The 144,179-nt window shown below is 43.2% G+C and overlaps 4 long non-coding RNA genes and 1 pseudogene across 4 annotated transcripts; all 5 read left to right on the forward strand.

Moving 5' to 3' along the window:
* The first annotated feature begins 14,025 nt into the window (after positions 1-14,025).
* LOC115187419 (uncharacterized) lies at positions 14,026-14,377 on the forward strand. Its single transcript, XR_003876059.1, has 2 exons — positions 14,026-14,189; positions 14,293-14,377. It is a non-coding gene; the product is annotated as an uncharacterized LOC115187419 (long non-coding RNA).
* Positions 14,378-15,144: 767 nt separating this feature from the next.
* Positions 15,145-86,803, forward strand: LOC115187370 (scavenger receptor cysteine-rich type 1 protein M130-like; annotated as a pseudogene).
* Positions 29,833-30,135, forward strand: LOC115187421 (uncharacterized). The gene is made up of 2 exons (XR_003876061.1): positions 29,833-29,942; positions 30,071-30,135. It is a non-coding gene; the product is annotated as an uncharacterized LOC115187421 (long non-coding RNA).
* Positions 86,804-91,320: 4,517 nt separating the features above from the next.
* LOC115187425 (uncharacterized) lies at positions 91,321-93,153 on the forward strand. Its single transcript, XR_003876067.1, has 2 exons — positions 91,321-91,385; positions 92,675-93,153. It is a non-coding gene; the product is annotated as an uncharacterized LOC115187425 (long non-coding RNA).
* A 27,335-nt stretch (positions 93,154-120,488) lies between these two features.
* On the forward strand, positions 120,489-137,297 carry LOC115187426 (uncharacterized). The gene is made up of 3 exons (XR_003876068.1): positions 120,489-121,189; positions 121,398-121,450; positions 137,242-137,297. It is a non-coding gene; the product is annotated as an uncharacterized LOC115187426 (long non-coding RNA).
* The last annotated feature ends 6,882 nt before the right edge of the window (positions 137,298-144,179 follow it).

Raw genomic sequence — 144,179 nt, forward strand, 5'->3', positions numbered from 1 at the left:
AGAATGTAGCTGTTTATCTGTATTATTGACCCCTATGGAGAATGTAGCTGTTTATCTGTATTATTGAACCCTATGGAGTATGTAGCTGTTTATCTGTATTATTGACCCCTATGGAGACTGTAGCTGTTTATCTGTATTATTGACCCCTATGGAGAATGTAGCTGTTTATCTGTATTCTTGACCCTATGGAGAATGTAGCTGTTTATCTGTATTATTGACCCTATGGAGAATGTAGCTGTTTATCTGTATTATTGACCCCTATGGAGAATGTAGCTGTTTATCTGTATTATTGACCCTATGGGGAATATAGCTGTTTATCTGTAATATTGACCCTATGGAGAAGGTAGCTGTTTATCTGTATTATTGACCCCTATGGAGAATGTAGCTGTTTATCTGTATTATTGACCCCTATGGAGAATGGGGGAAAAGGAGCAGAGTTTATCTGTATTATTGGTGTTTGATGAGTATTTACCAGCCTATGTAAAGTTGGGATATATAAGATACGCTATAAGAACGTTCGTGTAAAAAGTGAAAGAAGTTTGTCTGTGTCAAATGTTTTCAGACTGAAGGAATATGTTCTAGAAGAGTCTGTGAATGTAAAATGTTATAACTGTGGTAGGGATCATATTTCTGAATTCCCAGAATGCCCTGTTAGGGTGAAAGAGGTTGAGGAGTCAAGGATCAGGGCTGTACAGCAAGTCTCCTATGTGGAGGTGGTGAAGAGAGTTGAAGGGAAAAGAGGCCACAGTTCTGAAGAAGATATGGAGGTGGATGTACCACAACCAGTTGTAAATGTTATACGTCAATCAAGTGATCTGGATACACTTATTGTGGAGAAGGTGGATTTTGTAGCATTTACAGCCACAGTTATTCATTGTACTGCACATTATTATAACTGCAGCCGAGACATTTTTGGGCCTCCAAGACTTATGTCAGAAGCACTTCAAGGACTACTGTCACCAGGAAATGTCCCTCCATCACAGGATCCCTCTGAGCCTGTGTAGGGACCTGATTAAAATAGAAAAGCAGGCTGATTTACTTTAATTAACATGATAGTTTGTATGGAATTTGTTATTTTATTTATATGATTAAATGTTTATCCTTTTTGCAGACGTATTATCCACCTGAACAGTAGGTGGCGGAATGCACATATAATTGTTGAGAACGTAATTATACCATAGAAGAAGAAGCTCGCAAACCCGGAAGTTACAGAGACGGAGAGGAACAGAAACAATCAAACAGCGCTACTCCAAAACATTGATCAGTACAATAAACATCACATGAATCAAACATGAACGCTTGTCTGCCTGTTCCTTATACCATATTGTTACTGAAGGAAGGTAATAATAATGTGTGTATTGTATGAACTGAGCTGCTAAATGAACTGTGTCGACACATTGCTAACGGAGCTGAAAACGGAGCAGGGAGGAGGTGTGTTAGTTTACCAAATGCTGTCCGCGGCCAGTGACTGACTTCTCCGTCAGACGGTGATAATGTATTGGGCCTGTAGCTTACTGCACAAAACTCACTGCTACAGTACTGTTTTTAATTGGTTAATGTTACGTTTTTCAAGTCATGTTAAAAAGAAAAGCTGATTGGTAAATCTCGGCTTGCATTTTGACTCAAAGGTTGGTGACCACTGTTCTAGAGTTTCCCCTGTTAACACCATCAACGTGTCCCTTTACTGTGGTAAATGTGATCAATGGAATATTATCCACTTTCACTGCAACATACAGAAACTAAAGCAACTATGTAAGAGATGTTGTAGACAGAACACATCAGAGTAGGATTCTATTACATCAACACGACTCATCCCGACTCTACACAGACCGGTGCTGCAGAACCAATCAGAGCTGCAGTAGACCTACATGCAGTAGAACATTGTCTTAAAGGGACAGTGTTGTATTTTGGGACACTTGCGTAAGCTTGCATCAAACACAACAGCATTTTCAGTCACCTACTTGCCTGAAGGAGAAGTGGATAAACAAGTTAATGTCAAGCCCTGCATGTTTCTTTCAGAAGTCTCATGGATTGTAGGCCTATATTAAACACCACACATTAGCTGCTACTGTAGGCTGAATGATAGAACAACTGTTTCCATGTTAAAATGTTATGGGAAGCATTTTCTCCATTGTTTTTGATGGTAGGTCACTCTGGTAGATCTACATTATGATCAAATAGCCACAGTAGCCTACTTGTCCACTGTTAACTGTACCTTAAAGGGGGTACAGCCTCAGTGTTCACAGTAAACGCACACTGGAAGTTGCACAGAATTTTCACAATGTTCAAGTTTGCGCTCAGCACACCTGAAATCTGCTCAGTCCAGTAAAAAGTTAGAGGGACATTGGTGATGGTGTCATGCATCTGACGGTTGTATATTCAGTGTGCCAATGATTGATTGTATCTGTCTCTATGTAAATGAATGAGAGTATATATTATGTATTATATTGGTGTTATGTTAGAGTAGGAGAAGGGAGGGGTGTAGAAGCTAGAGGTCTGTGATCTGAGTCAAGATCAACAGGTCCAACACTATATGTCAGGAAGAGAGAGAGAGAGAATGAGAGAGAGATGGAAGAGAGAATGAGAGAGAGGGAGATGGAAGAGAGAGAGATGAGCAGAGGGACAGGGAGGAGAGGAGGGGTGGGGAGAGAGAGAGGAGGGGGTGGGGAGGGTGAGAGATAAAGGGAGGGAGGTGTCAACAGAGATAGGGCTGACATAGTAACATACAGTCAACTGAATATAGTCAACCAGTAACGTCTTCCACTATTGGCCCAGCTCAGCTTGACCCTGACCTATGGAACTGAATGATTGAGAAAACAAAAATAGATGAAAGCAAATATATTAAATTATACACTGCTCAAAAAAATAAAGGGAACACTTAAACAACACATCCTAGATCTAAATGAAAGAAATAATCTTATTAAATACTTTTTTCTTTACATAGTTGAATGTGCTGACAACAAAATCACACAAAAATAATCAATGGAAATCCAATTTTTCAACCCATGGAGGTCTGGATTTGGAGTCACACTCAAAATTAAAGTGGAAAACCACACTACAGGCTGATCCAACTTTGATGTAATGTCCTTAAAACAAGTCAAAATGAGGCTCAGTAGTGTGTGTGGCCTCCACGTGCCTGTATGACCTCCCTACAACGCCTGGGCATGCTCCTGATGAGGTGGCGGATGGTCTCCTGAGGGATCTCCTGCCAGACCTGGACTAAAGCATCCGCCAACTCCTGGACAGTCTGTGGTGCAACGTGGCGTTGGTGGATGGAGCGAGACATGATGTCCCAGATGTGCTCAATTGCATTCAGGTCTGGGGAACGGGCGGGCCAGTCCATAGCATCAATGCCTTCCTCTTGCAGGAACTGCTGACACACTCCAGCCACATGAGGTCTAGCATTGTCTTGCATTAGGAGGAACCCAGGGCCAACCGCACCAGCATATGGTCTCACAAGGGGTCTGAGGATCTCATCTCGGTACCTAATGGCAGTCAGGCTACCTCTGGCGAGCACATGGAGGGCTGTGCGGCCCCCCAAAGAAATGCCACCCCACACCATGACTGACCCACCGCCAAACCGGTCATGCTGGAGGATGTTGCAGGCAGCAGAATGTTCTCCACGGCGTCTCCAGACTCTGTCACGCCTGTCACATGTGCTCAGTGTGAACCTGCTTTCATCTGTGAAGAGCACAGGGCGCCAGTGGCGAATTTGCCAATCTTGGTGTTCTCTGGCAAATGACAAACGTCCTGCACGGTGTTGGGCTGTAAGCACAACCCCCACCTGTGGACGTCGGGCCCTCATACCACCCTCATGGAGTCTGTTTCTGACCGTTTGAGCAGACACATGCACATTTGTGGCCTGCTGGAGGTTATTTTGCAGGGCTCTGGCAGTGCTTCTCCTGCTCCTCCTTGCACAAAGGTGGAGGTAGCGGTCCTGCTGCTGGGTTGTTGCCCTCCTACGGCTTCCTCCACGTCTCCTGATGTACTGGCCTGTCTCCTGGTAGCGCCTCCATGCTCTGGACACTACGCTGACAGACACAGCAAACCTTCTTGCCACAGCTCGCATTGATGTGACATCCTGGATGAGCTGCACTACCTGAGCCACTTGTGTGGGTTGTAGACTCCGTCTCATGCTACCACTAGAGTGAAAGCACTGCCAGCATTCAAAAGTGACCAAAACATCAGCCAGGAAGCATAGGAACTGAGAAGTGGTCTTTGGTCCCCACCTGCAGAACCACTCCTTTATTGGGGGTGTCTTGCTAATTGTCTATAATTTCCACCTGTTGTCTATTCCATTTGCACAACAGCATGTGAAATTTATTGTCAATCAGTGTTGCTTCCTAAGTGGACTGTTTGATTTCACAGAAGTGTGATTGACTTGGAGTTACATTGTGTTGTTTAAGTGTTCCCTTTATTTTTTTGAGCAGTATATATAAACTCATCTGTAAAGAGATGTTCATCTTTCCACATTGTGACTTTGTGGTGAGGTCTTGTTGAGAAATGTCACGCCATTTCTCAGTGCTCATTGTCACAACACAGTTTCTCAAAAGAACCACAACCATTTGTCCTGTTCATCTCTCACAGTTTAGTTCAGTCTGCTGCTAAATAACAGGATATGGAGAAACAGCATTTGGCTGTGAGTCCAGAACCATGAGTCAGTCATGTAGACAAAGGGGAAGTGTTCTAGCAGAGGGAGCAGGTCTCATCAGTACATCATGTGACTTTAGTTAAATACATAGATACACTGGATAAACATTATTACAGACTAATTAAATACATAGATACACTGGATAAACATTATAACAGACTAATTAAATACATAGATACACTGGATAAACATTATTACAGTCTTTAATTAAATGTATAGATACATTATTACAAATTTAGTTAAATACATAGATACACTGGATAAATATTATAACAGCAATATTGCGACCATACACCCTCTCAGCCAGCCAGCTCCACTAGGGCCCTCTCAGCCAGCCGGCTCCACTAGGGCCCTCTCAGCCAGCCATCTCCTCTAGGGCCCTCTCAGCCTGCCAGCTCCACTAGGGCCCTCTTAGCCAGCCAGCTCCACTAGGGCCCTCTCAGCCAGCTGACTCCACTAGGGACCTCTCAGCCAGCAGGCTCCAATAGGGCCCTCTCAGCCAGCCAGCTCCACTAGGGACCTCTCAGCCAGCCAGCTCCACTAGGGACTTCTCAGCCAGCCAGCTCCACTAGGGCCCTCTCAGCCAGCCAGCTCCACAAGGGCCCTCTCAGCCAGCTGACTCCACTAGGGACCTCTCAGCCAGCAGGCTCCACTAGGGACCTCTCAGCCAGCCAGCTCCACTAGGGACCTCTCAGCCAGCAGGCTCCACTAGGGCCCTCTCAGCCAGCCGGCTCAACTAGGGCCCTCTCAGCCAGCCGGCTCCACTACATTTACATTTACGTCATTTAGCAGACGCTCTTATCCAGAGCGACTTACAGTAGTGAATGCATACATTTCATACATTTTTTCATACATTTCTTTTTTTTTTTTTTTTTTTTTCTGTGCTGGCCCCCCGTGGGAATCGAACCCACAACCCTGGTGTTGCAAACACCATGCTCTACCAACTGAGCTACAGGGAAGGCTCCACTAGGGCTCTCTCAGCCAGCCATCTCCTCTAGGGCCCTCTCAGCCAGCCAGCTCCACTAGGGCCCTCTCAGCCAGCCAGCTCCACTAGGGCCCTCTCAGCCAGCTGACTCCACTAGGGACCTCTCAGCCAGCAGGCTCCACTAGGGACCTCTCAGCCAGCCAGCTCCACTAGGGACCTCTCAGCCAGCCGGCTCCACTAGGGCCCTCTCAGCCAGCCGGCTCCACTAGGGCTCTCTTAGCCAGCCGGCTGAGAGGGCCCATAGCAGAGCAGAGGGCCCATAGCAGAGCAGAGGGCCCATAGCGGAGCAAAGGGCCCATAGCGGAGCAGAGGGGCCGTAGCGGAGCAGAGGGGCCGTAGCGGAGCGGTTAATAACAATCACTCAAAAGGTGCAGAGTTAAGAGCCCAACGAAATAGAGTTTGGTTTCAGCCAAAGGACTATGGAACTGAGAGGCTGCTGTTGGTTTGTGGTAAGGTCTTGTTGAGAAATGTCACGCCATTTCTCAGTGCTCATTGTCACAACACTGTTTTTCAAATGAATGTTGAGGGTGGTGCAGTTGCCGTACCACGCAGTGATACAGCCCGACAGGATGCTCTCGATTGTGCGTTTGTGAGGGTTTTAGGTGACAAGCCACATTTCTTCAGTCTCCTGAGGTTGAAGAGGCGCTGTTGCGCCTTTGTCACCACGCTGTCTGTGTGGGTGGATCTTTCAGTTTATCCGTGATGTGTACGCTGAGGAACTTTCTCCGCTACTGTCCCGTCGATGTGGATAGTGGGGTGCTCTCTGCTGTTTCTCGAAGTCCACGATCATCTCCTTTGTTTTGTTGACCTTGAGTTAGAGGTTGTTTTCCTGACACACACTCCGAGCGCTCTCACCTCCTCCCTGTAGGCTGTCTCGTCGTTCTTTGTAATCAAGCCCACTACTTTTGTATCGTCTGCAAACTTGATGATCGAGTTGGAGGCGTGCATGGCCACGCAGTCATGGGTGAACAGGGAGTACAGGAGGGGGATGAGCACGCACCCTTGTAGGGCCACAGTGTTGAGGATCAGCGAAGTGGAGATGTTGTTTCCTACCTTCACCACCTGGGGGCGGCCCGTCAGAAAGTCCAGGACCCAATTGCACAAGGCGGGGTTGAGACCCAGGGCCTTAAGCTTAATGATGAGCTTGGAGGGTACTATAGTGTTGAATGCTGAGCTGTAGTCAATGAACAGGTATTCCTCTTGTCCAGATGGGATAGGGCAGTGTGCAGTGTGATGGCGATTGCATCGTCTGTGGACCTGTTGGGGCGATATGCAAACTGAAGTGGGTCAAGGGTGGCAGGTAAGGTGGAGGTGATATGATCCTTGACTAGTCACTAAAAGCACTTCATGATGACAGAAGTGAGTGCTACGGTGTGATAGTCATTTAGTTCAGTTATCTTAGCTTTCTTGGGAACAGGAACAATGGTGGCTATCTTGAAGCATGTGGGGACAGCATACTGGGATAGGGATTGATTGAATATGTCCGTAAATACCCCAGCCAGCTGGTCTGTGCATGCTCTGAGGACGCGGCTAAGGATGCCATCTGGGCCAGCAGCCTTGTGAGGGTTAACACGTTTAAATGTCTTACTCACGTCGGCCATGGAGAAGGAGAGGGGGGGCTATGATATGGGGTGCAGTAGGTTACAGTACAACATTACTAAATGATAACAACGTAGCCTTGTGACCAGATAGTAGTTGGTTGATACGGTGCAGTAGACTACAGTACAACATTACTAAATGATAACAACTTAGCCTTGTGACCAGATAGTAGTTGGTTGATATGGTGCAGTAGACTACAGTACAACATTACTAAATGATAACAACGTAGCCTTGTGACCAGATAGTAGTTGGTTGATATGGTGCAGTAGACTACAGTACAACATTACTAAATGATAACAACGTAGCCTTGTGACCAGATAGTAGTTGGTTGATATGGTGCAGTAGGTTACAGTACAACATTACTAAATGATAACAACGTAGCCTTGTGACCAGCTAGTAGTTGGTTGATATGGTGCAGTAGACTACAGTACAACATTACTAAATGATAACAACGTAGCCTTGTGACCAGATAGTAGTTGGTTGATATGGTGCAGTAGGTTACAGTACAACATTACTAAATGTTAACAACGTAGCCTTGTGACCAGATAGTAGTTGGTTGATATGGTGCAGTAGGTTACAGTACAACATTACTAAATGATAACAACGTAGCCTTGTGACCAGATAGTAGTTGGTTGATATGGTGCAGTAGGTTACAGTACAACATTACTAAATTATAACAACGTAGCCTTGTGACCAGCTAGTAGTTGGTTGATATGGTGCAGTAGACTACAGTACAACATTACTAAATTATAACAACGTAGCCTTGTGACCAGCTAGTAGTTGGTTGATATGGTGCAGTAGACTACAGTACAACATTACTAAATGATAACAACGTAGCCTTGTGACCAGATAGTAGTTGGTTGATATGGTGCAGTAGACTACAGTACAACATTACTAAATGATAACAATGTAGCCTTGTGACCAGATAGTAGTTGGTTGATATGGTGCAGTAGACTACAGTACAACATTACTAAATGATAACAACGTAGCCTTGTGACCAGCTAGTAGTTGGTTGATATGGTGCAGTAGACTACAGTACAACATTACTAAATGATAACAATGTAGCCTTGTGACCAGATAGTAGTTGGTTGATATGGTGCAGTAGACTACAGTACAACATTACTAAATGATAACAACGTAGCCTTGTGACCAGATAGTAGTTGGTTGATATGGTGCAGTAGGTTACAGTACAACATTACTAAATGATAACAATGTAGCCTTGTGACCAGATAGTAGTTGGTTGATATGGTGCAGTAGACTACAGTACAACATTACTAAATGATAACAACGTAGCCTTGTGACCAGATAGTAGTTGGTTCATATGGTGCAGTAGGTTACAGTACAACATTACTAAATGATAACAACGTAGCCTTGTGACCAGATAGTAGTTGGTTGATATGGTGCAGTAGGTTACAGTACAACATTACTAAATGATAACAACGTAGCCTTGTGACCAGATAGTAGTTGGTTGATATGGTGCAGTAGGTTACAGTACAACATTACTAAATGATAACAACGTAGCCTTGTGACCAGATAGTAGTTGGTTGATATGGTGCAGTAGACTACAGTACAACATTACTAAATGATAACAACGTAGCCTTGTGACCAGATAGTAGTTGGTTGATATGGTGCAGTAGGTTACAGTACAACATTACTAAATGATAACAATGTAGCCTTGTGACCAGATAGTAGTTGGTTGATATGGTGCAGTAGACTACAGTACAACATTACTAAATGATAACAACGTAGCCTTGTGACCAGATAGTAGTTGGTTGATATGGTGCAGTAGACTACAGTACAACATTACTAAATGATAACAACGTAGCCTTGTGACCAGATAGTAGTTGGTTCATATGGTGCAGTAGGTTACAGTACAACATTACTAAATGATAACAACGTAGCATTGTGACCAGCTAGTAGTTGGTTGATATGGTGCAGTAGACTACAGTACAACATTACTAAATGATAACAACGTAGCCTTGTGACCAGATAGTAGTTGGTTGATATGGTGCAGTAGACTACAGTACAACATTACTAAATGATAACAACGTAGCCTTGTGACCAGATAGTAGTTGGTTGATATGGTGCAGTAGACTACAGTACAACATTACTAAATGATAACAACGTAGCCTTGTGACCAGATAGTAGTTGGTTGATATGGTGCAGTAGGTTACAGTACAACATTACTAAATGATAACAACGTAGCCTTGTGACCAGATAGTAGTTGGTTGATATGGTGCAGTAGGTTACAGTTCAACATTACTAAATGATAACAACGTAGCCTTGTGACCAGATAGTAGTTGGTTGATATGGTGCAGTAGACTACAGTACAACATTACTAAATGATAACAACGTAGCCTTGTGACCAGATAGTAGTTGGTTGATATGGTGCAGTAGGTTACAGTACAACATTACTAAATGATAACAACGTAGCCTTGTGACCAGATAGTAGTTGGTTGATATGGTGCAGTAGGTTACAGTACAACATTACTAAATGATAACAACGTAGCCTTGTGACCAGATAGTAGTTGGTTGATATGGTGCAGTAGACTACAGTACAACATTACTAAATGATAACAACGTAGCCTTGTGACCAGATAGTAGTTGGTTGATATGGTGCAGTAGACTACAGTACAACATTACTAAATGATAACAACGTAGCCTTGGGACCAGCTAGTAGTTGGTTGATATGGTGAAGTAGACTACAGTACAACATTACTAAATGATAACAATGTAGCCTTGTGACCAGATAGTAGTTGGTTGATATGGTGCAGTAGACTACAGTACAACATTACTAAATGATAACAACGTAGCCTTGTGACCAGATAGTAGTTGGTTGATATGGTGCAGTAGGTTACAGTACAACATTACTAAATGATAACAACGTAGCCTTGTGACCAGATAGTAGTTGGTTGATATGGTGCAGTAGGTTACAGTACAACATTACTAAATGATAACAACGTAGCCTTGTGACCAGATAGTAGTTGGTTGATATGGTGCAGTAGACTACAGTACAACATTACTAAATGATAACAACGTAGCCTTGTGACCAGATAGTAGTTGGTTGATATGGTGCAGTAGACTACAGTACAACATTACTAAATGATAACAACGTAGCCTTGTGACCAGATAGTAGTTGGTTGATATGGTGCAGTAGACTACAGTACAACATTACTAAATGATAACAACGTAGCCTTGTGACCAGATAGTAGTTGGTTGATATGGGGTGCAGTAGACTAGCATCGTTGTTATTCGTTGGGTCCCTTGACAAAATTATGTTATTTTTGAATTGGTAAAATAAGCTAATGGTTGTCTACACTCTCACTAGATAGAATTATGTGGTGAGGTCTTGTTGAGAAATGTTACACCATTTCTCAGTGCTCAATGTCTCAACACTGTTTCTCAAAGGAACAACAACCATTTGTCCTGTTCATCTCTCACAGCTTAGTTCAGTCTACTGATAATTAACAGGATATGGAGAAACAGCATTTGGCTGTGAGTCCAGAACCATGAGTCAGTCATGTAGACAAAGGGGAAGTGTTCTAGCAGAGGGAGCAGGTCTCATCAGTACATCATGTGACTTTAGTTAAATACATAGATACACTGGATAAACATTATAACAGACTTTAATTAAATACATAGATACACTGGATAAACATTATAACAGACTAATTAAATACATAGATACACTGGATAAACATTATAACAGACTTTAGTTAAATACATAGATACACTGGATAAACATTATAACAGACTAATTGCAGTAGGTTACAGTACAACATTACTAAATGATAACAACGTAGCCTTGTGACCAGATAGTAGTTGGTTGATATGGTGCAGTAGACTACAGTACAACATTACTAAATGATAACAACGTAGCCTTGTGACCAGATAGTAGTTGGTTGATATGGTGCAGTAGACTACAGTACAACATTACTAAATGATAACAACGTAGCCTTGTGACCAGATAGTAGTTGGTTGATATGGTGCAGTAGGTTACAGTACAACATTACTAAATGATAACAACGTAGCCTTGTGACCAGATAGTAGTTGGTTGATATGGTGCAGTAGCATACAGTACAACATTACTAAATGATAACAACGTAGCCTTGTGACCAGATAGTAGTTGGTTGATATGGTGCAGTAGGTTACAGTACAACATTACTAAATGATAACAACGTAGCCTTGTGACCAGATAGTAGTTGGTTGATATGGTGCAGTAGGTTACAGTACAACATTACTAAATGATAACAACGTAGCCTTGTGACCAGATAGTAGTTGGTTGATATGGTGCAGTAGACTACAGTACAACATTACTAAATGATAACAATGTAGCCTTGTGACCAGATAGTAGTTGGTTGATATGGTGCAGTAGGTTACAGTACAACATTACTAAATGATAACAACGTAGCCTTGTGACCAGATAGTAGTTGGTTGATATGGTGCAGTAGGTTACAGTACAACATTACTAAATGATAACACAATAGCCTTGTGACCAGCTAGTAGTTGGTTGATATGGTGCAGTATGTTACAGTACAACATTACTAAATGATAACAACGTAGCCTTGTGACCAGCTAGTAGTTGGTTGATATGGTGCAGTAGGTTACAGTACAACATTACTAAATGATAACAACGTAGCCTTGTGACCAGCTAGTAGTTGGTTGATATGGTGCAGTAGACTACAGTACAACATTACTAAATGATAACATCGTAGCCTTGTGACCAGATAGTAGTTGGTTGATATGGTGCAGTAGGTTACAGTACAACATTACTAAATGATAACAACGTAGCCTTGGGACCAGCTACTAGTTGGTTGATATGGTGCAGTAGGTTACAGTACAACATTACTAAATTATAACAACGTAGCCTTGTGACCAGATAGTAGTTGGTTGATATGGTGCAGTAGACTACAGTACAACATTACTAAATGATAACAACGTAGCCTTGTGACCAGCTAGTAGTTGGTTGATATGGTGCAGTAGGTTACAGTACAACATTACTAAATGATAACAACGTAGCCTTGTGACCAGATAGTAGTTGGTTGATATGGTGCAGTAGGTTACAGTACAACATTACTAAATGATAACAACGTAGCCTTGTGACCAGATAGTAGTTGGTTGATATGGTGCAGTAGACTACAGTACAACATTACTAAATGATAACAACGTAGCCTTGTGACCAGCTAGTAGTTGGTTGATTTGGTGCAGTAGGTTACAGTACAACATTACTAAATGATAACAACGTAGCCTTGTGACCAGATAGTAGTTGGTTTATATGGTGCAGTAGGTTACAGTACAACATTACTAAATGATAACAACGTAGCCTTGTGACCAGCTAGTAGTTGGTTGATATGGTGCAGTAGACTACAGTACAACATTACTAAATGATAACAACGTAGCCTTGTGACCAGCTAGTAGTTGGTTGATATGGTGCAGTAGGTTACAGTACAACATTACTAAATGATAACAACGTAGCCTTGTGACCAGATAGTAGTTGGTTGATATGGTGCAGTAGACTACAGTACAACATTACTAAATGATAACAACGTAGCCTTGTGACCAGATAGTAGTTGGTTGATATGGTGCAGTAGGTTACAGTACAACATTACTAAATGATAACAACGTAGCCTTGTGACCAGCTAGTAGTTGGTTGATATGGTGCAGTAGGTTACAGTACAACATTACTAAATTATAACAACGTAGCCTTGTGACCAGATAGTAGTTGGTTGATATGGTGCAGTAGACTACAGTACAACATTACTAAATGATAACAACGTAGCCTTGTGACCAGATAGTAGTTGGTTGATATGGTGCAGTAGACTACAGTACAACATTACTAAATGATAACAACGTAGCCTTGTGACCAGATAGTAGTTGGTTGATATGGTGCAGTAGGTTACAGTACAACATTACTAAATGATAACAACGTAGCCTTGTGACCAGATAGTAGTTGGTTGATATGGTGCAGTAGACTACAGTACAACATTACTAAATGATAACAACGTAGCCTTGTGACCAGATAGTAGTTGGTTGATATGGTGCAGTAGGTTACAGTACAACATTACTAAATGATAACAACGTAGCCTTGTGACCAGCTAGTAGTTGGTTGATATGGTGCAGTAGGTTACAGTACAACATTACTAAATGATAACAACGTAGCCTTGTGACCAGCTAGTAGTTGGTTGATATGGTGCAGTAGGTTACAGTACAACATTACTAAATGATAACAACGTAGCCTTGTGACCAGATAGTAGTTGGTTGATATGGTGCAGTAGGTTACAGTACAACATTACTAAATGATAACAACGTAGCCTTGTGACCAGATAGTAGTTGGTTGATATGGTGCAGTAGACTACAGTACAACATTACTAAATGTTAACAACGTAGCCTTGTGACCAGATAGTAGTTGGTTGATATGGTGCAGTAGTTTACAGTACAACATTACTAAATGATAACAACGTAGCCTTGTGACCAGATAGTAGTTGGTTGATATGGTGCAGTAGACTACAGTACAACATTACTAAATGATAACAACGTAGCCTTGTGACCAGATAGTAGTTGGTTGATATGGTGCAGTAGGTTACAGTACAACATTACTAAATGATAACAACGTAGCCTTGTGACCAGATAGTAGTTGGTTGATATGGGGTGCAGTTAACTAGCGTCGTTGTTATTCACCTCTGACATGGCCAAAACATCAACTATGTGGTGTCAGATATCACCGGTTAACACTTGATCTGATTGGATCTAGGCCTTACACTCATTCAGTCTGTTTAGTTTATGATTATTGTAAGTTCAGAAAATTGTGCCTCTCTCTTTTAGATCTGCCAGCCCCAGCAGTTCAGCTGCAGTCTCAGCAGTCCTCTGCTGTGGTCTTTCATTTACCGGCTGCACCAGTTCCTACTACACTGGCCGTGAAGGGAGAAACTGTTGAGGAGACCCAGATGGATACAGGTCATTCAGAATTCTATTGCATATGCTCAGTCACACCAACAGATGTACACACACATGTTGTTGACCTGTATACTTACTGTCACTTTGTGTGTCTCTCTTTCAGATCTGCCTGACAGCCTCACCCAGAAGACACTGGGCCTATCAAGACTGACAAAGCAGAGATGGGTGGCTGACAAGGAAAAATAAAACACAACACACATTATCCACAATGTAAATACATTGTAATTACTTGTTTATTTAATGTTTGCTGCATTTTATTTGAGGATTGGAGAGATCTACTCCTTCATATCCATTCTCAATATCTACATAATTACTCTCCATATCTATCAAATCAAAGGGTGATTGATAATATTGTAAAAGACTATGGCTTAATGTTTACAGTCTGATGAAATTCTGTGCTTTTTTCTGAGTTGAAAACATGTTGGTTCCACTTTTCTGGGCTCCGTTATTTACAAATAAGGAAAACTTCAAAATGTGAATATATAAAATGAAGATATTCTAATTAGAATACAGCTGTAGACAGAAGTCAAAGATCAACATACAACTGATGTCTCTCCTGAGTTCTGCCCCGAACAAAAGAAAGACAGGATCTTATATAGATCACACCTTATGGTGTCAAACCCTGTATGTGCAGCTAAAAGAACAAGTTATTCTTAACACAAGGTTTCTGAGAACTGGTCTCAGCAGTATGTAAATCTGCCCTTGTTTCAGAGAAAAACAGAAGCTGTCTCTGTGTCTCTCTGTGTCTCTCTGTGTCTCTCTGTGTCTCTCTGTGTCTCTGTGTCTCTCTGTGTCTCTCTGTGTCTCTCTGTGTCTCTCTGTGTCTCTGTGTCTCTCTGTGTCTCTCTGTGTCTCTCTGTGTCTCTCTGTGTCTCTCTGTGTCTCTCTGTGTCTCTGTGTCTCTGTGTCTCTCTGTGTCTCTCTGTGTCTCTCTGTGTCTCTCTGTGTGTCTCTGTCATCCACAGTCCCTTTTCTCACCTCTTCTCACAGACGCAGGGCTGCGGGTTTTGGCAGAGAGCTACACACAGAGAGGCCTCAATATTCAGCTATACAGTGAGTATAAGTACAATGGCACGTCAGCAAATTAATAACAACATAATCAATGTTGGGGGTCTTTAGAAGAGTGATGGTTTAGTTGCTGTATTGTGGTTGTTTAGTCGTAATTACTGTATTGTGATTGTTTAGTAATAGTTACTGTATTGTGATGGTTTAGTAATAGTTACTGTATTGTGATTGTTTAGTCGTAGTCACTGTATTGTGATTGTTTAGTCATAGTTACTGTATTGTGATGGTTTAGTAATAGTTACTGTATTGTGATTGTTTAGTCGTAGTCACTGTATTGTGATTGTTTAGTCGTAGTCACTGTATTGTGATGGTTTAGTTGTAGTTACTGTATTGTGATGGTTTAGTAATAGTTACTGTATTGTGATTGTTTAGTCGTAGTTACTGTATTGTGATTGTTTAGTTACTGTATTGTGATTGTTTAATGTTTTATTTACTCAATCAAGTAGTGCCCCAAGGAGGGATCGAACTGTGTCTCAAAAGCAGCAGAAAAGGTCAAATTAGGTCACCAAAATGTCCGTTACGGCTATACACGACTGGCCCCCGTATAAAAATCTGTAGTTCTGCCCCTGAACAAGGTAGGCCGTCATTGTAAATAACAATTTGTTCTTGACTGACTTGCCTAGTTAAATATAATAAAAATGTTTTTTAAATACACCGCCGCAGACCGATGCTGGTACTTAAACCACACTCAATGAGCTGTTTACCGCCATAATCAAACAGGAAGACGTTCATCCAGAGGAGGTGTTCCTAATGGCCGGGATGCAGGGAAACTCAAATCACTTTTACCTCATTTCTACCAGCATGTTAAATGTGCAACCAGAGGGGAAAAAATTAGACCACCTTTACTGCACACACAGAGACGCATAAAAAGCTCTCCCTCGCCCTCCATTTGGCAAATCTGACCATAATTCTATCCTCCTGATTGCTGCTTACAAGCAAAAAGTAAAGCAGGAAGCGCAAGTGACTGGGTCAGTACAGTACATCACTGGGGCCAAGCTTCCTGCCATCCAGGACCTCTATATCCGGCGGTGTCAGCGGAAGGTCCTAAATATTGTCTGACTACAGCCACCCTAGTCATAGACTGTTCTCTCTGCTACCGCATGGCAAGCGGTACCGGAGCACCAAGTCTAGGTCCAAAAGGCTTCTTAACAGCTTCTACCGCCAAGTTACAAGACTCCTGAACAGCTAATCAAAGGGCTACCCAGACCCCTCTTTTACGCTGCTGCTACTCTCTGTTTATTATCTATCCATAGTCACTTTAACTCTCCCTACATGTACATATTACCTCAACTAACCAGTGCCCCCGCACATTGACTCTGTACCGGTACCCCTGTATATAGCCTCCACATTGACTCTGTACCGGTACCCCTGTATATAGCCTCCACATTGACTCTGTACCAGTACCCCTGTATATAGCCTCCACATTGACTATGTACTGGTACCCCTGTATATAGCTTCCACATTGACTCTGTACTGGTACCCCTGTATATAGCCTCCACATTGACTCTGTACTGGACCTCCTGTATATAGCCTCCACATTGACTCTGTACCATTACCCATGTATATAGCCTCCACATTGACTCTGTACTGGTACCTCCTGTATATAGCCTCCACATTGACTCTGTACTGGTACCTCTTGTATAAAGCCTCCACATTGACTCTGTACTGGTACCTCCTGTATATAGCCTCCACATTGACTCTGTACCAGTACCCCTGTATATAGCCTCCACATTGACTATGTACTGGTACCCCTGTATATAGCTTCCACATTGACTCTGTACTGGTACCCCTGTATATAGCCTCCACATTGACTCTGTACTGGACCTCCTGTATATAGCCTCCACATTGACTCTGTACCATTACCCATGTATATAGCCTCCACATTGACTCTGTACTGGTACCTCCTGTATATAGCCTCCACATTGACTCTGTACTGGTACCTCTTGTATAAAGCCTCCACATTGACTCTGTACTGGTACCTCCTGTATATAGCCTCCACATTGACTCTGTACCAGTACCCCTGTATATAGCCTCCACATTGACTCTGTACTGGTACCCCTGTATATAGCCTCCACATTGACTCTGTACCAGTACCCCTGTACATAGCCTCCACATTGACTCTGTACCGGTACCCCTGTATATAGCCTCCACATTGACTCTGTACCAGTAACCCTGTATATAGCCTCCACATTGACTCTGTACTGGACCTCCTGTATATAGCCTCCACATTGACTCTGTACCATTACCCATGTATATAGCCTCCACATTGACTCTGTACCAGTACCTCCTGTATATAGCCTCCACATTGACTCTGTACTGGTACCTCCTGTATATAGTCTCCACATTGACTCTGTACTGGTACCTCCTGTATATAGCCTCCACATTGACTCTGTACCGGTACCCCTGTATATAGCCTCCACATTGACTCTGTACCAGTACCTCCTGTATATAGCCTCCACATTGACTCTGTACTGGTACCTCCTGTATATAGTCTCCACATTGACTCTGTAGTGGTACCTCCTGTATATAGCCTCCACATTGACTCTGTACTGGTACCTCCTGTATAAAGCCTCCACATTGACTCTGTACTGGTACCTCCTGTATAAAGCCTCCACATTGACTCTGTACTGGTACCTCCTGTATAAAACCTCACTATTGTTATTTTCCTGCTGCTCTTTAATTAGTTGTTACTTTTATTTTCAATTTTTTACTTAACACTTTCTTTTCTTCTTAAAACATTGTTGGTTAAGGGCTTGTAAGTAAGCATTCACTGTAAGGTACACGGTTTGTATTCGGGGCATGTGACTAATATAATTTGATTTTATTTGATGTGGGTATTGGAAATGGATGGTCTTTCTGTGGCCTCAGCCCCAAGGTGAAGATTCCTCTAGGTACAGATCAGGATCTGCTTCTCCTCCCCCAATCCTAACATTAACCATTAGTGGGGAAAATCCCAAACTGACCCCAGATCAGTGTCTAGGTGTAACTTCCCCCTACTCCTTTACTGTCACGTCCTGACCAGTAAAGGGCTTATTTGTTATTGTAGTTTGGTCAGGACGTGGCAGAGGGTATTTGTTTAGAGTGTTTAGGGGTTTGTTATATTTTGTGTTTATGTAGAAGGGGTATTTGTTTAGAGTGTTTCGGGGTTTATTGGGCTATGTGTTATGTAGAGGGGTGTTGGTTTAAAGTGTACCGGGGTTTTAGGTTTAGGTTCTAGGTTAGGTTATTCTATGTTAGTTCTAGGTTGTTTACGTCTATGTTCAGTTTATTGATTGGACCTTCAATTGGAGGCAGCTGTTCCTCATTGCCTCTGATTGAAGGTCCTATGTATAGGGGTTGTTTTGTATGGGGTATTGTGGGTAGTTGAGATTGCATAGCTTTGTGTTTAGCCTGTAATCCTGTTCCACCGTACGTTTTCTTGTTTCGTTTCGTGTAGGGTTCGTCCTTATATTTAAATAAAATCATTATGATTTACTCAACTCAAATTTACATTACTCAACCCGCTGCGATTTGGTCCACTTCCTACGACACCCGTGACACTTACACCCCTCTTGTTGGTGGAGAGAACAGTGTGCAGTTTTAAAGGTAATTTTCTTCCAATTCTGTACATTTTGCCTTGTCTGATATATCCATGTATAATGTGTATTCATGACCCCCCCACCCCCCATGTCTAATGTGTATTTATGACAGACGAAAGGAAAAAAACAGATGAAAGCAAATGTATTAAATGTCTCTCTCTTCCTCTGTCTCTTTCTCTCTCTTTCTCCTCAGATCTCCAGGCTCAAAGCGTCAGTCCACCAGGTAGGTAGATTATAAATCTACAGTGATTATAGCAGTTCAATATTAGTCAACTTTATTATCCCACATGGAGAAATTCATGTGTCCATACAAACCATTCTAAACCCCAATAACAAGTAGTGTTTTATGGAACTACTAATACTTGTCAACCACAAAGCACTACTGCTGTTAGAATAACAGAATCACTGTCATCTGTCCTCACCACTGTGTTTTCATTTCTGCTGTTTACAGCTGAAGACTCAGTCAGACTGGTGAATGGGACCACTTCCTGTTCTGGGACAGTGGAAGTCTTCTCCAGAGGAGAGTGGTTGGGTCTATGTTCTGGGTGGTGGAGCATGATGAGAGAGGTTAAGATTGTGTGTAGAGAGATGGACTGTGGGAATCCTGTAGCTGTATCTGAAGGACCTCTGGTTGAAGATGGAAGACGAGGAGTCGCCATAAAGAGTTTCAGGGGACATGAGTCTACTGTTACAGAGTGTGAATTCAGAGAAGGAGGACCTGGTTACTGTGATGGTAGAACTGGTCATTATGTGATCTGTTCAGGGAAGAGACTGGTCATTATGTGATCTGTTCAGGGAAGAGACTGGTCATTATGTGATCTGTTCAGGGAAGAGACTGGCCATTATGTGATCTGTTCAGGGAAGAGACTGGCCATTATGTGATCTGTTCAGGGAAGAGACTGGTCATTATGTGATCTGTTCAGGGAAGAGACTGGTCATTATGTGATCTGTTCAGGGAAGAGACTGGTCATTATGTGATCTGTTCAGGTAAGAGACTGGTCATTATCATTTTGCAAGATTAATTTGTAGTTATTTTGCATGTATAATGTTTTTTTTTAAAGAGATGGGGCTGACAGACTAACATGCAGTCAACTGAATATCTTTTCATTACTGACTTCTCACCAGTGATGTCATCATAACCAGTAACCTTTTCCTCTCTTGGCCCAGCCCAGCCTGACCCTGACATAAAGCATCAGACCTGTTGAGTTGACTTGGGTAACAGACCTCTAGCTTCTACACCACATCCCCCCTTCTCCTGCTCTAACATGAGACCTCATCAGTACTCATTTTGGGTGCTGGTACTGTTTATACACTGCTCAAAAAAATAAAGGGAACACTAAAATAACACATCCTAGATCTGAATGAATGAAATAATCTTATTAAATACTTTTTTCTTTACATAGTTGAATGTGCTGACAACAAAATCACACAAAAATAATCAATGTAAATCCAATTTATCAACCCATGGAGGTCTGGATATGGAGTTGGACTCAAAATTAAAGTGGAAAACCACACTACAGGCTGATCCAACTTTGATGTAATGTCCTTAAAACAAGTCAAAATGAGGCTCAGTAGTGTGTGTGGCCTCCACGTGCCTGTATGACCTCCCTACAACGCCTGGGCATGCTCCTGATGAGGTGGCGGATGGTCTCCAGAGGGATCTCCTCCCAGACCTGGACTAAAGCATCCGCCAACTCCTGGACAGTCTGTGGTGCAACGTGGCGTTGGTGGATGGAGCGAGACATGATGTCCCAGATGTGCTCAATTGGATTCAGGTCTGGGGAACGGGCGGGCCAGTCCATAGCATCAATGCCTTCCTCTTGCAGGAACTGCTGACACACTCCAGCCACATGAGGTCTAGCATTGTCTTGCATTAGGAGGAACCCAGGGCCAACCACACCAGCATATGGTCTCACAAGGGGTCTGAGGATCTCATCTCGGTACCTAATGGCAGTCAGGCTACCTCTGGCGAGCACATGGAGGGCTGTGCGGCCCCCCAAAGTAATGCCACCCCACACCATGACTGACCCACCGCCAAACCGGTCATGCTGGAGGATGTTGCAGGCAGCAGAACGTTCTCCACGGCGTCTCCAGACTCTGTCACGTCTGTCACGTGCTCAGTGTGAACCTGCTTTCATCTGTGAAGAGCACAGTGGCGAATTTGCCAATCTTGGTGTTCTCTGGCAAATGCCAAACGTCCTGCACGGTGTTGGGCTGTAAGCACAACCCCCACCTGTGGACATCGGGCCCTCATACCACCCTCATGGAGTCTGTTTCTGACCGTTTGAGCAGACACATGCACATTTGTGGCCTGCTGGAGGTCATTTTGCAGGGCTCTGGCAGTGCTCCTCCTGCTCCTCCTTGCACAAAGGCGGAGGTAGCGGTCCTGCTGCTGGGTTGTTGCCCTCCTACGGCCTCCTCCACATCTCCTGATGTACTGGCCTGTCTCCTGGTAGCGCCTCCATGCTCTGGACACTACGCTGACAGACACAGCAAACCTTCTTGCCACAGCTCGCATTGATGTGCCATCCTGGATGAGCTGCACTACCTGAGCCACTTGTGTGGGTTGTAGACTCCGTCTCATGCTACCACTAGAGTGAAAGCACCGCCAGCATTCAAAAGTGACCAAAACATCAGCCAGGAAGCATAGGAACTGAGAAGTGGTCTGTGGTCCCCACCTGCAGAACCACTCCTTTATTGGGGGTGTCTTGCTAATTGCCTATAATTTCCACCTGTTGTCTATTCCATTTGCACAACAGCATGTGAAATGTATTGTCAATCAGTGTTGCTTCCTAAGTGGACAGTTTGTTCCAGCACCTAAATACACTGCTCAAAAAATAAAGGGAACACTTAAACAACACAATGTAACTCCAAGTCAATCACACTTCTGTGAAAACAAACTGCCTGCTGGAGGTCATTTTGCTCTGGCAGTGCTCCTCCTGCTCCTCACTATGGTATCTATAAAACAATGACACTAAATAGTACAGTCACAAAATTCACATTTTTTTAAATCTATTTTTCACAGGTTTTTGCCTGCAATATGAGTTTTGTTATACTTACAGACACCATTCAAACAGTTTTAGAAAATTCAGAGTGTTTTCTATCCAAATCTGGTAATAATATGCATATCCTAGCTTCTGAGTTGGTGTAGGTGGCAGTTAAAAATGTGCACATATTTTTTTCAAAATTCTCAATACTGCCCCCTAGCCCCAACAGGTTAAGCCAATATTCTATAAGAGGTGAACTCAACAGTAGAAAGTTCGAGGTGAAATAATAGAACACACTAAAGTTGAAGTCGGAAGTTTACATAGACCTTATCCAAATACATTTAAGCTCAGTTCTTCACAATTCCTGACATTTAATCCTAGTAAAAAAATCCCTGTCTTAGGTCAGTTAGGATCACCACTTTATTTTAAGAATGTGAAATGTCAGAATAATAGTAGAGATAATTATTTATTTCAGCTTTTATTTATTTCATCACATTCCCAGTGGGTCAGAAGTTTACATACACTCAATTAGTATTTGGTAGCATTGCCTTTAAATTGTTTAACTTGGGTCAAATGTTTCAGGTAGCTTTCCACAAGCTTCCTTCAATAAGTTGGGTGAATTTTAGCCCATTCCTCCTGACAGAGCTGGTGTAACTGAGTCAGGTTTGTAGTACTCCTTGCTCACACATGCTTTTTCAGTTCTGCCCACACATTTTCTATAGGGTTGAGGTCAGGGCTTTGTAATGGCCACTCCAATACCTTTACTTTGTTGTCCTTAAGCCATTTTGCCACAACTTTGGAAGTATGCTTGGGGTCATTGTCCATTTGGAAGACCCATTTGCGACCAAGCTTTAACTTCCTGACTGATGTCTTGAGATGTTGCTTCAATTTATCCACATAATTTTCCGTCCTCATGATGCCATCTATTTTGTGAAGGGCACCAGTCCCTCCTGCAGCAAAGCCCCCCAACAACATGATGCTGCAACCCCCATGCTTCACGGTTGGGATGATGTTCTTCGGCTTGCAAGCCTCCCCCTTTTTCCTCCAAACATAACAATGGTCATTATGGCCAAACAGTTCTATTTTTGTTTCATCAGACCAGAGGACATTTCTCCAAAAAGTCCGATCTTTGTCCCCATGTGCAGTTGCAAACCATAGTCTGGCTTTTTTATGGCTGTTTTGGAGCAGTGGCTTCTTCCTTGCTGAGCGGCCTTTCAGGTTATGTCGATATAGGACTCGTTTTACTGTGAATATAGATATTTTTGTACCTGTTTCCTCCAGCATCTTCACAAGGTCATTTCCTGTTCTGGGTTTGATTTGCACTTTTTGCACCAAAGTACGTTCATCTCTAGGAGACAGAACACGTCTCCTTCCTCAGCTGTATGGCGGCCGCGTGGTCCCATGGTGTTTATACTTGTGTACTATTGTTTGTACAGATGAACGTAGTACCTTCAGGTGATTGGAAATTGTTTCCAAGGATGAACCATACTTGTGGAGGTCTACAATTTTTTTTCAAGTTTCTTTTGATTTTCCCATGTCAAGCAAAGAGGTACTGAGTTTGAAGGTAGGCCTTGAAATACATCCACAGGTACACCTCCAATTGACTCAAATGATGTCAATTAGCCTATCAGAAGCTTCTAAAGCCATGACATCATTTTCTGGAATTTATCAAGCTGTTTAAAGGTGCAGTCAACTTAGTATATGTAAACTTCTGACCACCTGGAATTGTGATAAAATTGTTGGAAAAATTACCTGTGTCATACACAAAGTAGATGTCCTTACCGACTGAGCTCAACCACTGATCTAAAAAAAAGTTTCTCACACCATTGAAATAAGGAAGTAATGAGAGAGAAGTCATTTTGCCTAGCAGTATTTTCCATTCTTCAGTCCTCTCTACGACAGTAGACTGTATAGCTCAGTGGAGCTCCAGTTAGAGACAGATATGATACCTGCAATGATACTGATGATCCTCTTCTGGAGCACAGGTAGAAAGCTGTTATACTCATATACACTTGTGACAGTTACTGAGATATATTTTGATATTGTAAGATATTATACATTTCAGGGCTAGTAAAATAACATGCAACTGGAAGCAGACAGTAAAAATGTGTCTCAAAGCAGGACAATGATGTGATCACCTGTAAATGTACTTTACTGTAGCCTAACTGTCCATCTGGGGACAGGCACTAATGTCAGTTAAGTTGTGATGGTGTCATGCATCTGACTGTTGTATATTCAGTGTGTCAATGATTGATTGTATCTGTCTCTATGTAAATGAATGAGAGTATATTTTATGTATCTATTTAATATTGGTCTGATGTTAGAGCAGGAGAAGGGGGGAGTGTCGATGCCAGAGGTCTGCGACCTGAGTCAAGATCAACAGGCCTGATGCTACATGTCAGGAAGAGAGAGAGAACGAGAAAGAGGAAGGAGGGGGTGGGGAGGGCAGAGGAGAGAGAGTAGGGGAGGGGACAGTATAGCTGAGGGAAGTAAGCATGATGAGGGTGCTGCAGCGACCCCAGAAAAATACAAAAATGTAATTATAATTTTTGTTGTAAACTTTTGGGAAAAACATTTTTTCACCCTAGTAGTGCAGTACTGTATCAGCGGTCTGATATAGCCTTCTGTAGTCAGCCAAAAATAACCCTCTTGCTTATAGGGGCGGCAGGTAGCCTAGTGGTTAGAGCGTTGGGCCTGTACCTGAAAGGTTTCTAGATTGAATCCCCGGGCTGACAAGGACAAGGTAAAAATCTGTTCTGCCCCTGAACCAGGCCGTCATTGGAAATAAGAATTTGTTCTTAACGGACTTGCCTAGTTAAATAAAAAATAGGCCAACATCATCATCCTCTGTCGGCATCCTAATCCCTACCTGTAGTCTACCTACCTCTGGTATAATGCATTTCCACCTCACACTCCATCAGTGTTGCTCTGTCTGCATCCTAATCCCTACCTGTAGTCTACCTACCTCTGGTATAATGCATTTCCACCTCACACTCCATCAGTGTTGCTCTGTCTGCATCCTAATCCCTACCTGTAGCCTACCTACCTCTGGTATAATGCATTTCCACCTCTCACTCCATCAGTGTTGCTTGTCCATCTTCCTGAATTAAAAGATGAACAGATCAATATTGCTGGCATAACATCATTAAATATTGCTAAGTTATTTAGCTGTAGTGTGGATGTAGGGCTGGTTTTAGTATATAATGAGCACCCAGATGCTGCGAAGGCAACACAATAATATCAGACAGACAAGCTGGCCCTGCTGCCTCCGCGTTGGCTACTATGTTGCAATATGAATATTCTCAGAGTTGTCTTGTTGATACTAAATGTTTCAGTTTCTCCAAGCCGCCTTGTTCATTTATACAATGTTTCAATATTATCAGAGCCACCTTGTTGATGCAATGCTTCAGTATTCACAGAATGTTTCCTTTCCCTGGTGAATAATGCAGACAGGCAGATACATAATGAGCTGGGTGCAGACATCATAAGGAACATCTCTGGATGCAAAGCAACAATTTTGGTGGGAAGCACATGAGACAATGACACTGTCATAGTACACTATATGAACCGCTCCACAAGGGTGACTTCATATACATTATAGCAGGGGGTCAACAACGCTTTTCACGAGATCCAATTTACAATTGATCCTACAATTTCTAAAGATCTGCGTGACTGTAATTATTTCCATATCAGCATTTTATGCTACTCAACTGTGCCCAAAAAATGTTTAAATGCCCACAAACTGAATATTTCTAGCTGGCTACTAGACAGAAACGTTGTCCATTCAACCACAGGCCGCAGAGCCCCACTATGCATTGTCTTCCTGTATGGAGGCGCTGTCCAATCAGCAGTGCAGCCTTAAGGTAAAGTTAATATTGTATTGTTTTTGTTCATTTCTGAGTGATGTTCTATCGATTCCCTGCGTCATGTCATGTTTTCATGTGTATCTGAGTTATTTGCCTTCAAGCAGGCAGAAATATGTCCTGTATGACGTAGCATCATGATAAAGTCTCACTACACTGGAAGTTAATAGGAATATGACTTTTAGATCGCCAAAACGTTATTCATACAGATTTCAATACTGGACGATGTAACTCGGGAGGTCTTCTTTCTAATGAGAAGTTTATCATATTTTTGTGATATTCCTGCCTTGGGAAATTGGTAATTTAACGGAGGGTCTAACACGTTTCTCCTATTTGTCTGTCTCTATAGTCCAGGGTGCATTGCGTGGTGCCTTTGCCAGAGATATTATAGAAAGGAGATAGGAATCCATTAATGAACAATGTATAGCGCCCTTCCCAGCAGACTGTCGACCAATCACGTTCAGGTTGTCATGGTACGTCACGTAGTTGCTAAGCTAATCGTCACGCAATCCCTTCTCATAGTCAGTATACTGTATGTCGAGAAATGTGGCTATTTTCTTCGAAAGTACATAATGCCACGATTCCAAAGCTGTATGATACTATAGCAAGCTAATTTACCTCACATCTCGGAAAAGATTAGTAATGTTGTACTTCTTGTTGACTAAATTCGTGTTAACGTTGGGTTTTTGAGCTAGCGCCCAGTAGACTCCCATTCACTCCGTGAAGGAGAGCGCCTCCTGTCCCAGAATCGCCCAGAATGCACCGCGTGGGCCAATAACGAGGGATGATGTAGCACGGGCAACGTTTCCCATCTCCTCAGAAGTATCTCTGCCGTTGTGATTTAAACTCCACTCTGTGAGACACATCGATCTGCAGGTTGAACATGGTGAGATTGTTGACGCATATATTGATAGTGCAGTGTGTTTAGGCGAGAGGATTGCATTGTGGATTGTGTACTCAATTTGAGCTGCAACAGATTTCCTTAACGATTTTCCATATTTCTACCAACCTTATTATAATGCCAAAATGAAAATCTGTTAACAAAAATGATTGTTCTCACATATTAGAGTAATTTAACACAGTAAATAAAGAATGACTGGTTTTGGGTGGATTTTTCCTTTAATGTGTAGATTTTCCTTTTGTATTTCATGATTTTCTTCATTCTTTGGTTGAGTCTGTTTGTCGTTACTCGTCCTTGTCGATTGAAGGCCTAAATAATTCCTTTGATGTCTGCCTTTTATTTCAATACATGTGTAGGATTTATCTGGCACAGTTTACATTCACAGACAGCTGTTTTATGCTCCGGTTAGTATCACATTGATATTTGTATTTGAAGTCAGCCTTTGACACTTGTAAACTCAATTTTAAAAAAGTCCCTTTTTCAGGACCCTGTCTTTCAAAGATAATTCGTAAAAATCTAAATAACTTCACAGATCTTCATTGTAAAGGGTGTAAACACTGTTTCCCATGCTTGTTCAATGAACCATAAACAATTAATGAACATGCACCTGTGGAACGGTCATTAAGACACGAACAGCTTACAGACGGTAGGCAATTAAGGTCACAATTATGAAAACGTAGGACACTAAAGAGTCCTTTCTACTGACTCTGAAAAACACCAAAAGAAAGATGCCCAGGGTCCCTGCTCATCTATGTGAACGTGCCTTAGGCATGCTGCAAGGAGGCATGAGGACTGCAGATGTGGCCAGGGCAATAAATTGCAATGTCCGTACTGTGAGACGCCTAAGACAGAGCTACAGGGAGACAGGACAGACAGCTGATCGTCCTTGCAGTGGCAGACCACGTGTAACAACACCTGCACAGGATCGGTACATCCGAACATCACACCTGCGGGACAGGTATAGGATGGCAACAACAACTGCCTGAGTTACACCAGGAACGCACAATCCCTCCATCAGTGCTCAGACTGCCCACAATAGGCTGAGAGAGGCTGGTCTGAGGGCTTGTAGGCCTGTTGTAAGGAAGGTCCTCACCAGACATCACCGGCAACAACGTCGCCTATGGGCACAAACCCACCGTTGCTTGACCAGACAGGACTGGCAAAAGTGCTCTTCACTGACGAGTCGCGGTTTTGTCTCACCAGGGGTGATGGTCGGATTCACGTTTATAGTCAAAGGAATGAGCGTTACACCGAGGCCTGTACTCTGGAGCGGGATCGATTTGGAGGTGGAGGGTCCGTCATGGTCTGGGGCGGTGTGTCACAGCATCATCGGACTGAGCTTGTTGTCATTTCAGGCAATCTCAACGCTGTGCGTTACAGGGAAGACATCCTCCTTCCTCATGTGGTACCCTTCCTGCAGGCTCATCCTGACATTACCCTCCTGCATGACAATGCCACCAGCCATACTGCTCGTTCTGTGCGTGATATCCTGCAAGATAGTAACATCAGTGTTCTGCCATGGCCAGCGAAGAGCCCGGATCTCAATCCCATTGAGCACGTCTGGGGCCTGTTGGATCGGAGGGTGAGGGCTAGGGCCATTCCCCCCAGAAATGTCTGGGAACTTGCAGGTGCCTTGGTGGAAGAGTGGGGTAACATCTCACAGCAAGAACTGGCAAATATGGTGCAGTCCATGAGGAGGAGATGCAGTACTGCAGTACTTAACCTGTTGGGGCTAGGGGGCAGTATTTGCACGGCCGGAAAAAAAACGTACCCGATTTAATCTGGTTACTACTCCTGCCCAGTAACTAGAATATGCATATAATTATTGGCTTTGGATAGAAAACACCCTAAAGTTTCTAAAACTGTTTGAATGGTGTCTGTGAGTATAACAGAACTCATTTGGCAGGCCAAAACCTGAGAAGATTCCTTACAGGAAGTGGCCAGTCTGACCATTTCTTGCCCTCCTTGATCATCTCTAACAAATACAGGGGATCTCTGGCATGACGTGACACTTCCTACGGCTCCCATGGGCTCTCAGAAGGCGGGAAAAAGCTGAACGATGTAATTCCATCCCCAGGCTGAAACACACTAGCGCGTTTGGCAAGTGCTCTATCAGAGGGCCATTAGACTGAGGCTCGTGCATGAGGGGATAGCATGCTTTTACTTTCACTCTCTTTGTAATAAAAAACGATTTCCCGGTCGGAATATTATCGCTTTTTTACGAGAAAAATGGCATACAAATTGATTTTAAACAGCGGTTGACATGCTTCGAAGTACGGTAATGGAATATTTAGATTTTTTTTGTCACGAAATGCGCCGTGCTCGTAACCCTTATTTACCCTTTCGGATAGTGTCTTGAACGCACGAACAAAACGCCGCTATTTGGATATAACAATGGATTATTTGGGACCAAACCAACATTTGTTATTGAAGTAGAAGTCCTGGTAGTGCATTCTGACGAAGACAGCAAAGGTAATAACATTTTTCTTATAGTAAATCTGACTTTGGTGAATGCTAAACTTGCTGGGTGTCTAAATAGCTAGCCCTATGATGCCGGGCTATCTACTTAGAATATTGCAAAATGTGCTTTCACCGAAAAGCTATTTGGGGATGAGGTAGGTAGATTGGATGGGCTGTTTACAGATGGACTATGTACAGCTGCAGCGATCGGTTAGCTCGGGGGTCGGCAACCCGCGGCTCTTTAGCGCCTCCCTAGTGGCTCCCTGGAGCTTTTTCAAAAATATGAAAATGGAAAAAGATGGTGTGAATATATTTTTTGTTTTAATATAATTTATTATCCAATGCTGTAAAAATGTGTATAATAAATATTTAATTTCCACATTTCTGTCAACGAAGATTTACGTCATAGCCTGCGACATGCGTTTCTTTCAGCTCGGCGTAGTGCCAGACAGGTGGCTGTTGCAAACAAACCGGTGGGTGTGTCATGGGCCATGGATCCCAAAGGGAAAAAGAGGAAGTTAGCTGAGGAGAACAGAGGATTCCACAGTTCTTGGACCGAATCATTTGCTTTCGTTGCCAATGCGGAAGGATTGCCTGCATGTTTGCTTTGTAATGAGAAGTTGTCAAATAACAAAAAGAGTAACGTGGAAAGACATTTCCATTCTTCCTGACAGTTATAGGAACATGAAGAAATATGCATTTGGAGTATTATCCATCTTTGGATCAACATACCTGTGCGAGCAGATATTCTCAAACATGAACTACATAAAATCCAAATACCGCACCCGCCTCACAGATGAGAGCTTGCAGTCCTGCGTGAAGATTAAAGTTACATCTTACATGCCCCGATGTTGAGAAGCTGTCCAGTGATGTCCGAAAACAGAAGTCACATTAAACGGGTAAGAACACAATCCTGTCATAGGCACATTTAGTAACAAAGTGGCTGTTTTTTATAAAGTGATTTCTGATTTTTGTCAGTATATATTTGGAATGACACATAGGGATATTATTGTGTTTTGTTGCTCAGGTCCGAGGATGGCTGCATTGTATTGTGCGTGTCAAAAGAGAAGAGGGAGCTGCTGCACATTTGCAGAAAACTAAAGAGAAGAGGATAATGCACAGAAATCGAACTTAAACTGTATTATTTTAATTTTTATATACTTTACCTTTTCAAAAGGCTGCTGTTTTATTGCACTCTGTCTGTTGCCCAGATAAGGGGGAAAAGAGAAGAGGATTGTATCGTATTATTGAGGATTGAAAAGGGCTGCATTTTATTTCCATGGGGAGGTCTGAAATTACAGGAGGCCTATTATGCACGTTGCACATTTTGTTGTTGTTTTTTCGAATCCTAAAATAAAAATGACATCAAAAATCTGATTTCTGTATTGTATTTCTATAATTTCATCAATGCAACGAAACATAATACATTAATATTATAATGGAAGTTAAACTTAAAGCACCATCGTACAGCAGAGTAGTCACGTGGTGCGTCATTCTCTCCAGGATGCGCTGCAGGTAAAATAAACGTTTAATCATGAATGCTCATTATGTATTTGTAGCCTACTTATCATTTTGATACTAGGCTACTATAGCAAATATAGACACTTACAGCATGTGTTGCCTTCATTATAAGGCTATTCATTTTTTTGCGGCTCCAGACAGATTAGTTTTTTTGGTCCAATATGGCTCTTTCAACATTTTGGGTTGCCGACCTTTTAGCTGCTCAGATAGTTGATGTTTAAAGTTAGTGAGGGAAGTAAAAGTCTCCAACTTCAGCGATTTTTGCAATTCGTTCCAGTCACTGGCAGCAGAGAACTGGAAGGAAAGGCGGCCAAAGCAGGTGTTGGCTTTGGGGATGACCAGTGAGATATACCTGCTGGAGCGCATGCTATGGGTGAGTGTTGCTATGGTGACCAGTGAGCTGAGATAAGGCGGAGCTTTACCTAGCATAGACTTATAGATTACCTGGAGCCAGTGGGTCTGGAGACGAATATGTAGTGAGGGCCAGCCGACTAGAGCATACAGGTCGCAGTGGTGGGTAGTATAAGGGGCTTTGGTATCAAAACGCATGGCACTGTGATAGACTGCATCCAGTTTGCTGAGCAGAGTATTGGAAGCCATTTTGTAGATGGCATCGCCGAAGTCGAGGATCGGTAGGATAGTCAGTTTTACGAGGGTACGTTTGGCGGCATGAGTGAAGGAGGCTTTGTTGCGAAATAGAATACTGATTCTAGATTTGATTTTGGATTGGAGATGTTTGATATGAGTCTGGAAGGAGAGTTTACAGTCTAGCCAGACTCCTAGGTATTTGTAGTTGTCCACATATTCTAAGTCAGAACCGTCCAGAGTAGTGATGCTAGGTGGGCGGGCGGGTGCAGGTAGCTATCAGTTGAGGAGCATGCATTTAGTTTTACTAGCGTTTAAGAGCAGTTGGAGGCCACGAAAGGAGTGTTGTATGGAGTTGAAGCTCGTCTGGAGGTTAGTTAACACAGTGTCCAAAGACGGGCCAGAAGTATACAGAATGGTGTTGTCTGCGTAGAGGTGGATCAGAGAATCACCAGCAGCAAGAGCGACATCGTTGATATATACAGAGAAAAGAGTCGGCACGAGAATTGAACCCTGTGGTACCCCCTTAGAGACTGCCAGAGGTCCGGAAAACAGGCCCTCCGATTTGACACACTGAACTCTGTCTGCCTGTATATAGCCTCGCTACTGTTATAGCCTCGCTACTGTATATAGTCTCTCTACTGTATATAGCCTCATTACTGTATATAGTCTCTCTACTGTATATAGCCTCTCTACTGTATATAGCCTCTCTACTGTATATAACTTCTCTACTGTATATAGTCTTTCTACTGTATATAGTCTATCTACTGTATATAATCTCTCTACTGTATATAGCCTCTCTACTGTATATAGCCTCTCTACTGTATATAACCTCTCTACTGTATATAGACTCCACTGTATATACCCTCTCTTCTGTATATAACCTCTCTACTGTATATAACCTCTCTACTGTATATAACCTCTCTACTGTATATAGCCTCTCTACTGTATATAACCTCTCTACTGTATATAGTCTATCTACTGTATATAGCCTCTCTACTGTATATAGTCTTTCTACTGTATATAGCCTCTCTACTGTATATAACCTCTCTACTGTATATAGCCTCTCTACTGTATATAGTCTCTCTACTGTATATAACCTCTCTACTGTATATAGCCTCTCTACTGTATATAACCTCTCTACTGTATATAGCCTCTCTACTGTATATAACCTCTCTACTGTATATAGTCTATCTACTGTATATAGCCTCTCTACTGTATATAGTCTATCTACTGTATATAGCCTCTCTACTGTATATAGTCTCTCTACTGTATATAACCTCTCTACTGTATATAGCCTCTCTACTGTATATAACCTCTCTACTGTATATAGCCTCTCTACTGTATATAACCTCTCTACTGTATATAGTCTATCTACTGTATATAGCCTCTCTACTGTATATAGTCTATCTACTGTATATAACCTCTCTACTGTATATAGTCTATCTACTGTATATAGCCTCTCTACTGTATATAGTCTATCTACTGTATATAGCCTCTCTACTGTATATAGTCTATCTACTGTATATAGCCTCTCTACTGTATATAGTCTTTCTACTGTATATAACCTCTCTACTGTATATAGTCTCTCTACTGTATATAACCTCTCTACTGTATATAACCTCTCTACTGTATATAGTCTTTCTACTGTATATAGCCTCTCTACTGTATATAACCTCTCTACTGTATATAGCATCTCTACTGTATATAGTCTTTCTACTGTATATAACCTCTCTACTGTATATAGTCTCTCTACTGTATATAACCTCTCTACTGTATATAACCTCTCTACTGTATATAGTCTCTCTACTGTATATAGCACCAGCTGTCAGAGCAGCTCACAGATCACTGCACCTGTACATAGCCCATCTTTAATTTAGCCCAAACTACTACCTCTTCCCCTACTGTATTTATTTATTTTATTTATTTTGCTCCTTTGCACCATATTATTTATATTTTAACTTTTAACTTTCTTCAAACTACAAATCTACCATTCCAGTGTTTTTCTTGCCATACTTTATTTACTTTGCCACCATGGCATTTTTTGCCTTTACCTCCCTTATCTCACATCATTTGCTCACATTGTATATAGTCTTATTTTTTTCTACTGCATCATTGATTGTATGTTGTTTTACTCCATGTGTAACTCGGTGTTTTTGTATGTTGTCGAACTGCTTTGCTTTATCTTGGCCAGGTCGCAATTGTAAATGAGAACTTGTTCTCAACTTGCCTACCTGGTTAAATAAAGGTGAAATAAATAAAAATAAATAAAAATATAGCCTCTCTACTGTATATAGCCTCTCTACTGTATATAGCCTCTCTACTGTATATAGCCTCTCTACTGTATATACTCTCTCTACTGTATATACCCTCTCTTCTGTATATAGTCTCTCTACTGTATATAGCCTCTCTACTGTATATAGCCTCTCTACTGTAAATAGCCTCTCTACTGTATATAACCTCTCTACTGTATATAACCTCTCTTCTGTATATAACCTCTCTTCTGTATATAGTCTGTCTACTGTATATAGCCTCTCTACTGTATATAGTCTCTCTACTGTATATAGTCTCTCTACTGTATGTAGTCTGCCACCATGTTATGTCTGTTTAGGGCCAAATAGTCTTGGGGTTTTTATATTTTTGGAGAGAATACTTTTTTTATCTGAGAGATATAAGAAAGATCAGGAAACTCATGTTTTTTTCCTACATGTATTTAACCCCTTATTTGTGGAACTAAACTATCTCCATATATACTTCCATAAATGTGTTAAACTGGTACCAGGAGACATTCAGATGAGTCTTGTAAAGCTTGTGGACGTCCTAGATCATAACAACCTGTACGTGTTCCTGAGAGACTCACCTTTCCATAGTGGGGTCATGTTAGTGTGTCCTAGATCATAACAACCTGTACGTGTTCCTGAGAGACTCACCTTTCCATAGTGGGGTCATGGTAGTGTGTCCTAGATCATAACAACCTGTACGTGTTCCTGAGAGACTCACCTTTCCATAGTGGGGTCATGTTAGTGTGTCCTATCCTATCCTGATTGGACTAGATCCATGTTGAGGTGAGACTCGTCTGATTGGACTAGATCCATGTTGAGGTGAGACACGTCTGATTGGACTAGATCCATGTTGAGGTGAGACACGTCTGATTGGACTAGATCCATGTTGAGGTGAGACACGTCTGATTGGACTAGATCCATGTTGAGGTGAGGCACGTCTGATTGGACTAGATCCATGTTGAGGTGAGGCCATTCCATGTCTTTATTGGTTTGTATGAGAAGGCAGTTTGGGAGAAGGTGGTGGACCGTTTGAGGATTCTACAGTTCCCCAGGTGGAGGTTCTTGGAACACTGCTATTTAAGTCTGAGGTTGATGAAAACCAAATGTGGTGCTGCTGTGTTGTGTGTTAACTTGAATACCAGGCAGATGTTGGAGTACAGAATGAAATGGAGGGGAGAGGGGTGAGGAGAGGAGAGGGGAGGAGAGGAAAGAGGAGAGGAGAAGAGAGGAGGGAGAAGAGAGGAGGGGAGAAGATTAAAGGGAGAGAAGAGGAGAGGGGTAGACGAGGAAAAAAGAGGGGGACAAGAGGAAAGGGGTAGAAGAGGAGGGGAGAGAAGGGGGGGAAGAGGAGAGGGGGGAGAAGAGAAGAGGAGAGGGGGAGATGTGGAATGGGGGAGAGGGGAAAAGAGAAGAGGAGAGGGGAGGGGGAGGAGAGAAAAGGGGGAAAACAGGAGAGGGGAAAAGGGGGAGGGGGAGAAGAGGTGGAGAAGAGGAAAAGAGAGGGGGGAAGGGAAGAAGAGGGGAAGGGGAGGAGAGGTGAGGGGGAGAAGAGGAGAGGAGAATAGAGGGTCAGAAGAGGAGAAGAGAGGGGGAGGAGTGGAGGGAGAAAAGAGTGTCAAAAGAGAAGAGAGGGGCAGAAGAGGGGAAGGGGAGAAGAGAGGGGAAAGGGGGAGAGGGGGAGAAGAGTACATAGAGGGGAGGAGAGGGGGGAGGAGAGAGGAGGAAAGGGGAGGAGGAAGGGGGAGGAGAGAGGGGGAGAAGAGGAGAATAGAGTGTCAAAAGAGAAGAGAGGGGCAGAAGAGGGGAAGGGGAGAAGAGGAGAAGCAAGTGAGAGAAGAGGGGGAATTTGAGATAGGGGAGAAGAGGACACGGGGAGAAGAGGAGAGGGGGGGAAGGGGAGAGGGGGGAGAAGAGAAGAGGAGAGGGTGATAAGAGGGGGGAGAAGAGAGGGGTGAAAAGAGGAGAGGGGGAGAAGAGGAAAGGAGAGGGAAGGAGAAGAGGAGAGGGGGAGAAGGGGGGAGAAGAGGAGAAGAGAGACTGGGAGGAGAGGAGAGGGGGAGAAGAGGAAAGGGAGAGAAGAGGAGAGGAGAGGGGGAGAAGAGGAAAGGGAGAGAAGAGGAGAGGGGGAGATGAGAAGAGGAGAGGGGGAGAATGGGGTAGAGGAGGAGAAGAGAGGGGGAGAAGAGTCGAGAGGAGAAGAGAGTGAGAGCAGAGGGGGGAGATGAGAGGGAGAGAAGAGGAGAAAAGGGGGGAGAAGAGGAGACAAGAGGGGGGATGGGAGGGGGAGATGAGTAGAGGGGGAGAAGAGGAGAGGAGAGGAGATGGGGGAGGAGAGGGGAGGAAAGTGGAGTAGAGGGGAGAAGAGAGGGGAAAGTCACTGAGCTCTTCATTAAGGCCATTCTACTGCCACTGTTTGTCTATGGAGATTGCATGGCTGAGTGCTTGATTTATACATCTGTCAGGAAGGGGAGTGGCTGAAATAGAATCCACTAATTTGAAGGGGTGTTCACATACTTTTGTATATATAGTGTATGTACACATGGGTGTTGTTGCACCATACCAACGATAAGCCTGTCTCCCCATCACATCATGAAAGGTCATGTTGATGTTCATTTAACCTCTGTCTCTCTCTTCCTCTGTCTCCTCCCTTTCTCCTTTGTTTCTCTCTATCTCTCTGTCTCTTTCTCTCTCTTTCTCCTCTGTCTCTCTCTTTCTCCTCAGATCTCCAGGCTCAAAGCGTCAGTCCACCAGGTAGGTAGAGTATAAATCTACAGTGATTATAGCAGTTCAATATTAGTCAACTTTATTATCCCACATGGAGAAATTAATGTGTCCATACAAACCATTCTAAACCCCAATAACAAGTAGTGTTTTATGGAACTACTAATACTTGTCAACCACAAAGCACTACTGCTGTTAGAATAACACAATCACTGTCATCATCTGTCCTCACCACTGTGTTTTCCTCTCTGCTGTTTACAGCTGAACTCTCATTCAGACTGGTGAATGGGACCACTTCCTGTTCTGGGACAGTGGAAGTCTTCTACAGAGGAGTGTGGTCAGGTGTATGTTCTGGGTGGTGGAGCATGATGAGACAGGTTAAGTTTGTGTGTAGAGAGCTGGACTGTGGGAATCCTGTAGCTGAATCTAGAGGACCTCTGGTTGAATATGGAAGAAGAGGAGTCAGACTATCTAGTTGTAGGGGACATGAGTCTTCTATTAGAAAGTGTGACATCACAGAAGGACGTGGTGTCTGTTATGGTGAATATTATCATCATGTGACCTGTTCAGGTAAGAGACTGGTCATATTGAGAGATTTATTTATACATTATACAATATTAACATGTATCATGTTTTATGTGTTTTTTATTTCATTTAAATAGAGGGAGAGATGTCAGATGTATTTAAACATTATATTTGTGTTTGTCATATTGGTTTATGGGAGATGTTCATGGGCAGATCATTGTAGTTCAGATGTTACTGAAGTGAAGCTGCCTGATGGATGTCCAGCTGTTTATTTTCTATAAAGTGAAGTGAACTTATTCCTGTCTCCTGCCTGCATTATTCCCAACCCTATCCTGAGTGACTAAGAACCCATTTCTACCTCTTACAGTATCAAACATAGCAAACTACAATCTTTTATCCAACATATTTGTGTTTAGTCCTTGACAGTGTCATCAACAAAACTGATTGAATGTTCAACCAAGTCTTTTTCTCCAGAGTCTGTGAGGCTTGTGGATGGAGCTGGTCTCTGTTCTGGGAGAGTGGAGGTGAAGTCCAATCAGTCCTGGGCCTCAGTGTGTGAAGCTGACTTTGACTGGCAGGATGCAGAGGTAGTCTGTGGGGAGCTTGGCTGTGGGGCTCCTGCAGCTCTACAGGGGGGGCTCTATGGAGAAGGTGAGGGTCAGACCTGGGATAAAGAGTTCCAGTGTAAAGGCAAAGAGTCCCTTCTCCTGGACTGTGACACCTCAGACAGAGAAAACAACACCTGTCTACCTGGTAATGCTGTTGGACTCACCTGCTCAGGTAAGAAACAGTTTGTCACTCAATCAGCATTGTTTCTCACCTGGAGTGAAGAATATGAGAGACAATATAGGTGTGTTTTAGTGAGAAAATAGTAAGATTACTGTCTCTCTCTTTTCTTTTCTCAGAGCCTGATGATGTGAGGCTGGTGGGAGGAGGCAGTCGCTGTGCTGGTGGAGTGGAGCGGTACGACCAGGGAGAGTGGAGGACTGTGGGAGCTGAAGACTGGAACCAGAGGGATGTAGCTGCAGTAGTGTGTAGACAGCTGGGTTGTGGCTCCACTGTTTCAGTTCTACTTGGAAACACCACTAGAGGGTTTGGAGTTGACTGTTATAGGCCTGAGTCTTCACTGAGGGAGTGTTGGAGAAGTTATTATCTCCTTCCTGGACTCACAGTGATCTGCTCAGGTAATAACAAGATAGACTATATGGCCAAAAGTATGTGGACATCAGTGGATTTGGCTCTTTCAGCACACCTGTTGCTGACAGGTGTATAAAATCAAGCGCACTGCCTTGCAATCTCCATAGACAAACACAGTCAGTAAAATGTTCTTACTGAAGATCTCAGTGACTTTCAAAGTGGAAGTCTAGGAGCAACAACGGCTCAGCCGTGAAGTGGTAGGTCAAACAAGCTCACAGAACGGACCGCTGAGTGCTGAACCACGTAGAGCGTAAAAATAATCCTCTGTTGTAAAACTCACCGCTGAGTTCCACATACTATTGGCCATGTATTATATCTCCTTCCTGGACTCACAGTGATCTGCTCAGGAAATATCAACATATTATAATTATATTCAACTGATTTCATTCATTCATACAACTTCCTCTGCACCTCTCATGATGACTGTTTAGCTTGTCAGTCTGCTTTACTAAATAGATCACTCAGTCAAGTAGGAATCAAATACAACTTAAATATCCCAGAATGCTTTTGTATTTGAGTGTTATCTCAGTGAACGTCTCTACTCACTACCACTGTCACAAAGAGAGGAGGAGGGAGGAGGAGAGGAAGATGGAGAGATGAGAGAGAGAATATATTTGTATCACTGACTTCTCACCGGTGATGTCATCATAACCAATAACCTTTTCCACTCTTGGCCCAGTCCAGCCTGACCCTGACATATAGCATCAGACCTTGTAGTTAAGCTGTCACTGAAGTGAAGCTGCCTGATGGATGTCCAGCTGTTTATTTTCTATAAAGTGAAGTGAACTTATTCTTGTCTCCTGCCTGCATTATTCCCAACCCTATCCTGAGTGACTAAGAACCCATTTCTACCTCTTACAGTATCAAACATAGCAAACTACAATCTTTTATCCAACATATTTGTGTTTAGTCCTTGACAGTGTCATCAACAAAACTGATTGAATGTTCAACCAAGTCTTTTTCTCCAGAGTCTGTGCGGCTTGTGGATGGAGCTGGTCTCTGCTCTGGGAGAGTGGAGGTGAAGTCCAATCAGTCCTGGGCCTCAGTGTGTGAAGCTGACTTTGACCTGCAGGATGCAGAGGTAGTCTGTGGGGAGCTTGGCTGTGGGGCTCCTGCAGCTCTACAGGGGGGGCTCTATGGAGAAGGTGAGGGTCAGACCTGGGATAAAGAGTTCCAGTGTAAAGGCAAAGAGTCCCTTCTCCTGGACTGTGACACCTCAGACAGAGAAAACAACACCTGTCTACCTGGTAATGCTGTTGGACTCACCTGCTCAGGTAAGAAACAGTTTGTCTCTCAATCAACATTGTTTCTCACCTGGAGTGAAGAATATGAGAGACAATATAGGTGTGTTTTCGTGAGAAAATAGTAAGATTACTGTCTCTCTCTTTTCTTTTCTCAGAGCCTGATGATGTGAGGCTGGTGGGAGGAGGCAGTCGCTGTGCTGGTGTAGTGGAGCGGTACGACCAGGGAGAGTGGAGGACTGTGGGAGCTGGAGACTGGAACCAGGAGGATGTAGCTGCAGTAGTGTGTAGACAGCTGGGTTGTGGCTCCACTGTTTCAGTTCTACCTGGAAACACCACTAGCGGGTTTGGAGTTGACTGTTCTGGGTCTGAATCTTCACTGAATGATTGTTCTATAATTTATTATCTCTTTCCTGGATTCACAGTGATCTGCTCAGGTAATAACAAGATATTATAATTATATTAAACTGATTTCCTTCATTCATACAACTTCCTCTGCACCTCTCATGATGACTGTTTAGCTTGTCAGTCTGCTTTACTAAATAGATCACTCAGTCAAGTAGGAATCAAATACAACTTAAATATCCCAGAATGCTTTGTATTTGAGTGTTATCTCAGTGAACGTCTCTACTCACTACCACTGTCACATGTCATGTTATTGTCATATCTAAATGAGGAAAGTAGTTGAGGAGCTACGTTTTCTTTTTCTCTCCTCTTGTTCCAGATGTCCTGCTTAAGCCTGATATCAACATATGTTGTCTCAGTGACTGTAGGCCCACTACTCATGTTGCCCTGTGAGGGAGGGTGGCTAGCACTGTTACATGCTGATGTTATTGTCATATCTATAGGAAACTAGTTAAAGAGGTTTGTCTTGTTCTCTTTTATTGTTACAGATCTCCTGGTCCAGCCTGAAATCTCCCTGACTGACTCGATGGGAGGGGTCTCCAGGGGCCACCAGGGGCCCGAGGTGTTCAGGGGCTACAGCTTCACCATCACCTGCTCCACTCAGCCACAGTACCCAGGAGGCTCCTTCCTCCTCACGTTCACCGGCTCCAACAGAACCCAGACCCAGCCAGCTGTCAATCACTCTGCTGCCTTCCTCTTCCCTGCTGCAGATGACTCCCACCAAGGGAACTACAGATGTGTTTATGACAATTATGTTTTCTCTCATAACTTTTCCTCTGAGAGTGAGCTCCTCTCCCTCACCATCACAGGTAACTAAACATGAACCAGACTTATAACTTTGTCATTGACAGATTTCCCACAGATCTATGTGATGATGATCAGTCCCCTCATCAAAGGTGTTTCTGTTTGCAGCCTCTCCTCTGCCAGCCTTCATCATCAGACACGTTGTAGTGCTGCTGATCCTACTGACAGCCATCAGCACCTCCTACCTGTACTATAAGGTAAAGACATTTACTCAGACGTTACAAGTCATTTAAACTAGAGGGAGAGGGTGAGAGGGAGGGAGAGAGAATGGAGATACTAGAGAGTAAATGTCTGACTGTTGGTGCTGTGTCTCCCTAGCCCACCAGGAGGCAGAAGAGAGTGAACAGGGTGAGCAGCATGGATCTTTATGTCAATGCCATGGAGATGGTCTCTCTGAGCTCCAGAGCTGAAGCTGGACCGGGAGAGGAGAGAGCAGCCCAGGGGACGGAGTAGGAGTAGAATGAAGCTGATCCTACATGCTGATCTTAGGTCAGTTTTGTGTTTTAAATGGATGGTCAGCAGTGGACTGGTGTTTAAAATGTGGTGACAAACCTGAAGTGGTTCTAATTTTAATAAGTTCAGAATTAGTTTATCTTTCTAGAACCTTGGAAGAAATCTAAAAGGAGTGACTGCAACAACCATTATTCCTTTTAGTTTGGTTTTTACCACCAGAGAAACATGGGGTTCTGGGTAACATGGGGTTCTGGGTAACATGGGGTTCTGGTAACATGGGGTTCTGGGTAACATGGGGTTCTGGGTAACATGGGGTTTTGGGTAACATGGGGTTTTGGGGTAACATGGGTTTTGGGGTAACATGGGTTTTGGGGTAACATGGGGTTCTGGGTAACATGGGGTTCTGGGTAACATGGGGTTTTGGTAACATGGTGTTCTGGGTAACATGGGGTTCTGGGTAACATGGGGTTCTGGGTAACATGGGGTTCTGGGTAACATGGGGTTTTGGGTAACATGGGGTTCTGGGTAACATGGGGTTCTGGGTAACATGGGGTTCTGGGTAACATGGGGTTTTAGGGTAACTTGGGGTTTAGATTATTTTAAGAGAGTAGCTCAATTACGTCTGTTTTGTGTTCCAGAATAAATTGGTTTTTGCTTTTGTCTTAATGTCTTTATCTTATTTAGTCTCTTAGATTTTTTATCTTATTTAGTGTCTCTTAGATTCTTTATCTTATTTAGTGTCTCTTAGATTTTTTATCTTATTTAGTGTCTCTTAGCTTCTTTATCTTATTTAGTGTCTCTTAGATTCTTTATCTTATTTAGTGTCTCTTAGATTCTTTATCTTATTTAGTGTCTCTTAGATTCTTTATCTTATTTAGTGTCTCTTAGATTTTCTATCTTATTTAGTGTCTCTTAGATTCTTTATCTTATTTAGTGTCTCTTAGATTCTTTATCTTGAAGTGTTTCCATTATTAGTTCATGTATTATTATAATCATCTGTTCATTCTTTGTATTTAGATTTTTTTTTTAATGAAGTGGTTAGTTGTTGTTTGTGTTGTTTACCCCTGTTATTGATTATGATATATCATTGTTATGATGTTAGTAGTATAGAGATAATGATGTTATTTTCTTATGAAGGTGTTCCTAATGATTTGTCCACTCAGTGTATAGTTGTGAGTTCAGATGATGTAGCTGTTATGTTATTTACTCTTTCCAGATAAAGACCTGTTGTTCTCTAAACTGTCATGTAATCACTGAATACTTTTAATAAACTCACAGGCTGTCAGTCTTGTGTGATTTCCCCTCCAGTTTTTTATTTCCCAGTGGTCAAGGGGTTATTGATCATTAGTGATTCCATCAGTGACACCAGACATCAGCTCAGCACCTTGACCCTTAGTGACAGACAGACAGACAGACAGACAGACAGACAGACAGACAGACAGACAGACAGACAGACAGACAGACAGACAGACAGACAGACAGACAGACAGACAGACAAAGGCAGAATTCTGCATCTTCATATCACAATAACAGCTTTCTACTGCAACTGGAGGTGTTCTGAATATCACTACACAGGACAACAACTCCCATTGTTAGAGACATAGACATGAGCATCTTGTCACTATATACAGATCTCTGGAGGGTGGATACACTTTTACACCTGCTGCTTTAGGAAAGATACACACAGGCTATAAATCAGACATTATCTCACTTTGAACTATAAATCAGACCTGATCTTTATGTCCATAAAAAATAGAACATGCATAACAATAAGATGTTGGATACATTTTCAAATGGTAAAAAAAATGACATTGTAAAAGAAGCGCCAAAAACATCAGATAAAAGTAGAAACTTTGTGTTAAAAAAATCTCTATGCACAAAAAAAAGAAAGGCAAATTAACAAATCACAACAGTTTGATGCTGATCTCATTGGACACGAAGAAGAGAAGTTCACTACAGACAAGGAGAATGACTGGTCTCTGATAGAGAAGTTCAATTCACTACAGACATGGAGAATGACTGGTCTCTGATAGAAAAGTTCAATTCACTACAGACAAGGAGAATGACTGGTCTCTGATAGAGAAGTTCAATTCACTACAGACAAGGAGAATGACTGGTCTCTGATAGAGAAGTTCAATTCACTACAGACAAGGAGAATGACTGGTCTCTGATAGAGAAGTTCAATTCACTACAGACATGGAGAATGACTGGTCTCTGATAGAGAAGTTCAATTCATTACAGACATGGAGAATGACTGGTCTCTGCTTCTTTTCTGGACTTCCCTCCTCTCCTTACGAACTCCTGGTTTTTATTCAACAACACAACACACAACATGTTAAAACCTCATTAGGGTAGAGGGCAGTATTTTGACATCCAGATGAAAAGCATGCCCAAAGTAAACTGCCTGCTACTCAGGCCCAGAAGCTAGGATATACATATGTTAAAATAATGTCTGTGAGTATAACAGAACTGATATGGCAGGCGAAAACCTGAATAAAATCCATCCAGGAAGTGGGATTTTTTTAATGTTTGTAGTTTTCTATTGAATGCCATTACAGTATCCATTGACTTAGGACTCAAATTGCACTTCCTATGGCTTCCACTAGATGTCAACAGTCTTTAGAAATTGTTTCATGCTTGTTCTCTGAAAAATGAGGGAGTAAGAACACTTTGAATGAGTGGACACTGCAGTGTCCCAGAGGTTTTTCATGCACGAGACCGAGGGCACTCCTTTCTTTTTTTCCTTTTATATTGACGAAGCTGTTGTCCGGTTGAAATGTTATTGATTATTATGACTAAAAACAATCTGAGGGTTGATTATAAACATCGTTTCACATGTTTCTACGAACTTTACTGATACTTTTCGGATTTTTCGTCTGTCTGTTGTGACTACCATTGAGCCTGTGGATTACTGAACAAAACTTGCGAACAAAACAGAGGTTTTTGGATATAAAGAGGGACTTTATCGAACAAAACGAAGATTTATTGAGTAAATGGGAGTCTTGTGAGTGCAACCATATGAAGATCATCATTGGTAAGTGATTCATTTCATTACTATTTGTAATGATTTGTATGCTGGGCGCTGTTCTCAGATAATCACATGGTATGCTTTCGCTGTAAAGCCTTTTTGAAATCTGACACCGTCATTGGATAAACAAGAAGTTCATCTTTAAACCGATGTATAATACTTGTATGATTTATGCATTTTTATAATGAGTATTTCTGTTTTTGAATTTGGCGCTCTGCAACATCACTGGATGTTGGCCAGGTGGGACGGTAGCATCCCACACCCCCTAGAAAGGTTAAACTGTTGCCACATCACTTCACTGGATAAAAAGTTAAGTTAACACAAACTGATATGAGTATCCCCATGTCCTGACCCACCATGTGTTTTCCCGACCCAGAAGGCAACAGGAATGAGGAGCAGAAACAGACCACCCCTCAGATCTGAAATCCAGGACCCCTTAACCCCTCAGACCTGAAACCCAGGACCCCTTAACCCCTCAGACCTCCCCTCAGATCTGAAACCCAGGACCCCCATAACCCCTCCCCTACAGAGCAGCAGCACTAGCTAAGTAAACCACAACCACACACATAGTACTATATATGATATACAATCATATGGACACACTCCCATATACACACATCATTTATATGTAAACTTATACATACATTGACCACTACTAATGTTGTTAAGTCTGATATTATGATGTTGGTATTACAGTACTCATATAAGAGCTAGTCACTGATTGGCTGAGAGGACACACTCTGTACACAGGAAAACCACACTTCCTGTTGTTATTGCCATGGTGCTGTCATTCAGCCTGAGGAAGAGAGTCCAAATGTTATTATTGTTGTATAGGTCACACTCTGCTGGTATTGATGGATGGTATAGGTCTCACTCTGCTGGTATTGATGGATGGTATAGGTCTCACACTGCTGGTATTGATGGATGGTATAGGTCTCACACTCTGCTGGTATTGATGGATGGTATAGGTCTCACTCTGCTGGTATTGATGGCTGGTATAGGTCTCACACTCTGCTGGTATTGATGGATGGTATAGGTCTCACTCTGCTGGTATTGATGGATGGTATAGGTCTCACTCTGCTGGTATTGATTGATGTATAGGTCTCACTCTGCTGGTATTTATGGCTGGTATAGGTCTCACTCTGCTGGTATTGATTGATGTATAGGTCTCACTCTGCTGGTATTTATGGCTGGTATAGGTCTCACTCTGCTGGTATTGATGACTGGCATAGGTCTCACTCTCTGCTGGTATTGATGGATGGTATAGGTCTCACACTGCTGGTATTGATGGATGGTATAGGTCTCACTCTGCTGGTATTGATGACTGGTATAGGTCTCACTCTCTGCTGGTATTGATGGATGGTATAGGTCTCACACTGCTGGTATTGATGGATGGTATAGGTCTCACTCTGCTGGTATTGATTGATGTATAGGTCTCACTCTGCTGGTATTTATGGCTGGTATAGGTCTCACTCTGCTGGTATTGATGACTGGTATAGGTCTCACTCTGCTGGTATTTATGGCTGGTATAGGTCTCACACTCTGCTGGTATTTATGGCTGGCATAGGTCTCACACTCTGCTGGTATTGATGGCTGGTATATGTCTCACACTCTGCTTGTATTGATGACTGGTACATGTCTCACACTCTGCTGGTATTGATGGCTGGTGTTGGTCTCACACTCTGCTGGTATTGATGGCTGGTATAGGTCTCACTCTGCTAGTATTGATGGATGGTATAGGTCTCACTCTGCTGGTATTGATGGATGGTATAGGTCTCACACTCTGCTGGTATTTATGGCTGGTATAGGTCTCACACTCTGCTGGTATTTATGGCTGGTATAGGTCTCACACTCTGCTGGTATTGATGGATGGTATAGGTCTCACTCTGCTGGTATTGATGGATGGTATAGGTCTCACACTCTGCTGGTATTTATGGCTGGTATAGGTCTCACACTCTGCTGGTATTGATGGATGGTATAGGTCTCACTCTGCTGGTATTGATGGATAGTATAGGTCTCACGCTCTGCTGGTATTGATGACTGGTACAGGTCTCACACTCTGCTGGTATTGATGGATGGTATAGGTCTCACTCTGCTGGTATTGATGGATGGTATAGGTCTCACACTCTGCTGGTATTGATGGATGGTATAGGTCTCACTCTGCTGGTATTGATGGCTGGTATAGGTCTCACTCTGCTGGTATTGATGGCTGGTATAGGTCTCACACTCTGCTGGTATTGATGGATGGTATAGGTCTCACTCTGATGGTATTGATGGATGGTATAGGTCTCACTCTGCTGGTATTGGTGGATGGTGTATGTCTCACTCTGCTGGTTTTGATGGATGGTATTGGTCTCACACTCTGCTGGTATTGATTGATGTATAGGTCTCACTCTGCTGGTATTGATGGATAGTATAGGTCTCACGCTCTGCTGGTATTGATGACTGGTACAGGTCTCACACTCTGCTGGTTTTGATGAATGGTATAGGTCTCACTCTGCTGGTATTGATGGATGGTATAGGTCTCACTCTGCTGGTATTGATGGATGGTATAGGTCACACACTGCTGGTATTGATGGCTGGTACAGGTCTCACACTGCTGGTATTGATGGCTGGTATAGGTCTCACACTCTGCTGGTATTGATGGCTGGTATAGGTCTCACACTGCTGGTATTGATGGCTGGTATAGGTCTCACACTCTGCTGGTATTGATGGCTGGTATAGGTCTCACTCTGCTGGTATTGATGGCTGGTACAGGTCTCACACTGCTGGTTTTGATGGATGGTATTGGTCTCACACTCTGCTGGTATTGATTGATGTATGGGTCTCACTCTGCTGGTATTGATGGCTGAGTAGGTACTGAAGTCAGAGTTCTGGACTCTCTTCTTCTTTGGTTTCCTCTGTCCCTGACGGATATCCAATGAGGCGTTAAACAGGTCTCCTTCCTTCTGAGAGAGAGACACAGAGACACAGAGAGAGAGAGAGAGAGAGAGAGAGAGAGAGAGAGAGAGAGAGAGAGAGAGAGAGAGAGAGAGAGAGAGAGAGAGAGAGAGAGAGAGAGAGAGAGAGAGAGAGAGAGAGAGAGAGAGAGAGAGTGACGGGACAGAGGGGAGAGAGACGGGAGAGAGGGTAGAGAGACGGGAGAGACGCGCAAGAGGGAGAAGAGAGTGAGAGAAACGAGACAAAGAGAGAGGGAAATGAGAAAGCAAGAGAGATAGAGAAACGAGAAAGCTAGAGAAAGAGAAACGAGAAAGCAAGAGAGAGAGAGAGAAACGAGCGAGAGAGAGGAGAGAGAGAGAGAGGAGAGAGAGAGAGGAGAGAGAAACGAGAAAGCAAGAGAGAGAGAAAAACGACAAAGCAAGCAAGACAGAGAATAATGAGAAAGCAAGAGATTCACATCGTTACAACACTGTAAATAGACATTTTATGACATTTCAAATGTCTTTATTCTTTTGGAAATTCTGTGTGTAATGTTTACTGTAAATGTTTATTGTTTGTTACATCATTTTTTTTATCCGCTTCACTTGCTTTGGCAATGTGAACATAAGTTTCCCATTCCAATAAAGCCCTTAAATTGAAATTGAATTGAGGGAATAAGAGAGATTAGAGACAAGATATATTTTATAAATAATCTGTTAATATTCTAAATATATCATCATAAATAATGTATTGTTGCTAATGAATTCACTGGGATGCAAAAATGTGGACTAAAAATAAAGATGGCCACTTGTTGTAGAACTACAACACCCACTCTGACTGTAAAGATACAGTACCTTGTCTCTGCTGTCACTTCCCCTGGTGGTCCTGTTCAGAGGAACCTGAGTCTCAGTTGAAACTGTGGAGAGGAGTTTTGCCAAATCAGTTAAATAAAAAAAAATTGTATTATTAATATTGTAGTCAAAAACAAAAAGGTTAGGTTAAGAAAGTTCTTTACTTTAATACAAAAATACAAACTGAATGAGTGAGATCATGCTATAAAGAGTGAAAGAGCACATACTGCTATTAATAATGAAGTTAGTTTACCTGTTGTTCTGCAGAAGGATTAGACACAGGTGGAGGAGAGGAGAGAGGAGAGGAGAGCAGACACAGGACACAGACTGAACAGCAACATCCAACACAGCCCACAGTCTACAGGAGGAGGGGAGGAGGAGGGCTCAGGAGGACTGGTTTCTGGACATAAACAGTCAGGAGGACTGGTATCTGGACATAGACAGTCAGGAGGACTGGTTTCTGGACATAAACAGTCAGGAGGACTGGTTTCTGGACATAGACAGTCAGGAGGACTGGTATCTGGACATAGACAGTCAGGAGGACTGGTTTCTGGACATAAACAGTCAGGAGGACTGGTTTCTGGACATAAACAGTCAGGAGGACTGGTTTCTGGACATAAACAGTCAGGAGGACTGGTTTCTGGACATAAACAGTCAGGAGGACTGGTTTCTGGACATAAATAGTCAGGAGGACTGGTATCTGGACATAGACAGTCAGGAGGACTGGTTTCTGGACATAAACAGTCAGGAAGACTGGTTTCTGGACATAGACAGTCAGGAGGACTGGTTTCTGGACATAGACAGTCAGGAGGAATGGTTTCTGGACTTAAACAGTCAGGAGGACTGGTTTCTGGACATAGACAGTCAGGAGGACTGGTTTCTGGACATAGACAGTCAGGAGGACTGGTTTCTGGACATAAACAGTCAGGAAGACTGGTTTCTGGACATAGACAGTCAGGAGGACTGGTTTCTGGACATAGACAGTCAGGAGGAATGGTTTCTGGACTTAAACAGTCAGGAGGACTGGTTTCTGGACATAGACAGTCAGGAGGACTGGTTTCTGGACATAGACAGTCAGGAGGACTGGTATCTGGACATAGACAGTCAGGAGGACTGGTTTCTGGGACATAAACAGTCAGGAGGACTGGTATCTGGACATAGACAGTCAGGAGGACTGGTTTCTGGACATAGACAATCAGGAGGACTGGTGACTGGACATAAACACAAGAAAACATGAAGAACTTGATTGAGAAACTTCTGTAAATATATTTTCTATGGCTGTATGTTCTTACCAAATGAAAGTCTGGTGATGACATTGATATATATGAGCATTTCTACTTTATCACTAACCCCTTCCCAGTTCAGATACTTCTTCTTGTAGCTCCCACAGTGGTAGAGTCCCAGGTCAGATTCTCATCAGATCCCAGAATTGTTGAGAACGCCACAGGAAATAGAGTCGAGGGACAGGATTGTCCATTATATCCTGGTTTGAAACACCGAAATGACCCACATTCTCAATGGAGCTTATTCTATGCCAATGTGTTTTATCATGGTGTTTGACATCACAGTGAAGAACAATGTTGTCTCCTGGTCTGACTCTCAGCTCCACGTCTGTTCCAGAGATCCCATCCTGACTGGAGGAAACAGCACCTACAGGTAGCAGAGGAACAGTGTTAGGATGAACTGACTGGAGGAAACAGCACCTACAGGTAGCAGAGGAACAGTGTTAGGATGAACTGACTGGAGGAAACAGCACCTACAGGTAGCAGAGGAACAGTGTTAGGATGAACTGACTGGAGGAAACAGCACCTACAGGTAGCAGAGGAACAGTGTTAGGATGAACTGACTGGAGGAAACAGCACCTACAGGTAACAGAGGAACAGTGTTAGGATGAACTGACTGGAGGAAACAGCACCTACAGGTAGCAGAGGAACAGTGTTAGGATGAACTGACTGGAGGAAACAGCACCTACAGGTAACAGAGGAACAGTGTTAGGATGAACTGACTGGAGGAAACAGCACCTACAGGTAGCAGAGGAACAGTGTTAGGATGAACTGACTGGAGGAAACAGCACCTACAGGTAACAGAGGAACAGTGTTAGGATGAACTGACTGGAGGAAACAGCACCTACAGGTATCAGAGGAACAGTGTTAGGATGAACTGACTGGAGGAAACAGCACCTACAGGTAACAGAGGAACAGTGTTAGGATGAACTGACTGGAGGAAACAGCACCTACAGGTAACAGAGGAACAGTGTTAGAAAGAACCAGAATCTTGTTTGGATATGATTCACTTTCTACAGTCTCATATTGTGGGTTCACCCTCAGGAACACCACATGAAACCAACATGGACAACATCTGCCGAGACACTGGTCTCAGAACAGAGAGCTAATGCAACAACAGAGAGCTATGGCAACAACAGAGATCTATGGCAACAACAGAGAGCTATGGCAACAACAGAGAGCTATGGCAACAACAGAGAGCTATGGCAACAGTAGAGAGCTATGGCAACAACAGAGAGCTATGGCAACAACAGAGAGCTATGGCAACAACAGAGAGCTATGGCAACAACAGAGAGCTATGGCAACAACAGAGAGCTATGGCAACAACAGAGAGCTATGGCAACAACAGAGAGCTATGGCAACAACAGAGATCTAAAGGAGAACCCTTAGAATAACCCTTTTGGTCCAGGTAGAGCCCTTTTGGTTCCAGGTAGAACCCTTTTGGTTCCAGGTAGAACCCTTTTGGTTCCAGGTAGAGCCCTTTTGGTTCCAGGTAGAACCCTTTTGGTTCCAGGTAGAACCCTTTTGGTCCAGGTAGAGCCCTTTTGGGTTCAAGATTGAACCATTTCAACAGAGTGTTCTAATTAGAGCCCAAAAGGGTTCTATAGAACCCAAAAGGGTAGGTTAATAAATGTAGAGAACTATAAAACCACATCAAACGATGAGCTATCGTGCAGCTGTGAGGCCCAGTAAAACTAATTCTAAAGGCTACTTACACAAGAGAGTGATGAGAGAAACACACAGCCTGTCCATCTGGTGGTCTGATGGTCTGATGGTGACTGTCAGAGAGTAGCTGGGTCTTTGAGTAACAAGGTCTTTGCTGCGTATTTCCGTGTTCATGACTAGATGTACTTTACCATGAAAGGACATAGGAGCAGCGATTGGTTCGATGGAGTGGAAAGTTTTCAGCTCCTGGTCCTTTTCTCTGAAACCCATGTTGTGACAGGAAGAGGAGGATCTAGCATCGAGGTAAACAGGTTTCATACCAACGTGACGTCAATGGAAAATATTCAGCTTCTTTGAGGTGTTCACCTTAGACCTATAGACACCATGAAGAAACAAAAACACATTTTGATGACTGAGTTGACCTTTAAACCTTAAAGAAAATTCACTTATACAGAAGCTTAAAGTAGAACCATAGGACTTTATACCTGTAGTCAGGCAGTAGGCCCTATTGACCCTCGTCTATTGGTTGACCACAACACTCTGATAACATGGAGACTAAACACTAAGTATTAGACCATAACACTCTGATAACATGGAGACTAAACACTAAGTATTAAACCATAACACTCTGATAACATGGAGACTAAACACTAAGTATTAAACCATAACACTCTGATAACATGGAGACTAAACACTAAGTATTAAACCATAACACTCTGATAACATGGAGACTAAACACTAAGTATTAGACCATAACACTCTGATAACATGGAGACTAAACACTAAGTATTAGACCATAACACTCTGATAACATGGAGACTAAACACTAAGTATTAGACCATAACACTCTGATAACATGGAGACTAAACACTAAGTATTAAACCATAACACTCTGATAACATGGAGACTAAACACTAAGTATTAGACCATAACACTCTGATAACATGGAGACTAAACACTAAGTATTAGACCATAACACTCTGATAACATGGAGACTAAACACTAAGTATTAGACCATAACACTCTGATAACATGGAGACTAAACACTAAGTATTAAACCATAACACTCTCATAACATGGAGACTAAACACTAAGTATTAGACCATAACACTCTGATAACATGGAGACTAAACACTAAGTATTAGACCATAACACTCTGATAACATGGAGACTAAACACTAAGTATTAGACCATAACACTCTGATAACATGGAGACTAAACACTAAGTATTAAACCATAACACTCTGATAACATGGAGACTAAACACTAAGTATTAAACCATAACACTCTGATAACATGGAGACTAAACACTAAGTATTAGACCATAACACTCTGATAACATGGAGACTAAACACTAAGTATTAAACCATAACACTGATAACATGGAGACTAAACACTAAGTATTAGACCATAACACTCTGATAACATGGAGACTAAACACTAAGTATTAAACCATAACACTCTGATAACATGGAGACTAAACACTAAGTATTAGACCATAACACTCTGATAACATGGAGACTAAACACTAAGTATTAGACCATAACACTCTGATAACATGGAGACTAAACACTAAGTATTACACCATAACACTCTGATAATATGGAGACTAAACACTAAGTGTTAGACCATAACACTCTGAAAGCTCAACACAGAGTTCCTGGTTACAGCCCTTAGCTGTGATATATTGGTAATATACCACAAACCTCCTAGATGCCTTATTGTTGTTATAAACAGGTTACCAACGTAATTAGAACAGTAAACAAGTTGTTTTGCGTCATACCTGCAGTATATTGTCTCATATATATACCACAGCTTTCAGCCAATCAGCATTCAGCTCTCTAACTACTCAGTGTTCAACAGTACTTTTCATTAATGAATAGAGATATTGAATCTATTTGATTTTTCATGATAGGTCTTTGTATTTTGAACACGAAACTATGGTGGAGATAATAGTAAACTACAATACCCAAGATGCATTGGAGGATGTGCTATATACCCAGTGTTAAACAGTACTTTTTATACCATCTGATGAATGATCTCTGTGTTCATCAATGAACAGTGGCCAATCAGTTAACATCCACACTCAATATGTGTGAAGGGGAGAGATATATGTGACAAATGAACTTGTTATAACAACGTTTGGACTCTCTTCCTCAGGCTGAATGACAGCACCATGGCAACAACAACAGGAAGTCAGTGTCGGTTTCCTGTGTACTGAGTGTGTCCTCTCAGCCAATCAGTGACTAGCTCTTAAATGAGTACTGTAATACCAACATCATAATATCAGACTTAACAACATTAGTAGTGGTCAATGTATGTACATGTGGCTATATGGGAGTGTTTGTGTCCATATGATTGTATATCATATATAGTCCTATGTGTGTTGTTGTGGTTTACTCAGCTAATGCTGCTGCTCTGTAGGGGAGGGGTTAATGGTGGCCTGGGTTTCAGATCTGAGGGGAGGTCTGAGGGGTTAAGGGGGCCTGGGTTTCAGGTCTGAGGGGTTAAGGGGGCCTGGGTTTCAGGTCTGAGGGGTTAAGGGGGCCTGGGTTTCAGGTCTGAGGGGTTAAGGGGGGCCTGGGTTTCAGGTCTGAGGGGTTAAGGGGGCCTGGGTTTCAGGTCTGAGGGGAGGTCTGAGGGGTTAAGGGGGCCTGGGTTTCAGGTCTGAGGGTTTAAGGGGGCCTGGGTTTCAGGTCTGAGGGGTTAAGGGGGCCTGGGTTTCAGGTCTGAGGGGTTAAGGGGGCCTGGGTTTCAGGTCTGAGGGGTTAAGGGGGGCCTGGGTTTCAGGTCTGAGGGGTTAAGGGGGCCTGGGTTTCAGGTCTGAGGGGTTAAGGGGGCCTGGGTTTCAGGTCTGAGGGGAGGACTGAGGGGTTAAGGGGGGCCTGTGTTTCAGACAGTTGCTGGGCCTGGTACTGAGAGTGGGGAGGAGAGAGAGTGAGTGACAAAAAGAGAGATTGAGAAAGAGCACAGCAGTTCACATCACTTCAGGTCTGAGGGTTAATTTTCAGGTCTGTAGAAACCACAATGTTTCCATCTACTTGATACGTGATGTGTCAACTGCTTGGCCAGCCACTGTGGAACTGCACGTGTGTGTGCGCGCGTGCGTGTGTGTGTGTGTGTGTGTGTGTGCAGGCGTGTGTGCAAAATACTATGTGACATTGTTATTACTTAATAATATGTAATATTTATCCTGTATGCATGGTGTAAAGTGTAGTATTAAGAGGCTGTATAAGGGAACAGATACCAGATAGATACTTTATGATGTTACTTTGACTGAAACAACAGAGTCATTCAGCTGTATCAACACCTCTAAGACTCAAGTCATGATGTGTGACTTCCTCATTAGTGTGGGTCCATCTCAGTCTGGCTGTGTTCCACATCTGGAGTCTATCATTACCCATCAGACCTTGAGATGGACTAGTTCAAGTCAAGAGGTGTGAACTGTTAACATGAGAGGGCAGGGCAGTAGTTGTGATTGTATCCTCTATGGTTGTGTTTACCTGTTATACTAACTGATATCTGGATCAGAGACCCAGCTACTCTGATACTGTTACTGACAGACCCAGCTACTCTGATACTGTTACTGACAGACCCAGTTACTCTGATACTGTTACTGACAGACCCAGCTACTCTGATACTGTTACTGACAGACCCAGCTACTCTGATACTGTTACTGACAGACCCAGTTACTCTGATACTGTTACTGACAGACCCACCTACTCTGATACAGTTACTGACAGACCCAGCTACTCTGATACTGTTACTTACAGACCCAGCTACTCTGATACTGTTACTGACAGACCCAGCTACTCTGATACTGTTACTGACAGACCCAGTTACTCTGATACTGTTACTGACAGACCCAGCTACTCTGATACTGTTACTGACAGACCCAGCTACTCTGATACTGTTACTGACAGACCCAGCTACTCTGATACTGTTACTGACAGACCCAGCTACTCTGATACTGTTACTGACAGACCCAGCTACTCTGATACTGTTACTTACAGACCCAGCTACTCTGATACTGTTACTGACAGACCCAGCTACTCTGATACTGCTCCTCAGACCTGAAACCCAGGCCCCCCTTAACCCCTCCCCTACAGAGCAGCAGCACTAGCTGAGTAAACCACAGCAACACAAAAAGGACTCGGCATGCATATGCAATCATCATATGCACCCACACTCACATAGTACACAGGAAACCCACACTGACTTCCTGTTGCCGTTGCCATGGTGTTGCTAAACTCATGACAATGAGCTCACACACGTTCACACTGAGTGAATTTCTCACTCTGTCTCGGTCCTATTTGTTTCTGTCACGTCCTGACCAGCAGAGGGAGTAATTGTATTAGTTGTGGTCAGGACGTGGCAGAGGTTTTGTGTTGTGTGTAGGTTTTAGGTAGGTTTTCTATGTGTAGGTTAGGTGCTGGACTCTCAATTGGAGGCAAGTGTTTCTAGTTGCCTCTGATTGGGAGTCCTATAAACAGGTGTGTGTTTTTCTTTGTGGTTGTGGGTAGTTGTTTGTGAGCACTGCTTTTGTTTAGCCTGCCACACTGTTCTTGTCGTGAGTATTGTTTATTGTTTTTTCCTGTGGATGCTTTACTCGTGTTTTATTAAAAAGATGAGTATCCACATTCCCGCTGCGTATTGGTCCTCCCTTCAACACAACGACATTATTTGTGACAGAACTACCCACCATACCAGGACCAAGCAGCGGAGGAATTCTGGCGAGGACTGGGGAACACGGCGGGTAAGGGAGCCCGAGAGGCAGCCCCAATAATTTTTTGGGGGGGGGGCACAAGGGCTGTTTGGCGGGGCGAGGATGGAGCCCCAGGCCAGCTCCCTGTACCCTTTTTGGACAGAAACAGACTGGACAGGTCCCGTGCTTTGGGGTAGATGCTGTGGTGAGGCCTGGTATTTTCAGGCCGGTATGTGCAGTATCAGCGCCCCGCATGTGCCAGGGAAGAGTGGGCATCGAGCCTGAAGGGGTGATGCCATCCCTGCGCTCGGGACCGCCAGTGCGCCTCTACGGTCCAGTGTTTCCCGCTACACGCACTAGCCTTGAGGTGCGTGTCTCCAGGCTGGCACGTCCTGTACCAGCCCCACGCATCAGGCATCTAGTGCGTCAGCCCAGCCTCGCCAGTCTGGGGCCGCCAGAGCTGCCCGCCAGTCAGGAGTCGCCAGAGCTGCCCGGATCAGCCAGAGCGGCCCGCCTGCCCTGATCAGCCAGAGCGGCCCGCCTGCCCGGATCAGCCAGAGCGGCCCGCCTGTCCTCTGGCCCAGCCCGAGCGGCCCGCCTGTCCTCCGGCCCAGCCCGAAAGGCCCGCCTGTCCTCCGGCCCAGCCCGAGCGGCCCGCCTGTCCTCCGGCCCAGCCCGAAAGGCCCGCCTGTCCTCCGGCCCAGCCCGAGCGGCCCGCCTGTCCTCCGGCCCAGCCCGAGCGGTCCGTCTGCCCGTGTCAGCCCGAGCGGCCCGTCTGCCCGGCGCAGCCATCGGCGCCACCTAAGTGGGCGACGCCGAAGGTGGAGCGAGGTCCACATCCGCACCTGAGCCGCCTCCTATTTAGGTGGGTTGGGGAGTGGGGGTGGGGGTGTAGCACAGTGCCGTCGTTGACGGCTGGAAACCCTCCCTTCCCTCCCTTTAGTTAAGGGGGATATTTTTTGTTGTTTGGGGGTTTTTGTCTTTTCTTTTAGGTGCAGTCGGGGTCTGCACCTGTAGGGGGGTACTGTCACGTCCTGACCAGCAGAGGGAGTAATTGTATTAGTTTTGGTCAGGACGTGGCAGAGGTTTTGTGTTGTGTGTAGGTTCTAGATAGGTTTTCTATGTGTAGGTTGGGTGCTGGACTCTCAATTGGAGGCAGGTGTTTCTAGTTGCCTCTGATTGGGAGTCCTATAAACAGGTGTGTGTTTTTCTTTGTGGTTGTGGGTAGTTGTTTGTGAGCACTGCTTTTGTTTAGCCTGCCACACTGTTCTTGTCGTGAGTATTGTTTATTGTTTTTTCCTGTGGATGCTTTACTCGTGTTTTATTAAAAAGATGAGTATCCACATTCCCACAACAACATTATTTGTGACAGTTTCCCCACTGTTCCTGAATAAAAAGAGATTGTTAGATACAGAAATTCATTCACAAAGACAAAGAACTACAATAGGTTTAGCTGTTAAAATACATCTGGCTTGGATGTACCGTCACATCCACTCCAGAGCATCATGGTTATTGTAGTTTCTGGTTATAGTTTCTGGCTGCCTTCAAGTCTGGCTGCCAACTGTAGATGAAAGTGGGCAGAGAAGGGAGGTTCATCTGCCACAGTAGGAAGATGGAGAATGTATTGGTTTTACAACATATAGACTCAGATATACATGCCAGTGTCAACATAGCTGCTGGTGTTTCTAAAAGTTTTTCTGTCTCAGTCACATCCTCTATAGAGCATTATGGTTATTGTAGTTTCTAGTTGTAGTTTCTGGCTGTTTCAACATAACAGTGTCAACATAGCTGCTGATGTTTCTAAAAGTTTTTCTGTCTCAGTCACATCCTCTATAGAGCATTATGGTTATTGTAGTTTCTAGTTGTAGTTTCTGGCTGTTTCAACATAACAGTGTCAACATAGCTCCTGGTGTTTCTAAAAGTTTTTCTTTATAAATGTCAAAATAAACTTTACTATACGCCCATATACGCCCACTGACAAACTGAAAACATAATGGGTGTATAATGAGTGGGTTAGAGAGAGGTCTCAAATATCACTTCCGATAATATCCCCTGTAGCTTTAGAATTATGACAAGGTGGTTCCTGTTTCAGTCATGTCTTTCGCCACATTCCAGTAGGTCAAACAAAAACACCCCAATGATTGGTTGATAAATAGTCCCTCCCACAATGCAGGTGATGGTTGCATGGTACAGTTGGTGAGAAGCAACTGCAGCGACTTCATCAACATCTGCATGACCTTTGATCACATGGTTTTTGTCAAGTTCATACAGACTCCATGTACAGATGTGGCCAAAAGTTGAGAATGACACAAATATTAATTTTCACAAAGTCTGCTGCCTCAGTTTGTATGATGGCAATTTGCATATACTCCAGAATGTTATGTAGAGTGATCAGATGAATTGCAATTAATTGCAAAGTCCCTCTTTTCCATGCAAATGAACTGGATCCCCCAAAAACATTTCCACTGCATTTCAGCCCTGCCACAAAAAGACCAGCTGACATCATGTCAGTGATTCTCTCGTTAACACAGGTGTGAGTGTTGACGAGGACAAGGCTGGAGATCACTCTATCATGCTGATTGAGTTTGAATAACAGACTGGAAGCTTCAAAAGGAGGGTGTAACGGCTGTCGTCTGAAGAAGTGGACCAAGGTGCAGCGGAGTTAGTGTTCATTATTAGAATTTAATATAAACAACGTGAACACTATACAAAACAAGAAAAGAGCAAACCGACAGCAAACAGTCCTGTCTGGTACAAAACACACTGACAGAAACAATTACCCACAAACCCAAAGGAAAAACATGCTCCTTATGTGTGACTCCCAATCAGCAGCAACGAGCTTCAGCTGTGCCTGATTGGGAGCCACACACACGGCCCAAAACAAAGAAATACAAAAACATAGAAAAAGGAACATAGAACGCCCACCCAATGTAACACCCTGGCCTAACCAAAATAAAGAACAAAAACCCCTCTCTATGGCCAGGGTGTTACAGTACCCCCCCCCAAAGGTGCGGACTCCGGCCGCAAAACCTGACTCTGAAGGGGAGGGTCCGGGTGGGCCTTCTTACGGCGGCGGCTCAGGTGCGGGACGTGGCCTCTGCTCCACCCTTGACGTCGCCCTCTTCGGTGGCGCACCTGGCCGCGCCGAAGGTCTGGTGGGCGACACTGACTGCGCCCGGCTGGCGGCCGGCGATGGTTGCGCCCGGCTGGCGGGCGGCGATGGTTGCGGCCGGCTGGCGGGCGGCGATGGTTGCGCCCGGCTGGCGGGCGGCGATGGTTGCGCCCGGCTGGCGGGCGGCGATGGTTGCGCCTGGCTGGCGGGCGACCCTGGTTGCGCCCGGCTGGCGGGCGACCCTGGCTGCGCCCGGCTGGCGGGCGGGGATGGTTGCGCCTGGCTGGCGGGCGACCCTGGCTGCTCTGACGGCACTGACCCAGGATTCACCAGGCTGGGGAGACATGACAGAGGCCTGGCCCTAGGCGTAGGCACAGGACTCACCGGGCTGGCGGGCGTCCCTGGCCACTCTGGCAGTTCGGGGCAGTCTGGCCACTCCGGCAGGTCGGGGCAGTCTGGCCACTCCGGCAGGTCGGGGCAGTCTGGCCACTCCGGCAGGTCGGGGCAGCCTGGCCACTCCGGCAGTTCAGCGCAGTCTGGCCACTCCGGCAGTTCAGTGCAGTCTGGCCACTCCGGCAGTTCAGCGCAGTCTGGCCACTCCGGCAGTTCAGTGCAGTCTGGCCACTCCGGCAGTTCAGTGCAGTCTGGCCACTCCGGCAGTTCAGCACAGTCTGGCCACTCCGGCAGTTCAGCGCAGTCTGGCCACTCCGGCAGTTCAGCGCAGTCTGGCCACTCCGGCAGTTCAGCGCAGTCTGACCTCTCTGGCGACTGTTGACTGGCGGGCAGCTCTGACGACTGTTGACTGGCGGGCAGCTCTGACGACTGTTGACTGGCGGGCAGCTCTGACGACTGTTGACTGGCGGGCAGCTCTGGTGATGGTTGACTGGCGGGCAGCTCTGGTGATGGTTGACTGGCGGGCAGCTCTGACGACTGTTGACTGGCGGGCAGCTCCGACGACTGTTGACTGGCGGGCAGCTCCGACGACTGTTGACTGGCGGGCAGCTCCGACGACTGTTGACTGGCGGGCAGCTCTGACGACTGCTGACTGGCAGGGCTGGGGACACGCACCTTGGGCTTGGTGCGGGGAGCAGGGACGGGCCGGACAGGACTGGGGACATGCACTGTGGACTTGGTGCGGGGAGCAGGGACGGGCCAGACAGGACTGTGAACACGCACTGGTGAACTGAAGCGTGGAGCCGGTTTTGCCACTCGTCCTGGCTGGATGCCCTTCCTAGCACGGCATGTGCTGGGCATGTCCACCGGACGCACCGGGCTGTGCGGACGCACTGGCGACACAGCGCGCAACTCCGCCTCCCATGGCTCCTCCTCCAGATCTTCCTTCAGCAGGTCCTCAATAAACCACCTCATCTGCGTCTCCTCCTCTGCCGTCATCCCCCACGAGAGCAGTGGTCTGGGCTCCTCCTCTGCCCTTCCGGACCACCCCATTAGCCCCCCCAAAAAAATTTCTTGGGGGTGTCTTCCGGGCTTCCTCGACCGACGCCAGCGACCCCGTCTGCTGGCCGGCGTCTCCTCCATCGCCCGGACCTCCCTCTTCCGCTGCTTGGTCCCTTGGTGGTGGGTAATTCTGTAACGGCTGTCGTCTGAAGAAGTGGACCAAGGTGCAGCGGAGTTAGTGTTCATTATCAGAATTTAATATAAACAACGTGAACACTATACAAAACAAGAAAAGAGCAAACTGACAGCAAACAGTCCTGTCTGGTACAAAACACACTGACAGAAACAATTACCCACAAACCCAAAGGAAAAACATGCTCCTTATGTGTGACTCCCAATCAGCAGCAACGAGCTTCAGCTGTGCCTGATTGGGAGCCACACACACGGCCCAAAACAAAGAAATACAAAAACATAGAAAAAGGAACATAGAACGCCCACCCAATGTAACACCCTGGCCTAACCAAAATAAAGAACAAAAACCCCTCTCTATGGCCAGGGCGTTACAGAGGGTGGTGCTTGGAATCATTGTTCTTCCTCTGTCAATCATGGTTACCTGCAAGGAAATGTGTGCTGTCATCATTGCTTTGCACAAAAAGGGCATCACAGGCAAGGATATTGCTGCCAGTAAGATTGCACCTAAATCAACCATTTATCGGATCATCAAGAACTTCAAGGAGAGCGGTTCAATTGTTGTGAATTAGGCTTCAGGGTGCCCAAGAAAGTCCAGCAAGTGCCAGGACTGTCTCCTAAAGTTGATTCAGCTGCGAGATCGGGGCACCACCAGTACAGAACTTGCTCAGGAATGGCAGCAGGCAGGTGTGAGTGCATCTGCATGCACAGTGAGGCGAAGACTTTTGGAGGATGGCCTGGTGTCAAGAAGGGCAGCAAAGAAGCCAGGCCTAATGTTAGAACTAAAGTAGGCTATAGGTCTTTATCCCTGTAGTCAGTCAGTAGACCTAATGTTAGTCCTAAAGTAGGCCTTTTTACCTGTAGTCAGGCAGTAGACCTAATGTTAGACCTCATGTTTGACCTCATGCTTGATCTATTTCAGGTAACCTGACAGACAAACTCTTTAACTGGGACAAACAGATGATCCTATTGACCCCAGTCCAGTGGTTGACCATAACACTCTGATAACATGGAGACTAAACACTAAGTATTTGTAATGGCTTGTCTGTGGTGTGGCGGAAAGAAGCGCAGGAAGCAGCGAACACGGTGTGGTAATTTTAATCAACCACAACGTACAAAATTAAAGGGCTCCCAACAACAGGGAAAAATACAGCAAAACAAGCACAGTCGAACAAACTATAGTCGACACACAGAAAGACAATCCCGCACAATAGGAAGCGGGCCAGCTGAACTAAATAGCCCTCCTAATGACTAACTCAGGGCAGGTGAGAAAACATAAAAAAAGGGAAAAACAAAAAGGGAATCGGTGGCAGCTAATAGGCCGGTGACGACGACCGCCGAGCGCCACCCGAGCAGGAGGGGGCGCCACCGTCGGTAGGACTCGTGACAGTACCCCCCCCTGACGCGCGGCTCCTGCCGCGCGCCGACACCGGCCTCGAGGCCGACCCGGAGGACGAGGCGCAGGGCGATCCGGACGGAGGCGGTGGAACTCCTTCAACATGGATGGGTCCAAGACGTCCTCCGTCGGTACCCAGCACCTCTCCTCCGGACCGTACCCCTCCCAGTCCACGAGGTACTGCAGGCCCCCCGCCCGGCGTCTCGAGTCCAGAATGGCCCTTACGCTGTACCCCGGGGACCCCCCGATGTCCAGGGGGGGTGGAGGGACCTCCGGCACCTCATCTTCTTGTAGGGGACCAGCTACCACCGGCCTGAGGAGAGACACATGAAACGAGGGGTTAATACGGTAATAGGAAGGGAGTTGCAACCGATAACACACCTCGTTTATCCTCCTCAGGACTTTGAAGGGCCCCACACACTGCGGCCCCAGCTTCCGGCAGGGCACGCGGAGGGACAGGTCGAGAGCCAGACCCTGTCACCCGGTGCGAACACCGGCGCCTCACTGCGGTGGCGGTCAGCACTCCTCTTCTGCCTGGCACTGGCCTCCTTCAGTGAGTCCTGTACTGCTCTCCAGGTCTCCTTGGAGTGCTGAACCCAGTCCTCCACCGCAGGAGCCTCGGTCTGGCTCTGGTGCCATGGGGCCAGGACCGGCTGGTACCCTAACACACACTGGAAGGGTGACATGTTAGTAGAGGAGTGGCGAAGTGAGTTCTGGGCTAACTCTGCCCAGGGAATATACCTCGCCCACTCCCCTGGCCGGTCCCGGCAATACGACCTCAGGAACCTGCCCACCTCCTGGTTCACCCTCTCCGCCTGCCCATTGCTCTCGGGGTGATAACCGGAGGTTAAAGTGACCGAGACCCCCAGCCGCTCCATAAACGCCTTCCAGACCCTGGATGTGAACTGGGAACCCCGATCAGAGACAATATCCTCCGGCACCCCGTAGTGCCGGAAGACGTGGGTAAATAGGGCCTCTGCAGTCTGCAGGGCCGTAGGGAGACCGGGCAAAGGGAGGAGACGGCAGGACTTAGAAAACCGATCCACAACCACCAGGATCGCAGTGTTCCCCTGAGAGGAGGGAAGATCTGTCAGGAAGTCGATAGACAGGTGCGACCATGGTCGTTGCGGAACGGGGAGGGGCTGTAACTTCCCTCTCGGTAAATGCCTAGGAGCCTTACTCTGGGCACACACCGAACAGGAAGAGACATATGACCTCACGTCCTTAGCCAAGGTGGGCCACCAATACTTCCCCCTTAGGCTCCGCACTGTCCTCTCTACACCAGGATGACCCGCCGCAGGTAGCGTGTGCGCCCACCGAATCAACCGATCGCGAACATCCAGCGGCACATACATGCGCCCCTCGGGCACCTGCGTCGGCGCAGGTTCCAACACCAGTGCCCGCTCGATGTCCGCGTCCACCTCCCACACCACTGGTGCCACCAGCCTTGACGCTGGAATGATGGGAGTTGGATCGATGGGTCGGTCATCCGTGTCATACAGACGGGACAGCGCGTCGGCTTTAGTATTTAGGGAACCCGGTCTATATGAGATGGTAAACCTAAACCGGGCGAAGAACATGGCCCACCTTGCCTGACGTGGATTCAGTCTCCTCGCTGCCCGGATGTATTCCAGGTTTCGGTGGTCGGTCCAGATGAGAAAGGGGTGCTTAGCCCCCTCAAGCCAGTGTCGCCACACCCTCAAGGCTTTGACTACCGCTAGCAACTCCCTGTCCCCCACATCGTAATTACGCTCCGCCGAACTGAGCTTCCCTGAGAAGAAAGCACAGGGGCGAAGTTTCGGTGGCGCACCCGAGCGCTGTGATAGCACGGCACCCACCCCAGCCTCGGATGCGTCCACCTCTACTACGAACGCTAAAGACGGGTCCGGGTGCGCCAACACGGGCACGTCGGTGAACAGTGTCTTCAACTTCTTGAAGGCTCTGTCCGCCTCCGTCGACCACCTCAAACGCGCCGGCCCCCCCTTCAGCAGTGAGGTAATGGGAGCCGCTACCTGGCCAAAACCCCAGATAAACCTCCGGTAGTAGTTGGCAAAGCCCAAGAACCGCTGCGCTTCCTTCACCGTGGTTGGAGTCGGCCAATTACGCACGGCCTTAACGCAGTCACACTCCATCACCACCCCCGTGGTGGAAATGCGATAACCCAGAAAGGAGACGGCTCGTTTGAAAAACTCACACTTCTCAGCCTTAACTTATAGGTCATGCTCCAGCAGTCTACCAAGCACCTTGCGCACCAGGGACACATGCGCGGAGCGGGTGGCGGAATATATCAGAATGTCATCGATATAAACAATCACGCCCTGCCCGTGCAGGTCCCTGAGAATCTCGTCAACAAAGGATTGAAAGACGGCTGGAGCATTTTTCAACCCATACGGCATGACGAGGTACTCATAATGGCCTGATGTGGTACTAAAGGCGGTTTTCCACTCATCTCCCTTCTTGATACGCACCAGGTTATACGCGCTCCTGAGATCCAATTTTGTGAAGAGCTGTGCTCCGTGAAATGATTCCACCGCCGTAGCGATAAGAGGTAGTGGGTAACTAAACCCCACCGTGATCGCGTTTAGACCTCTATAATCAATGCACGGACGCAGACCTCCCTCCTTTTTCTTCACAAAAAAGAAACTCGAGGAAGCGGGTGAGATGGAGGGCCGAATGAACCCCTGTCCCAAGGATTCCGTGACGTATGTTTCCATAGCCACCGTCTCCTCTTGTGACAAGGGGTACACGTGACTCCTGGGAAGCGTAGCGTTAACCTGGAGATCTATCGCACAATCCCCTTGTCGATGAGGTGGTAATTTAGTCGCTCTCTTTTTACAAAAAGCGATCGCCAAATCGGCGTATTCAGGGGGAATGCGCACGGTGGACACCTGGTCTGGACTCTCCACCGACGTGGCACCTATGGAAACTCCTAGACACCTCCCTGAACACTCCTCCGACCACCCCTGGAGAACCCCCTGTTTCTATGAAATGAGGGGATTGTGACCAGCCAGCCAGGGGACCCCCAGCACCACCGGAAACGCAGGTGAATCAATAAGGAAAAAGTTAATGCTTTCCTTATGACTCCCCAGCGTTACCATGTCCAGCGGCACCGTAGACTCCCTGACTAGCCCTGACCCTAATGGTCGGCTATCTAAGGAGTGCACGGGGAAGGGGGAATCTATCGGCACCCGTGGAATGCCCAGCTTAATGGCAAGTCCACGGTCCATAAAGTTCCCAGCTGCGCCCGAATCGACTAGCGCCCTATGCTGGGAAGAGGGAAAAAAGTTAGAAAATAAAACAGGCAAAAACACATGACCAACAGGGGGTTCTGGGTGAGTCTGGTGCTGACTCACCTGAGGTGACGGAGAAGTGTTCTGCCTGCCTTCTCGACTCCCAGACTGGCTCCTCCAGCACCGGTCGGCCGTGTGTCCTCTCCGACCACAGCTGGTGCAGGAGAAGCCACCTCCTCCGGTGCCCCTTGACACGGCCCCCCCCCACCTCCATAGGGGTAGGGGCGGGGGTGCCCGGGGGTGGAACGGGCAGGACCCTCTCCGAACGCCCGCGGGCAGCCAGCAAATTGTCCAACCGTATGGACATATCAATCAGTTCGTCCAGGGACAGATTGGTGTCCCTACAGGCCAGCTCCCTGCGGACGTCCGCCCGGAGACTACACCTGTAGTGGTCTATGAGAGGCCCTGTCATTCCACCCCGCTCCAGCAGCCAAGGTCCTAAACTCCAGCGCGAAGTCTTGAGCGCTCCTCGTCTCCTGCCTGAGGTGGAACAGCCGTTCAACCGCCGCTCTACCTTCGGGGGGGTGGTCGAAAACAGCCCGAAAGCGGCGGGTGAACTCTGGGTAGTGGTCCCTCGCCGAGTCCGGAGCGTTCCAGACCGCATTAGCCCACTCCAGAGCTCGGCCCGTCAGGCAGGAAACGAGGGCACTCACGCTCTCCTCTCCTGTAGGAGCAGGCCTGACGGTGGCCAGGTACAGCTCTAACTGGAGAAGAAACCCCTTGCACCCAGCCGCCGTCCCATCGTACTCCCTCGGGAGTGCCAGGCGAAGCGCGCCAGAGCCAGACGTCGTAGGAGGAGGAGATGGTTGTATCGGGGGGGGTGTAGGTGGAGAGAGGATACCACTCCTCTCCCATCGGTCCATCCTCTCCATCACCTGGTCCATGGCGGATCCGATGCGATGCAGGACCGATGTATTATGAAGGACACGTTCCTTCATCGAGGGTAGTGGAGTGCCCGCTGCTCCCGCTGATTCCATGCTCTTAGTAGTGCGGGATTCTGTAACGGCTTGTCTGTGGTGTGGCGGAAAGAAGCGCAGGAAGCAGCGAACACGGTGTGGTAATTTTAATCAACCACAACGTACAAAATTAAAGGGCTCCCAACAACAGGGAAAAATACAGCAAAACAAGCACAGTCGAACAAACTATAGTCGACACACAGAAAGACAATCCCGCACAATAGGAAGCGGGCCAGCTGAACTAAATAGCCCTCCTAATGACTAACTCAGGGCAGGTGAGAAAACATAAAAAAAGGGAAAAACAAAAAGGGAATCGGTGGCAGCTAATAGGCCGGTGACGACGACCGCCGAGCGCCACCCGAGCAGGAGGGGGCGCCACCGTCGGTAGGACTCGTGACAGTATTAGACCATAACACTCTGATAACATGGAGACTAAACACTAAGTATTAAACCATAACACTCTGATAACATGGAGACTAAACACTAAGTATTAGACCATAACACTCTGATAACATGGAGACTAAACACTAAGTATTAAACCATAACACTCTGATAACATGGAGACTAAACACTAAGTATTAGACCATAACACTCTGATAACATGGAGACTAAACACTAAGTATTAGACCATAACACTCTGATAACATGGAGACTAAACACTAAGTATTAAACCATAACACTCTGATAACATGGAGACTAAACACTAAGTATTAGACCATAACACTCTGATAACATGGAGACTAAACACTAAGTATTAGACCATAACACTCTGATAACATGGAGACTAAACACTAAGTATTAGACCATAACACTCTGATAACATGGAGACTAAACACTAAGTATTAAACCATAACACTCTGATAACATGGAGACTAAACACTAAGTATTAGACCATAACACTCTGATAACATGGAGACTAAACACTAAGTATTAAACCATAACACTCTGATAACATGGAGACTAAACACTAAGTATTAGACCATAACACTCTGATAACATGGAGACTAAACACTAAGTATTAAACCATAACACTCTGATAACATGGAGACTAAACACTAAGTATTAAACCATAACACTCTGATAACATGGAGACTAAACACTAAGTATTAGACCATAACACTCTGATAACATGGAGACTAAACACTAAGTATTAGACCATAACACTCTGATAACATGGAGACTAAACACTAAGTATTAAACCATAACACTCTGATAACATGGAGACTAAACACTAAGTATTAAACCATAACACTCTGATAACATGGAGACTAAACACTAAGTATTAGACCATAACACTCTGATAACATGGAGACTAAACACTAAGTATTAGACCATAACACTCTGATAACATGGAGACTAAACACTAAGTATTAAACCATAACACTCTGATAACATGGAGACTAAACACTAAGTATTAAACCATAACACTCTGATAACATGGAGACTAAACACTAAGTATTAGACCATAACACTCTGATAACTCAACACTACGTCCTGGATACAGCCCTTAGCTGTGATATATTGGTAATATACCACAACCCCCCAAGGTGCCTTATTGCTGTTATAAACAGGTTACCAATGTAATTAGAACAGTAAACAAGTTGTTTGCATTGTACCTGTGGTATATTGTCTCATATATATATAGCATGGCTTTCAGCCAATTAGCATTCATGAATATATTGCATTCAACTAGCGACTTTTAAGACTGAAATTTAATTAATGAATAGAGATAGTGTTATTTTTCATGATGGACCATTTTATTTAGAACACTGAACTATGGTGCTGATAATAGTAAACTACAATACCCAAGATGCATTGGAGGATGTGCTATATGTGCTACCATGGCATTTTTTTGCCTTTACCTCCATTATCTCACATCATTTGCTCACATTGTATATAGTCTTATTTTTTTCTACTGCATCATTGATTGTATGTTGTTTTACTCCATGTGTAACTCTGTGTTTTTGTATGTTGTCGAACTGCTTTGCTTTATCTTGGCCAGGTCGCAATTGTAAATGAGAACTTGTTCTCAACTTGCCTACCTGGTTAAATAAAGGTGAAATAAAATAAATAAAAATATACCCAGTGTTAAACAATACTTTTTATACCATCTGATGAAAATCTCTGTGTTAATCAATGAACAGCGGCCAATCAGTTAACATCCACACTCTGGTCAATATGTGTGAAGGGGAGAGATTTATGTGACAAATTAACTTGTTATAACAACGTTTGGACTCTCTTCCTCAGGCTGAATGACAGCACCATGGCAACAACAACAGGAAGTCAGTGTGGGTTTCCTGTGTACTGAGTGTGTCTTCTCAGCCAATCAGTGACTAACTCTTATATGAGTACTGTAATACCAACATCATAATATCATAATTATCAACATTAGTAGTGGTCAATGTATGTTTATGTTTACATATATGTGGCTATATGGGAGTGTGTCCATATGATTGTATATCATGTATAGTCCTATGTGTGTGGTTGTGGTTTACTCAGCTAATGCTGCTGCTCTGTAGGGGAGGGGTTAAGGGGGCCTGTGTTTCAGACAGTTGCTGGGCCTGGTACTGAGAGAGGCGGGAAGAGAGAGAGAGTGACAAACAGAGAGATTGAGAAAGAGTAGAGTGGTTCACATCACTTCAGGTCTGAGGGGTAGTTTTCATGTCTGTAGAAACCACAATGTTTCCATCTACTTGACAAGTGATATGTCAACTGCTTGGCCAGCCACTGTGGAACTGCACATACGTGTAACGCGGGTCGTACAAAGGGGACCAAGGCGCAGCGTGAAGAGTGCTCATCTTCATTTATTGAAGTAACGTGAACACTTTAACAAAAATAACAAAACGACACACGACAGTTCCGTAAGGCAACATAGACTATACGGAAAACAACCACCCACAAAACACAAGTGAACCAAACATCAACTAAATATGGCCTCCAATTAGAGACAACGACAACCAGCTGCCTCTAATTGGAGGTTCTGCCAAAAACCCAACATAGAAATAGAAAACTAGAATTAAACATAGAAATAGAAAACATAGAACAAAACCCAAAAACCCCAAAACACACACAACAAACACCCCCTGCCAAGCCCTGACCATACTATAATGACAAATGACCCCTTTTACAGGTCAGGACGTGACAATACGTGTGTGTTTGTGTGTGTGCAAAATACTATGTGACATTATTATTATAGAATAATATGTAATATTTCTCCAATATGCATGGTATAAAGTGTAGTATTAAGAGGCTGTATGAGGGAACAGATACCAGATAGATACTTTATGATGTTGCTTTGACTGAAACAACAAAGTCATTCAGCTGTATCAAGACCTCTAAGACTCAAGTCATGAGGTGTGACTTCCTCATGTGGTGTGGGTCCATCTCAGTCTGGCTGTGTTCAACATCTGGAGTCTATCATTACCCATCAGACCTTGAGATGGACTAGTTCAAGTCAAGAGATGTGAACTGTTAACATGAGAGGGCAGGGCAGTAGTTGTGATTGTATCTTTTATGGTTGTGTTTACCTGTTATACTAACTGATATCTGGATCAGAGACCCAGTTACACTGACACTGTTACTGACAGACCCAGCTACTCTGATACTGTTACTGACAGACCCAGCTACTCTGATACTGTTACTGACAGACCCAGCTACTCTGATACTGTTACTGACAGACCCAGCTACTCTGACACTGTTACTGACAGACCCAGCTACTCTGACACTGTTACTGACAGACCCAGCTACTCTGACACTGTTACTGACAGACCCAGCTACTCTGATACTGTTACTGACAGACCCAGCTACTCTGATACTGTTACTGACAGACCCAGCTACTCTGATACTGTTACTGCCAGACCCAGCTACTCTGACACTGCTCCTCAGACCTGAAACCCAGGTCCCCCTTCACCCCTCCCCTACAGAGCAGCAGCACTAGCTGAGTAAACCACAACAACACACATAGGACAATACATGATATACAATATTATGGACACACATATATTTTCACACATGTAAACACATGTAAACAGATACATACATTGACCACAACTAATGTTGATAAGTCTGATATTATGATGTTGGTATTACAGTACACATATAAGAGCCAGTCACTGATTGGCTGAGAAGACACACTCAGTACACAGGAAACCCACATTTCCTGTTGCTCTTGCCATGGTGCTGTCTGTCTGTCTGTTTGTTTGTCTTTCTGTCTTGGCCTGAGGAAGAGAGGACATCCAAGTTATAAGTAGTTGTTCACCCATGGTGCAGCTGTTCTGATGATGAACTCACATTTTACAATGAGTGCATTTCTCTCTCTGTCTATGTCCTATTTGTTTTCCCGCTAATACTGAATAATACTAATACAATTGACTTAGCTGTTAAACTACAACCGGCATGGCTGTACCATCACATCCTCTCCAGAGGATCATGGTTATTGTAGTTTCTGGTTGTAGTTTCAGGCTGCCTTCAATTCAGGGTGTCCAACATTGGTGAGGCCAAGATGTTTTGTGGATAAATGCTACATTTTAGGACACAGATCATATTGAGATTTAAATGTTATGATTACTAGATGTTCATAATTTGATAAATCAAACATTAATACTGGCAGGATACAGGTATAGAGGCCAACCTTAAGCCTCTGTCTCATGATAGGTCTCTGTCTCATGATAGGTCTCTGTCTCATGATAGGTCTCTGTCACATGATAGGTCTCTGTCTCATGATAGGTCTCTGTCTCATGATAGGTCTCTGTCTCATGATAGGTCTCTGTCACATGATAGGTCTCTGTCTCATGATAGGTCTCTGTCACATGATAGGTCTCTGTCTCATGATAGGTCTCTGTCTCATGATAGGTCTCTGTCTCATGATAGGTCTCTGTCAGAAGTGTCTTATCTTTCAAGGGTCAACAGTTACATCAACATTAGTATTTGGTTCTTCATGTTGTGTTTGATGATGTTGCAGCAGGTTGACTTGACCAGGTGCTGCTATTTAGGTGTTGCTATCTACAACGACCACATCAAAGAAGCTGAATATTTTCCAAACCTGTTTACCTCGATGCTAGACAATCCCCTTCCTGTCACAACATGGGTTTCAGAGAAAAGGACCACGAGTTGAAAACTTTCCACTCGATCGAACCAATCGCTGCTCGTATGTCCTTTCATGGTAAAGTACATCTACTCTTGAACACGGAAATACACAGCAAAGACCTTGTTACTCAAAGATCCAGCTACTCTCTGACAGTCACCATCAGACCATCAGACCACCAGATGGACAGGCTGTGTGTTTCTCTCATCACTCTCTTGTGTAAGTAGCCTTTAGAATTAGTTTTACTGGTCCTCATAGCTGCACGATAGCTCATCGTTCAAATCAAATCAAAATGTATTCGTCATGTAGGTGGAGGGTCTCAGAGACCCTCCCCATTATGTATTAAGGGTACTTTAAGATTCATATCTTTGCTGCAGGCCTTATAATAGATACTGTTGCTATGTGTCTAAACTCTGCCACTATACGTTGCAGTAGCATCTATATTAGTGTTTGTGGTTAAGCCCTGGCTGCTGTGAGAGTGAGCTGCAGGCTGGGTCTGAGTCAGACTGAAACTAGATAAAGAGAAGTAACCACTGTCTGGTTTTGACATGTTGATCTTGTGTGACAGTGGACAATGCTAATGAATTCAGAGAAGCTACTGTACTGGGTTACTTTATAAGGTAACCTCAGATTATTGATACACACATACATTGACGTAGGTGATCAGACCACCAGGTAGTGATCACATGTATATAATCAGCTGTGTCTTTAGGTGGGGTGCAGAACTTACTCTATTTATTATATTTATATATATTCTACCAAGTGTTAATGTCTCCACCATGGATGTTTAAGTTATATAGTCTACCAAGTGTTAATGTCTCCACCATGGATGTTTAAGTTATATAGTCTACCAAGTGTTAATGTCTCCACCATGGATGTTTAAGTTATATATTCTACCAAGTGTTAATGTCTCCACCATGGATGTTTAAGTTATATAGTCTACCAAGTGTTAATTTCTATCCTACTGTGATACTTGTGAGTTTATGTGATGTCATTGATGATTTCTAACAGATACACCTTGATGTTGTTTTGTTCTTTTCTTTTTCTACTTGAATAAACTCAAGACTTGAATGTAGTTTGTTGTCATTCACTTCCATATAGGGTCGTTGTTTACAGACACAGCTGTAGGCTGACCTGACCCCAACCTGATCCCAACCTGACCCCTACCTGCTCCCTACCTGATCCCAATCTGACCCCTACCTGCTGCCTACCTGATCCCAACCCTGACAAGAGGTCAGGTAAGAGGTGAACTCAAGCAGTAGAAAGTTAGAGGTGATATTATAACATACACTATGTGTAACTTACACTATGTGTAACTCGACTCAGTGGGTTTTGTCCAACATGTCTCTGGACCTACTCACTGCCACAGTCATACTCTGGACCTAGTTTTGTCCCATGGAATAAATGTTGTGGATCTTAATGTTTTTCCTCATAATCCTGGATTATCGGACCACCATTTTATTGCGTTTACAATTGCAACAAATAATCTGCTCAGACCCCAACCAAGGAGCATTAAAAGCCGTGCTATAAATTCTCAGACAACCCAAAGATTCCTTGATGCCCTTCCAGACTCCCTCTGCCTACCCAAGGACGTCAGAGGACAAAAATCAGTTAACCACCTAACCGAGGAACTCAATTTAACCTTGCGCAATACCCTAGATGCAGTTGCACCCCTAAAAATTAAAAACATCTGTCATAAGAAACTAGCTCCCTGGTATACAGAAAATACACGAGCTCTGAAGCAAGCTTCCAGAAAATTGGAACGGAAATGGCGCCACACCAAACTGGAAGTCTTCCGACTAGCTTGGAAAGACAGTACCATGCAGTATCGAAGAGCCCTCACTGCTGCTCGATCATCCTATTTTTCCAATTTAATTGAGGAAAATAAGAACAATCCGAAATTTCTTTTTGATACTGTCGCAAAGCTAACTAAAAAGCAGCATTCGCAAATGGAGGATGGCTTTCACTTCAGCAGTAATACATTTATGAACTTCTTTGAGGAAAAGATCATGATCATTAGAAAGCAAATTACGGACTCCTCTTTAAATCTGGGTATTCCTCCAAAGCTCCATTGTCCTGAGTCTGCACAACTCTGCCAGGACCTTGGCTCAAGGGAGATACTAAAGTGTTTTAGTACTATATCTCTTGACACAATGATGAAAATAATCATGGCCTCCAAACCCTCAAGCTGCATACTGGACCCTATTCCAACTAAACTACTGAAAGAGCTGCTTCCTGTGCTTGGCCCTCCTATGTTGAACATAATAAACGGCTCTCTATCCACCGGATGTGTACCAAGCTCACTAAAAGTGGCAGTAATAAAGCCTCTCTTGAAAAAGCCGAATCTTGACCCAGAAATTATAAAAAACTATCGGCCTATATCGAATCTTCCATTCCTCTCAAAAATGTTAGAAAAAGCTTTTGCACAGCAACTCACTGCCTTCCTGAAGACAAACAATGTATACGAAACGCTTCAGTCTGGTTTTAGACCCCATCATAGCACTGAGACTGCACTTGTGAAGGTGGTAAATGACCTTTTAATGACGTCAGACCGAGGCTCTGCATCTGTCCTCGTGCTCCTAGATCTTAGTGCCGCTTTTCATACCATCGATCACCACATTCTTTTGGAGAGATTGGAAACCCAAATTGGTCTACATGGACAAGTTCTGGCCTGGTTTAGATCTTATCTGTCGGAAAGATATCAGTTTGTCTCTGTGAATGGTTTGTCCTCTGACAAATCAATTGTAAATTTCGGTGTTCCTCAAGGTTCCGTTTTAGGACCACTATTGTTTTCACTATATATTTTACCTCTTGGGGATGTCATTCGAAAACATAATGTTAAATTTCACTGCTATGCGGATGACACACAGCTGTACATTTCAATGAAACATGGTGAAGCTCCAAAATTGCCCTCGCTAGAAGCCTGTGCTTCAGACATAAGGAAGTGGATGGCTGCAAACTTTCTACTTTTAAACTCGGACAAAACAGAGATGCTTGTTCTAGGTCCCAAGAAACAAAGAGATCTTCTGTTCAATCTGACAATTAATCTGGATGGTTGTACAGTCGTCTCAAATAAAATTGTGAAGGACCTCGGTGTTACTTTGGACCCTGATCTCTCTTTTGAAGAACATATCAAGACTGTTTCAAGGACAGCTTTTTTCCATCTACGTAACATTGCAAAAATCAGAAACTTTCTGTCCAAAAATGACGCAGAAAAATTAATCCATGCTTTTGTTACTTCTAGGCTGGACTACTGCAATGCTCTACTTTCCGGCTACCCGGATAAAGCACTAAACAAACTTCAGTTAGTGCTAAATACGGCTGCTAGAATCCTGACTAGAACCCCAAAATTTGATCATATTACTCCAGTGCTAGCCTCCCTACACTGGCTTCCTGTTAAGGCAAGGGCTGATTTCAAGGTTTTACTGCTAACCTACAAAGCATTACATGGGCTTGCTCCTACCTATCTTTCCGATTTGGTCCTGCCGTACATACCTACACGTACGCTACGGTCACAAGACGCAGGCCTCCTAATTGTCCCTAGAATTTCTAAGCAAACGGCTGGAGGTAGGGCTTTCTCCTATAGAGCTCCATTTTTATGGAATAGTCTGCCTACCCACGTGAGAGACGCAGACTCAGTCTCAACCTTTAAGTCTTTACTGAAGACTTATCTCTTCAGTAGGTCCTATGATTAAGTGTAGTCTGGCCCAGGAGTGTGAAGGTGAACGGAAAGGCTGGAGCAACGAACCGCCCTTGCTGTCTCTGCCTTGCCGGTTCCCCTCTTTCCACTGGGATTCTCTGCCTCTAACCCTATTACAGGGGCTGAGTCACTGACTTACTGGTGTTATTCCATGCCGTCCATGGGAGGGGTGCGTCACTTGAGTGGGTTGAGTCACTGACGTGGTCTTCCTGTCTGGGTTGCCCCCCCCCCCCTTGGGTTGTGCCATGGCGGAGATTTTTGTGGGCTATACTCGGCCTTGTCTTCGGACGGTAAGTTGGTGGTTGTAGACATCCCTCTAGTGGTGTGGGGGCTGTGCTTTGGCAAAGTGGGTGGGGTTATATCCTGCCTGTTTGGCCCTGTCCGGGGGTATCATCGGATGGGGCCACAGTGTCTTCTGATCCCTCCTGTCTCAGCCTCCAGATTTTTTGCTGCAGTAGTTTATGTGCCGGGGGGCAAGGGTCAGTCTCTTTCATCTGGAGTATTCTCTTGTCTTATCCGGTGTCCTGTGTGAATTTAAATATGCTCTCTCTAATTCTCTCTTTCTCTCTTTCTTTCTTTCTCTCGGAGGACCTGAGCCCTAGGACCATGCCTCGGGACTACCTGGCATGATGACTCCGTGCTGTCCCCAGTCCACCTGGCCATGCTGCTGCTCCAGTTTCAACTGTTCTGCCTGCGGCTACGGAACCCTGACCTGTTCACCGGACGTGCTTGTTGCACCCTCGACAACTACAATGATTATTATTATTTGACCATGCTGGTCATTTATGAACATTTTAACATCTTGACCATGTTCTGTTATAATATCCACCCGGCACAGCCAGAAGAGGACTGGCCACCCCTCATAGCCTGGTTCCTCTCTAGGTTTCTTCCTAGGTTTTTGGCCTTTCTAGGGAGTTTTTCCTAGGGAGTTTTTCCTAGCCACCGTGCCTCTTTCACATGCATTGCTTGCTGTTTGGGGTTTTAGGCTGGGTTTCTGTACAGCACTTTGAGATTTCAGCTGATATACGAAGGGCTATATAAATAAATTTGATTTGATTTGATTTAACTTTGCTGTTCTGCCAGCAGTTTCCTGTGGAGTTTTTCTAATGTCAGTGTTTCCTGTAGCTAGGTGGGTTTAAATGATCTCATCTGCTTAAGTTTTTCACATCATAGAAGTCAGGAAGTAATGAGAGAGAAGTCATATAGCCCAGCAGTATTTTCCACACTTCAGTCCACTCTTCTTACATTTACATTTTAGTCATTTAGCAGACGCTCTTATCCAGAGCGACTTACAGTAGTGAATGCATACATTTCATACAATTTCATACATATCATACATTTTTTTTATTTTTTTTCTGTGCTGGCCCCCCGTGGGAATCGAACCCACAACCCTGGTGTTGCAAACACCATGCTCTACCAACTGAGCTACAGGGAAGACAGTAACCCCAGTTAGAGACAGATATGATACCTGCAGTGATACTGATGACCCTCTTGTGGCGCACAGGTAGGATGCTGTTATGATAATATACACTGGTGACAGTTACTGACATATGTTTTGATATTGAAAGATATATTATAATTTGCAGGGCTAGTAAAAGAACATGCAGCTGGAAGCAGACAGTAAAAATGTGTCTCAAAGCAGGACAATGATGTGATCACCTGTAAATGTACTTTACTGTAGTCTAACTGTCCATCTGGGGACAGGCACTAATGTCAGTTAAGTTGTGATGGTGTCATGCATCTGACTGTTGTATATTCAGTGTGTCAATGATTGATTGTATATGTCTCTATGTAAATGAATGAGAGCATATTTTATGTATCTATTTAATATTGGTCTGATGTTAGAGCAGGAGAAGGGGAGAGTGTCGATGCCAGAGGTCTGTGACCTGAGTCAAGATCAACAGGCCTGATGCTACATGTCAGGAAGAGAGAGAGAACGAGAGAGAGAGGAAGGAGGGGGTGGGGAGGGCAGAGGAGAGAGTAGTGGAGAGAGAGGAGGGGGTGGGGTAGGGAGGGCAGAGGAGAGAGTAGTGGAGAGAGAGGAGGGGGTGGGGTGGGGAGGACAGAGGAGAGAGTAGTGGAGAGAGAGAGGAGGGGAGGGCAGAGGAGAGAGTAGTGGAGAGAGAGAGGAGTGGAGTGGACAGAGCATAGCTGAAGGAAGTAGGTGTGATGAGGGTGCTGCAGCACCCCCTGAAAAAAAACAAAAAAACAAATGTAATTATATATATTTTTTTAACTTTGGGGGAAAACATTTTTTCGCCCTAGTAGTCCAGTACCGTATAAGCGGTCTGATATAGCCTCCTAGCGAGCCCAAAATAAACTTCTTGCTTATAGGGGTTAGAGCGTTGGGCCTGTACCTGAAAGGTTGCCAGATTGAATCCCCGAGCTGACAACGTAAAAATCTGTCGTTCTGCTCCTGAACAAGGCAGTTGTTCTGTCCCTAGGCCGTCATTGTAAATAAGAATTTGTTCTGAACTGACTTGCCTAGTTAAGTAAAACAATAGGCCTACATCCTCTGTCTGCATCCTAATCCCTACCTGTAGTCTACCTACCTCTGGTATAATGCATTTCCACCTCTCACTCCATCAGTGTTGCTCTGTCTGCATCCTAATCCCTACCTGTAGTCTACCAACCTCTGGTATAATGCATTTCCACCTCTCACTCCATCAGTGTTGCTCTGTCTGCATCCTAATCCCTACCTGTAGTCTACCTACCTCTGGTATAATGCATTTACACCTCTCACTCCATCAGTGTTGTTCTGTCTGCATCCTAATCCCTACCTGCAGTCTACCTACCTCTGGTATAATGCATTTCCACCTCTCACTCCATCAGTGTTGCTTGTCCATCTTCCCTAATTAAAAGATGAACAGATCAATATTGCTGGCATAACGTCATTAAATATTGCTAAGTTATTTAGCTGTAGTGTGGATGTAGGGCTGGTTTTAGTATATAATGAGCACCCAGATGCTGCGTAGGCAACACAATAATATCAGACAGTCAAGCTGGCCCTGCTGCCTCCGCGTTGGCTACTATGTTGCAATATGAATATTCTCAGAGTTGTCTTGTTGATACTAAATGTTTCAGTTTCTCCGAGCCGCCTCGTTCATTTATACAATGTTTCAATATAATCAGAGCCACCTTGTTGATGCAATGCTTCAGTATTCACAGAATGTTTCCTTTCCCTGGTGAATGATGCAGACAGGCAGATACATAATGAGCTGGGTGCAGACATCATAAGGAACAACTCTGGATGAAAAGCAACAATTTTGGTGGGAAGCACATGCACATGAGAGTGTGGAGCCAGCTGGTTGAGAGAAAATAAAACAGTCTCTAAATGGGTATAAAGTAACTCACAGACTAATTCAGATGGTTGAGAGGGCCCTAGTGGAGCCAGATGGTTGAGAGGGTTCTTCTAATCTGAGGGAAATATGTGTATTTTATATCGTTGTACATTTGGCAGGAGGTTAGGAAGTACAGCTCAGTTTCCACCTCATTTTGTGGGCAGTGGGCACATGGCCTGTCTTCTCTCTGCCTGTTTCAATCCTTTCTCAATAGCAAGGCTATGCTCTCTTCATTTGTACATTGTACATTTTTCCTCAGTTTTCTATCAGATAGTCTGTCACCGTGTAATGTCTGTTTAGGGCCAAATAGTCCTGGGATTTTTACATTTTGGGGGAAAAAGATCAGGAAACTCATATTAATTTTATTTGACTTGTATTTAACCCCTTATTTGTGGAACTAAACTATCTCCATATATACTTCCATAAATGTGTTAAACTGGTACCAGGAGACCTTCAGACGAGTCTTGTAAAGCTTGTGGGCGTCCTAGATCATAACAACCTGTACGTGTTCCTGAGAGACTCACCTTTCCATAGTGGGGTCATGTTAGTGTGTCCTAGATCATAACAACCTGTACGTGTTCCTGAGAGACTCACCTTTCCATAGTGGGGTCATGTTAGTGTGTCCTAGATCATAACAACCTGTACGTGTTCCTGAGAGACTCACCTTTCCATAGTGGGGTCATGTTAGTGTGTCCTAGATCATAACAACCTGTACGTGTTCCTGAGAGACTCACCTTTCTATAGTGGGGTCATGTTAGTGTGTCCTAGATCATAACAACCTGTACGTGTTCCTGAGAGACTCACCTGCTGTGGTCTACATTTTGTTCATCATCAAGCAGACCAGATCATTAGAGATGGTGGGAGAGCCTGTTAGGCTGTTTAAAATGGAACAATATAATTTATATACTGTAGCATGAGACTAATACCTCTATATACATTTTAACAGGATTTGAGTGACGTTTTCTAAATTGTTTTATAATAAATATATATATATATAATACATTTTTCACTGAGACATCATGGTGTACATCAATTTAAATCCCAACTTGTAACTAAAGTATAAATAATAAAAAATCAACAATGTATTGGACAGGCCTATGAGGTGTAAAGGTCTGTCTTTCCAAGACATTCTGTTCATCTGCAAGCAGACCTGGTGATTCTAGATGGTGGGAGAGCCTGTTATTTAAAATGGAAGAATATAACTTACTGTAGCCTATATAATGTAACAATGACAATAATCCCTTCATATATACTGTAGTTGAAGGTGATTTTAGTGTCATAAAAAGTGTTCATTAAACTTCCACTAGATGTCAACAGTCTTTAGACATTGTTTCAGGCTTGTATTCTGAGAAATGAAGAAGAATGAGAGCATTTCATGAGGGTCGGTCGAATGAACCAGAGCTTTTTGTGCGCGCGACCGGGAATGTGCCCTCCGTTCTTTTTCCTTTGTATTGAATACGCTATTGTCTGGTTGAAATATTGTCGATTATAAAGACAATAGACAACCTGAGGATGAATAAAAAACATTGTTTGACGTTTCCACGAACTTAACCGGTACTATTAGGATGTATTCTACTGTTGTAACCGCCTTTGAGCCAGTGGATTACTGAACAAAACACGCCAACAAAGCTGAGTTTTTGGGATATAAAGAGGGACTTTATCGAACAAAACAAATATTTATTGTGTAACAGGGACTCTTGTGAGTGCAACCAGATGAAGTTCATCAAAGGTAAGTTATTAATTTTATTGCTATTTCTGACTTTCGTTACTCCTCTACTTGGCTTCAAATTGTTTGTATGCTTTTGTAGGCGGGGCGCTGTCCTCAGATAATCACATGGTATGCTTTCGCCGTAAAGCCTTTTTTAAATCTGACACAGCGGCTGGATTAACAAGAAGTTAATGTCAAACGCTGTTTAAAATCAATTTTATGCGATTTTCCTCGTAAAATAGCGATAATATTCCAACTGGACGACCTTGTATTCATTCAAACAGGTGAAGAAAAACATGGTGGTCTCTCTTGCCCGCGCATCTCCTGTCTCTGAGCCACTAGGCTGACCACTCACGAACAGAGTTCCTGGACCTTGCCCAGAGACAGCAGAGATCCCATTCCACTTTCTGGCGCCTTCAAAGAGCCAATGGAATCCTTAGAAATTGTCACATAACAGCAGAGATACTGTAATTTCGATAGAGAGGCAACAGAAGGACCAGAAATTGTCAGACAGGCCACTTCCTGTATGGAATCTTCTCAGGTTTTGGCCTGCCATATGAGTTCTGTTATACTCACAGACAACATTCAAACAGTTTTAGAAACTGTTTTCTATCCAAATATACTAATTATATGCATATTCTAGTTTCTGGGCAGGAGTAGTAACCAGATTAAATCGGGTACGTTTTTCATCCAGACGTGAAAATACTGCCCCCTACCCAAGAGAGGTTAAAATGACTGTTGACCCTCAGAGAGCCCACTTCCTGACTGGATACCTCTCAGGTTTTGGCCTGCCATATGAGTTCTGTTATACTCACAGACATCATTCAAACAGTTTTAGAAACTTCAGAGTGTTTTCCATCCAAATCTACTAATAATATGCAAATATTTGACTCTGGGCCCGAGCAGTAGGCTGTTTAACCTCTCTAGTACATGTGGGACGAACTCGTCCCACCTACGTAACAGCCACTGAAATCCAGTGGCGCGATTTTTGAATCGTTAGAAATGCTATAACTTCAATTTCTCAAACATATGACTATTTCACAGCTATTTAAAGACAAGAATCTCGTTAATCTAACCCCACTGTCCGATTTCAAAAAGGCTTTACAACGAAAGCAAAACATTAGATTATGTCAGCAGAGTACCCAGCCAGAAAAAATCAGACACCCATTTTTCAAGCTAGCATATCATGTCACATAAACCCAAACCACAGCTAAATGCAGCACTAACCTTTTATAATCTTCATCAGATGACACACCTAGGACATTGTGTTATACAATACATGCATGTCTGTTCAATCAAGTTCATATTTATATCAAAAACCAGCTTTTTACATTAGCATGTGACGTTCAGAAAAAGCATAACCACCGCAAACTTCCGGTGAATTTACTAACAGTTTGCTAAATTACTCACGATAAACGTTCACAAAAAGCATAACAATTATTTTAAGAATTATAGATACATTACCCCTCTATGCACTCGATATGTCCGATTTTAAAATAGCTTTTCGGATGAAGCACATTTTGCAATAATCTAAGTACATAGCCCGGCATTACAGGGCTAGCTATTTAGATACCCACCCAGGTCAGCATCCACCAAAATCACATTTCCTATAAGAAAGATGTTCTTACCTTGCTTGTTCTTCATCAGAATACACTGCCAGGACTTCTACTTCAATAACAAATGTTGGTTTGGTCCCAAATAATCCATCGTTATATCCAAACAGCGACGTTTTGTTCGTGAGTTCTAGAATGCTTCTTCGCGGTGTCGCGCATGGCGCATTGGCGTGTCAAAAATGTCTAAATATTCCATTACCGTACTTCGAAGCATGTCAACCGCTGTTTAAAACCAATTTTTATGCCATTTATGTCGTAGAGAAGTGTTAATATTCCGACCGGGAGTATGCATTGAGCCTAAACAGCCGAATAAAATTTCTCCTCAGAAGCGACTCATGCACGCGCATCATTGAAAGGTCCTCCGAGCATCCACTTACAAAAGGCGATAATATATTTCAACCTGAGGTTCCCTCGTAAACCTTCAGTTATTTCGCGGGCTCTGAGAGCCTATTGGAGCCCTGGGAATTGTCACGTTACAGCTAAGATCCTTACTTTTCAATAAAAAGAGGTAAGACGCACGACTCCTTGTCAGACAGGGTACTTCCTGCTTGAAACCTTGTCAGGTTTTTGCCTGCCATAGGAGTTCTGTTATACTCACAGACACCATTCAAACAGTTTTAGAAAATTCAGAGTGTTTTCTATCCAAACCTGAACAATAATATGCATATTCTAGCTTCTGAGTTGGTGTAGGAGGCAGTTAAAAATGGGAACATATTTTTTCCAAAATTCTCAATACTGCCCCCTATACCAAACAGGTTAATTTGGGTACGTTTTTTATCCAAACTACTCAATACTGCCCCCGGTCCCAGAAAGGTTAACAAGAAGTTCATCTTTATTTTGATGTATAACACTTGTATCTTCATGAAAGTTTATTATGACTATTTCTGTAATTTGTATTTCGCGCTCTGCAATTTCACCGGATGTTGGCCAGATGGGACGCTAAAAGGTTAAAAGGTTAAAGGTTAAAACAAATCAGGATGCTTGGTGGATGGAGTCAGTGTAGATGTCGGTCTGCTAAATGACTTAAATGTAAAATGTTCTGCTGTGTATCCAGGGGTTCATATGAAAGTGGTAGATTTGTAATTCTTTACAAGAGAATGTTCTGGATTACTTTTCTTTGGGTGACCTCAGGCTACGGTCTTTGACAATTCAGCTACTTTGTTAACGGTCCTACAACTGTCACCTTATGTAACAACTGATTTACTCTGATTGGACTAGATCCATGTTGAGGTAAGACACATCTGATTGGACTAGATCCATGTTGAGGTGAGGCACGTCTGATTGGACTAGATCCATGTTGAGGTGAGACACGTCTGATTGGACTAGATCCATGTTGAGGTGAGACACGTCTGATTGGACTAGATCCATGTTGAGGTGAGACACGTCTGATTGGACTAGATCCATGTTGAGGTGAGACACGTCTGATTGGACTAGATCCATGTCGAGGTGAGACATGTCTGATTGGACTAGATCCATGTCGAGGTGAGACACGTCTGATTGGACTAGATCCATGTCGAGGTGAGGCACGTCTGATTGGACTAGATCCATGTTGAGGTGAGACACGTCTGATTGGACTAGATTCATGTTGAGGTGAGGCCACTCCATGTCTTTATTGGTTTGTATGAGAAGGCAGTTTGGGAGAAGGTGGTGGACCGTTTGAGGATTCTACAGTTCCCCTGGTGGAGGTTCTTGGAACACTGCTATTTAAGTCTGAGGTTGATGAAAACCAAATGTGGTGCTGCTGTGTTGTGTGTTAACTTGAATACCAGGCAGATGTTGGAGTACAGAATGAAAAGGAGAAGAGAAGAGAGAAGAGGAGAAGAGAGGGGGAGAAGAGAGAGAAGAGGGGGAGAAGAGGGGTGGGAGAAGAGATGAGGAGAAGAGTGGGGGAGAAGAGGAGAAGAGAGGGGGAGAAGAGGAGAGGGGGCAGAAGTGATGAGGAGAGGTGGGAGAAGAGGAGAAGGGGAAGGAGACGGTGAGAAAAGGAGAAGAGGGGGGAGAAGGGGGGTAGAAAAGTAGAGGGGGTGGGGAGGGGAAGAAGAGGAGAAGAGAGGGGGAGAAGAAAGACTGGGAGAAGAGGAGAGGGGGAGGAGAGGGGAGGAAAGTGGAGGAGAGGGGAGAGGAAGGGAGTGGAGAGGAGAGGGACGAGGAGAGGAGAAGAGCGGGGGAGAAGAAGAGAAGAGAGGGGAGGGGGAGAAAAGTAGAGGGGGAGAAGAGAGGGGAAAGTCACTGAGCTCTTCATTTAGGCCATTCTACTGCCATTGTTTGTCTATGGAGATTGCATGGCTGAGTGCTTGATTTATTCATCTGTCAGGAAGGGGAGTGGCTGAAATAGAATCCACTAATTTGAAGGGGTGTCCACATACTTTTGTATATATAGTGTATGTACACATGGGTGTTGTTGCACCATACCAACGATAAGCCTGTCTTCCCCATTACATCATGAAAGGTCATGTTGATGTTCATTTAACCTCTGTCTCTCTCTTCCTCTGACTCCTCCCTTTCTCCTTTGTTTCTCTCTATCTCTCTGTCTCTTTCTCTCTCTTTCTCCTCTGTCTCTCTCTTTCTCCTCAGATCTCCAGGCTCAAAGCGTCAGTCCACCAGGTAGGTAGAGTATAAATCTACAGTGATTATAGCAGTTCAATATTAGTCAACTTTATTATCCCACATGGAGAAATTCATGTGTCCATACAAACCATTCTAAACCCCAATAACAAGTAGTGTTTTATGGAACTACTAATACTTGTCAACCACAAAGCACTACTGCTGTTAGAATAACACAATCACTGTCATCATCTGTCCTCACCACTGTGTTTTCCTCTCTGCTGTTTACAGCTGAACTCTCAGTCAGACTGGTGGATGGGACCACTTCCTGTTCTGGGAGTGTGGAAGTCTTCTACAGAGGAGAGTGGTTAGGTATTTGTTCTGGGTGGTGGAGCATGTTGAGAGAGATTAAGTTTGTGTGTAGAGAGATGGACTGTGGGAATCCTGTATCTGTATCTAGAGGACCTCTGTTTGAAGATGGAAGAAGAGGAGTCAGAATATTTAGGAGATGTAGTGGAAAAGAGTCTTCTATTAGACAGTGTGGCATCATAGGAAGACCTGGTTTCTGTATTGGTGGATATTATCATCATGTGACCTGTTCAGGTAAGAGACTGGTCATATTGAGAGATTTATTTATACATTATACAATATTACCATGTATCATGTTTTATGTGTTTTTATTTCATTTAAATAGAGGGAGAGATGTCAGATGTATTTAAACATTATATTTGTGTTTGTCATATTGGTTTATGGGAGATGTTCATGGGCAGATCATTGTAGTTCAGATGGTACTGAAGTGAAGCTGCCTGATGGATGTCCAGCTGTTTATTTTCTATAAAGTGAAGTGAACTTATTCCTGTCTCCTGCCTGCATTATTCCCAACCCTATCCTGAGTGACTAAGAACCCATTTCTACCTCTTACAGTATCAAACATAGCAAACTACAATCTTTTATCCAACATATTTGTGTTTAGTCCTTGACAGTGTCATCAACAAAACTGATTGAATGTTCAACCAAGTCTTTTTCTCCAGAGTCTGTGCGGCTTGTGGATGGAGCTGGTCTCTGCTCTGGGAGAGTGGAGGTGAAGTCCAATCAGTCCTGGGCCTCAGTGTGTGAAGCTGACTTTGACCGGCAGGATGCAGAGGTAGTCTGTGGGGAGCTTGGCTGTGGGGCTCCTGCAGCTCTACAGGGGGGGCTCTATGGAGAAGGTGAGGGTCAGACCTGGGATAAAGAGTTCCAGTGTAAAGGCAAAGAGTCCCTTCTCCTGGACTGTGACACCTCAGACAGAGAAAACAACACCTGTCTACCTGGTAATGCTGTTGGACTCACCTGCTCAGGTAAGAAACAGTTTGTCACTCAATCAACATTGTTTCTCACCTGGAGTGAAGAATATGAGAGACAATATAGGTGTGTTTTAGTGAGAAAATAGTAAGATTACTGTCTCTCTCTTTTCTTTTCTCAGAGCCTGATGATGTGAGGCTGGTGGGAGGAGGCAGTCGCTGTGCTGGTGGAGTGGAGCGGTACGACCAGGGAGAGTGGAGGACTGTGGGAGCTGTAGACGGGGAACAGAGGGATGTAGCTGCAGTAGTGTGTAGACAGCTGGGTTGTGGCTCCACTGTTTCAGTACCACCTGGAAACACCACTGCAGGGTTTAGAGTTTCCTGTTTTGGGTCTGAGTCTTCACTGAGGGAGTGTTGGAGAAGTTATGATCTCTCTCCTGGACACACAGTGATCTGCTCAGGTAATAACAAGATATTATAATTATATTCAACTGATTTCCTTCATTCATACAACTTCCTCTGCACCTCTCATGATGACTGTTTAGCTTGTCAGTCTGCTTTACTAAATAGATCACTCAGTCAAGTAGGAATCAAATACAACTTAAATATCCCAGAATACTTTTGTATTTGAGTGTTATCTCAGTGAACGTCTCTACTCACTACCACTGTCACATGTCATGTTATTGTCATATCTAAATGAGGAAAGTAGTTGAGGAGCTACGTTTTCTTTTTCTCTCCTCTTGTTCCAGATGTCCTGCTTAAGCCTGATATCAACATATGTTGTCTCAGTGACTGTAGGCCCACTACTCATGTTGCCCTGTGAGGGAGGGTGGCTAGCACTGTTACATGCTGATGTTATTGTCATATCTATAGGAAACTAGTTGAAGAGGTTTTCTTGTTCTCTTTTATTGATTCAGTCCAGCCTGAAATCTCCCTGACTGACTCAATGGGAGGGGTCTCCAGGGGCCACCAGGGGCCCGAGGTGTTCAGGGGCTACAGCTTCACCATCACCTGCTCCACTCAGCCACAGTACCCAGGAGGCTCCTTCCTCCTCACGTTCACCGGCTCCAACAGAACCCAGACCCAGCCAGCTGTCAATCACTCTGCTGCCTTCCTCTTCCCTGCTGCAGATGACTCCCACCAAGGGAACTACAGATGTGTTTATGACAATGATGTTTTCTCTCATAACTTCTCCTCTGAGAGTGAGCTCCTCTCCCTCACCATCACAGGTAACTGAACATGAACCAGACTTATAACTTTGTCATTGACAGATTTCCCACAGATCTATGTGATGATGATCAGTCCCCTCATCAAAGGTGTTTCTGTTTGCAGCCTCTCCTCTGCCAGCCTTCATCATCAGACACGTTGTAGTGCTGCTAATCCTACTGACAGCCATCACCACCTCCTACCTGTACTACAAGGTAAAGACATTTACTCAGACGTTACAAGTCATTTAAACTAGAGGGAGAGGGTGAGGGGGAGAGGGAGGGAGAGAGAATGGAGATACTAGAGAGTAAATGTCTGACTGTTGGTGCTGTGTCTCCCTAGCCCACCAGGAGGCAGAAGAGAGTGAACAGGGTGAGCAGCATGGATCTTTATGTCAATGCCATGGAGACGGTCTCTCTGAGCTCCAGAGCTGAAGCTGGACTGGGAGAGGAGAGAGCAGCCCAGGGGACGGAGTAGGAGTAGAATGAAGCTGACCCTACATGCTGATCTTAGGTCAGTTTTGTGTTTTAAATGGATGTTCAGCAGTGGACTGGTGTTTAAAATGTGGTGACAAACCTGAAGTGGTTCTAATTTTAATAACAAGTTCAGAATTAGTTTCTCTTTCTAGAACCTTGGAAGAAATCTAAAAGGAGTGACTGCAACCACCATTATTCCTTTTAGTTTGGTTTTTACCACCAGAGAAACATGGGGTTCTGGGTAACATGGGGTTCTGGGTAACATGGGGTTCTGGGTAACATGGGGTTTTGATTATTTTAAGAGAGTAGCTCAATTACGTCTGTTTGTGTTGCAGCTATTACTTTTAGCTTTTGTCTTCATGTTTTTATATTATTTAGTGTCTCTTAGATTCTTTATCTTATTTAGTGTCTCTTAGATTCTTTATCTTATTTAGTGTCTCTTAGATTCTTTATCTTATTTAGTGTCTCTTAGATTCTTTATCTTATTTAGTGTCTCTTAGATTCTTTATCTTATTTAGTGTCTCTTAGATTCTTTATCTTATTTAGTGTCTCTTAGATTCTTTATCTTATTTAGTGTCTCTTAGATTCTTTATCTTATTTAGTGTCTCTTAGATTCTTTATCTGATTTAGTGTCTCTTAGATTCTTTATCTTGAAGTGTTTCCATTATTAGTTAATGTATTATTATAATCATCTATTCATTCTTTGTATTTTGAAACATTTTTTAATGAAGGGTTTTTTGTTGTTGTTTGTGTTGTTTACCCCTGTTATTGATTATGATATATCATTGTTATGATGTTAGTAGTATAGAGATAATGATGTTATTTTCTTATGAAGGTGTTCCTAATGATTTGTCCACTCAGTGTATAGTTGATGTGAGTTCAGATGATGTAGCTGTTATGTTATTTACTCTTTCCAGATAAAGACATGTTGTTCTCTAAACTGTCATGTAATCACTGAATGCTTTTAATAAACTCACAGGCTGTCAGTCTTGTGTGATTTCCCCTCCAGTTTTTTATTTCCCAGTGGTCAAGAGGTTATTGATCATTAGTGATTCCATCAGTGACACCAGACATCAGCTCAGCCCAGAGGTCCAGCTCAGCACCTTGACCCTTAGTGACCTCTCCCCCAGACAGACAGACAGACAGACAGACAGACAGACAGACAGACAGACAGACAGACAGACAGACAGACAGACAGACAGAGGCAGAATTCTGCATCTTCATATCACAATAACAGCTTTCTACTGCAACTGGAGGTGTTCTGAATATCACTACACAGGACAACAACTCCCATTTTTAGAGACATAGACATGAGCATCTTGTCACTATATACAGATCTCTGGAGGGTGGATACACTTTTACACCTGCTACGTTAGGTTAGATACACACAGACCACATGACTGCAAATCAGACATTATCATGATCTCAATCTGAACTATAAATCAGACATTATCATTATCTCAATCTGAACTATAAATCAGACATTATCATTATGTCCATAAAAAATAGAAAATGCATAACAATAAAATGTTGGAGACATTTTCAAATGGTAAAAAATATTACATTGTAAAAGAAGCGACAAAAAAGTTCAGATAAAAGGAGAAACTTTATATTAAAAGGATCTATAGACAAAAAAGAAAGGCAAAATAACAAATGGCAACAGTTTGATGCTGATCTCATTGGACACGAAGAAGAGAAGTTCATTACAGACATGGAGAATGACTGGTCTCTGATAGAGAAGTTCAATTCACTACAGACATGGAGAATGACTGGTCTCTGATAGAGAAGTTCAATTCACTACAGACAAGGAGAATGACTGGTCTCTGATAGAGAAGTTCAATTCACTACAGACATGGATAATGACTGGTCTCTGATAGAGAAGTTCAATTCACTACAGACAAGGAGAATGACTGGTCTCTGATAGAGGAGTTCAATTCACTACAGACAAGGCGAATGACTGGTCTCTGATAGAGAAGTTCAATTCATTACAGACATGGAGAATGACTGGTCTCTGATAGAGAAGTTCAATTCACTACAGACATGGAAAATGACTGGTCTCTGATAGAGAAGTTTGTGCTTCTTTTCTGGACTTCCCTCCACTCCTTATGAACTCTTGGTTTTAACACAACATGTTAAACTGTTGCCACATCACCTCACTGGATGAAAAGTTACATTAACACAAACTGATATGAGTTTCCCATTGTCCTGATCCACCGTGTGTTTTCCCGACCCAGAAGGCAGCAGGTTTGAGGAACAGAAACAGACCTCCCCTCAGACCTGAAACCCAGGCCCCCTTAAAACCTGTTGGGGCTAATGGGCAGTATTGAGAATTTTGAAAAAAATATGTGCCCATTTTTAACTGCCTCCTACATCAACTCAGAAGCTAGGATATGCATATTATTAAGAACAACACACATCACAAACCCACACATATATTTCCACAAATGTAAACACATGTAAACATGTACATACATTGACCACTACTAATGTTGATTGACCACTACTAAGTCTGATATTATGATGTTGGTATTACAGTACTCATATAAGAGCTAGTCACTGATTGGCTGAGAAGACACACTCAGCATACAGGAAAACCACACTTCCTGTTGTTGTTGCCAAGGTGCTGTCATTCAGCCTGAGGAAGAGAGTCCAAATGTTATTATTGTTGTATAGGTCTCACTCTGCTGGTATTGATGGCTGGTATAGGTCTCACACTCTGCTGGTATTGATGGATGGTATAGGTCTCACTCTCTGATGGTATTGATGGCTGGTATAGGTCTCACACTCTGCTGGTATTGATGGATGGTATAGGTCTCACACTCTGCTGGTATTGATGGCTGGTATAGGTCTCAATCTCTGCTGGTATTGATGGATGGTATAGGTCTCACACTCTGCTGGTATTGATGGATGGTATAGGTCTAACACTCTGCTGGTATTGATGGATGGTATATGTCTAACACTCTGCTGGTATTGATGGCTGGTATAGGTCTCACTCTCTGATGGTATTGATGGATGGTATAGGTCTCACACTCTGCTGGTATTGATGGATGGTATAGGTCTCACACTCTGCTGGTATTGATGGATGGTATAGGTCTCTGTTATGAGAATTTTGTTCCCAATGTTCATAAACTGAACTTCAATTAACCTGTTAGGGTATAGGGGGCAGTATTTTCACGGCTGGATAAAAAAATGTACCCGATTTAATCTGGTTACTAATCCTACCCAGTAACTACAATATGCATATACTTATTATATATGGATAGAAAACACCCTAAAGTTTCAATAACTGTTTGAATGGTGTCTGTGAGTATAACAGAACTCATTTGGCAGGCAAAACCCTGAGACAGATTCTGACAGGAAGTGGATACCTGATGTGTTGAATTGACTTTAAGCCTATACCATTGAAAAACAAAGGGGGTGAGGAATGTTTTGGCACTTCCTATTGCTTCCACAAGATGTCCCCAGCCTTTACAAAGTGTTTTGAGTCTTCTACAGTGAGATCTGACTGAAGAAGAGCTTTGGAACGGCGATGGCCCATTAGACACCTGGCGTGCGAGTTGATGGTGGGTACTCTCATTCCGAAACGTTTTAAAAGAGAACCCAATGCTCCGCCTTGAATTTTATTCATGTTCTGGTTAAAAAAGGCCCTAATGATTTATGCGATACAACGTTTGACATGTTTGAACGAACGTAAATATATTTTTTCCGTTCGTGATGTGAAGTGAAGTCCGGCTGGCTTAGATCATGTGCTACAACACGGAGGTTTTTGGACATAAATGATGAGCTTTTTTGAACAAAACTACATTCGTTATGGACCTGGGATTCTTTGGAAGTGACATCTGATGAAGAGAATCAAAGGTAATGGATTATTTACATAGTATTTTCGATTTAGATCTCTCCAACATGGCGGTTAGTCTGTATCGCAATGCGTATTTTTCTGGCGCAGTGCTCAGATTATTGCAAAGTGTGATTTCCCAGTAAGGTTAATTTTAAATCTGGCAAGTCCATTGCGTTCAAGAGATGTAAATCTATAATTCTTTGAATGACAATATAATATTTTACCAATGTTTTCTAATATTAATTAATTATTTTGTTGTCATGACTTGACTGCCGGTATTGGAGGGAAACGATTTCCTGAACATCAACGCCATAGTAAAACGCTGTTTTTAGATATAAATATGAACTTGATAGAACTAAAAATGCATGCATTGTCTAACATAATGTCCTAGGAGTGTCATCTGATGGAGATTGTAAAAGGTTAGTGCATAATTTTAGCTGATTTTATGGTTTTGGTGATGCCTGTCTTTGAATCGACAATACACTACACACAGCTATTGTCAATGTACTCTCCTAACATAACCTAACTTTATGCTTTCCCCGTAAAACCTTTTTGAAATCGGAAAACGTGGTTAGATTAAGGAGATGTTTATATTTCAAAGGCTGTAAGTTAGTTGTATGTTTGAGAAATTTGAATTTTGACATTTATTTGGTTTCAAATTTGCCGCTCTTGAAATGCACCTGCTGTTGATAGGGTGCGCCACGGGTGGCACGCTAACGTCCCACATAGCCCCAAGAAGTTAAACCCGTATGTCTGAGATTTTGTGTCCAACAGGTGAATTACAGGAGAAGGTGATTCACTCAATCCAACCAGGAGACTGGGTGTGGATCCAGTCCCTGTGGATAAAAGAACTGGAAGCAGCCACGGTGGGAGGGGCCATACCAAGTGCTCCTGGTAACAGCCTTCGTGGTGAGAATAGCTGAAAGAGTAACCTGGGTTCATATCACACATTGTGGGAGGGTAAGACACACTGACACTGTCGAACAATCACAGAGTTAGGAGAAGAACCGAATACCAATAAGGTTCGGGGGTTAATAACCTCTTACATCTACACGTTCCGCTAGCGGAACGATTGCTCCAATATCCAATGATGGGCGGGGCGCGAAATTCAAACTCCTCTAAATCCGAAAACTTACACTTTTCAAACATATGACTATTTTACAGCTATTTAAAGACAAGGCTCTCCTTTATCTAACCAAACTGTCCGATTTCAAAAAGGCTTTACAGCGAAAGCAAAACATTAGATTATGTCAGCAGAGTACCCAGCCAGAAATAATCACACAGCCATTTTTCAAGCTAGCATATCATGTCACATAAACCCAAACCATATCTAAATGCAGCACTAACCTTTGATGATCTTCATCAGATGACACTCCTAGGACATTGTGTTATACAATACATGCATGTCTGTTCAATCAAGTTCATATTTATATCAAAAAACAGCTTTTTACATTAGCATGTGACGTTCAGAACTAGCATTCCCACCGAACACTTCCGGTGATTTTACTAAATTACTCACGATAAACGTTCACAAAAAGCATAACAATTATTTTAAGAATTATAGATACAGAACTCCTCTATGCACTCGATATGTCCGATTTTAAAATAGCTTTTCGGATGTAAGTACATAGCCCGGCGTTACAGGGCTAGCTATTTAGACACCCTGCAAGTTTAGCCTTCACCAAAATCACATTTCCTATAAGAAAAATGTTCTTACCTTGCTTGTTCTTCATCAGAATACACTGCCAGGACTTCTACTTCAATAACAAATGTAGGTTTGGTCCCAAATAATCCATCGTTATATCCAAACAGCGACGTTTTGTTCGTGCTTTCTAGACACTATCCCAACGCTAAATCTCGGCCACGAGCATGACGCAAAATATGACAAAAGCCTTAGGGCGTGTCACGCGCCTAAGTCTTAGTCCATTGAGTGACCACTTAGCTTTTGCTCTCCTTTGTTTCAGCCAGGGCTTTGAATTACGTCATTCCTGTTTTTCCCGGGCTATGAGACCTCATTGGAGACGTGTGAAGTGTCACGTAAGAGCAGAGATCCTTTGTAAACGATAGAGATAATAAAGAAGGGCAAGAAATGTTCAGACAGGGTACTTCCTGAACAGAAGCATCTCAGGTTTTTGCCTGCCATAGGAGTTCTGTTATACTCACAGACACCATTCAAACAGTTTCAGAAACTTTGGAGTGTTTTCTCTCCAAAGCTAATAATTATATGCATATTCCAGTTTCTGGGCAGGACTAATAATCAGATTAAATCGGGTACGTTTTTTATCCAGCCGTGAAAATACTGCCCCCTATCCATAACAGGTTAACTCTCTAACGAAGATTCCCTAACCCGCCCGATCCTCACTGTGTGCGTTCATAGAAGTGAAAGTGTGGGTTTGCCTCTAGCCAGTGCTATGTTCTCCGGGAGGGGGTGGGGCTTTACAGGGGTACTGGTCAGTCTGAGCTGTCTGATTGTGGGAGCCATATTCCTAAATACACCATGAACCACTCGAGAAGTCAGAAAGTGGTAACTTGACCCATAGTGTAGAAGATGAGGATTTTTTATGGCCTAAGTACAAAAGGTCACTCGATCTGGATAAAAAGAAAGTGAGAGTAGAGTTAGGGAAGGATGTCTCAATAGAGTTCTATGCAGACCAAATGGGGTCCCTAACCTCCTGGCAGTCTAGGACTCGGACTTCATGGGGAAGATATCTGTGTAGATCCCTGTGTAACTTATGGAATCAGGTCATAGCTCACACAGGGAGAGAAGGCTATGTCAATCCACACACCCAATATAGAAACAGATGGAGTATAGTGAAGGCCAGGGTTATTGACTGCAATCCAGAGCAAGGGAAGTATTGCTTAAAGGTATGAATTACCATTAAAAGTGTAAAGAAAGAGGATTTAGGGTTATGGTATGTTGGCCTTGACCAGACCAGTGTCGACACTGTGGTACCATTCTGAGTAGTAGAAGTTAGGACAGGAGATAGTTCTACTGCCAGCCAGAATACCAGTAGTACCCCTGATAAAACGGACATTACTCGTGTAGTCATCCAGAGCCAAGGACCGGTGAGGATAGTTCAGATGAAAGATTTTAAGGAAGTGATTGAGGTGGAGACTTGGTTTGGGGATTCCAACCTATGGCTGGAATGGATTCAGTATACAGCTAGATCAGTAGCTAAAGAAGAATGTTATGCCTGTGCAACAGCCAAACCTCGGTTGACAACCATCCCCTTTCCACTTGATGGAATTAATTTACCAAGGGGAATGGCCTGTATGGTAAAGCTGTTCATGAAGGCAGGGAAGCCAGACAATAACAGTTGCACTGATCTGCATTATCTGTATCCTATGTACCCATTAGATCCAGACTTCCCCCTTTCACAGTCGCAGGAGGAGACTATTAATTGCATGGCTCGACACAACACACACGGACGGGATGTAGGGGAAGTAAGAACATGCAATAGGACAGAGAATGTTACAACTGACGAGACAATGAGGGACCTGACTGGGTGGTTGAGTTCAGAGGACTTTAGTAAGATAAAAAGGCCGAGAGCAGATGTCTGGAGGGATGAAGCTGTGGCTTAATAACCTGCCTGCAAATTGGACTGGTATTTGTGCATTGGTACAGTTAGGCATGTCCTTCACCCTTATACAACACAATGACCTAGTGCCAGGTAAAAGAGAGAGGAGGAGTGCTCCGTCAGGGTCCTTGGATGATAGAGTTTACATTGATAGCATTGGGGTTCCAAGGGGGGTGCCTGATGAGTATAAAGCTAGGAATTAGATATTGGTTGGATTGGAATCAAGCATCTTCTGGTGGTCAACCCTCACTAAAAATGTAGATGGGATAAATTATATGTATTATAACCAACAGCAGTTCATCAACTATACTAGAAATGCGATAAAAGGATTAGCAGAACAGACAGAGACAACTAGTTTGATGGCTTGGCACAATAGAATAGCATTGGTTATGTTACTGGCGGAGAAGGGTGGTGTGTGTGTCACAGTGTTGCTAGGAGTGGTGGTAGGAGTCAGGCGCAGAGAGCAGAGGTACGGAACTTCGTGTTTATTTGAACAAAAAAACAACACGATCAACGCCAACACAAACGGCGTGGGAAAATTGCCAAGTGCCCAAAACAGGTGCACAGCATGCATATAATATTAAGTAATAAATCGCCAGCACATCCAACGACAAAAGTACAACCTGACGCTAAAATAATCCCGCACAACACTGGGCGGGCTAACCAGGCTTAAATAACCAAAATCAAAAGACCAAATGAGGAATGGGTGCAAACAATAAGACATACCAAACGAAAAGGAAAAAGGGATCAGCGGCGGCTAGTAGGTCGGTGACGACGACCGCCGAGCGCCGCCCGAGCAGGCAGGGGAGCCACCTTCGGTGGGATTCGTGACAGTGTGTGTGATATTCGGATCAATGTGCTGTACTTTCATCCCAAATAACACAGCTCCAGATGGATCAGTGGCCAAGTCCCTGGCAGGTTTAACCACATTGGCTAACGAGTTAGTAGCGAACTCTGGGGTGGATACCGCACTGACTGGGTGATTCGATAGTATGTTTGGAAATATGGAAAAATGTTATAATCACTGTGTTGTGGGCTTCTTTCACCTGTATGAGTGTGTTGGTGTTATATGGTTGTTTCATTCCCTGTGTGAGAGGTCTGATCACTAGGACTCTGGAGAGATTGATGACGCAACCGATGGTGAGATACGGACCGATCCCAAGTTCAGACCAGTGGGACGACAAATACCTACCGCCGAGCCTGGTGGAGGATTCATTCAATCATGAGGAGCCCATGTTGAATGAGGCTATCTTTAATGTTTAGGAAGACTATTTCTTTAAATGAAGGTCATAACGAAAATCCTAATCGGAAGAGTTAGGAATGGATATGGGCCTAGAATAGTCGTTGATGAGTATGTGATAAAATGCATGTATTGGTCTTGTTTGAATTTAGTTTGATTTTGTGTAACATTTAGTCAATAGGGTGGATTGATAAAATAATTTATATGTTTAAGGTTTTGACTAAATGATTCCACCCTGAAAATGTATAACTAAGTGATTATAATACTAATTCTATAACTGTGTGTGCATAGGACAAGCTAAGACTTTACTATTTAGCAATATAAGTGAGACATTCAAGGAAAAGGGGAACTGTTAACAGACAGCAGACAACTTGTGACCACTGTGAAACTGATAACAGGAAGAAGGTCTCCCCACCCAGGGAGGGGAGAAACCTTTAGGCTTACAGTAGATTATGTAACATGGGGCAGGATATGATAAGCAATGTATGTGATGGAGAAGACTTGTAAATAAGCATTGCCAGTGTTATGTCAGCAGAGTACCCAGCCAGAAATAATCAGACACCCATTTTTCAAGCTAGCATATAATGTCACATAAACCCAAACCACAGCTAAATGCAGCACTAACCTTTGATGATCTTCATCAGATGACAATCTTAGGACATTATGTTATACAATACATGCATGTCTGTTCAATAAAGTTCATATTTATATAAAAAACCAGCTTTTTACATTAGCAGGTGACTAGCATGTGACTAGCATTCCCACCGAACACTTCCGGTGAATTTACTAAATTACTCACGATAAACGTTCACAAAAAACAACAATTATTTTAAGAATTATAGATACAGAACTCCTCTATGCACTTGATATGTCCGATTTTAAAATAGCTTTTCGGTGAAAGCACATTTTGCAATATTCTAAGTAGATAGCCCAGCATCACAGGGCTAGCTATTTAGACACCCAGCAAGTTTAGCATTCACCAAAGTCAAATTTACTATAAGAAAAATGTTATTACCTTTGCTGTCTTCGTCAGAATGCACTCCCAGGACTTCTACTTCAATAACAAATGTTGGTTTGGTCCCAAATAATCCATAGTTATGTTCAAACAGCGGCGTTTTGTTCGTGCCTTCAAGACACTATCCAAAGGGTAAATAAGGGTTACGAGCATTGCGCATTTCGTGACAAAAAAATTCTAAATATTCCATTACCGTACTTCGAAGCATGTCAACCGCTGTTTAAAATCCATTTTTATGCCACTTTTCTCGTAAAAAAGCGATAATACTCCGACCGGCAAAGCCTGTTTACATTCAACGAGAGAAAAAGTAAAAGCATGTTATCCCTTCATGCACGAGCCTTGTCTAATGGCCCTCTGATAGAGCACTTGCCAAACGCGCTAATGTGTTTCAGCCTGGGCCTTGAATTACGTCATTCAGCTTTTTCCCGGGTTCTGAGAGCCTATGGGAGCCGTAGGAAGTGTCACGTTACAGCAAAGATCCTCAGTCTTCAATAAACAGAGGCAAGAAGAACAACAACTTGTCAGACAGGCCACTTCCTGGTCAGAATCTTCTCAGGTTTTTGCCTGCCATATGAGTTCTGTTATACTCACAGACACCATTCAAACAGTTTTAGAAACTTTAGGGTGTTTTCTATCCAAAGCCAATAATTATATGCATATTCTAGTTACTGGGCAGGAGTAGTAACCAGATTAAATCGGGTACGTTTTTTATCCGGCCGTGTAAATACTGCCCCCTATCCCCAACAGGTTAACAAACAGTCTTCTCATGTGTTCTGTTGGTATATCTTCAACTTCTATGTCTACCTGTTCTGGTCTCACTACCTCTAGCATTCTATATGGTTTACCTGATCAGCTAAAATGTAATCCTTCATTTAAAGAGATCGATCCTAGTAAACCAACTCTAGGGATAATATCTGGACCTAATATTTTAGCTACCCTAATCGTATCCTCCCAGTAAGTTGGGAACGCTTCTTCCCATTTAATATACTTATCTATTATATAAAAAAAAAATTAAGTACTACATTATCCAATAGGCCACAAAGTGTTTACTAACCTGCTCTACCACCTGCTCTACTATCCCCCCTGTTGACACATGGCTCTGCCCATGTATCAACCTTGCCGCATATCTAAACAATGACTTAGGTAGTATTGGTAACTTATCCTGATATCAAATACCGTCCTTATATAAATTGCTCCTAACTTCTCCCATTTCAAAATCTCTTTCACTGGTGCTCTAGACTGACAATTTTAATATAGCTTTGTCTATGTTTACTTCCTCTTTTAAGAACTGCTGTGTCGATGGCTGCGGTTTAAGACCTGCCGTTTTCGCTTATGCTTTCCTAGTCCATTCTATCTTATCTCTGGCTGTCATAGCTTTACCATATATCAACTCCACTTTCCGGTATGTAATGCAAAGTGGGATATCCACGCACAACAATAGTTAATCATTCCAAGAAAACTCATCAACTGTTTCTTATTGAGTGGTTTAGGTGCTTCTAGAATGGCTGTCTTTCTTGTAGAATTAAGTGTTCTCCCTTCCTGAGTTATAGTATGTCTTAACTTCCCTTTTTCATAGTCGCAACTTCTTCTTTCTTACTTTGTGTCCCTGTTCTGCCAAAAACATTAATAGTCCCAACGTATCTGCCTTACAGCCCTGCTGAGAAGGATTCGTAAAATATAATTTTCATAAATCAAAATTTAGCTTCCATCTGGGGGCTCAAATTTTCCTAAATTACTAATAATTACTTTTAATAAAATCTATAATTTGACTTCAGGACTACTTATCATAAAATAACTCATTTAATTAACCCCACATCAACGGGTCCTTGGGACCATAACACGGAGGGTACCGCTTCTAACTCTTCTTCCTGTGCCTAAGTTAAAAATAAATCATCCTGTCTTTAGTCGGGCCCCACGTCTAAGTGGACCCCAGGTTAAGTTCTCGCTTCTACACTTCAGTTTTCATCTATACTTGCCTATAACTTAACTATGCTGCTCTCCACTCAGTAACTGTTATCTAACCATTCTGTATCACTTCTATCTTCTCTCAATCCTGGCTTATTATGAGATTCTTACCTTCTGCTCTCTATCTTGCACTCCTCCTGGCCCCCCTCCTCTTCCTACTAGTGCGGGGGAGCCCTTCTCCTTCTGCCTTTCTATCTATCTTTCTTACGTATCTTTTCTTTCCCAAAACAGTCAATGTCAAATATATTTAGGAGTAACAGTTACAGGTAAAACTGCTTTAATAAATCCCACATCTGTCAATCATTTTAACCAAAACATCTCCGGTATCCCTGTGTCTAGCTTAAAACTTTCTCTCTGCTCTCTCTATGGCTCTATCACTTTCTTCTCATTGGTTCAAATTACAAATATGTCAAAAAACTATAAACTCCATCATAATTAACATTTACACAAATTACCTTAAAACCAGTATTACAAATTACCTTAAATTCATCCAAATGGCCCTCCCATGAGGCTGATCAGACCACAAAGGAGTGCCATGATAGAGGTCAAAAGTCATACCACCCTTTCAAAACAGTGTTTCTTATAATATTAGACAAATTAAAGCAAAAGCCATCACACATTTTCTACATGTTGGATCCCAGGTTCCCAGAACATTCCCTTATCACGTATTTAATTAAAACATGTTGGATCCCAGGTTCCCAGAACATTCCCTTATCACATATTTAATTAAAACATGTTGGATCCCAGGTTCCCAGAACATTCCCTTATCACGTATTTAATTAAAACATGTTGGATCCCAGGTTCCCAGAACATTCCCTTATCACGTATTTAATTAAAACTCAGAAAATAAAACTTCTAAAATTCCATTTGTGTGCATGCCCCTTTAAGATATCGTGGCCCTTCAGCAAATGGAAATCTCACCAAACCCAAAAGAAATAGTACACACAAACCCAAACATAGTATTTTTAAAAACACTAACAAATAGTTATACACTATTTGTTGTGTGTGGGTATTTGCTAACCCTAGTTAAAAACAAACAAAACATTTCCAGGCTTTTTTCAATTTGGTAGAAATATGCCTCTATCTCACTTGCTCCCTCCAAGATTATAGCCCTAGGAAACCTTCCAAAAAGAGACAATGAAACACTTATTTTCACAGAGAAAAAAACACCACCACTTGGTCAGCATTCATTATACTATACCAATTCAGAAACCCAAACGTTGACTACAAACAAAACCAAATAATAATGATAATTTCATCGTACTTCAAATCTATGAACCTCCCCTACTTAACGAGAGTCTTGTCTTTAAAATGGTGTAAAATAGTCATTTGTTTGAGAAATTGAAGTAATAGCATTTCTAAGGTATTTGAATAACGCGCCACAGGATTCCACTGGCTGTTACGTAGGTGGGACGATTTCGTCCCGCCGACCCTAGAGAGGTTAACAGCCTATTTTTCTGTCGTTCCTTGCAATTATTGACTCATTAATATCACGTATCTCACTCCGCTATATTAGGTTTCCCTCCTTCAATGGATAATCAGACCTAGATGTGCGCCCCCTAAAGATCTGACCATCCCCTTCGATCGTTGTTATTTAGATAGGCAATCTATATTAATATGATCATGACTCTGACCTCCTCCCTCATAATTCTATTACTATATTTCCTTCCAATTTACGAATTTCTCCCTATGTCTTTTGACCCTTTACTTCCCATTTTAACCTGGTTTTGTTCTATTATGACTACTAATTTGGGTCTATGATTATCTTACCTTGTTTTGTTTAATTCCAATCTATTAATTTGGATCTATAATTAGTTTACATTGTTCTGTTGAATTTTAATGCTCTCGCCTCTCCTCAATTTAGGACTTTATTTAGGTATGTCTCTTGACTCGGATCTATGGTTAATTTACCACTTGTTAATTAACCATTTAAGTTATCCTATTTGCACAAAATCACCGTCCTATCTCACAGCACCTATTTATATCCCTTCTTAATAACCTCTCGGCCACTTCACAAAGAAAAACACTGACCTCAATTATTAAGCTAGTTTTATTTGTGGTAGTGCACATGTACCTCAGGTCTTCGCGGACCTGCTCCCTTATCGATTTTGTTAATACACAAAGTAAAAACACCTTAGTGAATATGTTTATAATAACTAAGCTCCTATTATTGATAAATTCCAAGTATTTAGAACATCAAATCCAAGATATCTTAAATTATTCCCCCAAATTCGTGAATAAAGATTTACTGACCTTTGTTTTGTAGGCTGGGAAAAGCAATGTTGGTTGGATTCCGTCACCGTCTCTGTTGACCTTAGATATATGCCGGCCTGCTATGGAACCCTAATGTCAGGGGACAGGTCTTTAATTTACGGGTCAAGTACCCGCCCGTGCACGGTTTTTGGCGTGTTACCTTAGGAAGACAGGGACAGGTATTGGAATCCGGCTCGAAGGACCAAATTGTTATGAGAATTTTGTTCCCAATGTTCATAAACTGAACTTCAATTAAACTACTCAGTCTGCACTTGACGGTCGCCTAGGATAAGGGGCGCCATAGCGCATTTTGAAAAAAATTTGTGCCCATTTTAAACGGCCTACTACTCAAACTCAGAAGCTAGGATATGCATATAATTAATACTTGTGGATAGAAAACACCCTAACGTTTCTAAAACTGTTTGAATGGTGTCTGTGAGTATAACAGAACTCATATGGCAGTCAAAACCCCGAGACAGATCGAAACAGGAAGTGGAATTCTGAATTGTGAACTCAACTTCATCATGTTGCCTATTAATCACACCGTGAGCTATGGTTCATTGAGCACTTCCTATTGCTTCCACTAGATGTCCCCAGTCTTTACAAAGTGAATTGAGTCTCCTACTGTGAAAACTGACAGAATGACACGCTGTGGAACGTGGTCACACGGAGAGGGCCATCACCATTATGACGCCGGCGCCCCTGGTTACCCTCCCCTTTCGAAACGTTTTGAAACACAATGCAATCGTCCCCCTCGAATCTTATTGGAGCTCTGGTTGAAAAAGGCCCTAAAGATTTATGTTATACAACGTTTGACATGTTTGAACGAACCTAAATAAGAAAAAAATGCATTTTGTTGAAAGAGTAGCCCCGCGCACGTCGGAACTTTTGGTTCAGCCTTCAGAACGCGCTAACAACAACAAGCTAATGGAACATAAAGGATTAACTTTTTCGAACGAAAATACATTTGTTGTGGAACTGGGATTCCTGGAAGTGCCTAAGGATGAAGATAATCAAAGGTAAGGGATTATTGAGAATAGTATACAAGACTAGATTTGATATGCGATTGTTCCAAGATGGCTAGCCTATTGCTATTGCTAGCCTATTGTTCTGAGTATCGCATCCCCTTTTATCGCAAAGTGTGATTACCCAGTAAAGTTATTTTTAAATCTGGCATTACAGGTGCTTTCAAGAGATATTCATCTATAAATCTTAGAATGACAATATTACATTTTAAAAATGTTTTCGAATAGTAATTTAGTAAATTGTAGCGTTGTTTCATCGGATGCATTTGAGGGAAAATAGTTAGTCAACGTTACGCACCGATGTAAAATGCTGTTTTTTTATATAAATATGAACTTTATCGAACAAAAGAATGCATGTATTGTGTAACATGATGTCCTAGGTGTGTCATCTGATGAAGATTGTCAAAGGTTAGTGCTGCATTTAGCTGTTTTTTGGTTATTTGTGATGCATGTGGTTGGTCGGAAAATGGCTATGTGGCTACTTTTACGATATACTCCTCTAACATAATCTAATGTTTTGCTTTTGCTGTAAAGCCTTTTTTAAATCGGACAACGTGGTTAGATTCAGGAGAGGTGTATCTATAAAACGCTATAATTTGAAGAAAAAAAATGAAAAAAAAAATTATTACATTTTGTTATGCTAATGGCGATAGGATTTTTCGCTGGATGTACGTCCCGAGGCCGCACAGGGGTTAAATGACACAAACGGAGGCCAAGCCTACAATTGTTAACCAAGTTTATTCACGAGAGCTCTGAATATCATACAATGTACACAGCCTTTTATACCTAACATTTGGTCATACCATATGTCATACCCCTTACAAATGCCCCTCCTCTTCTTTAACACTGTCAATGCTTATTTACAAGTCTTCTACATCACATACATTGCTTATCATATCCTGCCCCATGTTACATAATCTACTGTAAGCCTAAAGGTTTCTCCCCTCCCTGGGTGGGGAGACCTTCTTCCTGTTATCAGTTTCACAGTGGTCACAAGTTGTCTGCTGTCTGTTAACAGTTTCCTTTTCCTTGAATGTCTCATTTATATTGCTAAATAGTAAAGTCTTAGCTTGTCCTATGCACACACAGTTATAGAATTAGTATTATAATCACTCAGTTATACATTTTCAGGGTGGAATCATTTAGTCAAAACCTTAAACATATAAATTATTTTATCAGTCTCACACTCTGCTGGTATTGATGGCTGGTATAGGTCTCAAACTCTGCTGGTATTGATGGATGGTATAGGTCTAACACTCTGCTGGTATTGATGGATGGTACAGGTCTCACACTCTGCTGGTATTGTCGGCTGGTATATGTCTCATACTCTGCTGGTATTGATGGATGGAATAGGTCTCACACTCTGCTAGTGTTGATGGAATTTATAGGTCCCAAACTCTGCTGGTATTGACGGCTGGTATAGGTCTCACACTCTGCTGGTATTGATGGATGGTATAGGTCTCACACTCTGCTGGTATTGATGGCTGGTATAGGTCTCACTCTGCTGGTATTGATGGATGGTATAGGTCTCACACTCTGCTGGTATTGGTGGATGGTATAGGTCTCACACTCTGCTGGTATTGATGGCTGGTATAGGTCTCACACTCTGCTGGTATTGATGGCTGGTATAGGTCTCAAACTCTGCTGGAATTGACGGCTGGTATAGGTCTCACACTCTGCTGGTATTGATGGATGGTATAGGTCTCACACTCTGCTGGAATTGATGGCTGATATAGGTCTCACACTCTGCTGGTATTGATGGATGGTATATGTCTCACACTCTGCTGGTATTGATGGCTGGTATATGTCTCACACTCTGCTGGTATTGATGGATGGTATAGGTCTCACACTCTGCTGGTATTGATGGATGGTATAGGTCTAACACTCTGCTGGTATTGATGGATGGTACAGGTCTAACACTCTGCTGGTATTGATGGATGGAATAGGTCTCACACTCTGCTAGTGTTGATGGAATTTATAGGTCCCAAACTCTGCTGGTATTGACGGCTGGTATAGGTCTCACACTCTGCTGGTATTGATGGATGGTATAGGTCTCACACTCTGCTGGTATTGATGGCTGGTATAGGTCTCACTCTGCTGGTATTGATGGATGGTATAGGTCTCACACTCTGCTGGTATTGGTGGATGGTATAGGTCTCACACTCTGCTGGTATTGATGGCTGGTATAGGTCTCACACTCTGCTGGTATTGATGGCTGGTATAGGTCTCAAACTCTGCTGGAATTGACGGCTGGTATAGGTCTCACACTCTGCTGGTATTGATGGATGGTATAGGTCTCACACTCTGCTGGAATTGATGGCTGATATAGGTCTCACACTCTGCTGGTATTGATGGATGGTATATGTCTCACACTCTGCTGGTATTGATGGCTGGTATATGTCTCACACTCTGCTGGTATTGATGGATGGTATAGGTCTCACACTCTGCTGGTATTGATGGCTGGTATAGGTCTCACTCTGCTGGTATTGATGGATGGTATAGGTCTCACACTCTGCTGGTATTGATTGCTGGTATAGGTCTCACACTCTGCTGGTATTGTTTGCTGGTATAGGTCTCACTCTGCTGGTATTGATGGATGGTATATGTCTCACACTCTGCTGGTATTGATGGATGGTATAGGTCTCACACTCTGCTGGTATTGATGGCTGGTATAGGTCTCACACTCTGCTGGTATTGATTGCTGGTATAGGTCTCACTCTGCTGGTATTGATGGATGGTATAGGTCTCACACTCTGCTGGTATTGATTGCTGGTATAGGTCTCATACTCTGCTGGTATTGATAGCAGGTATAGGTCTCACTCTGCTGGTATTGATGGATGGTATAGGTCTCACACTCTGCTGGTATTGATTGCTGGTACAGGTCTCACACTCTGCTGGTATTGATGGCTGGTATAGGTCTCACACTCTGCTGGTATTGACGGCTGGTATCGGTCTCACACTCTGCTGGTATTGATTACTGGTATAGGTCTCACACCCTGCTGGTGTTGATGGCTGGTATAGGTCTCACTCTGCTGGGATTGATGGATGGTATAGGTCTCACACTCTGCTGGCATTGATGGCTGGTATAGGTCTCACTCTGCTGGGATTGATGGATGGTATAGGTCTCACACTCTGCTGGTTTTAATGGATGATATAGATCTCACACTCTGCTGGTATTGATGGATGGTATAGGTCTCACTCTGCTGGTATTGATGGATGGTATAGGTCTCACTCTGCTGGTATTGATGGCTGGTATAGGTCTCACACTCTGCTGGAATTGACGGCTGGTATAGGTCTCACACTCTGCTGGTATTGATGGCTGATATAGGTCTCACACTCTGCTGGTATTGATGGATGGTATATGTCTCACACTCTGCTGGTATTGATGGCTGGTATAGGTCTCACACTCTGCTGGTATTGATGGATGGTATAGGTCTCACACTCTGCTGGTATTGATGGCTGGTATAGGTCTCACTCTGCTGGTATTGATGGATGGTATAGGTCTCACACTCTGCTGGTATTGATTGCTGGTATAGGTCTCACTCTGCTGGTATTGATGGATGGTATAGGTCTCACTCTGCTGGTATTGATGGATGGTATAGGTCTCACACTCTGCTGGTATTGATGGATGGTATAGGTCTCACACTCTGCTGGTATTGATGGATGGTATAGGTCTCACTCTGCTGGTATTGATGGATGGTATAGGTCTCACTCTGCTGGTTTTGATGGATGGTATAGGTCTCACACTCTGCTGGTATTGATGGATGGTATAGGTCTCACACTCTGCTGGTATTGATGGCTGAGTAGGTACTGAAGTCAGAGTTCTGAACTCTCTTCTTCTTCCTTGGTCTCCTCTGTCCCTGACGGATATCCAACGAGGCGTAACACAGGTCTCCTTCCTCCTGAGAGAGAGAGAGAGAGAGAGACACAGAGGGAGACACACAGAGAGAGAGAGAGAGGCCGAGAGAGACAGAGACAGAGAGAGAGAGATTATATCAATGATATTTTAATATTATTGACTTATGAACATTAATATTATACAATACGTTTTTATATAATATATATATATATATATATATATATATATATATATATATATATATATATATATATATATCTACTATTATTATGTACTGCTGCTTTTTGCATTCTGTTTTTAATGATTATATCTGGCATTGAAAATAATATTTGAATCGGGCAGTGGTACTAAACACATTGACTACAAATCAAGATGGCTACCCAAAATATAACTACAACACCCACTTTGACTGTAGTCTCCTCTCTGCTGTCACTTCCCCTGGTGGTGGTCCTGTTCAGAGGAACCTGAGTCTCAGTTGGAGCTGCAGAGGAAGAGTTAGCATCATTAAAACAACACGTTTGAGTTTAAACTAGGACATATCAGTTAAAAGATAGTAGATGTTTACTTATTGTGGTCAAAATGCTTTAAAAAAAATGAAGGTTAAAAATGTAGGTAATTATTTTAAATAATAGGTAAGATTTATTAGAAACACCAGACTTGAAACATGAATGAGTGAAAAAGTGAATCCTGACTGAGAGAGTGAAAGATTGAGTTTACCTGTTGTTCTGCAGAAGGAGTAGACGCAGGCAGAGTAGAGGGGAGAGGAGAGTAGAGCAGACACAGGACACAGACTGAACAGCAACATCCAACACGGACCACAGTCTACAGGAGGAGGGGAGGAGGAGGAGGGCTCAGGAGGACTGGTTTCTGGACAAAACATTAAACAGAAACAGAACTACACTCTTAGAAACAATCAAGACCTTCTCAATTAGATATTGTTAGTCATGACTCTTGGATGTTTAAACATCAGTTTGATGGGACATTTGATGAGCTTAGATTAGTCTCAGAGGGTTGATTCAAAATAAGTTACATTTTCTTTGGCGTTTCTTACAACTCAACCTCCTCTCATTGAAGGAACCCAGACACACCAATACTGATACAATATTAATAATACTAAAGATACAGACAGAAGATAAAGACAGAATAATAACTGTTCTTACCAAGTGAAATCCTAGTGCTGATGTTTCCATAGAGGTACAAATCTTTCTGTTTAATTCCTCCTTTACCTCCATCATCCACTACCTTGTTCTCCATAGTCCCACAGTAGTAGAGTCCCAGGTCAGATTCAGTGATGTTCTCAATCAGTAGATCATAGGAGTTGTTAGAGGGGTTCCACACCACATTATATCCAGGGAGAGAGATGGAACTTAAAAACTTAGTTGAAATAACTAGAGGAGGCTGGTAGGTGTGAGAACAGTTCCTATACCACATAATGTATACTCCAGTAGTTATGGTACAGTCACAGTAGAGAGTGATGTTGTCTCCTGGTCTGACTCTCAGCTCCACCTCTGCTGCAGAGATCCCATCCTGACTGGAGGAAACAGCACCTACAGGTAACAGAGGAACAGTGTTAGGATGAACTGACTGGAGGAAACAGCACCTACAGGTAGCAGAGGAACAGTGTTAGGATGAACTGACTGGAGGAAACAGCACCTACAGGTAGCAGAGGAACAGTGTTAGGATGAACTGACTGGAGGAAACAGCACCTACAGGTAGCAGAGGAACAGTGTTAGGATGAACTGACTGGAGGAAACAGCACCTACAGGTAACAGAGGAACAGTGTTAGGATGAACTGACTGGAGGAAACAGCACCTACAGGTAACAGAGGAACAGTGTTAGGATGAACTGACTGGAGGAAACAGCACCTACAGGTAACAGAGGAACAGTGTTAGGATGAACTGACTGGAGGAAACAGCACCTACAGGTAACAGAGGAACAGTGTTAGGATGAACTGACTGGAGGAAACAGCACCTACAGGTAGCAGAGGAACAGTGTTAGGATGAACTGACTGGAGGAAACAGCACCTACAGGTAGCAGAGGAACAGTGTTAGGATGAACTGACTGGAGGAAACAGCACCTACAGGTCGCAGAGGAACAGTTTTAGGATGAACTAACTGGAGGAAACAGCACCTACAGGTAGCAGAGGAAGGAACAGTGTTAGGATGAACTGACTGGAGGAAACAGCACCTACAGGTAGCAGAGGAAAAGTGTTAGAAAGAACCAGAATCTTGTTTGGATATGATTCATTTTCTACAGTCTCATATTGTGGGTTGACCCTCAGGAACACCACATGAAACCTACGTGGACAACATCTGCCGAGACACTGGTCTCAGAACAGAGAGCTATGGCAACAACAGAGAGCTATGGCAACAACAGAGAGCTATGGCAACAACAGAGAGCTATGGCAACAACAGAGAGCTATGGCAACAACAGAGAGCTATGGCAACAGCAGAGAGCTATAGCAACAACAGAGAACTATGGCAACAGTAGAGAGCTATGGCAACAACAGAGAGCTTTGGCAACAACAGAGAGCTATGGCAACAGTAGAGAGCTATGGCAACAACAGAGATCTATGGCAACAACAGAGAGCTATGGCAACAACAGAGAGCTATGGCAACAACAGAGATCTATGGCAACAACAGAGAGCTATGGCAACAACAGAGATCTATGGCAACAACAGAGAGCTATGGCAACAACAGAGAGCTATGGCAACAACAGAGATCTATGGCAACAACAGAGATCTATGGCAACAACAAAGAGCTATGGCAACAACAGAGAGCTATGGCAACTACAGAGAGCTATGGCAACTACAGAGAGCTATGGCATGCCATCATCAAATCAAATTTTATTGGTCACATACACATGGTTAGCGGGTGTTAATGCGAGTGTAGCGAAATGCTTGTCCTTCTAGTTCCGACCATGCAGTAATATCTAACAAGTAATCTAACAATTTCACAACAACTACCTTATACCCACAAGTGTAAAGGAATGAATAAGAATATGTACATAAAAATATATGGATGAGCGATGGCCGAACGGCATAGGCAAGATGCAGTAGATGGTATAGAGTACAGTATATAAATATGAGATGAGTAATGTAGGGTATGTAAACATTATATAAAGTGGCATCCTCCATAGACAAAGATGGCATGCAAAGTAACAGCACGTAGACTTTTACATTTACATTTAAGTCATTTAGCAGACGCTCTTATCCGTACACACTACACTCTTAGTAAAAAGGGTACTTTGGCTGTCCCCATAGGAGAACCCTTAGAATAACCCTTTTTGGTTCCAGGTAGAGCCCTTTTGGTTCCAGGTAGAGCCCTTTTGGTTCCAGGTAGAGCCCTTTTGGTTCCAGGTAGAGCCCTTTTGGTTCCAGGTAGAGCCCTTTTGGTTCCAGGTAGAGCCCTTTTGGTTCCAGGTAGAGCCCTTTTGGTTCCAGGTAGAGCCCTTTTGGTTCCAGGTAGAACCATTTCCACAGAGGGAACCCAAAAGGGTTCTATAGAACCCAAAAGGGTAGGTTAATAAATGTAGAGAACTATAAAACCACATCAAACGATGAGCTATCGTGCAGCTATGAGGCCTAATAAAACTAATTCTAAAGGCTACTTACACAAGAGAGTGATGAGAGAAACACACAGCCTGTTCATCTGGTGGTCTGATGGTCTGATGGTGACTGTCAGAGAGTAGCTGGGTCTTTGAGTATAAAGGTCTTTGCTGCGTATTTCTGTGTTCATGACTAGATGTACTTTACGATGAAAGGACATAGGAGCAGCGATTGGTTCGATGGAGTGGAAAGTTTTCAGCTCGTGGTCCTTTTCTCTGAAACCCATGTTGTGACAGGAAGAGGAGGGTCTAGCATCGAGGTAAACAGGTTTCATACCAACGTGACGTCAATGGAAAATATTCAGCTTCTTTGAGGTGTTCACCTTAGACCTATAGACACCATGAAGAAACAAAAACACATTTTGATGACTGAGTTGACCTTTAAACCTTAAAGAAAATTCACTTATACAGAAGCTTAAAGTAGAACCATAGGACTTTATACCTGTAGTCAGGCAGTAGGCCCTATTGACCCTCGTCTATTGGTTGACCACAACACTCTGATAACATGGAGACTAAACACTAAGTATTAAACCATAACACTCTGATAACATGGAGACTAAACACTAAGTATTAGACCATAACACTCTGATAACATGGAGACTAAACACTAAGTATTAAACCATAACACTCTGATAACATGGAGACTAAACACTAAGTATTAGACCATAACACTCTGATAACATGGAGACTAAACACTAAGTATTAGACCATAACACTCTGATAACATGGAGACTAAACACTAAGTATTAAACCATAACACTCTGATAACATGGAGACTAAACACTAAGTATTAAACCATAACACTCTGATAACATGGAGACTAAACACTAAGTATTAAACCATAACACTCTGATAACATGGAGACTAAACACTAAGTATTAGACCATAACACTCTGATAACATGGAGACTAAACACTAAGTATTAGACCATAACACTCTGGTAACATGGAGACTAAACACTAAGTATTAAACCATAACACTCTGATAACATGGAGACTAAACACTAAGTATTAAACCATAACACTCTGATAACATGGAGACTAAACACTAAGTATTAAACCATAACACTCTGATAACATGGAGACTAAACACTAAGTATTAGACCATAACACTCTGATAACATGGAGACTAAACACTAAGTATTAGACCATAACACTCTGATAACATGGAGACTAAACACTAAGTATTAGACCATAACACTCTGATAACATGGAGACTAAACACTAAGTATTAAACCATAACACTCTGATAACATGGAGACTAAACACTAAGTATTAAACCATAACACTCTGATAACATGGAGACTAAACACTAAGTATTAAACCATAACACTCTGATAACATGGAGACTAAACACTAAGTATTAAACCATAACACTCTGATAACATGGAGACTAAACACTAAGTATTAGACCATAACACTCTGATAACATGGAGACTAAACTCTAAGTATTAAACCATAACACTCTGATAACATGGAGACTAAACACTAAGTATTAAACCATAACACTCTGATAACATGGAGACTAAACACTAAGTATTAAACCATAACACTCTGATAACATGGAGACTAAACACTAAGTATTAAACCATAACACTCTGATAACATGGAGACTAAACACTAAGTATTAGACCATAACACTCTGATAACATGGAGACTAAACTCTAAGTATTAAACCATAACACTCTGATAACATGGAGACTAAACACTAAGTATTAAACCATAACACTCTGATAACATGGAGACTAAACGCTAAGTATTAGACCATAACACTCTGATAACATGGAGACTAAACACTAAGTATTAGACCATAACACTCTGATAACATGGAGACTAAACACTAAGTATTAAACCATAACACTCTGATAACATGGAGACTAAACACTAAGTATTAAACCATAACACTCTGATAACATGGAGACTAAACACTAAGTATTAAACCATAACACTCTGATAACATGGAGACTAAACACTAAGTATTAGACCATAACACTCTGATAACATGGAGACTAAACACTAAGTATTAAACCATAACACTCTGATAACATGGAGACTAAACACTAAGTATTAAACCATAACACTCTGATAACATGGAGACTAAACACTAAGTATTAAACCATAACACTCTGATAACATGGAGACTAAACACTAAGTATTAAACCATAACACTCTGATAACATGGAGACTAAACACTAAGTATTAAACCATAACACTCTGATAACATGGAGACTAAACACTAAGTATTAAACCATAACACTCTGATAACATGGAGACTAAACACTAAGTATTAGACCATAACACTCTGATAACATGGAGACTAAACACTAAGTATTAGACCATAACACTCTGATAACATGGAGACTAAACACTAAGTATTAGACCATAACACTCTGATAACATGGAGACTAAACACTAAGTATTAAACCATAACACTCTGATAACTCAACACTACGTCCTGGATACAGCCATTAGCTGTGATATATTGGTAATATACCACAACCCTCCAAGGTGCCTTATTGCTGTTATAAACAGGTTACCAATGTAATTAGAACAGTAAACAAGAAGTTAAGCATCGTATCTTATTTTTCATGATGGACCATTTTATTTAGAACACTGAACTATGGTGCTGATAATAGTAAACTACAATACCCAAGATGCATTGGAGGATGTGCTATAGACCCAGTGTTAAACAGTACTTTTTATACCATCTGATGAATGATCTCTGTGTTTATCAATGAACAGTGGACAATCAATTAACATTCACACTCTGGTCAATATGTGTGAAGGGGAGAGATATATGTGACAAATTAACTTGTAATAACAACGTTTGTTCTCTCTTCCTCAGGCTGAATGACAGCACCATGGCAACAACAACAGGAAGTCAGTGTGGGTTTCCTGTGTACTGAGTGTGTCCTCTCAGCCAATCAGTGACTAGCTCTTATATGAGTACTGTAATACCAACATCATAATATCAGACTTATCAACATTATTGGTGGTCAATGTATGTACATGTTTACATCTGTTTATATATATATGTGGGTATATGGGAGTGAGTCCATGTGATTGTGTATCATATATTGTCCTATGTGTGTGGTTGTAGTTTACTCAGCTAGTTCTGCTGCTCTGTAGGGGAGGGGTTAAGGGGGCCTGGGTTTCAGGTCTGAGGGGAGGACTGAGGGGTTAAGGGGGGCCTGTGTTTCAGACAGTTGCTGGGCCTGGTACTGAGAGAGGCTGGAAGAGAGAGAGAGAGTGACAAACACTTCAGGTCTGAGGGGTAGTTTTCAGGTCTGTAGAAACCACAATGTTTCCATCTACTTGACAAGTGATGTGTCAACTGCTTGGCCAGCCACTGTGGAACTGCACGTACGTGTGATGCGGGTCGTACAAAGGGGACCAAGGCAACATAGACTATACGGAAAACAACCACCCACAAAACACAAGTGAAACAAACATCAACTAAATATGGCCTCCAATTAGAGACAACGACAACCAGCTGCCTCTAATTGGAGGTTCTGCCAAAAACCCAACATAGAAATAGAAAACTAGAATTAAACATAGAAATAGAAAACATAGAAGAAAACCCAAAAAAGCCAAAACACACAAAACAAACACCCCCTGCCACGCCCTGACCATACTATAATGACAAATGACCCCTTTTACTGGTCAGGACGTGACAATACGTGTGTGTTTGTGTGTGTGCAAAATACTATGTGACATTATTATAGAATAATATGTAATATTTCTCCAGTATGCATGGTATAAAGTGTAGTATTAACAGTCTGTATGAGGAAACAGATACCAGATAGATACTTTATGACGTTACTTTGACTGAAACAACAAATTCATTCAGCTGTATCAACACCTCTAAGACTCAAGTCATGAGGTGTGACTTCCTCATGTGGTGTGGGTCCATCTCAGTCTGGCTGTGTTCCACATCTGGAGTCTAACATTACCCATCAGGCCTTGAGATGGACTAGTTCAAGTCAAGAGATGTGAACTGTTAACATGAGAGGGCAGGGCAGTAGTTGTGATTGTATCCTTTATGGTTGTGTTTACCTGTTATACTAACTGATATCTGGATCAGAGACCCAGCTACTCTGATACTGTTACTGACAGACCCAGCTACTCTGATACTGTTACTGACAGACCCAGCTACTCTGATACTGTTACTGACAGACCCAGCTACTCTGATACTGTTACTGACAGACCCAGCTACTCTGATACTGTTACTGACAGACCCAGCTACTCTGATACTGTTACTGACAGACCCAGCTACTCTGACACTGCTCCTCAGACCTGAAACCCAGTGCCCCCTTAACCCCTCCCCTACAGAGCAGCAGCACTAGCTGAGTAAACCACAACCACACACATAGGACTATATATGATATGCAATCATGTTGACACAAACACTCCCATATACACACATAATGTATATATAAACACATGTAAACACATGTAAACATAAACATACATTGACCACTACTAATGTTGATAAGTCTGATATTATGATGTTGGTATTACAGTACTCATATAAGAGCTAGTCACTGATTGGCTGAGAAGACACACACTCAGCACACAGGAAACCCACACTTCCTGTTGCTGTTGCCATGCTGCTGTTTGTCTACCGTTGTTATGTTGCTTTCTGTCTACCGTTTGTCCTGAGGAAGAGAGTTCATCCAAGTTATAAGTATTTGATGGATGGTGTAGGACTCACTCTGCTGGTATTGATGGATGGTATAGGTCTCACTCTGCTGGTATTGATGGCTGGTATAGGTCTCACTCTGCTTGTATTGATGGCTGGTATAGGTCTCACTCTGCTGGTATTGATGGCTGGTATAGGTCTCACTCTGCTGGTATTGATGGCTGGTATAGGTCTCACTCTGCTGGTATTGGTGGATGGTATAGGTCTCACTCTGCTGGTATTGATGGCTGGTATAGGTCTCACTCTGCTGGTATTGATGGCTGGTATAGGTCACACTCTGCTGGTATTGATGGCTGGTATAGGTCTCACTCTGCTGGTATTGATGGCTGGTATAGGTCTCACTCTGCTGGTATTGATGGATGGTATAGGTCTCACTCTCTGCTGGTATTAATGGCTTGTATAGGTCTCACTCTGCTGGTATTGATGGATGGTATAGGTCTCACACTCTGCTGGTATTGATGGCTGGTATAGGCCTCACTCTGTTGGTATTGATGGATGGTATAGGCCTCACTCTGCTGGTATTGATGACTGGTATAGGCCTCACTCTGCTGGTATTGATGGATGGTATAGGTCTCACTCTGCTGGTATTGATGGATGGTATAGGTCTCACTCTGCTGGTATTGATGGATGGTATAGGTCTCACACTCTGCTGGTATTGATGGCTGGTATAGGTCTCACTCTGCTGGTATTGATGCATTGTATAGGCCTCACTCTGCTGGTATTGATGGCTGGTATAGGCCTCACTCTGTTGGTATTGATGGATGGTATAGGCCTCACTCTGCTGGTATTGATGGCTGGTATAGGCCTCACTCTGCTGGTACTGATGGATGGTATAGGTCTCACTCTGCTGGTAATGATGGATGGTATAGGTCTCTCACTCTGCTGGTATTGATGGATGGTATAGGTCTCACTCTGCTGGTATTGATGGATGGTATAGGTCTCTCACTCTGCTGGTATTGATGGATGGTATAGGTCTCACACTCTGCTGGTATTGATGGATGGTATAGGTCTCACACTCTGCTGGTATTGATGGATGGTATAGGTCTCACTCTGCTGGTATTGATGGCTGGTATAGGTCTCACTCTGCTGGTATTGATGGATGGTATAAGTCTCACACTCTGCTGGTATTGATGGCTGGTATAGGTCTCACTCTGCTGGTAGTGATGCATTGTATAGGCTTCACTCTGCTGGTATTGATGGCTGGTATAGGCCTCACTCTGTTGGTATTGATGGATGGTATAGGCCTCACACTCTGCTGGTATTGATGGCTGGTATAGGCCTCACTCTGCTGGTATTGATGGATGGTATAGATCTCACTCTGCTGGTATTGATGGATGGTATAGGTCTCTCACTCTGCTGGTATTGATGGATGGTATAGGTCTCACTCTGCTGGTATTGATGGATGGTATAGGTCTCTCACTCTGCTGGTATTGATGGATGGTACAGGTCTCACACTCTGCTGTTATTGATGGATGGTACAGGTCTCACACTCTGCTGGTATTGATGGATGGTATAGGTCTCACTCTGCTGGTATTGATGGCTGGTATAGGTCTCACTCTGCTTGTATTGATGGCTGGTATAGGTCTCACTCTGCTGGTATTGATGGCTGGTATAGGTCTCACTCTGCTGGTATTGATGGCTGGTATAGGTCTCACTCTGCTGGTATTGGTGGATGGTATAGGTCTCACTCTGCTGGTATTGATGGCTGGTATAGGTCTCACTCTGCTGGTATTGATGGCTGGTATAGGTCACACTCTGCTGGTATTGATGGCTGGTATAGGTCTCACTCTGCTGGTATTGATGGCTGGTATAGGTCTCACTCTGCTGGTATTGATGGATGGTATAGGTCTCACTCTCTGCTGGTATTAATGGCTTGTATAGGTCTCACTCTGCTGGTATTGATGGATGGTATAGGTCTCACACTCTGCTGGTATTGATGGCTGGTATAGGCCTCACTCTGTTGGTATTGATGGATGGTATAGGCCTCACTCTGCTGGTATTGATGACTGGTATAGGCCTCACTCTGCTGGTATTGATGGATGGTATAGGTCTCACTCTGCTGGTATTGATGGATGGTATAGGTCTCTCACTCTGCTGGTATTGATGGATGGTATAGGTCTCACTCTGCTGGTATTGATGGATGGTATAGGTCTCACACTCTGCTGGTATTGATGGCTGGTATAGGTCTCACTCTGCTGGTATTGATGCATTGTATAGGCCTCACTCTGCTGGTATTGATGGCTGGTATAGGCCTCACTCTGTTGGTATTGATGGATGGTATAGGCCTCACTCTGCTGGTATTGATGGCTGGTATAGGCCTCACTCTGCTGGTACTGATGGATGGTATAGGTCTCACTCTGCTGGTAATGATGGATGGTATAGGTCTCTCACTCTGCTGGTATTGATGGATGGTATAGGTCTCACTCTGCTGGTATTGATGGATGGTATAGGTCTCTCACTCTGCTGGTATTGATGGATGGTATAGGTCTCACACTCTGCTGGTATTGATGGATGGTATAGGTCTCACACTCTGCTGGTATTGATGGATGGTATAGGTCTCACTCTGCTGGTATTGATGGCTGGTATAGGTCTCACTCTGCTGGTATTGATGGATGGTATAAGTCTCACACTCTGCTGGTATTGATGGCTGGTATAGGTCTCACTCTGCTGGTAGTGATGCATTGTATAGGCTTCACTCTGCTGGTATTGATGGCTGGTATAGGCCTCACTCTGTTGGTATTGATGGATGGTATAGGCCTCACACTCTGCTGGTATTGATGGCTGGTATAGGCCTCACTCTGCTGGTATTGATGGATGGTATAGATCTCACTCTGCTGGTATTGATGGATGGTATAGGTCTCTCACTCTGCTGGTATTGATGGATGGTATAGGTCTCACTCTGCTGGTATTGATGGATGGTATAGGTCTCTCACTCTGCTGGTATTGATGGATGGTACAGGTCTCACACTCTGCTGTTATTGATGGATGGTACAGGTCTCACACTCTGCTGGTATTGATGGATGGTATAGGTCTCACTCTGCTGGTATTGATGGCTGGTATAGGTCTCACTCTGCTGGTTTTGATGGCTGGTATAGGTCTCACTGCTGGTATTGATGGCTGGTATAGGTCTCACTCTGCTGGTTTTGATGGCTGGTATAGGTCTCACTGCTGGTATTGATGGATGGTATAGGTCTCACACTCTGCTGGTATTGATGGCTGGTATAGGTCTCACTCTGCTGGTATTGATGCATTGTATAGGCCTCACTCTGCTGGTATTGATGGATGGTATAGGCATCACTCTGCTGGTATTGATGGCTGGTATAGGCCTCACTCTGCTGGTATTGATGGATGGTATAGGTCTCACTCTGCTGGTATTGATGGATGGTATAGGTCTCTCACTCTGCTGGTATTGATGGATGGTATAGGTCTCACTCTGCTGGTATTGATGGATGGTATAGGTCTCTCACTCTACTGGTATTGATGGATGGCATAGGTCTCACACTCTGCTGGTATTGATGGATGGTATAGGTCTCACACTCTGCTGGTATTGATGGATGGTATAGGTCTCACTCTGCTGGTATTGATGGCTGGTATAGGTCTTACTCTGCTGGTATTGATGGCTGGTATAGGTCTCACTCTGCTGGTATTGATGCATTGTATAGGCCTCACTCTGCTGGTATTGATGGCTGGTATAGGCCTCACTCTGTTGGTATTGATGGATGGTATAGGCCTCACTCTGCTGGTATTGATGACTGGTATAGGCCTCACTCTGCTGGTATTGATGGATGGTATAGGTCTCACTCTGCTGGTATTGATGGATGGTATAGGTCTCTCACTCTGCTGGTATTGATGGATGGTATAGGTCTCACTCTGCTGGTATTGATGGATGGTATAGGTCTCACACTCTGCTGGTATTGATGGCTGGTATAGGTCTCACTCTGCTGGTATTGATGCATTGTATAGGCCTCACTCTGCTGGTATTGATGGCTGGTATAGGCCTCACTCTGTTGCTATTGATGGATGGTATAGGCCTCACTCTGTTGGTATTGATGGCTGGTATAGGCCTCGCTCTGCTGGTATTTATGGATGGTATAGGTCTCACTCTGCTGGTATTGATGGATGGTATAGGTCTCACTCTGCTGGTATTGATGGATGGTATAGATCTCTCACTCTGCTGGTATTGATGGATGGTATAGGTCTCACACTCTGCTGGTATTGATGGATGGTATAGGTCTCACACTCTGCTGGTATTGATGGATGGTATAGGTCTCACTCTGCTGGTATTGATGGCTGGTATAGGTCTCACCCTGATGGTATTGATGGATGGTATAGGTCTCACACTCTGCTGGTATTGATGGCTGGTATAGGCCTCACTCTGTTGGTATTGATGGATGGTATAGGTCTCACTCTGCTGGTATTGATGGATGGTATAGGTCTCTCACTCTGCTGGTATTGATGGATGGTATAGGTCTCACACTCTGCTGGTATTGATGGATGGTATAGGCCTCACTCTGCTGGTATTGATGGCTGGTATAGGTCTCACTCTGCTGGTATTGATGGATGGTATAGGTCTCACACTCTACTGGTATTGATGGCTGGTATAGGTCTCACTCTGCTGGTATTGATGCATTGTATAGGCCTCACTCTGCTGGTATTGATGGCTGGTATAGGCCTCACTCTGCTGGTATTGATGGATGGTATAGGTCTCACTCTGCTGGTATTGATGGATGGTATAGGTCTCACTCTGCTGGTATTGATGGATGGTATAGGTCTCTCACTCTGCTGGTATTGATGGATGGTATAGGTCTCACACTCTGCTGGTATTGATGGATGGTATAGGTCTCACACTCTGCTGGTATTGATGGATGGTATAGGTCTCAATCTGCTGGTATTGATGGCTGGTATAGGTCTCACTCTGATGGTATTGATGGATGGTATAGGTCTCACACTCTGCTGGTATTGATGGCTGGTATAGGTCTCACTCTGCTGGTATTGATGCATTGTATAGGCCTCACTCTGCTGGTATTGATGGCTGGTATAGGCCTCACTCTGTTGGTATTGATGGATGGTATAGGTCTCACTCTGCTGGTATTGATGGCTGGTATAGGTCTTACTCTGCTGGTATTGATGGCTGGTATAGGTCTCACTCTGCTGGTATTGATGCATTGTATAGGCCTCACTCTGCTGGTATTGATGGCTGGTATAGGCCTCACTCTGTTGGTATTGATGGATGGTATAGGCCTCACTCTGCTGGTATTGATGACTGGTATAGGCCTCACTCTGCTGGTATTGATGGATGGTATAGGTCTCACTCTGCTGGTATTTATGGATGGTATAGGTCTCTCACTCTGCTGGTATTGATGGATGGTATAGGTCTCACTCTGCTGGTATTGATGGATGGTATAGATCTCTCACTCTGCTGGTATTGATGGATGGTATAGGTCTCACACTCTGCTGGTATTGATGGATGGTATAGGTCTCACACTCTGCTGGTATTGATGGATGGTATAGGTCTCACTCTGCTGGTATTGATGGCTGGTATAGGTCTCACTCTGATGGTATTGATGGATGGTATAGGTCTCACACTCTGCTGGTATTGATGGCTGGTATAGGTCTCACTCTGCTGGATTTGATGGATGGTATAGGTCTCACTCTGCTGGTATTGATGCATTGTATAGGCCTCACTCTGCTGGTATTGATGGCTGGTATAGGCCTCACTCTGTTGGTATTGATGGATGGTATAGGTCTCACTCTGCTGGTATTGATGGATGGTATAGGTCTCACTCTGCTGGTATTGATGGATGGTATAGGTCTCTAACTCTGCTGGTATTGATTGATGGTATAGGTCTCACACTCTGCTGGTATTGATGGATGGTATAGGTCTCACTCTGCTGGTATTGATGGCTGGTATAGGTCTCACTCTGATGGTATTGATGGATGGTATAGGTCTCACACTCTGCTGGTATTGATGGCTGGTATAGGTCTCACTCTGCTGGTATTGATGCATTGTATAGGCCTCACTCTGCTGGTATTGATGGCTGGTATAGGCCTCACTCTGCTGGTATTGATGGCTGGTATAGGTCTCACTCTGCTGGTATTGATGGATGGTATAGGTCTCACACTCTGCTGGTATTGATGGCTGGTATAGGTCTCACTCTGCTGGTATTGATGCATTGTATAGGCCTCACTCTGCTGGTATTGATGGCTGGTATAGGCCTCACTCTGCTGGTATTGATGGATGGTATAGGTCTCTCACTCTGCTGGTATTGATGGATGGTATAGGTCTCACACTCTGCTGGTATTGATGGATGGTATAGGTCTCACACTCTGCTGGTATTGATGGATGGTATAGGTCTCACTCTGCTGGTATTGATGGATGGTATAGGTCAGTGTATCACGTCTAATGGCTGTATCCAGGACGTCGTGTTGAGTTATCAGAGTGTTATGGTTTAATACTTAGTGTTTAGTCTCCATGTTATCAGAGTGTTATGGTTTAATACTTAGTGTTTAGTCTCCATGTTATCAGAGTGTTATGGTTTAATACTTAGTGTTTAGTCTCCATGTTATCAGAGTGTTATGGTCTAATACTTAGTGTTTAGTCTCCATGTTATCAGAGTGTTATGGTCTAATACTTAGTGTTTAGTCTCCATGTTATCAGAGTGTTATGGTCTAATACTTAGTGTTTAGTCTCCATGTTATCAGTGTTATGGTTTAATACTTAGTGTTTAGTCTCCATGTTATCAGAGTGTTATGGTTTAATACTTAGTGTTTAGTCTCCATGTTATCAGAGTGTTATGGTCTAATACTTAGTGTTTAGTCTCCATGTTATCAGAGTGTTATGGTCTAATACTTAGTGTTTAGTCTCCATGTTATCAGAGTGTTATGGTTTAATACTTAGTGTTTAGTCTCCATGTTATCAGAGTGTTATGGTCAACCACTGGACTGGGGTCAATAGGGTCGTCTTTGGGTCCCAGTTTAAAGAAACCTGTCTTACTGCCAGGTTACCTGAAATAGTTCATAGGTCAAGGGTAGGATTTGATTTATACCTTTTACTGCATTAAAACTGAATGTTCAATGTTTAATCAAGCAAACATGAGGTCAAACATGCGATCTAATATTAGGCCTACTGCCTGACTACAGGTATAAATGCCTAAAGTTATATTTTTAAGCCTCTGTTTAAGTGTATTTTCTGGTTTAAAGGTCAACTCAGTCATCAAAATGTGTGTTTGTTTCTTCATAGAGTGTCTATAGGTCTCTTAAGGTGTTGCTATCTAAGGTGAACACCTCAAAGAAGCTGAATATTTTCCATTGACGTCACGTTGGTGTGAAACCTGTTGACCTGGATGCTAGACCCTCCTCTTCCTGTCACAACATGCGTTTCCGAGAAAAGGACCACAAGCTGAAAACTTTCCACTCGATCGAACCAATCGCTGCTCGTACGTCCTTTCATGGTAAAGTACATCTAGTCATGAACACGGAAATACGCAGCAAAGACCTTGTTACTCAAAGACCCAGCTACTCTCTGACAGTCACCATCAGACCATCAGACCACCAGATGGACAGGCTGTGTGTTTCTCTGATGGCATTCTTATGTGAGTAACTTTTATACTGGGCCTTATAGCTGGATGATAGATGATTTCTTGATGTGGTTTTATATTTGACCAGATTTGTTATCTTTTTGTTGTGATATTGTGATGACTGTGGTAAAGACATGACATTTATATTTTCAAGTGGAGAAGTTTATGATGTCAAAGTGACATTGTGGGATTCATCCTAACACTGTTCCTCTGTTACCTGTAGGTGCTGTTTCCTCCAGTCAGTTCATCCTAACACTGTTCCTCTGCTACCTGTAGGTGCTGTTTCCTCCAGTCAGTTCATCCTAACACTGTTCCTCTGCTACCTGTAGGTGCTGTTTCCTCCAGTCAGGATGGGATCTCTGCAGCAGAGGTGTTGCTGAGAGTCAGACCAGGAGACAACATCACCCTCTACTGTGACTGTACCAGAACTACTGGAGTATACATTTTGTGGTATAGGAACTGTTCTCACACGTACCAGCCTCCTCTTGTTATTTCAGCAAAATATTTGATTTACAACCGTTTACCTGGATATAATGTGGTGTGGAACCCCTCTAACAACTCCTATGATCTACTGATTGAGAACATCACTGAATCTGACCTGGGACTCTACTACTGTGGGACTGTGGAGACTAACATGGTGGAAGAAGGAAAACTAATTAAACAGAAAGAGTTGAACCGCTATGGAAACATCACCACTAGGATTTCACTTGGTAAGAACAGTTATTATTCTGTCTTTATCTTCTGTCTGTATCTTTAGTATTATTAATAATGTATTAGTGTTGGTGTGTCTGGTTTCCTTGAATGAGAGGAGGTTGAGTTGCAAGGAACGCTAAAGTAAATGTAACTTATTTTGAATAAACCCTCTGAGACTAATCTAAACTCATAAAATATCTCCTCAAATTGATGTTTAAACAACCAAGAGTCATGACTAACAACAGATTATTGACACGGCCTTGATTGTTTCTAAGAGTGTAGTTCTGTTTTGTCCAGAAACCAGTCCTCCTGAGTCGTCCTCTCCTCCTCCTGTAGACTGTGTTCTGTGTTGGATGTTGCTGTTCAGTCTGTGTCCTGTGTCTGCTCTCCTCTCCTCTCTCCTCTCCTCCGCCTGTGTCTACTCCTTCTGCAGAACAACAGGTAAACTCACTCTCTCAGTCAAGATTCACTTATCACTCATTCATGTTTTAAGGCTGGGTATTCCTAATCAATCTTACCTATTATTTAACTAATGTTGGTGTTTTAATGGTGATAACGCTTCCTCTGCAGCAACAACTGAGACTCAGGTTCCTCTGAACAGGACCACCACCAGGGGAAGTGACAGCAGAGAGAAGACTGCAGTCAAAGTGGGTGTTGTAGTTTTATGTTGGGTAGCCATCTTGATATTGTAGTCCATGTGTTTGTTAACCCAGCCCTATTCAAACTTTATTTTCAATGTCAGATATAATCAAAAAAAACATAAGATACATCAAAACATATTGTATAATATTAATATTCATATGTCAGTAATATTAAAATATGTCTCTGTCTCTCTATCTCAGGAGGAAGGAGACCTGTGTTACGCCTCGTTAGATATCCGTCAAGGACAGAGGAGACCAAAGAAGAAGAAGAGAGTCCAGAACTCTGACTTCAGTACCTACTCAGCCATCAATACCAGCAGAGTGTGTGACCTATACCAGCCTTCAGTACCAGCAGAGTGAGACCTATACCATCCATCAATACCAGCAGAGTGTGAGACCTGTACCATCCATCAATACCAGCAGAGTGTGAGACCTATACCATCCATCAATACCAGCAGAGTGAGACCTAAACCATCCATCAATACCAGCAGAGTGAGACCTATACCATCCATCAATACCAGCATAGTGTGAGACCTATACCATCCATCAATACCAGCATAGTGTGAGACCTGTACCAGCCATCAATACCAGCAGAGTGTGAGACCTATACCAGCCATCGATACCAGCAGAGTGAGACCTATACCATCCATCAATACCAGCATAGTGTGAGACCTGTACCAGCCATCAATACCAGCAGAGTGTGAGACCTATACCATCCATCAATACCAGCAGAGTGTGAGACCAGTACCAGCCATCAATACCAGCAGAGTGTGAGACCTGTACCAACCATCAATACCAGCAGAGTGAGACCTATACCATCCATCAATACCAGCAGAGTGTGAGACCTATACCAGCCATCAATACCAGCAGAGTGAGACCTATACCAGCCATCAATACCAGCAGAACGTGAGACCTATACCAGCCATCAATACCAGCAGAGTGAGACCTATACCAGCCATCAATACCAGCAGAACGTGAGACCTATACCAGCCATCAATACCAGCAGAACGTGAGACCTATACCAGCCATCAATACCAGCAGAGTGAGACCTATACCATCCATCAATACCAGAAGAGTGAGACCTATACCAGCCATCAATACCAGCAGAGTGTGAGACCTATACCATCCATCAATACCAGCAGTGTGAGACCTATACCATCCATCACCTTTGATTGTATGACTTATCATATTTTTGTACTAGTGACTTTTGTAATTTTTACTTTTGTCTGTCGCCTTTTATTTTAGCATTTTGCTTTTTAATAATCATAATATGTTTTTAAGCTCGGGGAAAATGTTTAAATAGATTTTGATATAGATTCAGTTTGGAAGTTTCATTGGTGGTATATCAATGTAATTCATGTGTGCAGTGTGAAGGATCTGTTTTAAAAGCAATTTTCAATAAATATTGATTCAGTTTCATTAGATTTTATTTCATTCTCTCCCACTATGTCAGGGGTATTCATCTCTTACCCTACGAGGTTCTTAGCCTGCTGGTTTTCTGTTCTACCTGATCATTAATTGCACCCACCTGGTATCACAGGTCTAAATCAATCCCAGATTAGAAAGAAGGGAACAATGAAAATACACAGTGGAACTGGCTTGGAGGTCCAGAGATGAGTATGAGGACACTATGGTCTCTTCCAGTTCAATGTCATGCATTCAGTCTGACTAGGCTCCAGCAACCTTTCAGAGAGGTCTGTGTTTGGGGGTGTGGCTTATGGGCTTAGTAGGTGGCCGAAGTAATCCGCATGCTTCCAGCCCAAACAGTTCAGAAGAGTTTGTATATATTATGACTACATTTTTTACATTTTTCTTTCTTTTAGTTTTTTTTGGGCTGTTCAGACACTAATTTTTTCTTGACGCAAGCCGAAGTTGTTAGCTTTAGTCTACGCCCATTTGTCAGTGATTGGTCAACAGTAGGGACTTAGCTGGGAGAACATGGAGTTTTTACCAGTTATTAAAAACAAATGGAATAATTTTCACTTCCATTATCTTTCTCTCTCTCTTCAGGTTTAACAATGACTTTAGAAAAAAAATTACGAGTTGTTTTTCTATGGTTGATTATTATTATTTATTATTTTTGACATTTATAATTATAACAATTTCTGTTTTTAAGCTTGACTGTAGATTTAACCTGCGCTGGATCTATGAGAGTAAAATTATATTTTCTAAACTTCAGGAAATATGCTCATATCTTTGTGAAGTGAACTGATATGTTTTAAATGTTCCTGGAATACATCTTTTTTTGTATAGTTTCATTTCATTTAATTTCCGTAAGTATTTGGAAATGCTTTTGAAATTAGGTGTGGTGAAATGTGAAGACACTGCTTGTATCAAAAACAAATCAAGTGACAGAGCTCCAAGCAAGACAGATCATCCAGACTGACTCAGTCCACCACTATGGCACATTTTGGTTTTTGACCTAGCACTACACAGCTGAATCAAATAATCAACGTTTGATGATTTATTCATTCATTATGTAAATGTACACTTCTTGCGGTCCCCAGGACCGAGTTTGGTAAATTCTGTTAAGATCATTCTGTTTGAAATGCTGCCCTACAGTCTCCTCAATGTTAAGATCATTCTGTTTGAAAGGCTGCCCTACAGTCTCCTCAATGTTAAGGTCATTCTGTTTGAAATTCTGCCCTACAGTCTCCTCAATGTAAAGATCATTCTGTTTGAAATTCTGCCCTACAGTCTCCTCAATGTTAAGATCATTCTGTTTGAAATGCTGCCCTACAGTCTCCTCAATGTTAAGATCATTCTGTTTGAAATGCTGCCCTACAGTCTCCTCAATGTTAAGATCATTCTGTTTGAAATGCTGCCCTACAGTCTCCTCAATGTTAAGGTCATTCTGTTTGAAATGCTGCCCTACAGTCTCCTCAATGTTAAGGTCATTCTGTTTGAAAAGGCTCCAGCAACCTTTCAGATAGGTTTCTGTTTGAGGGTGTGGCTTATAGGCTAAGAGGGTGTGGCTTATATACTGAGGGTTGGCTTAGACTAGACAAGGGTGTGGTTTAAAAGCTTAGTAGGAAAGGCTTTTATACTTAGAGGGTTGGCTTAGCCTAGACAAGTGTGTGACTTATAGGCTAAGAGGGTGTGGCTTTCATTACTATGAGGGTTGGCTTAGACTAGACAAGAGTGTGGTTGATAGGCTTAGTAGGAAAGGCTTTTATACTAAGAGGGTTGGCTTAGACTAGACAAGGGTGTGACTTATAGGCTAAGAGGGTGTGGCTTATATACTATGTGGATGTGGCTTTAGAGGAAGACATCTGCTGAACAGAATCACAGCAGTTTCTATGGTTACAAACACTTTGCCTTCAATAGAGTTACAGGGTGAAATCAGGTTAATTATACCACATTATCAATAGAGTTACATAGTGAAATCAGGTTAATTATACCACATTATCAATAGAGTTACATAGTGAAATCAGGTTAATTATACCACATTATCAATAGAGTTACATAGTGAAATCAGATTAATTATACCACATTATCAATAGAGTTACATAGTGAAATCAGGTTAATTATACCACATTATCAATAGAGTTACATCGTGAAATCAGGTTAATTATACCACATTATCAATAGAGTTACATAGTGAAATCAGGATAATTATACCACATTATCAATAGAGTTACATAGTGAAATCAGGTTAATTATACCACATTATCAATAGAGTTACATAGTGAAATCAGGTTAATTATACCACATTATCAATACAGTTACATAGTGAAATCAGGTTAATTATACCACATTATCAATAGAGTTACATAGTGAAATCAGGTTAATTATACCACATTATCAATAGAGTTACATAGTGAAATCAGGTTCATTATACCACAGAACAGTAGAATTTCAGAGTGAACAGCCATTTTATTCCAGAAGATAATCATTACAGGTATATTCACCAAATTCTAATCATACATGAAAAGTAGCTCAATATGTCTGAATGAAGAGTAGCAACATCAGAAAGTGTAGGTACAATCTATCAAAGTAGAAAATATATTTGGAAAAGTTTGTATTGTTAAAAACCTCTCTGCGTCCCACCCTGACAACAGCCAGTGAAATAGCAGGGCACCATATTCTAAACAACAAAAATCTCATAATTCACATTTCTCAAATATATAACTATTATATCCCATTTTAAAGATAATCTTCCCGTTAATCCAACCACATTGTCCGATTTCAAAAAAGGCTTTACGGCGAAAGCATAACATTAGATTATGTTAGGACAGCGTCTAAACAAGAAACCACAAAGCCATTTTCCAAGCAAGGAGAGGCGTCACAAAAACCCGAAATACAGCTAAAATTAATCACTAACCTTTGATGATCTTCATCAGATGACACTCCCAGGACTCAATGTTACACAATACATGTATGTTTTGTTCGATAAAGTTCATATTTATATCCATAAACCCCATTTTACATTGGCGCGTGATGTTCAGAAATGTTTTGCCTCCCAAAACTTCCGGTGAATGAGCACATCAATTTACAAAAATACTCATCATAAACGTTGATAAAATGTACAACAGTTATTGAAAGAATTACAGATTCACTTCTCCTTAATGCAACCGCTGTGTCAGATTTCAAAATAGCTTTACGGCGAAAGCACATTGTTCAATATTCTGAGCACAGAGCTCAGCCATCAAAGCAAGCTATACAGTTACCCGTCAAGTTCTGGAGTCAATTAAACTCAGAAATAGTATTATAAATCTTCACTTACCTTTGCTGATCTTCGTCGGAATGCACTCCCAGGACTCCCACTTCCACAAGAAATGTTTGTTTTGTTCGATAAACTCCATATTTATGTCCAAATACCTCCTTTTGTTCACACATTCAGATCACTAATCCAAAGGCATAATGAGTGAGTGCAAAACCAGAGACAAAAAGTCAAAATGTACCATTACCATTCGTAGAAACAGGTCAAACGATGTTTACAATCAATCCTTAGGGTCTTTTTAACATAAATCTTAGATAATATTCCAACCGGACAGTAGTGTATTCATTACAGAGGAAAAAGAAGGAACCTGTGTGCCCGCACAGTAAACAACTTGTTGGTCTCAGGCTTGAGACAGCTCTTATTCTCTACCCAGTAAAAGTAGAAGCATGAAACAAGGTTCTAAAGACTGTTGACATCTAGTGGAAGCCTTAGGAAGTGCAAAATGACCCCACAGACACTGTAGTTTGGAAAGGCAATTAGTTGAAAAACTACAAACCAATTCCTGGTTGGATTATTTCTCAGGTTGTTGCCTGCCAGATGAGTTCTGTTATACTCACAGACAATATTCAAACAGTTTTAGAAACTTCAGAGTGTTTTCTATAATATGCATATCCTACCTTCTGGGCCCGAGTAGCAGGAAGTTTAATTTGGGCACGTCATTCATCTGAATTTCCGAATACTGCCCCGTCACTAAAAAGTTAACAGATGAAAGCCTTGTGGTGACACTTCCATAGATGTTGGCATTTTTACATTTACATTTAAGTCATTTAGCAGACGCTCTTATCCAGAGCGACTTACAAATTGGTGCATTCACCTTATGATATCCAGTGGAACAACCACTTTACAATAGTGCATCTAAATATTTTAAGGGGGTGGGGGGGTTAGAAGGATTACTTTATCCTATCCCAGGTATTCCTTAAAGAGGTGGGGTTTCAGGTGTCTCCGGAAGGTGGTGATTGACTCCGCTGTCCTGGCGTCGTGAGGGAGCTTGTTCCACCATTGGGGTGCCAGAGCAGCGAACAGTTTTGACTGGGCTGAGCGGAAACTGTGCTTCCTCAGAGGTAGGGAGGCGAGCAGGCCAGAGGTGGATGAACGCAGTGCCCTTGTTTGGGTGTAGGGCCTGATCAGAGCCTGAAGGTACGGAGGTGCCGTTCCCCTCACAGCTCCGTAGGCAAGCACCATGGTCTTGTAGCGGATGCGAGCTTCAACTGGAAGCCAGTGGAGAGAGCGGAGGAGCGGGGTGACGTGAGAGAACTTGGGAAGGTTGAACACCAGACGGGCTGCGGCGTTCTGGATGAGTTGTAGGGGTTTAATGGCACAGGCAGGGAGCCCAGCCAACAGCGAGTTGCAGTAGTCCAGACGGGAGATGACAAGTGCCTGGATTAGGACCTGCGCCGCTTCCTGTGTGAGGCAGGGTCGTACTCTGCGAATGTTGTAGAGCATGAACCTACAGGATTGGATCACCGCCTTGATGTTAGTGGAGAACGACAGGGTGTTGTCCAGGATCACGCCAAGGTTCTTAGCACTCTGGGAGGAGGACACAAGGGAGTTGTCAACCGTGATGGCGAGATCATGGAACGGGCAGTCCTTCCCCGGGAGGAAGAGCAGCTCCGTCTTGCCGAGGTTCAGCTTGAGGTGGTGATCCGTCATCCACACTGATATGTCTGCCAGACATGCAGAGATGCGATTCGCCGCCAGGTTATCAGAAGGGGGAAAGGAGAAGATTAATTGTGTGTCGTCTGCATAGCAATGATAGGAGAGACCATGTGAGGATATGACAGAGCCAAGTGACTTGGTGTATAGCGAGAATAGGAGAGGGCCTAGAACAGAGCCCTGGGGGACACCAGTGGTGAGAGCGCGTGGTGCAGAGACAGATTCTCGCCACGCCACCTGGTAGGAGCGACCTGTCAGGTAGGACGCAATCCAAGCGTGGGCCGCGCCGGAGATGCCCAACTCAGAGAGGGTGGAGAGGAGGATCTGATGAGTCACAGTATCAAAGGCAGCAGATAGGTCTAGAAGGATGAGAGCAGAGGAGAGAGAGTTAACTTTACCCCAGTCCTCAGCAGTCCAATCCCTGTACCTTTTGCAGAATATCAGTCTGTCCCTGATGTTTTCCTGGAGAGAAGTGGCTTCTTTGCTGCCCTTCTTGACACCAGGCCATCCTCCAAAAGTCTTAGCCTCACTGTGCATGCAAGATGCACTCACACCTGCCTGCTGCCATTCCTGAGCAAGCTCTGTGCTGGTGGTGCCCCGATCCCGCAGCTGAATCAACTTTAGGAGACGGTCCTGGCGCTTGCTGGACTTTCTTGGGCGTCCTGAAGCCTTCGTCACAACAATTGAACCGCTCTTCTTGAAGTTCCTGATGATCCGATAAATGGTTGATTTAGGTGCAATCTTACTGGCAGCAATATCCTTGCCTGTGAAGCCCTTTTTGTGCAAAGCAATGATGACAGCAGGTGTTTCCTTGCAGGTAACCATGATTGACAGAGGAAGAACAATGATTCCAAGCACCACCCTCCTTTTGAAGCTTCCAGTCTGTTATTCGAACTCAATCAGCATGACAGAGTGATCTCCAGCCTTGTCCTCGTCAACACTCACACCTGTGTTAATGAGAGAATCACCGACATGATGTCAGCTGGTCTTTTTGTGGCTGGGCTGAAATGCAGTGGAAATGTTTTGGGGGGATTCAGTTCATTTGCATGGCAAAGATGGACTTAGCAATTAATTGCAATTCATCTGATCACTCTACATAACATTCTGGAGTATATGCAAATTGCCATCATACAAACTGAGGCAGCAAACTTTGTGAAAAATAATATTTGTGTCATTCTCAACTTTTTGCCACGACTGTATATGGAGTCTTTATGAACTTGACAAAAACCATGTGATCAAAGGTCATGCAGATGTTGATGAAGTCGCTGCAGATGCTTCTCACCAACTGTACCATGCAACCATCACCTGCATTGTGGGAGGGACTATTTGTCAACCAATCATTGGGGTGTTTTTGTTTGACCTACTGGAACGTGGCGAAAGACGTGACTGAAACCGGAACCTCCTTGTCATAATTCTAAAGCTACAGGGGATATAAATGTAGTAATATTTGAGACCTCTCTCTAACCAATTAATTACACACACGTTATGTTTTCAGTTTGTCAGTGAGTGATATGGGAGTATAGTAAAGTTTATTTACACATTTATAAAGAAAAACTTTTAGAAACACCAGCAGCTATGTTGACACTGTTATGTTGAAACAGCCAGAAACTACAACCAGAAACTACAATAACCATAATGCTCTATAGAGGATGTGACAGGAAACAGAAAAACTTTTAGAAACACCAGCAGATATGTTGACACTGTCATGTTGATCTGAGTCTTTATGTTGTAAAACCACTACATTCTCCACCTTTCTACTGTGGCAGATGAACCTCCCTCGAGTTCTCTGCCCACTTTCATCTACAGTTGGCAGCCAGACTTGAAGGCAGCCAGAAACTACACCATGAAACTACAATAGCCATGATGCTCTGGAGTGGATGTGACGGTACATCCAAGCCAGATGTATTTTAACAGCTAAACCTATTGTAGTTCTTTGTCTTTGTGGATGAATTTCTGTATCTAACAATCTATTTTTATTCAGGAACAGTGGGGAAACAAATAGGACCGAGACAGAGTGAGAAATTCACTCAGTGTGAACATGTGTAAGCTCATTGTCATGAGTTTAGCAACACCATGGCAACGGCAACAGGTTGTCAGTGTGGGTTTCCTGTGTACTATGTGAGTGTGGGTGCATATGATGATTGCATATGCATGCCGAGTCCTTTTTGTGTTGCTGTGGTTTACTCAGCTAGTGCTGCTGCTCTATAGGGGAGGGGTTAAGGGGGGCCTCGGTTTCAGGTCTGAGGAGCAGTGTCAGAGTAGCTGGGTCTGTCAGTAACAGTATCAGAGTAGCTGGGTCTGTCAGTAACAGTATCAGAGTAGCTGGGTCTGTCAGTAACAGTATCAGAGTAGCTGGGTCTGTCAGTGACAGTATCAGAGTAGCAACAGCACAAAAAGGAGTATGCATGATATACAATCATATGGACACACCCCCATATACCCACATATATACACTGCTCAAAAAAATAAAGGGAACACTTAAACAACACATCCTAGATATGAATTAAATAAATAATCTTATTAATTACTTTTTTCTTTACTTAGTTGAATGTGCTGACAACAAAATCACACAAAAATAATCAATGGAAATCCAATTTATCAACCCATGGAGGTCTGGATTTGGAGTCACACTCAATATTAAAGTGGAAAACCACACTACAGGCTGATCCAACTTTGATGTAATGTCCTTAAAACAAGTCAAAATGAGGCTCAGTAGTGTGTGTGGCCTCCATGTGCCTGTATGACCTCCCTACAATGCCTGGGCATGCTCCTGATGAGGTGGCAGATGGTCTCCTAAGGGATCTCCTCCCAGACCTGGACTAAAGCATCCGCCAACTCCTGGACAGTCTGTGGTGCAACGTGGCGTTGGTGGATGGAGCGAGACATGATGTCCCAGATGTGCTCAATTGGATTCAGGTCTGGGGATCGGGCGGGCCAGTCCATAGCATCAATGCCTTCCTCTTGCAGGAACTGCTGACACACTCCAGCCACATGAGGTCTAGCATTGTCTTGCATTAGGAGGAACCCAGGGCCAACCTAATGGCAGTCAGGCTACCTCTGGCGAGCACATGGAGCGGCCCCCCAAAGAAATGCCACCCCACACCATGACTGACCCACCGCCAAACCGGTCATGCTGGAGGATGTTGCAGGCAGCAGAACGTTCTCCACGGCGTCTCCAGACTCTGTCACGCCTGTCACGTGCTCAGTGTGAACCTGCTTTCATCTGTGAAGAGCACAGGGCGCCAGTGGCGAATTTGCCAATCTTGGTGTTCTCTGGCAAATGCCAAACGTCCTGCACGGTGTTGGGCTGTAAGCACAACCCCCACCTGTGGACGTTGGGCCCTCATACCACCCTCATGGAGTCTGTTTCTGACCGTTTGAGCAGACACATGCACATTTGTGGCCTGCTGGAGGTCATTTTGCAGGGCTCTGGCAGTGCTCCTCCTGCTCCTCCTTGCACAAAGGCAGAGGTAGCGGTCCTGCTGCTGGGTTGTTGCCCTCCTACGGCCTCCTCCACGTCTCCTGATGTACTGGCCTGTCTCCTGGTAGCGCCTCCATGCTCTGGACACTACGCTGAGAGACACAGCAAACCTTCTTGCCACAGCTCGCATTGATGTGCCATCCTGGATGAGCTGCACTACCTGAGCCACTTGTGTGGGTTGTAGACTCCGTCTCATGCTACCACTAGAGTGAAAGCACCGCCAGCATTCAAAAGTGACCAAAACATTAGCCAGGAAGCATAGGAACTGAGAAGTGGTCTGTGGTCTCCACCTGCAGAACCACTCCTTTATTGGGGGTGTCTTGCTTATTGCCTTTAATTTCCACCTGTTGTCTATTCCATTTGCACAACAGCATGTGGAAGTTATTGTCAATCAGTGTTGCTTCCTAAGTGGACAGTTTGATTTCACAGAAGTGTGATTGACTTGGAGTTACATTGTGTTGTTTAAGTGTTCTCTTTATTTTTTTGAGCAGTATATATATATATAAACACATGTAAACACATGTAAACATGTACATACATTGACCACTACTATTGTTGATAAGTAGGATATTGGCATTACAGTACTCTTATAAGAGCTAGTCATGATTGTCTGAGAAAACACACTCAGTACACAGGAAACACACACAGACTTCCTGTTGGTGTTGCCATGGTGCTGCTATTCTTCTGATGATGAACTCACGTTTTACACTGAGTGCATTTCTCCCTTTTTCTATGTCCTATTTGTTGTTCTACTAATCCTGAATAAAAAGAGATTGTTAGATACAGAAATCATCCACAAAGACAAAGACCTACAATTGGCTTGGCTGTACCATCATATCCTCTCCAGAGGATCATGGTTATTGTAGTTTCTGGTTGTAGTTTCTGGCTGCCTTCATATCAGGGTGTCCAAGAATAGTGAGGCCAAGATGTTTGATGGATAAATACTACATTTTGGTATGTAGTATTATGATTATGTTGAGATTTAAATGTTATGATTACTGGATGTTCATAATTTTGTAAATCAAACATTAATACTGGCAGGCTACAGCTACAGAGGCCTACCTTAGGTTTCTGTCTCATGATAGGTCTCTGTCAGAAGTGTCTTCTCTTTCAAGGGTCAACAGCTACATCAACATTAGTGTTTGGTTCTTCATGTTGTGTTTGATGATGTTGCAGCAGGTTGACTTGACCAGGTGCTGCTATTTAGGTGTTGCTATCTACAACAACCACATAAAAGAAGCTGAAAATTTTCCAAACCTGTTTACCTCGACGCTAGACAATCCCCTTCATGTCACACAACATGGGTTTCAGGGAAAAGGACCACAAGCTGAAACCTTTCCACATGATCGAACCAATCACTGCTCGTATGTCCTTTCATGGTAAAGTACATCTACTCATGAACACGGAAATACGCAGCAAAGACCTTGTTACTCAAAGACCCAGCTACTCTCTGACAGTCACCATCAGACCATCAGACCACCAGATGGACAGGCCTTTAGAATTTGTTTTACTGGTCCTTATAGCTTCATAATAGCTCATCGTTCCAATCAAATCAAAATGTATTCGTCATGTAGGTGGAGGGTCTCAAAGATTATGTATTAAGGGTACTTTAAGATTCATATCTTTGCTGCAGGCCTTATAATATATACTGTTGCTATGTGTCTAAACTCTGCCACTATACGTTGCAGTAGCATCTATATTAGTCTTTATGGTTAAGCCCTGGATGTTGTGAGAGTGAGCTGCAGGCTGGGTCTGAGTCAGACTGAAACTAGATAAAGAGAAGTAACCACTGTCTGGTTTTGACATGTTGATCTTGTGTGACAGTGGACAATGCTAATGAATTCAGAGAAGCTACTGTACTGGGTTACTTTATAAGGTAACCTCAGCTTATTGATACACACATACATTGACGTAGGTGATCAGACCACCAGGTAGTGATCACATGTATATAATCAGCTGTGCCTTTAGGTGGGATGCAGAACTTACTCTATTTATTATATTTATATATATTCTACCAAGTGTTAATGTCTTAGATTGTTAGATACAGAAATACATCCAGAAAGACAAAGACCTACAATAGGCATAGCTTATTGTACCTCAGCTTATTGATATACACATACACTGACGTAGGTGATCAGACCACCAGGTAGTGATCACATGTATATAATCAGCTGTGTCTTTAGGTGGGATGCAGAACTTACTCTGAAACATACATGATGTGTTTCCATTGTCAACTTCTTTCTGCAATTGCATTAATACATGAATGGTTTAATTGATTTACTTAAAGAAGATATTGTCTGACTGCTGATTTTACCAATAAACCAATGATTGACAAGGAACAGGGAACCTACCCCAACAGTCACATGCACCAAATACAACAGTGAAATGCTTACTTACCTAACCAACAATTCAGTTTTAAGGATCTGAAGACCCATGCCAAATCTTTTCAGTCACCTGAGGGGAAATTGGCTTTGTCGTGCCCTCTTCATGACTGTCTTGGTGTGTTTGGACCATGATAGTTTGTTGTTGATGTGGACACCAAGGAACTTGAAGCTCTCAACCTGCTCCACAGCGGCCGTGTCAATAATAATGGGGGCGTGCTTGGTCCTCCTTTTCCTGTAGTCCACAATCATCTCCTTTGTCTTGATCACTTTGAGGGAGAGGTTGTTATCCTGGCACCACACAGCCAGGTCTCTGACCTCTTCCCTATAGGCTGTCTAATCATTGTCGGTGATCAGGCCTACCACTGTTGTGTCATCGGCAAACTTAATGATGGTGTTGGAGTTGTGCCTGGCCATGCAGTCATGAGTGAACAAGGAGTACAGGAGGGGACTGAGCACACACCCCTGAGGGGCCCCCGTGTTGAGGATCAGTGTGGCGGATGTGTATATACCCTTACCACCTGGGGTCGGCCCATCAGGAAATCCAGGATCCAGTTGCAGAGGGATGTGTTTAGTCCCAGGGTCCTTAGCTTACTGATGAGCTTCGAGGCCATTATGGGGTTGAATGCAAATTCGAATGGGTCTAGGGTTTCTGGGATAATGGTGTTGATGTGAGCCATGACCAGCCTTTCAAAACAGTTGATGGCAACAGACGTGAGTGCTATGGGTCGATAATAATTTAGGCAGGTTATCTTAGTGTTCTTGGGCACAGGGACTATTATGGTGTGCTTGAAACATGTTGGTATTACAGTCTCAGTCAGGGACAGGTTGAACATGTCAATGAAGACACTTGCCAGTTGGTTAGCGCATGCTCGGAGTTCCTGATGATCAGCCTGGCCCAAAGTCCTTGTGAATGTTGACCTGTTTAAAGGTCTTACTCACATCGGCTATGGAGAGCGTGAACACACAGTTGTCCGGAACAGCTGATGCTCTCATGCATGTTTCGGTGTTGCTTGCCTCGAAGCGAGCATAGAAGTAATTTAGCTCGTCTGGTAGGCTTCTGTCACTGGGCAGCTCGCAGCTGTGCTTCCTTTTGTAGTCTGTAATAGTTTGCAAGTCCTGCCACATCCGACGAGCATCGGAGCTGGTGTAGTACGATTCAATCTTAGCCCTGTATTGACGCTTTGGCTGTTTGATGGTTCGTCGGCGGGCATAGCGTCAGGGTTAGAGTCCCTCCTTGAAAGTGTCAGCTCTACCCTTCAGCTCAGTGCGGATGTTGCCTGTAATCCATGGCTTCTGGTTGGGGTATGTACGTACAGTCAATGTGGGGACAACGCCATCGATGCACTTATTGATGAAGGCATTGACTGATGTGATGTACTCCTCAATGCCATCGTAAGAATCCCGGAACATATTCCAGTCTGTGCTCGCAAAACAGTCCTGTAGCTTAGCATCTGCTTCATCTGACCTCTTTTTTTATTGGCCGAGTCACTCGTGCTTCCTGCTTTAGTTTTTGCTTGTAAGCAGGGATCAGGAGGATAGAATTATGGTCATATTTGCCAAGTGGAGTAAACGTGGTCTAGATTTTTTTCACCTCTGGTTGCAGAAATTAGGTCAAACGGATTTAAGTTTCCCTGCATTAAAGTACCCGGCCACTAGGAGCGCCGCCTCATTGAGTGCTCATGGCCGTATACAGCTCATTGAGTGCAGTCTTAGTGCCAGTGTCGGTATAAGGTGGTAAATTGACATCCACAAAAAAATATGTTTGATCGGGTTCAAGTCCGGGCTCTCCTTGGGCAACTCAAGGACATTCAGAGACTTGTCTCGAGGCCACTCCTCCGTTGTCTTGGCTGTGTGGCTAGGCTCATTGTCCTGTTGAAATGTGAACCTTTGCCCCAGCCTGAGGTCCTGAGCACTCTGGAGCAGGTTTTCATCAAGGACCTCTCTGTACTTAGCTCTGTTCATCTGTCCCTCGATCCTGACTAGTCTCCCAGTCCCTGCCGCTAAAAAACATCCCCACAGCATGATGCTGCCACCACCATGCTTCACTGTAGGGATGTGCCAGGTTTTCTCCAGACGTGACACTTGGCATTCAGGCGAAAGAGTTCAATCTTGGTTTCATCAGATCAGAGAATCTTGTTTCTCATGGGCTGAGAGTCCTTTTGGTGTCTTTTGGCAAACTCCAAGTGGGCAGTCATGTGCCTTTTACTGAGGAGGGGCTTCCGTCTGGCCACTGTACCAATCAGGCCTGATTGGTGGAGTGCTGCAGAGATCGTTGTCCTTTTGGAAGGTTCTCCCATCTCCACAGAGGAACTCTGGAGTCCTATCACATTGACCATCAAGTTCTTGGTGACCTCCCTAACCATGATTTTCACGGAATGTTCTACACAGACTTTGTAAGCTGTCAGTTAGATTTATATTAGTCTGTTTATTGGTAAACTGTTGTACTAGTTTTTCTAAAGTAAAATGTGACACTGTTCCTCTGCTACCTGTAGGTGATGTTTCCTCCAGTCAGTTCATCCTAACACTGTTCCTCTGCTACCTGTAGGTGCTGTTTCCTCCAGTCAGTTCATCCTAACACTGTTCCTCTGCTACCTGTAGGTGCTGTTTCCTCCAGTCAGTTCATCCTAAAACTGTTCCTCTGTTACCTGTAGGTGCTGTTTCCTCCAGTCAGTTCATCCTAACAGTGTTCCTCTGCTACCTGTAGGTGCTGTTTCCTCCAGTCAGTTCATCCTAACACTGTTCCTCTGCTACCTGTAGGTGCTGTTTCCTCCAGTCAGGATGGGATCTCTGCAGCAGAGGTGGACCTAAGAGTCAGACCAGGAGACAACATCACTCTTTACTGTGACCGTAACATAACTACAGGAGCATACATTATGTGGTATGTCACATGTGCTCCCTCTCCGGCCCTTAGGTCACCAGGCTGCTCGTTAACCTGTTTGGGATAGGGGGCAGTATTGAGAATTTTGGAAAAAATATGTGCCCATTTTTAACTGCCTCCTACACCAACTCAGAAGCTAGAATATGCATATTATTGTTCAGGTTTGGATAGAAAACACCCTAAAGTTTCTAAAACTGTTTGAATGGTGTCTGTGAGTATAACAGAACTCCTATGGCAGGCAAAAACCTGACAAGGTTTCATGCAGGAAGTGGCCTGTCTGACAAGGAGTCGTGCGTCTTGCATCTGTTTATTGAAGAGTAAGGATCTTAGCTGTAACGTGACAATTCCTAGGGCTCTAATAGGCTCTCAGAACCCGGGGAAAACCTGAACGATGACGAGGCGGCCTCTGGCTGAAACAGATTATCGCCTTTGCCAAGTGGCAGATCAGAGGGTCATTGAATGAGGCGCATGCACAATTCGCCCCCGTGGTGAAATTTCATTCGGCTGTTTAGGCTCATTGCAGATTCCCGGTCGGAATATTATCGCTTTTCTACGAGATAAATGGCATAAAAATTGGTTTTAAACAGCGGTTGACATGCTTCGAAGTACGGTAATGGAATATTTAGAATTTTTTTGTCACGTAATGCGCCATGCTCGTGGCCGTGATTTGCATTTTGGGATAGTGTCTAGAACGCAAGAACAAAACGTCGTTGATGGAACATAACGATGGATTATTTGGGACCAAACCTACATTTGTTATTGAAGTAGAAGTCCTGGGAGTGCATTCTGACGAAGAACAAGAAAGGTAATAACATTTTTCTTATAGGAAATGTGATTTTGGTGAAGGCTAATCTTGCCGGGTGTCTAAATAGCTAGCCCGTGATGGCTGGGCTATGTACTTAGAATATTGCAAAATGTGCTTCATCCGAAAAGCTATTTTAAAATCGGACGTATCGAGTGCATAGAGGAGTAATGTATCTATAATTCTTAAAATAATTGTTATGCTTTTTGTGAATGTTTATCGTGAGTAATTTAGCAAACTGTTAGTAAATTCCCCGGAAGTTTGCGGGGGGTATGCTTTTTCTGAACGTCACATGCTAATGTAAAAGCTGTTTTTTGATATAAATATGAACTTAATTGAACAGACATGCATGTATTGTATAACATAATGTCCTAGGTGTGTCATCTGATGAAGATCATAAAAGGTTAGTGCTGCATTTAGCTGTGGTTTAGGTTTTTGTGACATTCTATGCTAGCTTGAAAAATGGGTGTCTGATTATTTCTGGCTGGGCACTCTCCTGACATAATCTAATGTTTTGTTTTCGTTGTAAATCCTTTTTGAAATCGGACAGTGTGGTTAGATTAAGGAGAGTCTTGTCTTTAAATAGCTGTAAAATATTCTGAGAGCCTATGGGAGCCGTAGGAAGTGTCACGTTACAGCAAAGATCCTCAGTCTTCAATAAACAGAGACAAGAAGCTCAAGGAATGGTCAGAGAGGGCACTTCCTGTAAGGAATCTTCTCAGGTTTTTGCCTGCCATATGAGTTCTGTTATACTCACAGACACCATTCAAACAGTTTTAGAAACTTTAGGGTGTTTTCTATCCAAAGCCAATAATTATATGCATATTCTAGTTTCTGGGCAGTAGTAATAACCAGATTAAATCGGGTACGTTTTTTTATCCGGCCGTGTAAATACTGCCCCCTACCCCCAACAGGTTAATCATAAAAATTCCAACGACTATTGAAGTGTCACCACAATGCTTCATTTGGTAACATTAAACTTATTTTAATTAATTTTAATAGATTGTTCCTGCACGTTCTGATATTGCTGCTCTTCATTTTTTATTTATTTAACTAGGCGAGTCAGTTAAGAACAAATTCTTATTTTCAATGATGGCCTAGGAACAGTGGGTTAATTGCCTTGTTCAGGGGCAGAATGACAGATTTATACCATGTCAACTACTGGGATATGAACTTGGAACCTTTCGGTTACTAGCCCAACGCTCTAACCACTAAACTATGCTGCCACCACAATTCATTCAGATTAATTGAGATACTTTTTAAGTATGATTAGTATTTGGTGAATTTACAGCACCTGTAGTCATTACTGCAAAAAAATGGCTGTTAATTCTGAAATTCAACTGTTTTGAGATATAATTAACCTGATTTCACTATGTAACTCTATTGATAATGTAGTATAATTAATCTGATTTCACTATGTAACTCTATTGATAATGTGGCATAATTAACCTGATTTCACTATGTAACTCTATTGATAATGTGGTATAATTAACCTGATTTCACTATGTAACTCTATTGATAATGTAGTATAATTAACCTGATTTCACTATGTAACTCTATTGATAATGTGGTATAATTAATCTGATTTCACTATGTAACTCTATTGATAATGTGGTATAATTAACCTGATTTCACTATGTAACTCTATTGATAATGTAGTATAATTAACCTGATTTCACTATGTAACTCTATTGATAATGTAGTATAATTCACCAGATTTTACTATGTAACTATTGATAATGTGGTATAATTCACCAGATTTCACTATGTAACTCTATTGATAATGTAGTATAATTAACCTGATTTCACTATGTAACTCTATTGATAATGTGGTATAATTAATCTGATTTCACTATGTAACTCTATTGATAATGTGGTATAATTAATCTGATTTCACTTTGTAACTCTATTGATAATGTAGTATAATTAACCTGATGTTACTATGTAACTCTATCGATAATGTGGTATAATTAACCTGATTTCACTATGTAACTCTATTGATAATGTAGTATAATTAACCTGATTTCACTATGTAACTCTATTGATAATGTGGTATAATTAACCTGATTTCACTACTTAACACTACTTAAATACCATGACCTTGTACTCAGAGACTTTAAGGGGAGACAAAGAAATGATGAAGTGAATCTAATTAAACTGAATCAATATTTATTCAGCTACATCAACACACATCAATACACTTACAAATGGAATACAATGAACTTTCACAACTACAATTACAAACTAAAGCTACAACAAGAGTTATTTAATCATTATTCTCTGAGCTTAACAACATTTTCTAAATCATTATTGTTATTATTATTAAAAGGCTAAAGACAAAAGTTTAAAAATAAATCACTTATATGAAAAGGTAATATCCGTCCAAAATTAAGTAACTCTTAAAAATATTTTCCTCCCAGCTATAATGGTATAGGTCTCACTCTGCTGGTATAGGTCTCACTCTGCTGGTATTGATGGATGGTATAGGTCTCACTCTGCTGGTATAGGTCTCACTCTGTTGGTATTGATGGCTGGTATAGGTCTCACACTCTGCTGGTATTGATGGATGGTATAGGTCTCACTCTGCTGGTATTGATGGATGGTATAGGCCTCACTCTGCTGGTATTGATGGCTGGTATAGGTCTCACACTCTGCTGGTATTGATGGATGGTATAGGTCTCACACTCTGCTGGTATTGATGGATGGTATAGGTCTCACTCTGCTGGTATTGATGGATGGTATAGGTCTCACACTCTGCTGGTATTGATGGATGGTATAGGTCTCACTCTGATGGTGTTGATGGATGGTATAGGTCTCACTCTGCTGGTATTGATGGATGGTATAGGTCTCACTCTGCTGGTATTGATGGATGGTATAGGTCTCACTCTGCTGGTATTGATGGCTGGTATAGGTCTCACACTCTGCTGGTATTGATGGATGGTATAGGTCTCACTCTGCTGGTATTGATGGATGGTATAGGTCTCACTCTGCTGGTATTGATGGATGGTATAGGTCTCACTCTGCTGGCATTGATGGATGGTATAGGTCTCACTCTGCTGGCATTGATGGCTGGTATAGGTCTCACTCTGCTGGTATTGATGGATGGTATAGGTCTCACACTCTGCTGGTATTGATGGATGGTATAGGTCTCACACTCTGCTGGTATTGATGACTGGTATATGTCTCACACTCTGCTGGTATTGATGACTGGTATAGGTCTCACTCTGCTGGTATTGATGGATGGTATAGGTCTCACACTCTGCTGGTATTGATGACTGGTATAGGTCTCACACTCTGCTGGTATTGATGGATGGTATAGGTCTCACACTCTGCTGGTATTGATGACTGGTATAGGTCTCACTCTGCTGGTATTGATGGATGGTATAGGTCTCTCACTCTGCTGGTATTGATGACTGGTATAGGTCTCACTCTGCTGGTATTGATGGATGGTATAGGTCTCTCACTCTGCTGGTATTGATGGATGGTATAGGTCTCACACTCTGCTGGTATTGATGGATGGTAAAGGTCTCACTCTGCCGGTAATGATGGCTGGTATAGGTCTCACACTGCTGGTATTGGTGGATGGTATAGGTCTCATACTCTGCTGGTATTGATGTCTGGTATAGGTCTCATACTCTGCTGGTATTGATGGATGGTATAGGTCTCACTCTGCTGGTATTGATGGATGGTATAGGTCTCACTCTGCTGGTATTGATGGCTGGTATAGGTCTCACACTGCTGGTATTGATGGATGGTATAGGTCTCACTCTGCTGGTATTGATGGCTGGTATAGGTCTCACTCTGCTGGTATTGATGGATGGTATAGGTCTCATACTCTGCTGGTATTGATGGCTGGTATAGGTCTCACTCTGCTGGTATTGATGGATGGTATAGGTCTCACACTGTTGGTATTGATGGATGGTATAGGTCTCACTCTGCTGGTATTGATGGATGGTATAGGTCTCACTCTGCTGGTATTGATGGATGGTATAGGTCTCACTCTGCTGGTATTGATGGATGGTATAGGTCTCACTCTGCTGGTATTGATGGATGGTATAGGTCTCACTCTGCTGGTATTGATGGCTGGTATAGGTCTCACACTCTGCTGGTATTGATGGATGGTATAGGTCTCACTCTGCTGGTATTGATGGCTGGTATAGGTCTCACACTGCTGGTATTGATGGATGGTATAGGTCTCACTCTGCTGGTATTGATGGCTGGTATAGGTCTCACTCTGCTGGTATTGATGGATGGTATAGGTCTCATACTCTGCTGGTATTGATGGATGGTATAGGTCTCATACTCTGCTGGTATTGATGGCTGGTATAGGTCTCACTCTGCTGGTATTGATGGATGGTATAGGTCTCACACTGTTGGTATTGATGGCTGGTATAGATAGGTCTCACACTCTTTTGGTATTGATAGATATGTACTGAAGTATGAGATAGAGATATTGTATTAATAATCTGTTAATTTTAATGATATATCATGCATTATGATTATACATTATATATTGTTGCTTTTTACCTTCTGTTGTTAATGATTATATCTGTCTTTGAAAATGCTCTTTGAATAAGGCAGGGTTACCAAACACATGGACTACAAATTAAGATGGCTTCCCAAAATAAAACTACAACACCCACTTTGACAGTAGTCTGCTCTCTGCTGTCACTTTCCCTGGTGGTGGTTCTGTTCAGAGGAACCTGAGTCTCAATTGGAGCTGCAGAGGAAGAGTTAGCATCATTAAAACACCAAGTTTGAGGTTAAACTAGGATAGTTCAGTTAAAGTTGGTAGATGTTTAAATATTCAGGTCAAAATGCTTTAAAAAAAAATGAAGGTTAAAAACGTAGGTAATCGTTTAAATAATAGGTAAGATTGATTAGGAATACCCAGACTTAAAACATGAATGAGTGAAGAAGTCAAACCTGACTGAGAGAGTGAGTTTACCTGTTGTTCTGCAGAATGAGAAAACACAGGCAGAGAACAGGAGAGCAGATACAGGACACAGACTGAACAGCAACATCCAACACAGCCCACAGTCTACAGGAGGAGGGGAGGAGGAGGAGGGCTCAGGAGGACTGGTTTCTGGACAAAACATTAAACACAAACAGAACTACACTCAGAAACAATCAAGACCGTGTCAATAGTATGTTGTTAATATTGACTCCTGGTTGTTTAAACATGAATTTGAGGAGATATTTTATGAGTTTAGATTAGTGTCAGAGGGTTTATTCAAAATAAGATACATTTTCTTTGGAGTTTCTTACAACTCAACCTCCTCTCATTCAAGGAAACCAGACACACCAATACTAATATTACAATATTAATAATACTAAATATACAGCAGGAAGATAAAGACAGAATAATAACTGTTCTTACCAAGTGAAATCCTAGTGGTGATGTTTCCATAGTGGTACAACTCTTTCTGTTTAATTAGTTTTCCTTCTTCCACCATGTTAGTCTTCACAGTCCCACAGTAGTAGAGTCCCAGGTAAGATTCAGTGATGTTCTCAATCAGTAGATCATAGGAGTTGTTAGAGGGGTTCCACACCACATTATATCCAGGTAAACGGTTGTAAATCAAATCTTTTGCTGAAATAACAAGAGGAGGCTGGTAGTTGTGAGAACAGTTCCTATACCACACAGTGTATACTCCAGTAGTTATGGTACAGTCACAGTAGAGAGTGATGTTGTCTCCTGGTCTGACTCTCAGCTCCACCTCTGCTGCAGAGATCCCATCCTGACTGGA

Source organism: Salmo trutta, unplaced genomic scaffold (genome assembly GCF_901001165.1).
Source record: "Salmo trutta unplaced genomic scaffold, fSalTru1.1, whole genome shotgun sequence".
Classification (NCBI taxonomy): Eukaryota; Metazoa; Chordata; class Actinopteri; order Salmoniformes; family Salmonidae; genus Salmo; species Salmo trutta.